The sequence below is a fragment of the Atractosteus spatula genome, chromosome 3 (assembly GCF_055471065.1).
Source record: "Atractosteus spatula isolate fAtrSpa1 chromosome 3, fAtrSpa1.hap1, whole genome shotgun sequence".
Taxonomy (NCBI): domain Eukaryota; kingdom Metazoa; phylum Chordata; class Actinopteri; order Semionotiformes; family Lepisosteidae; genus Atractosteus; species Atractosteus spatula.
Genome location: NC_142708.1, coordinates 33,273,927 through 33,418,105, shown reverse-complemented (window position 1 = coordinate 33,418,105; position 144,179 = coordinate 33,273,927). Strand labels below are relative to the sequence as shown.

General features: G+C 36.5%; 5 protein-coding genes and 1 long non-coding RNA gene across 6 annotated transcripts; 4 read left to right on the top strand and 2 right to left on the bottom strand.

The window, feature by feature from the left end:
• The first annotated feature begins 20,153 nt into the window (after positions 1–20,153).
• Positions 20,154–46,057, top strand: rgmb (repulsive guidance molecule BMP co-receptor b). Its single transcript, XM_088911276.1, has 3 exons — positions 20,154–20,704; positions 29,003–29,520; positions 41,326–46,057. The coding sequence occupies exons 1-3, from the start codon at positions 20,593–20,595 to the stop codon at positions 42,028–42,030; spliced, it is 1,335 nt and encodes a 444-aa protein (XP_088767402.1). The 5' UTR covers positions 20,154–20,592; the 3' UTR covers positions 42,031–46,057.
• A 10,296-nt stretch (positions 46,058–56,353) lies between these two features.
• LOC148837731 (immunoglobulin lambda constant 1) lies at positions 56,354–61,367 on the bottom strand. The gene is made up of 6 exons (XM_088911304.1): positions 61,286–61,367; positions 60,301–60,448; positions 58,938–59,246; positions 58,389–58,439; positions 57,758–57,863; positions 56,354–57,551 (listed from the first exon to the last, which is right to left on the bottom strand). Coding segments are annotated over exons 2-6 (504 nt in total). The 5' UTR covers positions 60,338–60,448; positions 61,286–61,367; the 3' UTR covers positions 56,354–57,550.
• Positions 61,368–62,898: 1,531 nt separating this feature from the next.
• On the bottom strand, positions 62,899–64,389 carry LOC148837730 (uncharacterized). The gene is made up of 2 exons (XR_016090851.1): positions 64,299–64,389; positions 62,899–63,190 (listed from the first exon to the last, which is right to left on the bottom strand). It is a non-coding gene; the product is annotated as an uncharacterized LOC148837730 (long non-coding RNA).
• A 2,119-nt stretch (positions 64,390–66,508) lies between these two features.
• LOC148837729 (endoplasmic reticulum aminopeptidase 2-like) lies at positions 66,509–84,083 on the top strand. Its single transcript, XM_088912091.1, has 19 exons — positions 66,509–66,606; positions 67,388–68,027; positions 68,298–68,436; positions 68,829–68,963; positions 70,596–70,716; positions 71,108–71,262; positions 72,623–72,736; positions 73,361–73,492; positions 74,762–74,893; positions 75,299–75,367; positions 75,518–75,693; positions 76,032–76,111; positions 76,608–76,791; positions 77,605–77,761; positions 78,624–78,808; positions 79,573–79,734; positions 80,318–80,458; positions 82,427–82,508; positions 82,761–84,083. Exons 2-19 carry the CDS (start codon positions 67,525–67,527, stop codon positions 82,932–82,934), a joined length of 2,841 nt encoding a protein of 946 aa, XP_088768217.1. The 5' UTR covers positions 66,509–66,606; positions 67,388–67,524; the 3' UTR covers positions 82,935–84,083.
• A 798-nt stretch (positions 84,084–84,881) lies between these two features.
• Positions 84,882–99,298, top strand: LOC148837728 (endoplasmic reticulum aminopeptidase 2-like). Its single transcript, XM_088912090.1, has 19 exons — positions 84,882–85,095; positions 85,995–86,599; positions 87,594–87,732; positions 88,872–89,006; positions 89,237–89,357; positions 90,190–90,344; positions 91,191–91,304; positions 91,620–91,751; positions 92,023–92,154; positions 92,537–92,605; positions 93,227–93,402; positions 93,790–93,869; positions 94,376–94,559; positions 94,992–95,148; positions 95,392–95,576; positions 95,986–96,147; positions 97,115–97,255; positions 98,511–98,592; positions 98,958–99,298. Exons 2-19 carry the CDS (start codon positions 86,112–86,114, stop codon positions 99,102–99,104), a joined length of 2,799 nt encoding a protein of 932 aa, XP_088768216.1. The 5' UTR covers positions 84,882–85,095; positions 85,995–86,111; the 3' UTR covers positions 99,105–99,298.
• Positions 99,299–101,864: 2,566 nt separating this feature from the next.
• Positions 101,865–141,781, top strand: lnpep (leucyl/cystinyl aminopeptidase). Its single transcript, XM_088912089.1, has 18 exons — positions 101,865–102,270; positions 120,336–121,179; positions 121,732–121,870; positions 123,106–123,237; positions 124,837–124,957; positions 125,345–125,496; positions 125,828–125,941; positions 126,451–126,582; positions 126,780–126,911; positions 129,338–129,498; positions 132,058–132,149; positions 132,518–132,701; positions 134,860–135,016; positions 137,113–137,297; positions 137,541–137,702; positions 138,817–138,957; positions 139,886–139,967; positions 140,049–141,781. Exons 1-18 carry the CDS (start codon positions 102,246–102,248, stop codon positions 140,178–140,180), a joined length of 3,087 nt encoding a protein of 1,028 aa, XP_088768215.1. The 5' UTR covers positions 101,865–102,245; the 3' UTR covers positions 140,181–141,781.
• Positions 141,782–144,179: the final 2,398 nt, after the last annotated feature.

Here is a 144,179-nt window from a genome sequence, read left to right as displayed (position 1 = left end):
ACAATTGTCTGCTTTTGATTTTTTTTAATTAAAAAAATATTTTATTGATTATTTGTCATATAGGCCTACATCATTAATGTGAGATCTCAGATAAACTCAAATGGTGTAGCAGCTACTCCACATAGCAAAAGCAGGAGTAGAACCATATTTAAGTGACATCAAAGGTTTGTGACAGCTTCTCAAGTACAAAATGGCTAGTTCACTGTTGACAGCTCAGGCCGATAATGTGGCGCCTCTGTGCATCCATTGTTAAACATCCACCACAATCTATCAAAGCAGTCCACTTCACGCAAGGCAGGTTGCCCTTGCTGCTGAATGCCTGCACTTAGCACTATTTGCTCATTTTACAGGGGACTGACATTCAGAAAAAGCATTACTGAAACTGTCATTAACATGTTCTTTTCACCTAATGTTGCACTTAGTTAAGGACATCCTTATGATTCAGGCTTTGTGGAAAAAAGCTTTTTGCAGAAGTTTTAAATCCACTTAAAACTATGTGAAAAGAATACATAAGCATTTATATCTTCACGTAATTTCAACTTATAAGTCACTTTATCTATCCAGAATAACCTCCAAGCTTGAGAACTGAAATCAGTGAATACAGGCACTTTGGATTCTATGTGTCTAAAACTGGAAAATAAAAAATCTTAGAGCTTAGCAGTAGGTCACCTAATGTAAACATGGGAAATAGTACCTTATTTTAATATAAGGAAATGCAGAATGTATGTGGCAAAGGTGAAATTATATATCAATTTTAACCACATAATCAGGATATTATGATGTGGTATACAGAAGCTGAAATTGATATACAGTAATTGAAGCGGTGAATGTTTTTCTTCTTGACCCAGTTTGAAAAGCCAACAGCCAATTTTTATTGACGTAGTCTTTTCCAACACCTATATTATGATTAAAAGAATATAAGTGATGAAATTAGTATGAAAGTGTGGCCACAATATGACAACTTTAATGCATACAGTATGTTACATTTCTAAAGAACATGGAGTTTTAATGGAGTTGTAATATATATATACACACACACACGAGTTCTAAATTTCACACATTGCACAAGCCAATCAGAACAGAACCTATTAAACAACACAACAACACTTTTTGTGAACTGAAAGGAACTGTCTAGTGTTACACATGATGATTAAAAATTAAAGGCTGTTTTATTACTGTACATCAAACAGCCTTTAAACAATCTCAAGATACTGGAGTTCTGACCAGAAGCACTTTGGAGAGCATATCACTCTTGATGTCTCCTCGCTGCATGTAAAATGGTGCTGTGACTGACCATTTTGAGTTAATCACACTGTCTTCACACTAGATATTCACAACAAGGTCCTCCTTAAAGTGACACACTGTTATGTCAGGCGCTTTACAGCATGATGCGTTATTGAGGAAATTATGTGTAACAGGCTAAGATAAATGGATATTCTGCTATTGTATATGGTTAGAAATTTTAGATTCTCAGGTATGACCGTACCACAGAATGCACTTGGGCTGTCTCATATTTAAAGTATGATGCTGCATGAGTATTAATTAGGGCTTTCAAAAATGCACAACAAAAAATGTTCTTATCTCTCATTAGCTGGTTTCTTGTTAGTACAGGCCATGTCATGTAAAGGAAGCAGTAATGGATAGTGATGATAATAATACGTAATTTTCTGGCTGCTGCCTCCCAGTTTTTGCTGGACTTCTGGATTAAGTCCTGCCTTCTGTGTAGAGTTTTCCCGTTCTTTTTCCCGAGGGAATGTGAAGGATTACCTGGGGTTCTCCAGTGTCCGCCAGTCTAGGTTAATTGGTGTCTCTAAATCTCTGCCCCCCTTATGCCTGGCGAGTATTATGTGTATTCCGTGGCATCCTCTTTCAGGGTGTATCCTTCCTTGCAATTACTGTCTGCTATGTTAGGCTCCAGCTCACAGTGACCCAGTATTGGGCTGTTGGACAGTTATTCAAAATGGGTGAATTGATTGCGAACTAAAAAGTCATTTTAATCCAAAAGGATCTCACAACAGTTTACATATAGGAAGGAATCCACATCATCTATCACTGAGATTCCTGCACATCTCCCAGACAGAGCACCCATTTGAGAGATATGCAACAATGATTATGAGAAGTGAGAAAATGATTCACCAGTGGAATTAAGAGGGATCTTTAAGCCATCTTTATGGCACTATTCTCGGGAATAGGAGTTTTAATGACTACACAGTCAGAACCTTTGTTTAATTACTATATCTGTTTATACCCAAGTTTTTCAGTAAAGAAAAACTTGATCAAAGTAGACTATATTCTCTCACATCTTCAGTGAATGAAAGACAATTCTTTTTTTTTATTTTGACCAAATGCTTTCTTTTAAGCAGTGCCGGATTTAAATTATAAATCAAAGTAGTTTCTTTGATACCAACCTATAGTTCTTCACTTGCATCTACACTATGTCAAATTTATTTTATAATTTGTCTAGATTTTGCCACACACAAAAATGTCATGTAACTTTATGATAGCACAATAAAATTTGGAGAAGACCATTTTTGCAGTACTGTGGGGCAGTGGTTAGTATTACTGCCCTGCAGTACTGGGGCCCTGGTAAACAATATCTACATATTTCGAATTATGTACTGTCAAGCACATTACATTTTCAAACCAGAATTCAGAGATAAAAAAATAGCTTACAGTATAAGTTTGGGAGGGAATAATGTGTGAAACACTCCATAAACATTTTCTAGTCACTTAATTATCGGGTGGTGTTATTCCTAGTTAGCTAGTGGTTATGAATTAAAAAGAGTGATAGTGAATAACTGTACATACCATTGTAATGATTATTGAAAGTGGCTATTGAGGTGTCTTGAGAATCTAGATACAATGGGTAACACTGGCTCAGTGTCAACATTTGAAGTTCTCAGAGCTTCAGCGCAAGAAAGGAACTGGGAACTGAAGTGTTTACTTAGTTGTTATAGTTGTGTTGGGTGTGAGACACACCAATGAATGGAATCTGTGGTTTACCTTGGTTAATTCAGTTTTGCGTAACTGATTAAGTGCCAATTAAAAGTCCAGGAACACAGCATAAAACAGGCTGGTACAGAAAAAGAAAGGGAGGACACAGAAAGAGAGAAAAAGACAGAGAGGAGAGAGAAGACAGGAGGACAAGAAGAGACAAAACAGAGCAGAAAGAGAAACGGAGGACACAGAGAAATAAGAAAGTGCCAGACAAGAGCACTTTGTCCAGATCATTCGTAAAAAACAGATTCAAGTTAAGTATTTAAATCTTGTTAAGACAGTTTGCCATTCTGTTGTTTTTAGGAAACTCTGATTTCCTGTATAAGGAATACCTTGGTTAAAAACAGTCTCTCCTGGTCAGTGGATGGATTTCTAGAATAGGAAAATAGGCCTCTTCAGATTGTGGCATCCAGATTTATAGAGAAAGAAATTTAACTGTACGGAGGTTGTATTCTGTTGATTTAGAAGGCAGATTTATCTCTCTTGTTGGCCTGCGTAGGAGTTAAAAACCTGGTAGCAGTCTGGGATTTTTCTGGTTAGTCAGGATATGGGCCTCTAGGATGCTTTGTAAGTTTGTAAATAACATAACCTGTACCTTCTATGTTCATGTACAGTACATGTTGTTCAGTGGGTCATTGTTACTTTTAATAAACGTTTGTTTAACCCAATGTGCCTGATTAATTATTCTTTTCACTAAAGCTGTGCCAGAGAACAAAGAACTCTGATTATACCAACCGCCTGGGTATATTCTTGGCAAAACCTTTATAATTTGGGGGTTGTGATGATTTGATTTAATTATTGATTAATCTGCTAGGTCTTTTTCTGATATTCTATATTTTTGTATTGTCTATATTTGTAACAACAAAAATAATATATTTAAAAGTTCAGGTATCTTCCCCTAGTGATTGAAGATTTTGGAGGCATGAACAATTTGAGGCCAAAAGGGTTTTACAGATTCCATCTTTGTTTAGTTTTTGTTGTTTTTGCTTTAATTGCTTTAATTACCTGCATATTTGTTAAATTATTTAAATATGCTTTTAATTAACAATAATGTGTTCAATAGCTATGATTACTTGCAAAAAGGAAGAGAAGTTTCTCTATTTTCTTCTGTTAATTGCCGCTCTTGGCAGCTGTTTAGTTTACAGGCTGCTCTATTCCAGAGACAGGAATTCCCACAAGAAATGCAAATTGTTTTTTGAAGTAGAAAACATGCGGGTAAGAGAGTGAAGTCATTCTTAATTTATCCAAGCATTACAATTCATGTTTTCATAATCCAACTTAATTTGCATGAGGCCTCTGCTACAAGATTAGAAAAAAACAGGTGACACTCAATAAACTCACATTGTGTGTGAGTGTATTTCTCTTAAATTGCTGACTCATAAAAATTGAAAATTTGTCTCAAAAGTATTAAAATAACGCTTTCACAGTTTTAGTGACACATTTTCACAGACACTCGTCTGGCTTTAAAAATGCAAAAGGAGTGGTCCTGTGACTAATACAGTTTTTTGGGATGATATCCGGGAGTTGGCTCATCAGTCACCTGTCACCCTGTTTAATGCCCCCCTGTCTTTATTATTTTTACTGTTTTCGTTTCAGTCTAATGTCTCAGACATTGGACGTTCAGTTAAATATTTGAATCTTCTGCAGTATGTTCACCAAGCCAATTAGGCAGTAGGGTGCTGCTTGATAAAGCTTATAAGACAGGTCATTTTATAATTAATTTTTGAATTGTTGTGATAGGAATGAACATAAATTCTCAGATTTCAACTACTAAGAAGCTGAACTGGATCTCAAAATTGGACTTGGTTTTAGGTTAACAAAGGTAAGAGGAAGAAGTGTCTAATACTCATGCAAAAAAATGGAGATCTTTGAATGCAAGACTGTCAAGCCAAATGACCACTCTTATCATACTAACATTTGCATAACAGATCTTCCAGAGGAATCTGAGCAGGAAGATGCCATCACATTCTTAAGAAAAACAATGTCTGCATGTTGACCTTACTTCTGGAAGTTGTAACAGGTCCTCAGTGTTTATTTTCAAACTTCTCAGGAACACTAACAGACAACTGCTTCTGAAAGAAAATAGAAAATTTGTACCAATTTGCTCTGCTGTGCTCCTGTGTTTTGACTATGTTCTATGACTACCAGGATTAGAGATTCCATAGACCAATATAGACCACTGTCAAATTTTATTTATTTGCAACCACTGTCTATATAACTTCAATCTGACCCATGTATAGTCCACTTAAAGATAGTCTTATCTCTCTAGACGTCAGGATTTAATTTATTCTGTTCCTTCCCTTGGATACTATACATTGTGGTTTGGATTTTGTGCTTAATTATAATTTGATGTTTAATGGGACAATTCACAAAATCTCAGATGACAAAGCATCTCCACATTCCTATTTTACATAATCGTAAATTCCCTACAGTAAGTTGGCTTTCTGTTCTTAATATTGGCAAAACAAATAGATTCACATTTTATCAGATAATTTTTATGTTGTTCCAGGACTCAACATCATTCTCAATCTGTACCCCTGGCTGTTGGCTCTTTATTTTTTGACTCTGTTCTGCAAAGGGCACCTTTGCCACCCCCTAGAGGGCGGGGTCATGTACACCCCCATTGCATAATGTACTGGATTTCAGGGCAAAGCAAAGCAATAAATGGACTGGTTACCTCTACATTGATTTATTTAGAGACTACATTTTTTTAGCAACTGTCATTGTTCAGAATTTTGATTTTAATATTAGATGTGAAGAAATGTCCTGAGACAATACATAGGTGAGAACATACATTAAACTTGCAAAAATAAAACTATTGACTAAGTTTGATTCCTTAAATTTTCTTCACAGTCTATGTAACCTCTTGCAGGAGCCCGGTGGGATTCCTGTTTAGAGTAATCCACTGCCCTGGCTTAGCTCCAGCACACTTACTAACATGAACATTCTTCCGTGGAACTTATTTCATGATGAGTGGTCCTGTCTCACTCCTATGCCAAATCCACCGTGTTATTCTTCCTTTTTCCATGATACTAACTAGGGTGGAAGGAAGAGGTACCCCGCTTTTTTGAGGTGTGGTGGAGCCCCTTTATCATAACTGTCCATAAGTGCAGAAGAACAGTTAGGAGCAGGAGCTACAGGTTCACATTAGTTTATTGCCCTTTAGATTACAGGTGGGAGTGCTAATCATGGACAGGGTGCTGAGAGTACCGTAGATGACAGAGAGACAGCAAGGCATCCACTAAACAAATTTGGAGCTCCATCTATGCACTGTCAGACAGATCATCTACAAATGTAGAGTATTCAAACCACAATAATCAAGATCTCTCCAAGAGCAAATCACACCTAAGTTTCTGCAGGCCTCTCTCACTGCGGTTAATGTCAGTGTTAATGCCTCAGCCATCAAGAAAAGACTGAACATGAATGTTTTTTTATGGAAGAATAGCCAAGAAAAAACATCAGTCTCTTAAAAGAACATTTCTGCCCATCTCAAGTTCACACCTGACAATCCACAAGACTACTAGAAGAACGTTCTCTGGACATGCATATTCAACAGGCAAATTGAACTTTTTTGGCCATGAGAAACACTGCCTTTCAACAGAAGAACTGAGACTCAGACGCCAAGCATGGTGGTGGGCGTATCATGGTTTGGGGCTGCACTGGTACCTCAGGACCCAAATGACTTGACATGAGTGAACTATTCATAAAAGGAAACCTTCAAATTTCACCAATGTGAAGCAGAAGAATGGGTCAGAACTCATAAAAGTGGATGAGAGAGATTTATTAATGTTGCCGCCCAAGAAGGTACCACAAGTTACTGAATCTAAGAGTTCACATATTAAATCACACATTACTGTTGGGTTATTTTGTTAATTAAATAATCCAAATATATCTTAAGTCTTCCTTATGTGTTTAATATGGTTACAGTATGTTCACCTTTTATTGAAGCTTTAATTACTTTTAAGTCTCATATACAGTATGCAAGAAAATTGACCAACTCAGGTGATTCACAAACCTTTTTCCTGGCACTAAATATATTTTTTCCTCATTGGCAAGCTATATCTTTTTTTTTATATATATTTTAGGCTATTTTTCTTGCAAAACAGTTTATGTGTGACCTTGTTCCCCCTTACATGTCAAAATCAGTTTACTTCTGCAGCACAAATTATTTCCCAAGGCCACATTTCAAATAAATCCCCATACTGTTTGAACTGGTGCGCAATGGCCTGCATCCAAAAATGTGTGTAAGTACTGCATTTTCTGTCTTTTAAAAATTCAACTGACAACTTCAGAAGCTAGGATTATCAGCCTGAATAATATTATATACATTAGTGATGATACTGACCTTCATTTTTAGTTTCAACGTATTATTTATTTTACCAAGTAAAATCAGTAATTGTTTCTTTGACTTTGTGATGAAAATGGACACATGGGACAGCAGCAGGTGAACAACTGTAATATCTTAGACCCTGAAAACATTCTACGTCTTCATGAAACAAGTTTTTAATCTGCAACCACATATTATCTTTTTTTACAAATGTACATTCTATCTTTGATTATACACTGGCAGAATGACTCCAACCCTTCATATCAGGCAAAGCATTGCGTTGTAATTGAAATTTCTTGTAATTACCACAATATTCCCTTGTCTTTCAGGCTAGCCATTGCCAACCAATTACTTGGCTAGTTTCAGATTTCTGTGTGGCTTTCTTGTCTCATTTAGTTCAGGTTCTGACATCTATCTACACTTACATAATTTCATCCATTTTTTAACACCTTCATCCAACCCCTTCATCCTTGGGGAGCCAGAGCCTATCCTACATCACAACGGGTCCAAGGCAGGGTACCCCCTGGACAGGACACCAGTCCATCACAGGGCACACACAGACAAACCAGGGCCAATTTTGCAAGAAGCCAATTAACCTGCTGTATCAGTAAGTCTTTGGACTGTGGGAGGAAACCCATGTGAACACAGGGATAACAAATGAACTCCACACAGATAGTGCCCCAGGTCTAGAATTGAACCCAGGGCCCCAGTGCTGTGAGGCAGTGATTGTAACCACCATACTGCCCACACATACACTCACAAGAGGAAAAAATAAGATTAAAAAAGCAACACAAGTAAAAAATGTCCATATATTTTTTAAAAATGTATTATACACTTCTGTATTAACCAATAGTTCATACTGTATATAGTTTTAATATATTGAACAATTACCTTACCTATACCTCTCCTCATGTGAGTATGTTTTCATCATTCTCGAGGTACAGTAATTTGTACCAAGGATGGATTCACGAATGTCTATTCATGTCAGAGAACCCATTAAAATTCCCAAAAGTGTTTTTCTGTTGTTAAAAAATTGCAGAAGCCCTTCCACAAGATTAGCAGTTTAAATATAAAATATGTCAAATAAAAACATAGAATAGCTGAATAGCAGTTTAAAATATTTGTTCAAATGCTACATCTTAGAGAACCATTTTTGTTTCAATGAATGACAAACATACTTAATTTCAGCGCTAAGCCTTTTAAATTTACATATTATAAGCTGAAACTTCATTCCATCTTGAATTAAAGTCTGCCTTTAGGTTTGCTTTTAATCAAAGGCAAACTGACCTATGCTGGATTTCAAAGTCTTGATGTATTTTAATGAAATTTCCATACCCTGTGGTACTTAACAGTAAAGGATGTTCATTATCATTAAAACTGCTTACAGTTTTTTTTATATTTTTACTTATATATCTACATGAAATAAGTGGAATTGCTCACATCTCAGCAGTGATATTCTGAAGCTATTCAAGCATCAGGTCTTTTCAGAGAACTGTTGTTCTAATTATTTTTGTACACTGATAAGCTTTTAATTCCACATTACTGACAATGAAATCAGTTCTTCCAGTAATGTGGCATTTATAATTTAAAAAGCAAATGCATTATATAAATTCAGAGCTGGAAAGAGTCACCTAAGAATCTCCAAAGAGTGCTATTCCAGTTCATGTTCTGGTTTATTCTCAATAGCTTTTGTATTAACAACACAGAAAATCTAAATATAAGACTGAAATATTAGGGGCTTTTCTTACTGCATACGTCATTGTGTTTCACACAAAGATTGAATGAAAAAGGAAAAACTTTTGCTCTGAAATTGAATATCCTAGCATTTTTCAGACTTTTACATAATACTTGATTACACAATCAATTTTCTTTGGGACTCAATTGCAGGACAATGTTTTAATTAAAGAAGTGCAAAACAGAAGCAAGATAGCAATTCAAAACCTAATTGGATGTACAAAGGGTTCAATTAAAAAAAGAGGACAAACTACTAAACTTCGCTTCAACTAGCATTAATTCTAGTGTTAATGAACTCCTTATTCCATGCAGTGTGGTGAGTTTGCGATAGTCTCATCTGCTCGACCTAATGTCAAATACTGTATGTATCTCAAATTTTCCACTAAACACTTTAACACTAGGGGGGTTATCCAAAGGTATTGAATTTTCATTAAGTTAAGTTACACTAAAGTATGTCAAGGGTTTAATGAAAACAGCAAAGAAAGGAGCCTAAAATAAAATATTAACTCTAACATGAAGATTTGGGTGCTTAAAACAGATAATGTAGTAAGACAATGTGCGTGTGGCTGGTTTGAAACATTATGTGTTTGAAAACTATACCTGATAAGTACAAATAAACCTCTACTTTATCTCAAGCATTTGTTTGTATATATCTTGCAGTTTCACAAATACTTTAGTATAGCACATCAACTGGCCTTATACAAATTGCAGCCTCTATTCAGAAAACAAAGGGAAAATTCATCCATCCATTTTTAACACCCACTTAATCAAATACAGGGTTGCAGTGAGCTGTAGTCTAACCTTGCAGACAATGAGCACAAGGCAAGATACAGTCTGGAAAAGAAACAGGTCCATTGCACACATGGGAAAATATTCATGCTAATATAATTTACTTAGCCCTGTACTGTATTGTTGTAATAACTTGGCAAGCAATGTGTTCTACTATGGCCTGATTCCTGTGTAATACTTTGAAGAAAAATTAGCTGAAGCTTATAATAAGCTAGCATACTTTCATTGGCACTCATGAGGAAATAAAATAGCATTGCTTCACACCTCATCTAAATGTGATCCTTGTTTAATCCTAATTAATTTTGGTTGTCACTTTGTCCCATAATTCAAGAACATTTTGAGACAGAACAAATTTTTATATTTTGCTCCTAAGGTGGAAGGAAAAGTTGCCTAAATAAACATTGCAGTTTCACTTCATTAATATCATTGATTACTTCACATGAGACTGTACACAAAATATACATACTGTAACAATACAACCATCTCCTAACTGCTTTAAATAGTTAAGGATCGTAGGGGAGCCAGAGCCTCTCTTGCCAATCAACAGGGGCAGGTAGGATACACCCTGGATGGGATGCCAGTGATCACAGGGTATTATAGATTTTATGAACAAAAAGTCTGAGATGCCATCAGTCATGTTAAGAGTTGTAATACAAGGGGTTAATGACGACTTTGAGGGGTGAAGTTCCTTTGTGATTCATTTTTTATATTTGGAATGACAGTAGAGAGAATCAGATTTTGTACATGAAATTAATTATACAATGTTAATAAACAATTGCCTTGTTTCACATATAGAAGGGAACTCATTTCATCTACCTTTGAAGTGCAACAGCACAGCACTCACCTGAGTGACACACAGCAGCCACTAAGCTGCAACAGATCCAATATAATTGAGAGAAATGTCTTCAATAATTGAATTTAGGTAACATACAGTAGATTGTGTAAGCCCACAGAGGAATTTAGCTTTTACACTTAGGAGATCATTAAAAATCTCAAGGCATTTTTAAAAATAATACGCCTGGTTAAATTCCACTTATACAATCCAGCCTCAGCAAGTATCTCCCTCAGTTCAACTGCTGAAACAATTTCTCTCTTCTCTACCCAATTGGTTACGCAGTGGGGCTGCTTGCATACAATGGTTTCCACATACCACTGAACTTCAGGGCTAGATAAAGTGGGTAACCTCCTATATACAGATTGCAGAAAGAGCTTTTGGGATGAGAGGCTCTATCAAAATCAAATGAGTTTGATATAAATTATATCTTAATTTTGGTCAAAAACAAAAACAAATATGTTCGTTTTTAAACGTCACATAGAGAATATAACAAACAGGGCTGTCATTGTACTACTAAGTATAGCACTTATTTCTTCCAAAATGCCCCGCTGTACAGATGTGTACAAATCTAATTTGCTTTGGTCAAAATCATTGACCAGATAGAGTCTTAATAATAATTAGTAATAGCAACAATTTGAGCAAGCATAGATTGACTAAACAACTTCTTTTCTGTATGTTTTTGTGTTCTTAAATTGACACATAAAACTTGAAAACGGAACTTGTGTTGGACCCAAGTTTCACGTCAATTAAGATATCATCTTGCAGGTCAACAGCACTTAATTGGAAGCAGAAAAAAATGAATAGGTAGATATACCCCCGCTAAAAACTAGATTTTAATCAAATTGAAAAATTAGTTTTCTAAGTAAATAGCAAGGACATGAGGTTACGCCCTTTAACTTTATGTTTCCTGAGACACTGCTGAGTAAAATACAAAGGATCATGCATTCTTATGTCATTTGCATATCCCAATACTCCTGAAAACATTGCATTAAGGTTTTAGTTTACACTTCAGAGTTTAGACAGAGGTTAATGCAATTTTTTTTAACACCAATTCCTATTTTGCGCCAGTACTTTTCTAACACCTTGCAAAGTTTGGACAGACTAGTTAAACTGTGGGACAGTTAGAGGATTAAACTAATAAATCCTAAACCTCCACACCTTTCCACAGCTGGTACGGCAGTGCAGAACAAGACAGCCGCCCACGGAAAGACTGCCTTTTCTCCCTCCGGTTTTTAGAATAACATCTGTTTCTTGAGAGTGCACAATATACATAGTGTTTTAAAGTGCTGGCAGTGTGGAAAGAGAGACGGAGTGGAGGAGACAACGTCATAAAACTGGCAGTGCCAACAGCTGTGGGGACAGAGAAAAGAAAAGGAAAAAAAATACAAAACTGGAGGCAAGCTTATTTCTCCTCTGTTGCATGGCGGAGTCAAGTTTATAGACTTGCTGCTGCTGCTGTTCAATGAAGAGGGGTTTTGTTACTGACACTGTGGCATTCATATGACAAGAATTAGCCCACACACTCACTGCTGTCAGAAAGGTCCGAGGAAGTCAGTTATTATTAAAGTGAATGAGCCTGCAAGGAAATGAGTGCAGGAGGACAGCAAACTATCCTTCACATGATACTCAAAGGCAGCTTTGTGGATACTGAGCTGGAAAAAGAATAAAGGAAACTAGCAGAGGACTTTCAGCAGGCGTCTTCACAGGCAACAGAGCTGATACGTCTGATGTCAGGTTTTCATAGAATAACATAGTAAATAGTTAAAGAAATCACTGGAATGGCATACGGTTGTTAGATTTTAACATTTGCTGTGCAGAACTATAAACAGGTTTCTGCAAAATTCACATATGACACAACTCAAACACAAAGTAACAGTGCTTTGCAATTACAGTTAAAGCAAATAACACGCCTGGAGCAGATCTTCTTCATTCTGGGTGCATTAAGAACATTTAGCTTCCATCTTTGAACTGCTATTAGTTCAGTAATCCAAGGATCTCATTCAGCCATTTCTTGAAAGCAGTCAGGATATCAGCTGTAACAACATGTTCCAGATCCCTATAACCCTTTGTGTAACCCTAGCTTCCTGTTCTCAGTTTAAATGCACTCTCTGTGGTTTCTACTTATGTCCTCTTGTTTGTGTCTCACTGAGGATTCTGGTGAAATTAATTCGGTTGATTTGGTTAATACCTGTAAGGATTTCAATTACTTCAGTCAGGTCTCTTCATTGTCTTCCCCAATCGAAATTAAAAAGTTTTGGTTTGTTTTTAGCTTCTCAGTGTAATACACTACTTTAAGCCCCAAAATGAACTTATTCCAGAGCAGTAATAACTTTATTGTAACATGCTGACCACAACTATACACAATGTTCTAAACAAGGATTTATGAGTGAATTGTATGGTTTCAGCACAGCTTGCAGGTTATTTTTCAGTGTTGTTACTATTACGCTGTGCTTTCCTTATCATACCAGAAATGGTGTTGAGATCTCCCTGCCCCTGCGTTTTCTAGCTTAAATAGATCTCAGTAACTCTACACTTCACCAATCCATCAGTGCCTCTCAGAATCAAGTGCAACCTGTCCAGTTTGTACAAGTCATGTATGTTCCAGAAGGATCCTTAGTGCTGTGTAAAACCAAACTGGTCTTCTCTGCACCAAGGCTTCTGTTATGTTAAAAATCCTTAATTGGTATTTCTTTCCTGGATTTTCACTGTTAGAATTGCTGAAAAGACCAATGTAAATGTTCTATGTTTGCTCTAAGTGTTCGAGATCACTCCTTAAATTAGTTTTGCAGAATTACCTGTCAGCCTTTTTCTATATCATTTGTTCCAACATCGACCGTGACAATTAGTTCCAACACAGTCCTGACCAGGAGCCTGTGCACCAGGCAGCAACATACTGTACAAAGAGTCCCTATCATTCATTTCCACTATACCATCTTTACTGTACCTTAATAATTTAATCTCACTTTCAACTGGGGGTGTGGGCTCCTTTAATTGGGGGTATGCACAGGAATCCTAATTTTTGTAAGTGGTACCCTATGGTCTATCAATCCTCCAGACCAGGGATTCCCAGTCGTGGTCCTGGAGGACTACATACCTGCAAGTTTCTTCCGGCCAAGCTCTCAGGTACACAGTTGAACCTTAACCTAATTTATTAGTCAGATTTCAGCTCTTTAACATGTTAGAGATTGCCTTCTGAAACTTTCCCCCAGGACCAGTAAGGAGAACGCCTTCTCCAGACACCTGCTCCAGCAGTCTCTGAACATGCAGCTCCTGGCTGCCATTTTATCTGCATCCCTTGGTTCCCCAACCATCTCTCCCATAGTGAGACAATCTCTTTAAAAGACTTCTTAAGTTCCTCCAGTTCTGTTTAATTTTTATTGCAATGGAGATCTGTAATCTGTATTGAGTCTCCAACTGCCACTTTGTTTAATTTCTACCTCCTTAAGTGCCAATGTTTCCAAATGAGTTTAAAGTTTATATTTTGTTGACTTATTATCCAAATTATCTTAGGTGACTTAAGTCATGGAAATATACCTATCAAGGAAGCCACAAGAGAGAGTTCTCACCTGAGTAAGGTCTTTATTTCAATATTGCAATATTGGGAGCCCTGCTGTCACTCTGCAGAGTGCATCAGAGACTCAACTTGCTAAAGGCAGCACAGGCTTTTTATAAAGATGTTGTATGCAGTAGAAAAATACAGCACTTAGTCCCTTTCTAATACTTCCCCTTTCCTTAGGACAAGAAAGATTACAACATAGAAACAAAAGAAGAAGCGCCAATACATATTGTGCAAAGTTTAGCAATTTCACTCGGCTAAAATGGTAATCTAGACAGTATGTCCTGTCTTGACAAACTGTCTTCTGACATCCTGCACTCAGCACAGCAGTTACATCATTGTCATTTACCATTTTAAGAATCAATTTACCAATTAGATTTCCATTTCATTTACCAGTTATATACATTATGCTAATTATGCAGTAATGACAGAAAATACTTTAAAACCAATATAAAGTACAAAAAGAACTGATGCTATTTGGATAACTTAAACTATGTGAATTTACTTATGTAAACAAAAATGAAAAGCTTTTTTCTGACTATTCAGGCTACCTAATAGTCAGAAAAATGTACATGCTTAAGGCGAAATTTTTTTTGGTTTTGTATGGGTTACTCCTGAGGAGGTGAAAAAGCAGGCAAAAGGAAACCTTGAGAAAAGTCTTGCTTGCTCCTATATGTGACAAGAAACAAGTTCTTGTATCAAGCTGGATTATTTCAAACTGAAATTAAGGAAACAAAAAAAAACCCAAACAACTAAAAAGCGTACCTCATTCTCTTACACTGCTTTAGATTCTAGAAAGTCTCCTTTCCATTACTTTACCTATGAGGATGAGGACTGCAATCTGTCTATAATTGGAACACATCCTGTGGTCCTCTTTCATAAAGATAGAAACCACCACTTCAAAAGTTTAGAATTGCTGTACCTACTTAGTCTCCTGAATGTAGGTACAGTAGGATTACTGTCTGGATCTGTGTACTTCATGATAATTAATTATGCTTAACTTAAGGGAATGATACATAACTCTTCCATTTTTCTGTAGCCGTCCTCAGGTGTGTGATAGACCTTTATTTTTTAATTTCACTCTTTAGTTGTACCCATTTAGGAAATGTGAGTGTTATTCAAAGAATCAATTTAAACCTGTCCAAGGGATAACGAGTTCAAAGTAGCTGATTAACAGCCTATTGCTGTACGCCTCAATCCGCTACAAACAGCCAAGAAAAAAAAAAAATTAAAACACATTGCACATTAAAAGCAAAAATCAAGTTCAGTCATTAAAATTTGTGCTCCTTGATTAGGAAACCCGAAGAAATCTTGTCACCTGAAGAAGGCTCCACAGCCGAAATGTTGTGTTTTCTTTCTTCTTTTTTTCAGCATGACAAGGCCTAACTGGAGCCTTTGCAAGATTATTTTCTATTCGAAAGTTTTGATTATTCACTTTTTAATTACTCCCTATCTTTATATTTAACTTAAGCATGAGTTTTTTGGGGGGAATTTGCAGCACTGCCTTTGTCATATCTTGTAGTTTATGCAAGAGACAAGGCACTTTCGGACCAAAAACTGATGTGTAAACTCACAGAAGATTTTGAGAGTCCTATTACACAAAGAAAATGAAAAAAATCTTTGAGTGGTATGAAACCATAATGTCATATTGGCCTCATGCTCATGAGGTCTGGAGAATCTAACACCAGCCCCACTTGACACGAAAGAGACCCATTGAAGGCCAGTCTCACCTATAAGGTTGCTGGTTTTGAATACCAATGATGAAGAGATTGTATAACTCTCCTTATTAATTGCATCTGACATTTAGAATATGTTTTTCTTTGTCTTGTTTAATTAAAAAATATGGCAATGCTGTTTTCCTTTGCTTCCTATTTTACCGTGCTTATTGTCTTATCTACAGTACTTTATTTGTATATTTCTAGCCATAGTGGTATGAACTCTTACAAACTGCATTTGAGCTGACGTTTTGTAGCATGTGTACAGTTCCCTATATGACTGGAAAATAATTGTGTTTTTCATTATGATCCTTAAAACAGAGAAAAGATTTGAATTTGTTGTTATACAAAAATGACACATCATTACCCAAATGACCTTGGTTTTTAGTAAAAATATGTTTTTGAGACACAAATCAGACCACCATTGACCTATAATGAGCCCAAGAAAATGATAACGTCTATAGGAATAGAGTCAATTTACATAATGAGCATCTGCGGTAGACAAAATATTTGAAAGCCAGCGCACAGTGATATTAAAAATAAGTAGGACTAGAGAGTCTTGTAAATGAAAGTATTATTTGCTTGGAGCAGGATCATGAAATCAAGTAAGTAAAATGAAAGTAGATTTAGATGGAAACATGTATCCTGTCATGAATAATAATGTAGAATAATTTGGAATGGAATGTATCGCTAGGTGATTGTACTGAAATATACCGGCCCAATGTTAGCACTTTAATAAATGAATACGTAAGTAATCAAATAAAAAAATAATAAATGCTTGCTTGTCCTCTTTATTGAAATAGGAACAAAATGGAATATTGTTAACTTGAACTCCTTTCAAAATGCACTTTAGGAGAATCATACTGTAGTTGAAGGTGTCATTCTGCATCATTCTGTGAAGAACAGAAAACACACAATGAACATTCATTACTATTTCATATTCTTTCAATCTGGGAGGTCTCCGTTATACTGCATTTAACACAGGGCTTTCCAAACCCAAGCCCAGATACAACCCAAATTTAACCGAACTGCCAATCACAAATTCCTAGCATGTCTGCTGATGCCAGTTTTTAGTTTACCAGCAGCTCCTTCCACCTACCTAATGGAAAGTTGCCACCATGTATTGGTTTTGGAAAGTGTATTTGATGGGTCGGCTGAGTTTTTACATTTATTTTGGGCCCTGACTCTCAGAGCCTCTGTGCCTTCTGGTTTTCATTTATATTGAACTATCAGTAACTTAATCAAACTCTGAATAACTACTAATTTTCAAACAAACTTTTTTTTCATATTCAAACATTTGTATATCTGCTACACACTGTTGTGGATATAGTAGCTTAATGTCACCAGCTCTTTAAGAGTAGAAAGCAATTATAACCAGTCTGCTTAAAAAGGGATTTGCTAAATTAAGCGTTTGATTAAGCAATTGAGAGTGCAGTTGGTATGAAAACACACACACTCCAAATACAATTTCTCTTCTAGCTAGGTCAGCCCAGTTTGTGTTTGTTTTGTATTCAAACAATAATATTTTCTTTTTCTTAAATTACTTATCCTGATAAGGATTTTGTGAATTAACAGAATGTAAACATACATTACAGTATGTATGCGTTTGTCTCCAATATCAGCTTTGGATAGCCAGCCCAGGGTACACTTGGAAAAAAACAAGTGTACCCTGAACAAATAACCTTGATTTTTTGAATATCTGAATATGTTCTAGACTGCCAAGATGTTACTAAAGTTCTTTCATGGTCATGTTTGATTTGGGTGTCTATAAAATTGTCTAGGTTTATTTAAACCTGCAAAAAGCTAGAATTTGCAAAACTAGTTAACTAAAAAATCTAGTTAATTTAGGTCATTTAGAGCTGAGTTATATACAGACACACCAACCCTTCAAGACCACGACTGGATTGGGCCAGACCTACACTAGAACCTTAGAAGTGCAATTGAGTTTAAGAGTTGGCAGTTAAGCATCCGAACGCAAAACAGGGCGATGAAGAGTTTTCTGTTTTTCACTTGTGACTCTTCTGCTCCTCCTGTGGACTACCAGCGCATTTACACTCCAGCATAATCGGACTGACCTTGTTTTCAAAAGGAAAGGTGCTCTGCAACACTGACCATGCATGTGTCGTCTATGCTTTTACGATTACTTTAATTTTTCTAAGAACATAAATCTTAACCGAACTAACATAGATCGTTTTCAACTAACACGAATTTAAGAGGCATTTTACAGTTACGACTGGTTATTCTGTATTTAAAATTGTAATAAAACGTGTTAATAATTCATATTTAATCATTGTACGTTCTACATTGTTTCATGTTGTTTAATTACTGTTGTGTTTGTATCTTAAAATACAAACTATAGTTTACCGTCTTATTAAAATGTTTTAGTTATAATCAAAATGTGGATAGTGTGCATTCAATCTGAAACATAACAATTAGTAATACAATATATAATGCATAACAATTCTTAACGATGTATAACTATCCACTATACAACATTTTAAATGTCAATAAAAGCCTGTTTCTTACAGTTTTTCTCGAACTTTTTGTTAAAAATTATAAACTAAAACATTATGACACTGAAGAGTACTGAACAGTACTACGTTTTACGGTAACACGTTACTTTCAACAAATTATAAGCGTGCGATTAGCGTTTAAAATGTATATTCTATAATGTTGTCCCGTTAATCCGACAATACACCAGATACTTCTGTCTATCGGGTAGATCTCAACCGATCTTGAAATGGGAAACCTAATCTCTCGAGTTTACAACTGTGGGGAGTGGCGATTGACATTTACTGTAACCAATGAAAAGTAGCTGTCTTGATTCTACCCATAGATTCTACAAAGAAAAACATTGACTCAGAATTTCATAAGCATCCTTGTGCGGTCGGTTGCGACAGGTGGTCTGTTTTAGGTAGCTGATATCACCCCTTTTACAAAAAAAAATTAAAAGCATACTCTTGTAAATACTTCACTAGTTAGTTGAGGCTTTCTCTGCTTTGATCATGGTGAAAAATAAACTGTGACCTTCTTTTCGTAGGTATTAAAACAGTTCTGGTCATGTTTATATACTTAAGTTATGAAGTAAGGACTTTGCTTGACTCTGAGTACATTTGTCTCATTTACAGGGCAGCAGAAAGACATCACGAAAGATCTTGTGTGGGTATAATTAATGCGACACACTGTGTACTATCTGATTTTGTGAGACAAAAAAAAAAACCCTCTCGAGTCTTTGCACATGTGAATACCAAGATCACTGAATTAGCCTGACAGACTAGTTACATCATAGACATACCAAACACATGAATACATGTTTACATGTATGCAGATCTTCCTATGCTAACAGCAGTTCGCATAAATTCTCAATTCGCCTTTGGAGTTGCTCGTCACTCCAGCTTTAGAATGCAGGATAAATAGAAATCCACTCCTCTGCGCATAGTTATTAATCATCCTCATAAAAAAGAGTCGTTGGAATAGATTGTATACTTTTAAGACTGAATGGATATTTATTTTCTGTAAGATTTGTTTTAAACCAACAATAAAAAACTTACATTGTATGTAGAGAACTGAACACTGCCATAGGGTATACTGTTTACCCCAACCTGACATTAATGTATTCATTCTGCAAAGTTTTGAACAGGACAAGTTCCATATACAGTAGATGTTCAGAGGGGGCCTCAAACCCCTGATCTTGTACTGCTGATAAACAAGCGGTATGAACGTCGATTTACAGCAATTCCTGTTCCTTGCTCAAGCTTTTTGTTGTCTTAAGAAACACCTAACTTGGCTGACAACTAAGATAATATTCTATATTATTGTAACGCTTCGGGGTTCGGCCGTATGCGTTACATTATCTTCTCCGGACCATATTCGAGATTGGCTTCACCAGGAGTTCCTTAAAAACACCACAAAAATACCCCAGGAATTTCCGTAAGACTGTGATACCAGTAAATAAAGTTCTCATTGTTCCAATGTTGTAAAACACACTACAATTCAGAATTCGTATAAAAATGCACATGTAACCATCTTGGGGGGGGGGTCATAGTTAAATCGAGCCTCGAGGGTTAAAAGGGGTCTTTTTCCCCCCGATGGTTGAACAAGTCTACCCCGCAGGCGAGCGGGCTCCCTCGGGATCCCTTCCAGCCGCTGTTGGGGCGGTGCCTGTGTGCTTGTGCGGGGCGGGTGTTCCGTTCAAGTGCCGGCCAGGGTTTGGTTGATTTGCGATTGATCACTCGGAAAAGGGGGGTGGATTTTCCGAGCGTGTGTGTGTGAGAGAGAGATGTGCTGTGTGCGTGTCTGGGGTTAGTGTAGAGCTGAGATTGATCGCAGCCGTGACGAGTGGCACAGTCAGTCAGATAGCAGCCAAAAAAGCTAGCGAACTGGTGTCCTGCAGGTGTTCGGACGAGAAGTGTGACCGATTGGAATTTTCTCTCCACTTTTTTTTTTAGTGCTGCTCTGCATATGCTGTACTTTCACACATTTTCTTTTCCCATCCGTTTTTAATGCAGTTGCGCGATCGAGGCGTCTGGAGCGCAGTGGGAAAGGGGAGAGCAGAGGCCCGATTTCCCGGCATTGCCGCAAGTCCACCTCTGTTCCTCCCGTGGAGTATTTGAGTCCCTCACTACCGCGACCTGGATGGATGGGTATGGGGAAAGCCAGATTTTACTACCCCGGGGCTGATCGCCTCCTCCTACCATCTCCTCTTCTCTCTCTGCTGGTCCTGATCGCTCTCGCTTCCAGGGTCTACATAGGTAACTTGTTTTATTATTCTTTTAAAGTGTTTCTGATGGGAATTATTCCCCTTATATGTTTATCTTCATCGCTTTAGCTAGTTTGTTCTTTAACTTTTGGTATTAGTACAGCGCGTACGATTACGTGGGATGGACTTGCAGTTTAATGTAAAGCGTTTCTTTGGCATGATTTTGCAATTTACAAGGTGAATGATTGACAACTACTATAGCCATTAATAATAAAAATGTAATATACAAATATAGAAACGTATGCATGTTTCATTTGGTATATTATCTTAGTTTAATTGGGCTTCCTTGCAGTTAACCTGTTTACAGAGATAAATTGGATTGTTTTCCATATGTATTTTGAAGCGTTAGTATACGTTATATAATATAAACTTATATAAAATAAACTTAGTATTGTACTGTAAAAACTGGATTTTTTAACAAAATATATCATGGTAATTTGCATTTATGTCACTTTTTATAGTCGCATTTTTCTACGCAGTGTACTTAAAATTAAAGGATTTATCTCGGATTTCTAAGGTTAAAAAATCAAGAGTGCTTGTTTCCGTTTCTCGTGTAAACGTCCTTTAAACAGATTCTTAAATGCAAACGGTACCAGCTAATTTCTCTAATACTTTTTAAAATGTATTTTAAACTTTACTTACTGTATTTTACATGTGTATGATTATTCTGCCTTTTAAGTGGTTTCCCCACTAGTTGTGAATCCGGACACTGAATGCATATAAGTAATGAATTCAGTGATATGTAGTTACCTTTATTTTAATTTGGATTGATTTAAGGATAATGTGCAGCTTGCCATACGCTGTTGCAGTCTGCAGCCTTTAAAATATTAGAATCGTTTTGTCAAAATGAGAAATATCAAATTCAACTTTTAATTTTCGTTCTTCTTGCGCATGAAACACCCTTTTTAAATATATATATAGATAGATGAGCTTGTGTATTCTTTCCAAGTGAATTCCAAATGGTAGTAAAGACCATTGTAAGTGTAGTGCTCTATTAAACTGTTTGAAACGACCCTTCTGAGGTCGCGTTGGCTTGTGAATAGGAGCCTGTTATTTCTACACATTTGGTGCCCTGTTTTTACTTGGCTCTGTGACAACTGCTACACTTTGGGTGTCCTGACCATACCGAGTGTGCGTTGCCATTATAAATTAATGGAGATGGAATGCTGCTGGGTGTCCATAGAACGGTCACACCTTCATAATTAATTTAACATGGTCTCCGGCGGCTGGACGTAATCTCTATTGATAGTTTCTACACAAAAAGCAGGTTAACCTATTCTAGAAAGTTAGAGGGATACTTAATATGAAACGCAGTGCAACTGACATACACTAACAATAACATTTTAAAATGTACATAAGTGGCAGAGGGTTATATCTGTTTCCAAATTTAGCATTCAGTACCCGATTAAATAAAATTTTTATTAAATATATTTTTCGATATATTTAATTGTCATATGGTATATTTATTAGTGCCCTGAGTTGTTTTTTTGTTCCAAAAACCTACCCTTATATATACAGGGTTTTGTGAGCTCTTCATTTCAGTATAGACTTTTTTCGAGTAACTCTTTTGGATGTTAGCATTTAAGTTAAGCATTAAATTCTCATTCCCAGTGGGGTGTGCATAGACCATTACCAAGAAAGTAATTGAAAGTGATTGATGTGTTGTATGATTGTCTTTTGTCTTAATCTTTTGTTGTATTGTTCTAAGTTTTTGAAATGATTCTCATCATTGTGCTTTGCGTTTTGTGCCGATTCAAAAACGATTTGTCTTGCATATTTAAATGCTTAGGTGTATGTTTTTCATTCGTGATAGCGTGATAAGTTAATTAAAGGCTGTTGTAATTTGTGTTTTTTTTTTACAATACCTGAGATTTTCTTTTAGAATTCAGTGAATGTACGTGCGTCACTGGTATTCTTAATTTAATAAACCCACGATTAAACCGGTTAATGTAGATGGAAATAGAAATGTGAATTGCAGTACCATATCACTTGATCTCTCCGTTTGGACAGCTAGGCTATTACTGTAGTCCATTAAACGTAATGTATTTTTTGTTTTTAAAATCATGTATTGCTTTAGCAGAGATAGAACTGGAGGGATATTGGTTACATAAGGAAGTACAGAAATGTAGCATATTCCCAGACGCAGCTGACATGAAGAGCTGTTAATCATGGGTCGCGTACATTAAGGGTAGTTTGGATTAGTTTCCATCAGTGTATCTTCTTGTTTTTAAACACCAGTTTGGTTGTTGATTATTCAGCTGCTGTCACGAACGTTTCAGAAGACCACTCAATGAAATCAAAATTACAAGAGGATATTTCTGAGCTTTTCATCTGTAGGGGCTCAGTGACAAGTCAGTCTCAAATGTCCTATGTAAATATTCTAGCAGAAAGCAGTAACAACGTAACAAGAAAGGTGTTCACAGGGAGAAATAAATATTTCCATGTCCTTATCACACTACAAGCTGTTTGCTTTTACAAAACATGCTGTGTTAAAATCTTTTGTTTATTAAGTAGTTTATTTCTGTCGTGATCTAACTCCTAACTGGTTTTATTTTCTGAAAATGAAAAAAAAAACATTGAATGAAACTCATGTTTCTAATAGAAATGTTGTTTTTACACCCTGCATTTGAAAACCTGATTATGTATTTATTTAAGATTTATTGAAAAACACTCCCCTAAAGCATAAAAACATCCTAGAAAAGGCTTTGAGTGTTTTGTTTTATTGATTGAATCTTGAAATATTCTCCAAGACAAAATGCCATGGTTTGCCAATGGACTATGTAAACAAACAAAACATATAAACAAACACTTCTGGAGTAGTTCTGGAGAACAAGATTCACTGTGATTGTCTCGGTCTTTATACTGGGGGAAAAAAAGTTCTTTTTGTGAAATCCCAGAAACTGGAAAAAAAAAGCTTAAATACTAACTTGAGCCTTCTTCAATTAGAAGAGGGTAGACAAATATGTTTTTGTATATAAGTAAAGTTCTTGGTGGCTAATAAAATTGAGCTAACTAACTCTGAGACAAAATGCAAACAAGCAACACTTCTTTCTTTTTCTGCTCAGCTAACATGTGGTTCCTACTTTGGAGAAAAAAGAGGTCTGGTCTGTGCATAGAGCACACCCTTAATGCAATTAGGTTGCTGAAGGTATTTACACAGGGTAGCCCTTTGAGCTTTTTCAAAGGGGCCCAGTCACTGTTGCAGAAGTGAAATTTCAAGATGTGGAATTTGGCCAGGGCACAGGGGGTCAACAATCCCTGTGCCTTTTCAAGGAGTGAATTTTAACAACCACGAAACTGGGGGGCTGGATTTTACAAGGTTTCTCATCTGAATGACATCTCCAGTAGGTCAGTAGCCCAAGACATGTTTTTGGTGGTAAATTTAAATAGTTTCTTTTCCTGTGTTCTGTTCAATACAGCCCTTTTCTCTGTTTTATTGCAAAAATATATTAACATAAAAGAATGAATATTTATAGTATATTAGGAAATACAAATCTTTTCTATTTTTTTTCTTCATTTTGTACTGGATAATTCCTGTTATATACATTAACTTTGGAACACAATTGATTTCTTAAGTCTTATTCCATTACATTTTTTTAGTAGATACAGCAGTGTGTATATACATATTGGAGCCGTGTGTTTCTAGATTCAGGTGATAAATTCATATCCGTTTCCTGTTTGTTCTGCTTTTTGAGACCTCACTAAAGGGGCAGTGAGGTCTGAGTGTTTCATAGAACTTGCAAAACATGATATAAAAATGCTTATTGGCTCTTAAAGTGTTTGCTTGTTGAATCATGACAGTCATGATTTATTTCAGGCTGTAAATTAATGTATTTTTTTATCAATATACTAAAAACCTTTCAACATGTCAATCAGAAGTTCCTGTTCTCCGAAATCAGGGTTGTAACATTGGCAAGCAATGTTTCTCACAATCACAGATTATTTTGCTCTTCTTTCCACTATCATCACTACATTTCTAGCTTGGCTCCTCATTTTAATTCTGGTTGCCACTTGTCAGAGGCATATTTTAGCTGGGCTACATATCCATTTGTTTGGAGTAGCAGGAGACTGGCCGCTCATCATTTCTCAGTAGTGTTGGAGTCTCACAGTGGATTGCAGAATGTTAAACAGTTTGCTTAAAATGTGCAATATTTAATAATAATTTACAGAAAACATACAATAGTTAGTGATATGGAGATCTTTATCATCATATACACGGAAACAGGATAAATCTGCACTGTTCAAACATAGTTTTTGACTTAATTTTTATTACTCACAGTGTTCTTCTCATGTTATGGTACCCAGTCTAATTGAAAAGAATAAAATAATTTTCTGCGGCTTAACATTTCTACTTTGACATGTGGTTTAGTAGAAATTTAAATGTAAAATTAGGTTTTGACACAAATTATGAAGTTCTACTGCCACCATCTGGCAAGACAATACCTTTGATTTTTTTTGTTGGGGAAAAAAAGTGAATTTCCCTTTGAAAGTTAGTGTTAATTTGATAATTTAAACTGATATGTAATAGTGCGATACAGTCAGGGTTATATAAAACAAATCGTAGATTGTAGCCAGAAAGGGGGCGTGCCACAGTAAACAGTTCAAATAATGATAGAAATGCTATTGATTGCAAAACATATTTAATTTGAAACTTGGCTCTGGTATTGGTGTAACTGCATTAGAAGTCCATAAGCGAATGAGTATGCTACAGATATTGGGGCGGATGGAATGGAAGAGCACTTTACCTTCATTAAAAGCTTCTCTGTTCTGCTGCAGTCTCTGATAAGGCTACGAGCATGGTTTCCAAACTTGGCTTTGGTTACAAATACATTAAATCCTACTGAGATTCTTTTATCGGTAACAATCCCTGCTCATGTAAAATACATCATCGTTGCAGTACATCTCACACATTTATGGGAAGAGTTAGACTGTATAATTTTGCATATTAATTTTACTGAGTGGGTCTGTCAGCAGCAAAATGCAGTAAGTGGTCTTAGTTGTCATGTTTGAATTTTAATGTTCCAGCTTTACAGTTTAATGATGAAACTGCAAATTCTTCAGAGTGTAGTCACTGTATTTTGATTAAGAAAAGACAGAAAAAGGCCTATAGAAATACACAATATAAACACTTTGGTTAAGCCTCCTTTCAAGTTGTAGTAGATAATTTGAACCTTTCGCATGGTTTTCAGCAAAATTATTAGGAATTACAGTAATGTCACAGTGGTGTTAAAGTATAAAATTGCATTTGTGAGCCAGGGAGCATGAGCATTATATTTTAAGGTCTGGTTATTTATGTCATGCTACCAGTGTCAAGGCAACTATAGAATAAAAAAAGGAGTAAAAGACATTAAGTACAGGGCTTCATTGCAGTAAACCTCAGCCTTTCCTTCAGCTGTATAAAGGATCAGTTGAAAATCCAGTGACAAGCGCTCGATGAAGTGCACACAGAATGTAGGATATGCTTAGCAAATGAACTAATAATCAAATATGCTCTTTCTGACTCATTTCTTGTACGGTATGATTTATTGGCAGCTAACTGTCTTACACTAGTTCAACTGTCTATGTATTTTTAGTACACAACAAATAGAAATATGTAATTGGTGTAGCCTCAGTCAAGTGTTTGACATCTTTTGATTTGTAGCTGTAGAGTTGTAATGTAGTTTGACTACAGTGCAGATGTCCTTTTTATTGATTAGCAATAAGTAAGCAAAAAAATACTTTTTTATATGAAGAACTATTGTTTACAATTATTACATTATTTGTAACTAAACATCATCCTTTGTGTGGGTTATCTTAATCGTCAACCTTTCTAATGTAATTTATGCCAATGTTATTATTTTATACTGTTATTGTATCACCAGTAACCTGTTGTGAGTTCTTAGTTTAGCAGAGTTTGGGCCTGTGAGTATATCTGTGCTTTCTGTATCTTCAATTTCTCTTTTAAGCTCATTTAATTGAAAATTTAATTAGAGAAGTATGCACCAAAGTATTTAAAGTAAAGGAAGAAAGATGGGATGAGTGAATACTTTCATCGCTTGGAAAAGGCCCAGACCTTTTAAAAAAATAACCTATTTGACATGAATGGGATGCAACAGTCGATGCATCATTTATCCTTGTTAGACATACTGCAGACGCATGCAAAAACAGAGGAGGAACATGTTTTTTGTTTAATGGTCTCATTTCAGCATTTGGATAAGTGCATTAATTGTAGAACTTGCAAAATATATATTGTGCATAAATGTGTTCTTATTTTCAATGTACATAGATGGTTCCTGTAAAATAATGTTTAGTGATTTTGTATATTGATTAAATGTTTTGGATGTCATACACTCAAGTGACTTTGACTGTTACATTGACTGTTAATTAGCACCTAATTAGTCTCAAAGAGGATTCTATGTGCACAGATTATGAATGGTGACAATAAAGACAGAAAAATATAGAAAACCAAAATTTCATGCTAATGAAGAGAACAATGTAGGCAACTAGTATGTTGGAGGGTGGAGTAAGTCTAAAAAATGCACAGCAATTTACAACATGGCAAGACATTAAAGCCAACACATTCTATCATACATGGGCCACAAGTTGCAGCACTTTGCCAATATCAGTTGGGGGGCCAGGTGTGGTAGTATGTTCAAGAGCATCTACTCGTTACAGAGCTCCACTTCTAATAATTAATGCAACCTGGCTGCACTATGCTGTAAGTAATCATCTCCCTGGATCTCACTTGCTACCCCTCTTGTGGGATCATCCTGCATGACAACATTCCAACAGGACAACACTTATCCTGATGCTACTCATCACTTGTACCTTTTTTACAAGATAGTCAGACATGTTCTTTACGAGATTCTATGAGAGTAATGGAACACAATCCATTAAGACCGCGACCTAGTGGAAGTTTGCATCACTGATGTACAGCTTATTTCCTTCTACATGGTGCTAGCCTGTGACTTTTATACTTTTATAATAGGCCTATCATGGTAGACTATAACTTAAGTTATAAAGGTTATTAACTTTTGATGCGCAGAACCTATTATACCTTATAATGTATAACTTGGCATCTTTCAGAAATTGTTTGGGTAAGACCCTTCGATCAATCAGCTACCAAACAAACTAAATGTCTTCTCTTATTTGTAAACTTATGTTCTAAAATGTTTATACAAATAGCTTTTTAGTTGTGAAAATTGGGTGCCTGCTTCTAGTGCCTCAAAATGATCATTTAGGAGTTGTTGACCAGAGCCAACCAGATAATTTAATGCATCTAATCGGTGTTGTTTAATACGTCTACCACACACGCTACATTAAAACTCAATTTTTCCCTAAATTGATTGCTGACCCCAAAGAATTTGAGTTTAATGGAGCTGCAATATGCTATGAAAGTAAAATGCAAAATAAAAAAATAGGCTGTTGACATTGAACAAGCTGTAGATTTACATTGAACAAGGCAAGTATACTCATTTAAGTAAGGAGATGTTACACATTTATGACTTTGATTTGGACATTGTTATAAGTGTAAGGAAATAAACCCAACTTAAATAGCATTGATATAGTGCAGTATTTTTACATAGACAGTTGTCATTCCCCTTTTAACTGTTCAAATATAACTCAAGCTTTTTGAAACTCATGCTACTGTTTGCTTTATTTACATTTAGATTTTATTGGGCTTTATCAGCGGCTTATGCTTATTCATTCCTTCTTTTTCCAATGACTGCAACTTAATTTAGGTTTTATAGCTTGTTACCAAGATTAAAGGGAACTTCACACACTGGCTGACATGACCTGGTAAACATGATGGGCTGTAACAGTTCTCCTTGTCAAAATGATGTTTGTCTAAATAATAAAAAACTGCCAGCAAAAATAGATTCAGCTTTCTAAAGAGTAGTTTTTTTTTCTGGAAAGGTGTGTTTTGATTGTGGTGAAGATTTTCTTATCTGTAGAGTGCTGTAATAAAGCTTTCAAAGCTACCATATCATTACTTATGTGTTCATGTTATTTGCACTATTTCACAATCTTGAGGTGAAATATGAATGATTAAAATGCCGGTGTCTTAAAGTAATGAAAAACTGATTGAAAGGTAGACATTTAATTACTTTTTGAAACTGTACACAAATGCAGCATGCTAAAATACAAATACTGCTCTGCTCTACTGAAAAATAGCAAAAGTGGCCTGACCGTTAAGTTTTAGATTTCATTGTAGTTTATCTCATTCTATTCTCTGGCATACTGTGGCAATGTACTGTACAGTATTGTTGACGTAGGTTATATTTTTATTATTGTTGGGTTTTTTTTCCAGGAGACTGCCAAGTGCAAACCCCTCAATGTCGAATCCAGAAGTGTACAACAGACTTTGTGTCCCTCACGTCCCATCTTAGCCCCTCCCTGGATGGCTTCGACACCGAGTTCTGCAAGGCGCTGCGGGCCTACTCCGCTTGCACCCACCGCACCTCCAAGAGCTGCCGTGGCAACCTTGTCTTTCACTCCGCTATGCTGGGCATCAGCGATCTCATGAGCCAGCGCAACTGCTCCAAGGACGGGCCTACCTCCTCCACCCACCCGGAAACCGCTGCCGAGCCCTGCAACTATCACAGCCGCCACCATGGCAACAGCAGGGACCTCCAGGCTAGGGAGCACGCTCAGCCCACCTACCTCTTCTGTGGCTTATTTGGAGATCCCCACCTCAGGACTTTCAAGGACCACTTCCAGACCTGCAAGGTAGAGGGTGCCTGGCCCCTGATCGACAACAACTACTTGTCAGTGCAAGTAACCAATGTTCCAGTAGTGCCCGGTTCCAGCGCTACAGCAACTAATAAGGTAGGCAGGTTTGTTGTGCAGACTTGTATGCATTCAGTGCCTTTCTGTAATAAATTAATGCAAAACCCAAGATATAATGTGACACCTCTTTGACTTTCTGTTGAACACATCTGTAGGCTTCTGTATGAGTTTAATGCTTGCCTGTCATTATTAATGCTTTACAGTATGTTGGTTTTGGTCCAGCTTGATCTTCATATTCATGTTGACTTTGAAGCACCTTCTTCACATAAGACTTGGATATGGATGCACTTCTTGGTCTTTTTGGATCCTGCCTTCAAGCCTCATACCTGACACATCTTTAAAAACATTTCAGAGTTTGACCCATGTGGACATGTTCCACATTGGTCTTTAGCAGTGCAAGGTGAAACCGACGACCGTATCCCGGCAGCTTTGGAGTAAAAGGTTGGGGGCTTTCATACAGTATGTAGGAAATAGTTTGGGTTGGTTTCAAGGTAGAGGAAGTATAGTAGTATGTTCTGGTCTGGGAGCTCAACCATCTGTATTAAATCAGATGTCCTAATATGTTTTTAACACTCAATCTTCAGAACTGGAAAGACTTAACAGGAATAGCTGCTGGGTAGTAGGTTCTCCTTGCCCACTTATCCTGTTGGAATCTATCCAGGTCATGAGTGAGAATAGGTAAGCAGATTTCATGATTGTACTAGAGCACCTGTTCAATATCCTTACAGTAACTGTTTGGTTTCAGGGGTAACGGAGCATTGAAAAACCTCCAGATTGCCATCGGTGGATAATGCTTTTCTTGAAACTCATGCCTGGTTAACTATCGCTTTTCTGTGGTTAAATCTCCAAGAGTCCATTCCCTGTGTGTATATTCTAAGCGCTCAGGGAGTGCTGGCAGAGAGGCTCTTTTTTTTAATCAGTGTTAAATTCTCTGGAATAAGTCCTGCAGCCTGCATATAACTCAACAATGCTGTTTCTGATGTGTTATGTTGTAACTTCATGTTTTAATTGCATCATTGAAGTAACTTTTTGTTCTGTAGAATTTCCTTCTATAAGAGTGAAGGAACTGTTGACACTTTGCCATAAGGTTCTGAAAAAAAGGCCTATGTTGAGTGGAGACTAATAACGTGCCTAATTTGTATATTTAGCAAGAATGGCAAATCTTAACTATTAATCATGCAGCATTCCTAACCAAGAAATATATTTAGATTACTTTTCTTTTTTAGGGGGATTTGTATATATAATCCTGTCATGTGGTTCATTTTGTGGCAGACATGCTAAAAAATGTTTAGAATTATTTTATGGAATGTCTTTAAGCTTTTCTGTATACATTAAGTTGCATACATACTATATACTCTGGAATTGAAAAGAAATACCTGGTGTTTCTTGGCAGTTTCCTTAACGGAGTGCAGCTCAAAAACACATCAGGGTCTCCAGGCTTAGATCTAATAGACTTTCTAAGTGGTCCAGACACTAATGTCTGTCACATTTCTATTCAGACTGCACTCATTCATTACTTAGTGTGCTAACTTTTAAGGAACCCCCTCATTATGCCAAGTGCAACAGTACTGTGTATAACCTACTTCCTACTACTCGTGTATGGAAAGATTATTATGCACACAGGATATGTAGTTTCAAAATAAGGATCATTAAGAAATCATATATTAACCTTTGAAAAGCACTTTAAGGACTGACTGAATACCGTCCTTAGAATGCTGTATTATAAATCCAATCCAAACATTTCACACAGCCAGACTAAAGACCAAGCACTCAAGACTGTCTCTCGGCAATCTGCAGTGAGAGAACTGTAACTTGGCTTTTGGAGAGCGCTCTGAAAGTTTGGAGAGAGAGTCATTTCCATTTAGAGTGCTTTGATAAACAGAGTCTGAATTGATATATGGACAGGAAATGTATGAATTTTTTAACTTTGTAGTAGAATATACACAGAGCTTTTTCACCCCTGGTGTGGAATTGCATTAATCCAATTAACATGTCTTATTTGTTTAGTCTTTTAAAAAGACAAGGGAAGATAATACAGTATTTAATGTAACACAGCTCGTTGGGAATTTACCTCTTTTTGCTGATCCACTTATCTGGTTAAAATCCACTTTAAAGATATTCTGTAAATTTAAGGATATGCTTTTGTTCTCCAACTGGTTACAAATTGATTGAAAATTAATAACTTCTGGAAAATACTGCTGTAAATTGTAAATACCAAGAAGACATTATTTTTTCCATTAACCATCTATGGAAACAATTATACAATTATTATCAGATAACAAGAGAAGGTCTATTAAAGTATTTTTTTCCAGTGTCTGCAATATGAACTGATCTTCCTTAACAAGTGCTCAGTTTCTTTGGAATTCTTTGTTTCACTTTTACTAGGGTATGGTCATGTTTGAAGTATTATTCATTTTTTAAAAATTGAAGCGGGTTGGAATTGGTATATTAGACAACTTGAATCAAAAATACAAAATTACTGACTCCTCTTAGGCTTCAAGATGGAGGACAACAAAACCATCTGAATTTTCTGAGTGATGAAATTTGTGCAGAAAGAGAAGCCTTGCCTAATCCATCATTAAAGCTGTATTTCTTTTTCTGATTTTTCATTTTCTTATTTATTTGCTGTTAGAGGCAGTCAGTGGCACAGTGGTTAGCATTGCTGCTTCACAACACTGGGGCCCTTTGTTTAATTCCTGGGGTGCTATTTGTGTGGAGTTTGTATATTCTCCCCATGTTCACATAGGTTTCCTGTGGGTCCTCTGGTTTCCCACCATTGTCCAAAGACATACTGGTAGGGTATGCGACCTCTGGGAAAACTAATCCTGGTATGTATGTGCACGTGTCTGTGTCTGCCCAGCGATGGACTGGCGTCCAGTCCAGGATGTATCCTGCCTTCAGCCTGTTACTTGCAGGGATAGGCTCCAGCTCCCAGTGACCCTGTATTGGATAAAAGTGATTAGAAAATGGATGGATGTATTTGCAGTTCTTTTAAACATTGAATAGTCACATTTTTAGTCATTGCATTTTTAAACAATCATCAATGTCAGCTTCTGTGTTTTCGTTTCTGTTCTAATCATGTCATGCACATCGTATCTTTAAATAAACATGAATGCGTCTTTGAATTTGTAGGACATGGACATGCTGCTGATATGCTAGAATATATGCTATTGAAGGACTTTGTACTGTAACATGAAAAATGGTTAATAATAACAATGATTTAAAGCATACATAACATTATATATATATATCCTTAGAAGTAAGCCATTTTCTTCTTACACTACATATATTGATGTAACAAACCCCTTTGCTTAGCAGAGTTTGCTTATGGAAAATTAAAATAGAAGTGCTTGATTTTTTTGCTGATGTTTAATTGCTGCATTGCTCCTCAATCAGCTTATACACTGCCACAGGATGCCAGATTTAGGCAGGCAAATTGCCAGTGTGCTGCAAAGCAGCCATTACAGCATTTTTTAAATTTTATTTTCCAATAATGTTCTACAGTCAAGCTCAGATTTTGTTTCAAGTTAAAGCTACAGTTTCCTCAGCAATGTTCACTTTTGCTGGAATAATTGCTTGGTTTCACTTTACTCTGTTGTGCAGTTCTTTAACCTTCGCTGCAGTCAGAGTGGGCAGGCTTTTATCATTGCAGGTGATGAGGTGGATTAATTTCCTAACTTGTTTCTCGCTCGCCTTTCACTGTTCTCAGGATCGAAGTGTTGTGTAACGTCCTGGCTCACAGAGTAAATGCCACAGTAACTGAGAGGATTGACCATGAATTCTTGCCAGTTCAGATAACAAAAGAAATAAAAAATCCTATTACTGTTTTTAACAGCTTGGCACCCCCCTCCCCAGGACTGAGGCTCTGCTATTGTGTCAACCACATTTTAAAAATTGACTTTGTCAGTCTGCCTATTGCATATCACCAAGAGCAACATTTTAGTGGTCCCATCTGTTTCCAGTCACATACAGTGCCATCAGCCACAGTTGGAAATCTCTCCCACGGCAGGCTGAGGATGTAAGACTGCTACTATGTCAGTACAGTAAATTTGGCCTTATATGTAGAACTAATGAAACATTGAGAATTCTTTATTATTCTCATTCTTCTATTTTTTTTTGTTTGTTTTGTTTTGTTTTAAACTGACCTGATAATACTTTTAAAAGAAAGTTACCAACTACGTTTGTGTTTAAGTTGCCTTCCCCACTGTACTCCCAGTGCTTTTACAATTGTGCAGCACATTCTCGGCCTTGACTCTTTTTTGTTTTCGGCTGGGACGTTTTAGGAAAGCTTTACAGCAAAGCTTCTTTTAGTTAACTATAAAAACAATTCCCAGTAATAAAAGTAACCCTGAGATATTTGCATGCAGTAAGCTAATCTACAGTATATCTTTCAACCTGTTTGAGTAGGTATTGTGTTGTAAGGGTTAAAGATAAAACAGAAAACAATTAATGTTTTGTTCCCAAGATGAAAGGTTTTAACACTTAGGCTTAGATCAGATAAACTCATTTTGACTTTGACCAGGTGCATATAGGTACAAGCGGAAGAAGGCAGAAGTAAAAGGCTGTAGATTCTGCTCCTAAAGGCAGTGTGGAGGTTTAAGTTTACCATAAATGTGCAGATAACAATTGTACTAGGGCTTCTGTAAAAGTAAACTTTCATTCCTGAACTTTTTCCCCTAATGATTAACATTTATATAATGTATCCTGTAGAGTGTGTAGTGTTAGGCACAGTATGCAAAACACTTTTTAAAAATGTTTGTATTTTTTACAGTTGGTTTTAGAAAAAAAAACTGTTTTCATATTCTCATAAAAATATATAAAAAATAACTGAATGTTTCACTGACTATTACCGATTTGTCACATATTCAATAATATTTAGGGTAGTATTTACAGGCTAGAAAATTGTTAACAAGAAGGGTAATAAAACTGACAAAGTAATTATATACCAATATATATTATATTTTGTCTGACTTCTATTGCATCTAAAGTTATGGAAGCAATTATCGGAACTAAATACTAGGAAATGGTCAACACTGATCCGGAAAGGGTAGGTTTTGACTGACACACTTGTTAGGAGGTCTTTGAACAAGTAACTATGTAGTATCAGGTATTTTAGATATGATATGGTACATTTAGATTTTCAGAAGGTTTTCAATCACATTCTTCATAAAAGATTAATTACCAAAATACAGGTAGTGGGCCTTAAGGAAAATACAAGCATTTAGATTAAGAATTGGTTAATACATAGACAATGGAGAATACACAGAGATAAGGAGTGAATGGTCACATTGGGGTGATGTAATTAGCGGAGTAGCACAGGGATCTGTAATAGGACCACTGATCTTCCTAGTTTGTATTTTGATCTACATTCTGCTATAGTTAGTAAACTAGTCAAATTTGCAGATGATATCAAAATAGGAGAATTATAAACATGGTAGAAGTAGCAAATGAAATTAAATAAGATGTTGATAGAATTCAAGACTCGAAAACACCTGGCAGATGGCACATGATGTAGAGAAGTGCAGGGTTTTGCATGCATCTAATAAAAATAAAAACTAAAGAATACTGAGTTAGAAGAGGCTACTTATGATAAAGGCTGGTATTTACTGTATGTTGACATCATTGATATCTTCAATCTGAGTAAGCAATACACATGGCAAACAAAATGTTAGGATGTATAGTTAGCAGTTTAAATTCAAATCAAGGGATGTTAAAATTGTACTATGGACTAGTAAAGCCTCACTCAGAATATTGTGTACAGTTTTGGAAAGAAAATATATTGCTCTTCTGGAATCAGTTCTGGTAAGAGCATCCAGATACTGTTAAAGAATATCCTGCACTGACAGGCTGAAAAAACTGGGCTAAATGGTCTCCTCCCAATTGTAAATCTTCTCGTATAAGATAGATAGATAATACTTTATTAATCCCGTAGGGAAATTGATGTATAACATAAATTTGGAATAATCCAGAGTTTGGAATATGGAAAAAAAAACTCTGAACCAGGATATTTCATATTTCATTAAAAATAGAAAATGATCAATTTCAGTGTATTTTTAATATACAGAAACTTGCAATGAGATCCTATGTGCAAGAATTACTAATAGGCTTACTTGTGCCACATTATCTTCATGAATGGTAGTCATGAAAGGTTAAAGGTACTGGTAGGTTTTGATTGGGATAGAAGGTATAAAAATAATTTCTAATAAACTAAACTAAATAAACTCTTCTAAAGTTCCTGTAGTTCAGGAGTTGTAACTGAGTTAATTTTAGGGATGTTTCGTAATTGTTGTAATCTCAGTGTTTTGTTTTGTAGAGAGGACATACATTAATTTACAAAAAAAAGCTTTGTGTGATCTTGTAAATGCAGGATACTATTACCATTAAAAATGCAAATGTTGACTCTGTATTAAGAATTTCTTGTAGGGTACCAAACTGACATTACATATGCTGATTAGGTTACTGGTTATAATGATGTTTTAAGAAGATTGTGCTAACTTGAAAGTGGACAATTCTGACCGTAATGTGGCATTGATAAATCCTAAAACATAGTGGCAAATGTGAACAGCATAAGCAAAACAGAAATTTACTGAACCTGACCATTTTAAACCACAAATTCTATCAAAATGAGCAATGTTAAAGAACACTATTACCTCTAAAATTTATATAAAGGTAGCTCTGATGATCACATGGTTTGGTACAATCTAACAAAGGCAACAGCTGGTGAAATTCTTCGAGAAGTAAGAGAGGTTTGAGTCTAAGGATATTCCATACAGAATCGGAAAGAGTCCTGTCATTGATAAGAGTCGGCTGAACATGCTAACAATGCAATGCAGTTCAGTTACATAAAAACTTTTATTATGGTCCCTAAGGGAAAGTTTGTTTTATGGAAGAGTCCAGCACAACAATACAACATAACAACCATCACTAACGAGGAGGTCAGGTCAAACACTCCTATAAAAAACTGTAATAAAATAAGACATAATTATTTTACATTATTCAAAAATGACATTGCAGAGGGAATAAAAGTTTCCTGTATCTATTATCCTTGCACCTTGGAGCACAGAGGCATCTTCCCAAATAGGAGTAATGCAGGTTCACACAGGAACGGTGCTGGTAGTGCTGTTGGCCTGCTTTATAACTCTTTGCTAATATTCTGATTGTCTACTGGGCGGCAGAGACCCTGAATTAGAAGAAACAGTGAGAAAACGTATGGATGATTATCTGCTTCTATTCACTAATTAACAACCTATTAACAGTTTCTAGTGCTGATGCTGCTAAACCAACAGATAAAACAATATGTGACAACTCTGAGAGATTTACAAAAAAGTGTTAAAACAATTCTATCCACCTTAAAGAAGCTTTGCGTCCTTAGAAAAAAGTTTCTGTTGGCCACTTGTATAAATGGTCATGCAAAATATGTCACTACAGGCATTGGGCTTTGCTTCACCATTATAAACGCAGTTTGTGACTGTTGCGAGCGAGTTATTATGAACCCCATGCAGGTCTCTAAGAGAGTCCAATGGCTTTCGAGTCCGTGAAGGCCGCGGCAGCGGAGTTATCAGTAGTTCCAAGCGAGGTCGTGGCCGGGTTGAGAGATCAGCGAGGCAAACGAGTCCGAAAAGGGGCGGGACAAAAGGATTGTCGAGAAGTCCAAGGCTAGATGGGTCTTCATATCAGTGGTCAGAGGTAGAGGACGATGCAAGCTCAGGAGGCGGATAGATTGCTAATACCGAGTGAGGACTACGAGTGAATGGAGGGTTTAAATAGTGAAGGAAGAGGAGATTGAATAATGAGGATTAATTGATGCCGGCTGTGCTCTTAACAGTGACATGTATCCTTTGGGACAGTTTCTGAGCAGTGTACCTCATTTTTAACAAAACAGCTACTTTTCGATTTTTAGATGTTCCTGTGTCAGCTGCTGCAGCATGTAAATCTGGTGATTAAAATTTGTCATAGTGTTAGTCAAAGCAGTTTCAAATTCTGAAATTTGAGCAGTCGACCTCCAGTACTTCCTGCAATGACTGGTTATACTGTGGAGTACACTATTGTGCAGCACTTGACAATACACGTGGTGCTTCTCAAAGCCCACGGTGTTTGAGGCAAGTATAATACAGCTACCAACTTTACAGACAGACAGAATGTTACTCATAGCACGTAAAAATCACATCAACACAAGCATAGTTTAATTTCCATCATCAGAGACTCCGTGCATCAATAAAAGAATTTATTTAGCTGTACAATTTTAATGAGATGTGGCACCGAGAGTATCAAGCTGTTTTACACAAAAAGGAATCATGAAATTAATCTCACACTAGATAAAACTTCATTTTGAGATTTCAATCTATTCCTGAAAAACAGTTACATGGGGGTGGGAGGTTTCATGGCAGGCAGCAGTACAGCCTTAAGACACATTTTATATAAATTAGAGTACAGAACGCAAATTCTGGATATATATTTCTGGAATATATAGAAATTAGAATACATATTTTGATGGCTAAACTGTTAGGCATTGAGTGCTACTTTAGGTACCACTCCTATTTCTGCATTATTTTTTGTTGTGATTTTTTTAGTTGTGTCATTTGATTGTGTTCCTAAACAGGAGAAAATTACATTTCACATGTCCCATCCAAACCCTGTATTTCATCAACTCCTGTGCTGCACCATATACCATTTTCTCTCTCCAGATATTTCCTGTGAAAAGAGATAAACTGAAGTCCCAGGTGGTGATAATGACTCCTCAATGTTCTATCTATAGCTGACTGTAGAAGGAATGCAACATATATTAGTGGTGGCCTTTTATCGTGGAATCCCCCAGTCCAGTGGCTTTTAAAAACACCAATTAAATCATCAATTTACAAACACGTGAAACACCTGAAGCAATCACACATGTGGAAGTAATCACTGTATGGCCTCGTGCTCACAGTAATGTATGGGTGAAGTTCATGAACAGTGCAAACCTGAAAAAGAAAGAAAAAAACTTGGCTTATTTAATCATGATTATTATGAGCATACAGTATATGATCATTATGTTCACATACAGTATATGTGCTTTGTGTGTTTGTCTTGAGGTAAATGGAAATGTCTGTTTTCGCATATCCTGTACATGTCAGGACAAACACAGGACAAACCTTTATTTTTACTTAGGTTATACAATAATTGGTGTGAAGTAAATATGTTGGTGTAGGTAAAGAGGTAAATACATTTGAAAATGTCTGGGACGTCTAGGATGGGAGTTGTTGCCGAATGTTTTTGGAGGGCGAGGAGTCTAATGAGCTTGCCTGAGATCAAGATTTGTGAGCCATACGACTATCTGACTCAAATCACAGGGAATATTTGAAACCATCACCAGTTGAACCACATGACAAAATCTGTCATAACACTTGTTCACAGTTCCAAACATTATTAAAAAATTACTTTCCTTGCCCTAACTGGAACGTGATGTATCATGCAAGTGCGATTATGCCCATCAAAATGATTTTTTTCCCTGTATAATTGTTTATATCTCAGGAAGATTGAGATGAGAGATCAGATGATCAGGTGATCAATATTATGATTTCCTTGTGAGCAAATCTTTTCAATACTACCTGTGCACACATCTTTTTAATACCAATTGGCACTGCAAAAAAATAACTTTGATATGTTGAACCTCTATTTAACCTCATAACCTATACTTTGTGATTGTATTAAAGTGATTTTTAGTTTCTATAACCAAAGTAGATTTTTTTAAATTTTCTGACTGTAAATGTTGATGGTTGTATTCTAAGCTGTTTGTTTATTCAAAACTGAAAAGGGGGTGTTACCCTCAGTTTGATATAAAGACTCATCTGAATTGACTACTCAGGTGTTTCCATGAAATCACTTTATCATTAACATTTTCATTCAAGTCTGGAACGTGTGGTGACATTGGCTTGTTGAACTGCCACTGATTGACCCTGCTTTAATGAAGGGGGTGAACTGGTGAGAACACTTTCAGCTTTGACCTACTGACTTGTGAGGGCTTGCTGTTAGTCATTACTGTGCATAATTATTAGCATATCCTGTTTAGCCAAGTGCTGCTGATTTCTGGGTTCTAATAGGTTGTTACATGCAATTTTTCATTTAGTGTCATTGAGACAAAGACTGCTATTCAGACATTGCCACTATTTAGAGAATACCACTCTTCTCAGCCGCCTACTGGCATTAAGTCCCATGAGGATAGGTCATAGTTTTAGACTCTTGAGGATGAATAGCTGGTTTGACCATGTTATCTAAGCATAACTGGCAGCATGGTGGTACAAAGGTTAACATTGCTGCCTTGCAGCACTGAGGGGCTGGGTTCAGTTCTGGACCTGGGGTGTTGCCTGTGTGCTGTTTGTGTGTTGTCCCATGGTTGTGTAGGTTTCCTCCATGTGCTCCAGTTTCCTCCTACAGTCCAAAGACATATTAGTAAGTTAACTTGCTTCTGGGAAACTTGGTTTTGGTGTGTGTGTGCACGCGCGCGTCTGGTTGTGTCTGTTTTTCATGTGATGAACTGGCATCTTGTCCAGGGTGTAGCCTGTCTTGTGCCTGTTGCTTGCTAGGATAGGCCCTGGCTCCCCCGAGACCCTGAATTGGATAAGGGATTCGAAAATGGATGTATGCATGGATCTAAGCATAACATATTTTGCTTTAACTGTGTTATGTCCTGAGTACCACTGCTTACCTTAATTTACATGTTGTGTAGCATCGGAATGTGAAAATCTATAGTTTGTTTTTGCTCTTATTAAGGAACTCAGAGCTGTGGCTTGAGGAGTGGTTGCCTACATGCAAGCAAATGAATGTTTGTTTTTTTAAACATGCAATAACTCATGACATTTGTGAAAAGAAATGGAATTCCATTGTGATTCTATAGAAAAAAAAAAGGATTAATTCATGTTGGTCCTCCTGCAGGATTTGGTTAATTCAATGGATTAAATCATGAAAATCTCTTTATTTAGATAGAGTTGGGGCATCCTTCTTGGGTGAAATATAGAGCTATTTTGACTTTATCCTGCTTTTAACTTGTTGTCTTACTAGTTAAGAAAAGGATTAGTAATATTAAAAAAGAAACCACAGCAGCTTTTTAAACCTTTTTGTATATCAAACTCTTCAACATTATTTGTGAAATTCTTCAACAGAAGGTTGGCAAACATTTGAGCTTTTGTCCCTTTTTATTTTGGATTCAGGACTTGCAGGATGCTTTAACGCCAATCTCCAATTTAGTTTTTTCACTACAGGGACACTTTCCTTAAGAATAATTTAGCCCAAAATAGTAGCATAGTAATTTCTCATTTGAATGTCATGCTTTACAAAAATGTCACCCCAAATGGATGGTTTAACCCGCAGGACAATTGACTGTTTTCATTAATTGGTAATAAAAAAATATAGTCTGAAAACAATTGGAATAGTCTGAACAAATACTAGGTCAGAGCGTTCCATATGATAATAATTCAGGGTCACTGGGGAGCCAGAGCCCATCCCAGCAAGTAATGGGCTCAGTGTGGGGTACACATGAACAAGACATCAGTCCATCGCAGGGCACACACAGACTCGCACATACTCACACCAAGGGCCAAATTTCCTAGAAGCCATTTAACATACCAGTATTACTTTGGACTGTGAGAAGAAACCAGGACACTTGGAGAAAAATCACACAAACATGGGAAGAACATACAAACTCCACACAGATAGCTCTCTGGGTCTGGAATTGAGCCAGGGCCCTGTTAGTACTTCCCCTGTTGCAATACCATCTCATAGCCTAACTGTTTTTTAAAAAACAACACCCTAGTCAAATTAACTTAAGAGGGCCGTAAAAAAAAAAGCGTGATCTTCTCTTTGTGTTTTCAGATAACCATCATCTTCAAACCTTACCAAGACTGCACTGATCAGAAAGTGTACCAGGCCGTGACAGATGACCTTCCCTCTGCCTTTGTGGACGGCACGATGAGTGGGGGTGACAGTGACACCAGGAGTCTGTGGATTGTGGAGAAGGCCGCCGGGCGGCACGTGGAGATCGAGGCGAACTACATCGGGGCCTCTGTCATTGTTCGGCAAGTGGGCCGATACCTGACCCTGGCTGTGCGCATGCCCGAGGAGCTGGCTTTGGCCTACGACGAGACCCAGGACCTGCAGCTGTGCATGAACGGCTGCCCCACGGCAGAGCGCATCGACGAGGGTGGGTACCTCCCTCTGCCTGTCCTGGGCCTGCACCAGCCCAGCCACCAACAGCAGCAGCAGCTGCAGCAGCACAGCCTCCCCCTACAGCCACGCGGAGGCTTCTCTCTGGAGAGCGCCACAGCCAAGTGTCAGGAGCAACTTGAGGTGAAGGACATCTACTTCCACTCCTGCGTCTTTGACCTCCTCACCACGGGAGACGCCAATTTCACCTCGGCCGCCTACAGCGCCCTCCGGGATCTCGAGGCGCTTCACCCTCAGAAGGAGCGCTGGCACATTTTCCCCAGGGAAGGCAACGCCGGCCCCTCTTTGACTCCTCAAGCTCCTCTCCTCCGCCTGACACTCCTCATCTGCTTTCTCCTTGCTGTGTTTTTGTAGGATCACGTTTTTGGTCATGAACTAAAAAAAAAAATTAAATATATATTGTCATAATATATTGATGAAACATAAAAAAATAAAAAAAACAAAAAAGGTATATATGTATATACTGTGTATATGAAGGGATATTGAACCCTAAAAGAAAAAAAAGAACACTCCTGATTGTACATATTGTGTAAATTTTTATTTTCAGGAACGCTGGATGTAGTTGTTTTTCTTTTTTTTTATTTTGGTACCTCGAAAATGAGGCTTTTTTAACCGAAGCACTTTATTTTATATTTTGCTGACATACAACAGTGTTCCCTATAGTTAGAGATGAGTCTCATTATGATTGTCAACTTTTTGACTTACAGTACTTGGGGTCCGAAGTTTTTTTTGTTTTGTTTTAATTCAGCGCCTTTGTGAGTTTGTAATGCTTTTAGTAGGGCTGTCTGTAACTACTACCATCCTTCAGCCTGATAGCTCATAATTACGTAATATTTAGGAGCGCTTACAAAAATTGCATAATATTTTGGGGAACAGCGGAGGAGCTGGATAAGCATCATAATTCGGGCTTGAAGCTTTGGTTTTAATCCGATGTTCATTTTGCTTAACGTTCAGTATGATAATTGAATGTTCATGGTAATTAGCCTCTGTGTATTAGAATAATGGAATCAAACGTATAAATCGGTTGGAGTTATTTTGTAAATGTACAAAACAGATTAAAAATTAATGTTTAGGAAATAATCTACAGGCAAATACCATCATATTACCTCCCCACAGCTGGTAAATAAAAAAACATAATTATGATGCTTCTATTGGTAGTTCCACCCATTTCATTTTGTGCAGCATCCTGTCTTGATTGCTAAGCAAAGGTCTGCAGAATCAAGTATTATGTTAGATGTCTGCGGCTCCCAAGTGGCTCAGCCAGTAAAGGAGCTCATTCAGAACTCGTAGTTGAGTTCTATGATCCAGACATTGAGAGTTTGTCCTTGTTTCACTAACTAGTTAACTGTGACAGGGACACTCTATAAGCAATGGTGCAAATTTGTCAGTGCACCACCAGGGCTAGAGTTCAGATTACAGAGTTAGGGTTATCGGCTTTTTAGAAGACAGCAATTTCTCCAACTTCCAACTTCCAGTAATGTCAGTAAGAGATGTGCTGCTGCTCCATTCGTTGCCAGATCCTCAGGTAGTGTGGAGTGATGAACAGCTCTGATAAGTGGGTGGGTCAGAGACCTGAGCCTGCCCTTCTTAAGTCTCTCTGACCAGTACAGGAGCCATTGCTGTGAACCAAGACCTTACAAAATCAGTTGAGTTTTCCAGATTGAGTGGTTATAAAATGACAAATACAGGACAATTGTGAAACATGTTTGTGGCAACCTAGAAGACACCCAGCATTGAACCTGTTTTGTTCAGTCCTTGTTTGGTGCACAAAGTGTTACATATGTTCTTTGGGAGAAGCCTTCTTAGCTGGAGCTGTGGCACCCTGCTCTTGAGGATGTGAACACCCCCCACATACACAACCAGCCCAGGGACAGCTGCAAGGCAGGCAGTGGGGCGGGAAAGCTGTGTAACACAGTGGGAAACATTGGGAAAGAAAGGTCCTGAGGGTGGCTAACCACCCACACTTACAGTGCTGGACAGTACGTTACATTACTGGCTTGAGCATATGATTGCCTTCTCTACCAAGCCCTGGTTTATATGATCCTTTTATTTGTAGGGGATGTACAAAGTAATTCAAAGATTATTTGTCTTTGTGCTCAGATCCCTAGTATGAGTTGGAATGAAACAGCTACACTTTGCAGTTTAGGTATTAGTAGCAATTGGTGTTTGAAGGACAGAGGTACATATTATCTTATGTATTATGTCCAGACGTTCTACATAGATATCAAATCACTGCTGAGGAATACAAATCTTGAATCATGTTCAATACTAGCTTTAATTTATTTCATGCCTCTGATGCTTATTTTGGAAAACAAGCCCAAGTAATGTCCTACAAATACTTGCCTGCCTGTTTGATTTCATGGCAGGTATTGTAAGGAAAAACAGAAAATGTATAGTCAAGGTCACTAATTGATATTCATTCATTCTTTAAATACAGATATATTTGAACTCTTATGTCTGTGTTGCCAGAGAAGTCATTCTCTTGCCAGAAAATTGTTTTTACACTTTTTATCTTAAAGATTCAGCATTAATTTAGACAATAAGCATACTGGCAAAACTGCATTCTGATCATAACAAATTAAGAAGGAAAGGAGCCATTCATCAATAAAATGTTAATTGCTTAGTTGATTTCATGCTTGAGGGAAAAGGTCTTCTTTTACATGGATCCTTCTAAGTTGCACATTCCTTGCATTAACATTTGTGTAATGGAGGATTTGTACAATGGAGAGTAGTAGGAGAGAATGTGTTGATAGTTAATATGAACTGCTCCTGTGTATTTGTTAAAACAAGTACACTGTATAGATTTTGTGCTTTCACAATGTGTCCTCCACTTCTCATTGTCAGAAATGATCTTAAAAAAAGACAACACACTGCACTCCAGAGCACTCAATCTACGCCAGCAGACTCAGTTGAGATATTAATGAGTTTGAAGTGTACAGGTAATTTGGCAGTAGAATAATGTGAAAATGTATCTTTTGATTCAAGAGAAGCCTTGTGACTCTCTTTTATTGTTTGGACTGGTAGCTGAAGTGCTTTTAAACCTCATTTCTCTGCTTTCTTTTTTCTTTTCATTTATAACCAAAGCACTTTTTAAAAGAAATAATCTTTGTCTATGACCAAGCAGGTATTTGTACTGTGTAGTTTTTATGGTGAGTTTTTTAAACAAATATTTATTAAGTGTATTCCAAAAAACACAAAATTATGCTCTGCTTTTCTGCTCCATCTGTTTTATATCCAGTCATGCCATATGTTTCAACCTACTTTTTTCTCCATGTATTTGTGTTTCAGTAATCTATGACAGTCGTACTTTGATTTTTGAAAAGGTATCTTCACTTAATTCTGTAAAAATATCATCCTTCTTTTGAAAAGACCACACAGTAAGACGTGTATTTTATCGCAAAGCCTTTGCTGTTTAACCTTTTAGAAGTTTTAAATTATAAAGCAACTGTCTGGTGAAATGTGCTCTTTGAATTAGTTAACGGCAGCCTTTTTTAAAACCTTTGACTGAATTCTGCATATATTTTTGCAATTTCTTCTTGATATTTGTGGTAGAGTGATTGAAATGTTGAAAAAAAGAACACTTCCCTCTTGCAAACAAAATATGCTTCACTAGAATGCGCCATGTGTTTTAGACCCATGAAAATCTAATTTTATTTAAACCTTTGCTGACACTGAAATCCATTTGCCTTGGGCAGGGAGAAGGTAGAATTCTGTGAAATTGCATTATGTTAGATTTATCTATCAATTAATGTCCGGCTTTCAGCTTCTTGGCCTGCTGCTTCAGGTAATGGAGCATTTAAATTTAAAATATACATCAAATGCCACAAGGCAGAACCAGAAATGCGCTATGTAACACAATCCCCCCTCAATTATCCCTTGACACTTGCTACTGTACATTGGTTATTTGCAAATACTTGGTACTACTGCCACAGCCAAAGCGCTGCTACCATACTGTGACAAGCATAGTAATCTGTGCAACTTTTTTTACTTAAATGGAACACTGGGAGCTGAACAGAAAATGGCTGGCAGTAGAGGTCCTCTGATTTCAGTGCAATTTACTGCGAAAGTAAACCTTCGTCTTGTGTTTCACTTTGTCAGCATTTTTATTTCTATTTTTTTAATGTGGCGTATAGATATCCGTTATCTGTTTTGTGAAAAGCGTGACTGCTCAATGTGTAAATACTTAAATTATTTATAAACATGGTGTCCTGTTAGAGGAAGAAGTTAAAGCTCCTTATTCTTGCTGTTGGAACCTATTTCAGATGTGATTGTACTCCCACCTAGTGGACCACAGTTGTTACTTCAGTGTTTTACTATTTTACTGGTTGCAGTAAAAAGTGTTCGAGTGTTTTATTTAAAACAATAAATAACAAACAAGCAATGTTGTAATTTCCATTTTTTTATAAAGTCTTTGTTAATTTCTATTACATACTAAGATACATGTAAATAATTTTGCCACGTTTTCCAAGTACACACTATCAGTCCATTTTCTAATTGCATCCGACACCCTGGACTGAACGTCATTCCACAGCGGAGCAGACACATAGACACACTCACACCAGGGACAATTTTCCTAGAAGCCAGTTAAGCTGCAAATATGTCTTTGGACTGTGGGAAGAAACAAGAGCACTTGGAGGCCAAGGAGAACATACAAATGCCATGCAGATAGCACCCCAGGCCCAGAATTGTACCCAGAGCCTCAGCACTGCAGGTGCCGCCCCCAAATACACAGTTAATCCTAATTCTAATACTTAAATTTTATATATACATATGTCCCTTTGGAACTGGTCTTGGTCAGTACCAGTTCTGTTTCTGTCTGAGGCCTGTTCTTAATTTGTCCTTTAATTGGATGTGTGTTAAGGGTAAATGGCTTTATTTGTATTGAAGCCTGTTACTTCTTCATGTTTCCACTGCAACTGGGGAAGCTCAAGTGTCCTTGCTCCTGGTACGTAGCCAGCAAGTCTTGTCAGAGCACTATGTGAATCATGTTCTAAAGATCTGTTCCAGTGCAGCACCGCATCCCTACCATGAGGGGGGTTCTTCCTCGCCTCTACTACAGTACGTGCCTTAGAAATATAGTCTCTTGCTGAAGAAGGTGACTCTTCTTGAGGTACAATTTGAGGCCCACCACTTTATTGTATAAGACTTCCAGGCATGGGCTGACATGGCCAAATTAATTCCAGCAGCCATATCACCCTGCAACTCACAACTGGCAACCCACTGAAGCTAAGCAGGTGTGAGCCTGGTCAGTACCTGGATGGGAGACCTGGGAGAAACTAAGGTTGCTGCTGGAAGAGGTGTTAGTGGGGCCAGCATGGGGCGCTCACACTGTGGCTCATGAGGGTCCTAATGCCCCAGTGTAGTGACGGGGACACTATACTGTAAACAGGTGCTGTCCTTCGGATGAGACGTAAAACCGAGGTCCTGACTCTCTGTGGTCATTAAAAATCCCAGGGTGCTTCTCGAAAAGAGTAGGGGTGTAACCCCGGCGTCCTGGCCAAATCTCCCATCGGCCTTTATCAATCATGGCCTCCTAACAATCCCCCACTATAAATTGGCTTCATTACTCTGCTCTCCTCCCCACTGATCGCTGGTGAGCGTTCTGGTGCACTATGGCTGCTGTTGCATCATCCAGGTGGATGCTGCACATTGGTGATGGTGGAGGGGAGTCCCCATTACCTGTAAAGTGCTTTGAGTGGAGTGTCCAGAAAAGCGCTATATAAGTATAAGCAATTATTATTATTAATTATAACTGCACCTTAAGGTTGTCCAGGAACAGCTGCCTACGGACAATGATACTGAACTAAAAACATTTCCGTTTCTTGAAAATTGCTGCTACGTCACAAAATCTGTAAGGAATTATTTGGAGCAGCCACAATGCTGATCCTATGGAGAAGGACGTTTTTGAGTAGGCCTCCAATGCAAGACTCACTTGCCAGTATAAACTCTTTAAAGTTGAAAAAGATGAAGATGAAATTAAGCCAAAAAGTGCCTTGGCAGCAGGTATGAGTGACCCAATCAGATCACTGTAATTCATACAAAACCAAAAAGTACCATCTTTCTGTTTAGTAAGCATAACACTAAAGCATAAAAGCTGCAGGTTAGCAAGCTTGGATCTTGTGCTTGAGCTTTGCTTCAGTAAACAGCAGTGTGGAGACGTGGTTCTGGACTTGTAACTGAAAAGTTGTGAGTTCATATCCCAGGTGAGATACTACTGTTGTATCCTTCTTCACCCACATTACTAAATTACCCAGCAGTCTAAACACATGCAAATGTTAATTTCTTTGGATGAACGTATGATTCAGTAGCCTGTTATTTACCGAAAGGGAGGCACCTTCACAGAGCTGACTGTGACAAAAGACTGGTCTTGTGCTAAGTTTGTATTTGTACAGTATTCATTGTGGAAAACATGTTCAGAAAGTCTACAACAAGAGCAATCACAATCAAATTTTATTTATGAGTACTTTTCAGGAAGCTTACAGAGCTAGATGATAGCACACACAACAGTACATCAAAGGCACTTTGTAAAAGCAATAATTTAGAATAAATTGCGCATTGAAAGTTACATATTTAAAAATACTCTTTAATTTAAAAAATAGTGTCAAATATCAATAAGACTTTGGGACAATCCGGAGCTAGACTAGGCAATTATTCAATGAGTGCCTTAAATGAAGGGCAGAGAATTTTGAGTCCACTTTAAATTTCACAGGGAACCAAGGTAATTTACAGAAGACAAATTTGCTGAATACCTTTCATTAGTGCATGAACCATGAAGTTTAATAAAGGCATTACAGTAGCCTGTGATTATATAAACTCATATATAAATATTTTAGCAACCAACATTTAGAGCGATTTTATGCATGTGTACTTGTGACATTCCTAAGAAATGCTTCAAATGACAACACAAAGTCAAAAGTAACACCACATCTTCTAAACTCCATCAAGTGTTTTTTCCAGCATCTAAAAATACAAAAATCACCATGCTTGCAAAACTGATGTTGGGAGACTGTGACCATAACCCCAGTCTTGGCAAAATGTAACCAGAAACCTCTGCTGTATCCGCATAATATCAGACAGAAACCTTTAAAATGCAGAAATCAGAGTAGTAGTATCAGATTTGATCCTGCACATAAAACTGTCACCAGCTTTGCAGTAAAACCCAAAATAAAAGATGGCAACATGTGTTACGTGTTGGGAAATTGACATGTTGCATAATGCTGAAACAATCCAAAGTACCTAAGAAATTGGCAGTAGCCAAATGGGTAAGGCAATCCATATGTACTGTATACAGAAATCTTCAAGAAGTAAAATACTTGCATAGGTTAGTCATAGCCACATTTGTAGCTATGAAACCTAGTTTAATGTTTAGGTGAATGGTAAATCAGAACTTTCAGCAGAAACAGAGATCCTTTTGTGTCATTTGGTAGGTAGCATGTTTTAGACAAATGTAATCCACTTTCTGGTCATAAATAAACTGAGAATCAAAGTCATGTTATTTAACGATTAGGTAGTAAAGAGAGCTTATCTAGCAGAGATCCTAACCAAAGAGAGCTTATGTTTAGAGAGCACATGGTGCAGTGTTGATGAGATAGCTGACACAGCCTTGATTAATAATGGTGATAAAACTAGTGAATTTTGATTGGACAAGACACCACTAATGTTACAGTTAGAAGTATTGTAGCATATGTGATTGAGGTCAATATCGTGGTTTACGAGGAAGGAAATTTTAATGCCTCTTTAAATGTACAGGAAGGGCTATTCCCAAACCAAACTGCTAAATTAAAATAGAGTAAAAAGGAGCACATGACAATTTTTTTGGGCTGTAAGTCAGTTTTGGTGCAAACACACAAAGTTTAGAGTGTCCCTTCATCACCTTGGAAACCTCACGGTTCCTGCCATCACTCCTAAAGATATAATTACCTGACCCCCAGCGTGTCTCTGTGCCAAACGTCAGGTGAAGAAACTGCAACCAGAGACCCTGTGCTAACATGGCTGTCTTTGCCAAATTCCAAAAATACAACATTATTTTAGTACAGTATGTGGCACAAAAGCAGGGAAACAAACAGTGAACTAAGCCAGCAAACTATAGTACCAGAAAAAAAATCTCCTACCATGACTGTTCCATTTAACCACGATTCAGGTGCTGGATAGGCCACTTCACAGCATGCAGGCAGACAATGAACTCCAAGACGCACCACAAAAATGAGATATGAGAGAGATGAAATATTTACAAAATGTATTGATGCAACCAATGCTAAAAGCAAACCCACTATAAAGTAATTTTGAAAGTTCTTGAACATGGTGCATGCCATAGCAAAACTCTGGGTTGAAGTACTTGACTATGTGTAGTCTAATAGAAAAATGCTTCCAAATTTCTTATTTTAAAGACTTTCTAGTGGTCCAAACAACAAAGAAGCTGCAACTACTGCAATGTGTTTCCATGGAATTTCGTTCATTTTTATAGAAAGAGGAATTAGAATAAATTGCCTGGCAAAGACTCCCCAGACCGACACAGTTTCTTGTATTTATTTTTATGAAATTATTTAGAGGTTGAATTTGCTAGGATATTAAACTTCCTGTCTGAGATCATGGCAGAGTTAGGATATTAATAATTCACTTGCTTTAGATTAAACAGGACAGGCTTGATAACTCTAAAGTCATGAATGCATTACTGGAATGAATGGATTTATTAAAGTAAGCCACCTCTCCTTCACACTTTTCTGGCTAATACAAATTCTAACAAGGAAAACACACTATATGATTGTTGAATTATGTGTAAATTAGGAAGCAGATAGCTTTTGGTATCTGTAATACAAATTACAGTGCGATTTAGATGGGACTTCTACTGTGGAACTGTTCCTCATCTTTAGAAACTGGTGATTCAGGAGTGATCTGCAAAACTACAAAACTTTTCAGTAACAGGGTTGCAGATCCCTGAATTAAATACATAGATCATGCAATTGTAATATATGCAATTTGGACAATTTGGAGCAGATCATTGTTTAAAACAAAGCAAACATATTGATATTATTTAGGAATTAGTGAGGTATTGCTAACCATGCCTGCTTGAATGGATATTAATGGGTTTAAAAAGTGATAGTCCCCTGAATACATACTGTACCATTGTAATAAATAAGGCTTTATCCAACATTGTTCATAAGAATAGCACTAAAACTCAGGAAATAAAATAAATACAAAACAAAGCTTACGATAACATAAAATATGTCAGCATAACAGGTGCACAGAATGTTTCTGGTTTTCTTTTCACCTGAGCCCTTAATGACCTAAGTGAACTTATTATTTTCTTGCTGTGTAGAAGCTGAAGCTTTTCCTTGTTCTTAAGAAGAAGGAGATTTTATTGAAGAGAGCTATACAATCTGCTGGACAGGAGCCTTTGAGGACTGGAGTTCGGCACCTCTACAATAGCCAGCAGCCATCTGGAAAATCACTGAAGCTAGGCAGGTGTGAGCCTGGTCTGTACCTGGATGGGAGACCTCCTGGGAAAAACTAAGGTTGCTGCTGGAAGAGGTGTTAGTGGGGCCAGCAGGGGGTGCTCACCATGTGGACTATGTGGGTCCTAATGTCCCAGTATAGTGACGGGGACACTATACTGTAAAAAGGCATCATCCTTCGGATGAGATGTAAAACTGAGGTCCTGACTCTCTGTGTCATTAAAAATCCCAGGACATTTCTCGAAAAGCATTGGGGTGTAACCCCGCCATCCTGGCCAAATTTCCCATTGGCCCTTACCAATCATGGCCTCCTAATAATCCCCATCTATGAACTGGGTTCATTACTCTGCTCTCCTCCCCACTGATAACTGATGAGTGGTAAGTGTAGTGGTGCACTATGGCTGCCGTTGCATCATCCAGGTGGATGCTGCACATTGGTGGTGGTGGAAGGGAGTCCCCACTACCTGTAAAGCGCTTTGAGTGGAGTGTCCAGAAAAGTGCTCTATACAGTAAGTGAAAGGAATTATTATTTTTTTAACTTTAAAGAAGCACTTAAAAATGTTTCTCAACATTATGTATTCTAGATATCTGATGTCAGACTGGCAGACAAATTGTATTTCTGGAGTACTAAATTAAAATGTAACATTAAATTAAATTTATAAACATTTTAATAAAAATCCCTAAATCTATTCATATTTTTACATTTAAAACAATATTGTAACCACTGTATACAAGTGCAGTAATATGGTTTGCTTTATTGCTTGTAGCACAGTCATACCACATGCACATCCTTAATTATTACCTTAATTAATTATTAACTACTCCTTAATTAATATGTATATATTACAGTTATATATACAGAATACATTTAAAATGACAAAATAATAATTTAATATCTGTTGTTTATGTACACATTATTTGTAGTTTCCAGTTCTGCTCTTTTGCTTAATTCCCCAGAAAACAAGGCCTTATCTAACCTGATAAGATATTGGAGCTAGAATGCAAAATACTTCATTTATATATATATCATAACCTGCAATCTGTCTTCTGTTACAGTCTTTATTGTATTCATTGCTGAGTTTGTTATTTTCATATTTTGTCTCTGCTTGTGATTCAATTTTTGGCTCGTCGGGAAGGACTACTGGTACATTAGAAGAACAAACCCAGCAGCAAATGCAATAAAGTCTATGTAGTGAGATATTATGCAGCTGAGATTAAACTTTTGCTAATGTAAATCACATTACCTTTAAGGTAGGAAGGGGAAGGTTAATTCCATGCAGAAAAATAAGAAGTATAAAGTAGGAAATGAAAGGACAATGTTTTGGCTGTGTAGCTTTCACACCCGAAGAAGTCTCCAAAACTAAATTTATGTATTTATTTCTTCTTTCGATTGATAGATTTACTAGATTATTTTGACGTTTTTTCCTTTTTTATATTAGATAGATTGATGTTCAGAAACATAATTTTTTTCGTTAATATGGGTCTCAGATGGCAGGTGTTATGAGGCCACAAGCCGTCACATTTTGATCTTTTTTAGGTCATTTCATTTGCTGACATCGTTTCTAGTGTTACAAGGGTCAGAGAAGAAATCGAATGAAGAGCATTTTAGCCAATAATCTACTCAGGCTCATTTTTTACATCTTGACATGTCTCTTGACATGTCTCTCCATCTGCCCTGCTTGTGTGTTTTGACAAGCTAAGGTATTATCTGACAGCAGTCTGATCAGGTTTTTTTTCATGTAGCATAATAACTTAAAATTTGTCAATATTTTTATACCTTTAATGGACATATGACCTTGCTGTGATATACCAATGACTAACTATTGACTGGTTAAGGGAAGGGGGAATCATTCTCATCTTTTAAAAAGCTCGTAGTTTTGGAAGTTCGTACAAATATTCCACAGCATATTTACATAAAAAAGGCTTGAGATTATTGTATTGTAATTCTGAGGCTTGGAACTGAATGTGAGCAGCAATTTAGGGTTGTGAGGAGAACTCAAGAGCAGGACAAGGGAAATAGGCTGGAGGGGTGATAAAAAGCAGGCAAACAAAGTCCAAAACGTAGTTGAGAGAGAAGCAAAATCTGTAGCCGAGTGGACACTGAAGTGAAGTTCCAGGGAAATCCCAAAGGCAAGTTTGGACTGGTTGAGAATCTAGTACACAAAACACTGAACGCAAGGCTGGAGACTGAGACTCTGAAGCTCGAGCAAAGCTCTAAAACACAGCCCAAATCTACTGCCAATGTAGGTCTTAAACAGTCTGTTCCTAGAGAGACAGGCATGATAATATATTAAACACAGGTGGAACAGACTTCCTGTGCTCAGTTTTTGTAGGTTGCTATAGTAATGTTAGAACATTCGACAGCGTATCTGCAGGAGAAAGCATGACATATAGCCCAGAGCTGGATATTGGCAGTCTTTGATAACTGCAAAGTTTAGCTAAGCTTTTATTACATGCTTAATTTAATGAATTTTAAAAACTAATTTTTTTGTGTGTTTTGAGTAACAGAATTACATCAGACATAGGGCTCTTTTCCATTGTTTTTTTGGAACATGGGTGCTGAAATTTTGCACTATACATTAGTTGAAAAGTTAAGAAAATGTTACACATCATATTTTATGCAGGACATATTGATTGGTAGTGTTTCAATCTAAAGGGTTCTAATTTACAAAAAGTGATGTACACAGGAGTGCACACAGAGTTCAGAATAAATTAACAATGTCAATAGAGCATTCTTACTTTCTGCATTCATTTGGGGAATCTATATAATATTACCTAAGCTTGAACACACGTGTTGCTTTAAGATGTTGTAAAATGTCTATACTTTATATTTATATATCTTCCACAGAAAGTGTTTCTTGCCACTGTTTTTGCAGTTTCCTTGCAAAACAGCAAACAGCTGATGTGGTTGTGGGCTCTTTTTAATGGTCTCACATGTGCTAGTCTTGACTGTAACGGAACAGGTGTATGAAGTTAGCCTGAAAACCACTGAAGAACTGTTTGACTTCTACAAAGACGTCTACTGTATTTAATGAAGCAGAATGGAATAATATTAAATGTCTTAAAAACATACTGTAGTGCTCTCGGGTTCATGTGGGTATGCGCCCTCGCTGCTGCCTCCTCAGGTTGGCCCCCCACCACTTGGGACTCTAACTCAGGCCTCCAGCATCACTCAACAGGGACCCAGCCAGCTGAGCTAAAGGGAGATCTCCCCTCAGGCCGGAAGGGTGGTGACATCACTACGCTGGTAAGCCAACTCGCACAACCTGTAATGTCGGCCATATGCATTACATCTCCCCCACTTAATTCGCTGTCCTCAGCAAAGGGCTCATCCCGCTCTGACACCAATGTAGTGCTTTCAGGTTCACGTGGGTATGTGCCCTCGCCGCTGCCGCCTCAGGTCGGCCCCCCAACGCTGGGGACTTGAACGCGGGCCTCCGGCATCACTCAACAGGGAAATCTCCTGTCAGCCCGGCGGCTGAGGTTCCTGCTATTCACAGGGAAGGGTGTTGACGTCACCACGCTGGTAAACCGACTCGCACAACCTGTAATGTCCTCCGTATGCATTACAGTACTTTACTTTAATTTTCCATTCATAATTGAAGTCAGATGTAACTTCAACTTCATATGGATAGTTAAAAGTAAATAGATATCATAATTATGATGGTAATCATGTTCTATGGTAATTGATGCAGAAATATAGATTTTGTTTATTTTTCATATCTACTGACTTTTACTCACCGAGTTTTAAAGATAATTAGGTTACCATCATGGTTGACTACTCTATGTTAACCTGACATGCATGGCGTAAATGACGATCCTACCAATGAATATATTACATTAATGATACTGTATATAACCTGCATATCACTTGATTTTGTGCCCCTTAGTCTGATCATGCATTTTGTTAGGTTAGCATTTCAAAATGTTAATGTAACTACTGTAACTGCCGAATCACCAAGTGAGTCATTATTTTGGCGAGTGAAATTGTGAACATTTATAACAGAAAAAATAGCCCTGAGACTTAATTAAACCCTATTATTAATTTATGCGTAGCTTTAACCCCAATCTTAACTCCACTACCAGGCTGATGTCTGAATTGTGTAATGGATAAACCCTCTGTAACCTTATTTGCAAACCTAAACAAAAAATTAATCTGATAATTAAGCCCTAGCCCTTATATTCTTCTAACTATGATGTATAGTAACTAGAAATCTTGGTATTGTCAGAGTGAGTATCAGACAGTTCAGACCTCTTCAGCACTCACTGAAACTGTGTGAACCAATGCAGAAAACCTTTGTAAAGAAATACAGAAAAGTAACCAAGTTGCTTTTTCCACAGAAAACGTTATCTGTGCCATATTTCATTAATGATTATAGTTAGAAATACAGTAGCTTATTACAGTAGATAGTCCATCTGGGTAGCATGGTGGCCCACTGGTTAGCATTGCTGTCTCACAGTACTGGGGCCCAGGGTACAATTCTAGTCCTGGGGTCCTACCTACCTGTTTTTTGTACAGTATGTTCTCCCAGAGTTCGTGTGGGTTTCCGTCTTGTGCTCCGGTTTCCTCCCAATGTCCAAAAACATAGTGGAAGGATAACTGGCTTCTGGTAACATTGGCCCAGTTGTGAATGTGTGCATGTCTATGCCTGTGTTTGTGTCTGTCTACTCTGAGACAGATTGGCGTCCTGTCCAGGGTGTACCCTGCCTTGCAGCTGTTGCCTGCCAGGATAGGCTCCAGCTACCCCACAGTCCTGAATTGCAAGAAGCAGTTAGAAAACAGATGACTGGAGTAACCAGTCCACAGTGCACATACATCCACAGTATATTTATTATCATGTGGCTTAAAAATACTTGTATAGATCAGCCTCTTTCAAGCTGTTGCCTATTTAGTTATCCACCACCAAATTGTCTGCAGAAACTTAAAAAGCTAATCACTTACCAAACCTATTTTCTGAAACAATCAGTATTGCTACATTTAGTGAAAATCAAAATGTCATGTTTTTTTTTAATGATAAAGTACCAAAAAATGTTTTAAAAAATGGGAAAATTACCGTTTTCAGGAAGTTACAGTGAAAACAATTCAGTTATTTTTAGTAAGGAGGTATTGTGGAATATATGTCCTCTAGAATACCCCACAACCAAATTGCCAATTACAATTACAAGGGATAAACAAATAACATAGGCATATAAAGAAAAAAAGAGACAAAGATTTAAATTTTCCCTTTGTCTTAATTTATTGCCAAAAGTGGTTTAATGTGATTGAAAAACATTCTATGTAGCCATCAGGTATAAAGTAAAAAAAACAGCATTGATCTTAAATACAAAGAACCCTTCCTTTCCTTTAAATCTTTAATAAATATCGACCATTTATAGGATAATGAAAAGCTATTTTAAGAAGATGGTTTCATGCACAACAAGTTGCAGAAAGGCTGAATCAAGGATGTCCACACACATTGAATTGCATGAGGATCTAGGTTGGTGGGGAAATCATCCATACAGGTAGTGAGTTTGTAAGTTTTGCAGTGGTAGAGTTATTTCCCTTATGCCTTTCATTGTGAAACAGGACAAAACCTGATATTACACATTTGAAGGACCCAAAGTTGCTGAAGGATACATATTCTAAACCAGAACGTAACTGGGGAACATTACATTATTGTGACAGCTACTGTTTAATGTGGCTGTAATAAGTCAAGTAGTGTTCTCTCTATGGGTGTGTTTTCTCGGGGTGTTCCAGTTTCCTCCCACTTTCCACTCCCACAGCATCTCTAAATTGTCCCCTGTACACGTGTGTGAGTACATGTTTACACTCTGTAAACATGTTTACACTCTTGTACTGGCCAGGCCGTTTTCCTGCCCTGTGCCCTTTGTCTACCTGTTGAATTCTGCCATGAATCACGAGGTTCTACTGGATGAAGTGATTTACTTATTCGTTTGGATATCTAAAATGTCAAAGTCATAAGAACACACTGCTTTCATGTTGGTCTGTTACACAGCTTACATAAACTCTTATGGAAAGACACGCCCTCTCCTCAGAATCCAAAATCAGAATCTCCTATACTGTACGTCTGGTGCACACTAGTAGGTACAGTATAACAGACGTTTCATTATACTCTTGTAACAACTTGGTGAATATAAATGTGCACACTGATATCGTGACTACAGTGTGTTCCTTTTACATCTACAGTACATACTTCTTCAATTGTCCCAATAAAAGACCTATTTATATGAAATTGAAAAGAAGTTCTCTTGCTTAGCGTCATTTCATCAATACTGATGCAGTCTGGTAAACCACAGAACTCCTCACTGTCAGATACTTCATGTCTTCACTGGGAACTGTAGCATCTCAAGAAGTGGAGAACTTCAGCGTAGATTGTGTAGACATTTTCAGGTCCCTTGTTTATATTAAACCAGTTAAGCCATCTAGAAAAAACAAGCAATTTTATCATAATTTACCATTTCAATATTTATTTGGTACCATTTGGTGCCACAGAAGGTGTTTATGATTTAAATGTTTTTCATATTAAATAATTTGTTAAAATAAGATTTTTGATTAATACATAACTTACTTATTGAGTTTATCCTGCACTAGTATAGAATCTTAGTAAAATTCTCTGTGAACATCTTACCATTCCATAATCAGTATCACAGTCATCATAAAGTTGAAGATAATGCTCTTCCAAAGTAGAATTCTCAGAGCCAAGATAAATACAGATTCCGAATGATTCTGAATTCCTGCAAAGATTGTTTTTATCACGTTACAAACTTTTGTCTATTTATTATAAAATAAAGATACTGTATATGCTATTCTGTCATTCACCTTTGTTGTTTCACATTTGCTAATTTAATCATGAAGTACTGTTTAAGATTAAAATACATTGACTATAATGTTAATAATACATCCATTTAAAATGAATATTAACTATTTAATTTAATCAAGATTTACTATAAGGACATCATTACAAAATTTCTCAGTCCCACGTGACATGTGTGGTAGAGCATACCTTAAAGTACTGTTTTATAAAACAAAATACCACCTCAACAAAACAAACAACTTAAATTCCACAAAATATAGATACTCTGTTTTCATTTTATGATATATGTCCATATAAGCACGTCTACTCAAATATTACTGTCACCTAACCAAATTGACATGAAAGAAGCTTCACTAAAATGCTTCCACCTTTTTATTCAATAGTGCTTGTTTATTATACTTTTTACATACAGATAGAAGAAAATGTTAGAATACTGCAAGATTACCTTGAGTGACATTCCAAAGATCTGCATAACATGTGTTGTCCAAGTCATTTTCTGAATTGAAAAGGTAGAAATACTGTAATTTTGCAAATCGTTCCATAATATATTCTACTGCACAGTCCCAAAGCAATTATTTTGATTTTCAAGCAGTGCTGACCATGCAATTCAGTATTCACACATTCTACAATGTTTCACTGTTCTCCTTAACAGTGCTGAGCCACAGTCAGCTAAAGTTACATATTTTATCTTATATAATGTTGCCTAAGAATGAGCATTTTGATTATACTTGAAATTTGAAGGAAGTCTCTTATTTGTATCAGTGCTTCGGTCACATACAGATTGTATTGCAATTTTAATTTTACTAGAAATTCATATATATGGTTTAAACAGTGTTCAGATACTATTTTTTTCTATTCATGAGTTTAATTCTAGCCAAAGTTTTGTAACACATTTCCTCTGAATGCATTTCTTTCAATGCAAAAGGCAGGAACATTAAAAAGCAGTCAGTTTCTGGTCTTTAGGTAGACAGTAAACAATGATTTAAAATCTTACCAGTCAAGTCAGCATAGTGTTTTCTGATAAGCATTGCTGTGCTCTTGTAATTCACAAAGCAGGTGTAAGAATCCCATTCATGTGAGGCAACTTCAATGAGTGAAATAGCACTGTGCGTCCCATCTTCTTCCTTTGCGACATTATAGGTTATGTAGTCTGAAGATCCTTTGGATCCGCTGGAGAGCCAAGTCACCTCCACATCATTATGAAGGAAGTCACTAACCAGACACACCAGAATAGTTCTGCTTCTGCCATCTGGATTATGAAATGGTGGGGCTAGTGTAGCAAAGATGTTGGCATCCACTCCCACTAGTGCAACAGATTGGCAAAAAAAAAGATTTTAGGGATGTGTTAATTTGACTCTTGGATGGCTGTATTCAGAGACCTATGACAGAGGTTCCCTATCAAATCTCTCATTTCACTGAGATGGCACAGGGGATATGTGATTCTTCAACATTTCATGAAGCATCGAACCACAATCACTGGCTTTTTGAGGAAAATGGCAAGGGAGAGTCAGGCAGGGTGTTGTATTGCAGCATTAAAATGCGAGACCACTCTTTGTCCTGCTGCCCTTCCACTACCGGAACAGACTGTACTTTCAACCTCTACTAGATCTTCCTCTGTCTGATTTTCTCATCCATGGAACCCTGAAAGACAGTCTATAAAGTCAGTGATCACAAGGTCCAAAACACAGTGCAGTTATGGCTTGAACAACAAATTAAGGAAAGAATCTACAACAGTATCAAGAATCTTCTGAGTATCTGGTTCCTGTAGATGGATTTTTATTTTCAGTCCTTTCAATGAATCAATGACCCAGAGAGCTTTTAGGTCTCTAGTACTCAACACTATGATGCTGTAATGAAATGCACATCATTTTTACTGTTTTTTGAAATAGTTGTCTCATGTGTTGACAGAACTACTATGTGAAAAAAACTTTCCAATAAATTAAAGTATGTGATTGCTTGTTTAATTTGTGAATTACTTTAGTTTTTGAAATACTCCGTGAGAAGATGAAACATTGCGAGCTTACCACAGTTACTTCTACAGCATAATATATCAAGAGCGAACTACTACTAATGAAGCATTCTCATTCACAATTCCTCTTATATTTCACTTCAGACTGACTCTTTGTAAATGCTGTGCTTCACAGCTCTAAATTCCATATAAAACCAATACATGAAACATGCATAATCCATATTAAAGCATCAAACTTTCTCCATTTGCATATAATACATGACTCAAACATGGTGAATGTGAAATGAGATTTAAGTTCCCATGGTTTTTAATTAATTAATATAAAACGCATCATGATTTTGCTTAAAAAGCTATAAAAGATGTCAATACAAATAATATTGCTACTTACTTGCCATGAGCTCTATGATAAGGATGTTAAGCAGCATCCTGCTGTACTGTGCAGTTTTAATGAGGTCACTGCATTATGAGTGCTTATGAAGTCAGGGCCAGGTGACATTATACTCACTTGCTGGAAAGCAACTTAATCTGATGGCAATCTGCCAAGAAAAAATGGCAACACAAAAGGAGGTTTTTATAGTGGCAGAAAGAAAAACTTAAAAAGACACTTTTAACAGTTTCATTAACTAAACATCTGAAGAAAAGAAGCACAATTTGTTAAAATATGTGTTAACTAGTCTACAAAATGCTTTCTCCCTGGATGGAAACAAAACCTCTTAGGTAAATAGTAACAAGAATTTGCAGTGCTGATGTGGCATCTTTATTACAACTAAGGATCATGAATGATCTGAACTAACCACTATGTGTTCAAATGGAGCACATCCTGCACTGAAAAAGGATAATTCTCAAGCGAAAATTAACTAAGTTAGGAAGGTTATCCACTCACAATTGTATTAACTGTATTAAGTTTGAGAACACTCTGCTAATATAAACCCCTATAGTTACACTATAAACATTATAGACACTCACAGGTCTGTGAGTTCTAGAACCCTACTTTCTACAGATTCTAATATATACAAAATATACATAATATACAAAACACTTTAATAGGCGAAAGAGCAAAAACCTGCATCTTAATAAATCAAATACTGTAGATCCTAATCAGGACTAAACCTTCCCATCTATACAGTTGTTCACAATTGAATGAGACAATTCAATGACAATTGAATAAGAACCAATTTCCCTATTCACACAATGCATCACTTAAGATTTATTTTTAGACTGTGAATTCCACAATAAAGCAAATTAGAATTTCCAATATATAAGACAGCAAGATTTCTTATACAATAAAGCTCACACTCTGGTACTCTTTCAGCATTTGGATTTCCTGGACAGAATCTGATTTCATGCATGATTGGAAAGAGGTACACGCTCACAGCATTTGATGAAGTTGAGGATGATGATTAATGATGATGAATGATACTGATGTCCTTGCTTCCTCTTCTATTTCTTCCTTTTTTGTCTATATGTCTGTTTCTGAATTTATGCCATGGTCCATCTCAAGGCTGGCATAAGTCAGTATATTCTGGTTACTCTATTTATATTTGATAAGGCACATCTAACAGTGATTTCATTTAACTTGAGTTAATTATTAGCAAAGCCCTTTGTTCAGATGTGTTTTTTTCCTCAATGTTTACTTTCCTCATTGTCCAGGGAGAGCTATGTAAATACACAAAAACATCACACATTGTCCCAAACTTTCAGAATAGTGCTATCTTTGCTGGGAACTACAAACAAGTTGATTCTAGTTGAGAAACAACAGCCATTTACCCATTTACTGCAACAATATAGTGTTAAATATGAAGTAATCAAGACAAGGAAAATGCAAGCCTCTGTGGCCATATTTGAGAACTGACCCTTACTGTTTTTGTTTTATAACTATTCTGATGTCTGTTTTGCTTGTCTTGGGCTGGACTGCTGTAACACATCAATTTCCCTACGGGATTAATAAAGTATTATCTATCTATCTACTGAAATCCCATAGATATTGCCTGGAGCATGCTCAAGTGCAGCTCACTGTCTAAATTGCTTTATTAGACTTCAGTAGTTCAGTGGTGGCAGAACTACTTGCCAACTAGCTTTAGAGATAATACTGACAGAGGGTTGTTCAATTTTCGAGTAGGCAGAAAATTCAAATTTTAAAAGAGTAGATGTTGGAACAACATGGCTGTTAAAGTCAGCACAACTCTTTGAACATCAACATAATGATACCTTTTTGAAGTAGATAAGAAAGTATGCTTCTGTTTAAATCCCCAATGATTTCTGTTTTTGGAACAGACATTTAATGTATTTAACACATGTATATATTGCAAAACTAGTTTTTTCTTGTCAACATAATTTAAAGATATTATGTGGTATTTGTCTTTTCAAGCAAGTGTCATGCTAACTAAGAGATACATCTGTTTAGCTTTGACAAGCACAATTCTTCTTTGAGGTTAGAGACTTGGTATCACCCATTTGATCAAAGGTAAACACTGTTTTGTACTTTTTCATTTCCCACAAGTGTCACAACAACATACAGCCCGTCACACCTGCTCTTTACAACTGAACATCTTCAAAAGAACCCAATAATTTACAGTATGTGAAATTGAATAATTTATGTGAAAATGAGTGTAAAGGATTTAAAACATGTCATTTTCATTTCAAAGTCTTCTTTTTACTCAAATGTAAAGTCTGTGTAAGTGTGGGTATTTGAAAAGAAAGTCATTCCACTTGTAACCTGGTACTCATGAACCTTGTTTTCTCAAAACTGCAATGAAAAAAACAGCTGCCATTTTAGCTTATTTGTCTATGGCACCCTCTCACTGTAAACAAGGAACTTGGGAGGAAAGAGACAGAGAATCACACCGTTTTGGGATTCTGTCTGCAAAAAGTATTCCCAGTAACTGAGGCCACACCTACATTTCCTGGCAAATTCCCTACAGTATAAAGAACTCTGGTTTGAATACTAAATATTTTCTAGAAGACAAAGAAACAAGACAACAAAAAAGGCATTTCAATGAAAGTATTTATTAATACAGAATACAATAGGCATGTCTTGTTAAATACAGGTCATGTCAATTCTCCAAACAAGAAAACCAACAGGTTGAACTTGTGTTTGGTTCTGTATTAATGAAGGCACATGAGAATCTGGTTGTTCTATGACGTTTTTCATTTATGTTTACAGCAGGCCCAGAGTCCATTGTTGCAGGTTCCTATCCAATTTTCATATGTAAAGCAGGATCCTGAACGCCGGCAGTCTCCCCGGTTTGCCTTGCATTGGAAGGTGTCACGTATTATGCCTAAAACCAGAGAAGGTCACAATAGTAAAATGCCACCACACTTTGTGCGCACTGAGGTGCAGCCTTCAGTGTGTCTTCAGCCACCCAGGAAATGGAGATATTCTCTGATAGCATTCTGGAGTGTATTCTACTTACACAACAATTTTTATACAACAAACATGAAGAAACTCTAAATCTAAAAAGGCAAAGTATGCATTTGAAAATATACTTTGATATAAAAAAAAGAATGGGATATTTTTCAGCCCATCAAAATAATTTTCTGATGCAGCTTTGGTTTTACAAATTAAATATGTTGTTAATGGATGCGCAGAATTTGTACAAGACTTTTAAAACTGTAACAGTTCCTTTTTTAAAATGATCATGATGGAAAAGTGCTTCAGAAAGTAGATTATTTGGCCATAGCTTAGTTTTAGCACGACATGGTTTAGTTTGCATCGATTTTAAAATTGAGTGAAAGAGTGAATATTTTCATATAACAAGATATGGAATTCTGCATTTTGAAAATGCCAAGAAATGACACATAGCACATTGAAAGTAAGGGTGATTCTTGTAAATTGTATGATAATATTAGTATTACAAGCATTATGACATATCTCATCCTTTGCTTTTTGAACTCTTTAATTTGGGTATGTGACACTATTTCACTGCACTCTCAAGAAATGTTTTATTTCACAATGTCAAGTATATTTATATGTTGAATATTTTAAACAAAATAAATGCAATAATTGTATTTAAAAGAGAATATAATATTAACAATTCTCCATGATAAATAGCAAAGTCTTCATGCTTGCCTGAAATGCGGTTACTTTTGTTGTTTTTTGTTAATAATTGTTTTAGATTTCCCACAGTATTTCAAGCAAGGAGAATAAATTATTCCAACTTATTACACCTTCTCTATAACAAAAAGAAATACCTGTCATTTCACCAGCATGTATTACTATCAAAAATAAAAGTGAAAAAAAAAATCAGTATTTCAACAAATGAACGCAAAGAAATATAATGTCTTGGTACCAGTCTCTAACAATCAAATATCTGATGTGTAGAACCACCTTAATACTTCTTGTATAATAAGGAAATAGGATTGAGCTCTAGGTTCCCTGTTGCTTACCTGTAACAGGCTCCATGATGAGACAACAGAGAGTCAGGAAAAGCAGTACCTTCAGCATTTTCAGCAATTCAGCACAGATGTGATGATTCTAGTACAGAAGTGGTAACACACCAATATATACAAAATCAAAGCCTAGGATTGCAAATATTGGAAAGCACAGTATCAATATTTACAAAACTCCTTACACATTAGTGTGGACTTTTCCTGTGAGTTACTGATTACCACTTGTTCCAGCTGTGATGCCACGTTTGCAAAGGGAAACACTACAGATTCCAGTAAAATAACATTAGTAACCCGGATTTAATGATTACTACAAAATCATTCCACATTGTCACTGACGGGAAAGGTATTATTTGTTAAAAAGATAATAAATTAAGTCTACTAGGTAGGATCTGAATTAGTTTTGTTGTGCACTTTTGACCATTGTAGACAACTGTGCCACATTTGTGGTGTTGAAATATTTGCAACACGGGCTCAATTTGTCAGTTAGAAGCCATGAATATTTCAGGATCTTTACAGTTTGACGTATGCTTAATTTTTGTGCGATGTTTGTAAGTGCTTAACAATACCGTTTGTCCTTCACCCCCATGGTCACCCCATGTCCATCGCTAAATTACTCAAAAATGGAAAATAGAGAAAACCATGCCAAGGACAACTTGGTCTGGGAACAAAGGTTGTTTTTGAAGTGTGTTAAGACATTACTCATTGTAAAAATGTCCTTTATATCACCGGCATGTCTCTGTATGTTCATTTCTGATCGGCTGCATACTCTGCATTTCTGTGTGATATTCAATCAATCAATCAATTTTATTCTTACATACCGCCTTTCAATCAGAGTATTCTCTAGGCTCTATAAATTATCGCATGAAGACTTGTATCAGTGTGTTTTTTGAGCAGAAACCACTAGAAACAATTGATTGCCATTCCGCACTCCCCGGACCTTTCAAGATGACATTTTATTTTTCAGGGAATACTTTGTGAGTAAAGTTAATTAAATTCTAAATTGCAAGAAACTGAGACTCATATATTATAGATCAGCTACAATACTTTGTGCATTAAGCAAAAAAATACTTATATAAAATTTCATGTTACATATAACTCATTTAAGATCATGTTGGTACTTACTCTAATTTAATAATGAATGTACCAATAATTAAGTTAATAATTATTGTTTACTTATATTTGTTAATGGAACTTTCATTCATCATTTATTCAGAACACTGGATACGATTGCACATGTATTATAGATCTATCCATTTTCTAACTGCTTTATCCAATGCAGGGTCATGGGGAGCCAGAGACATATATATTATAAATAAGTTAAAAAAATCGTTCTTATGACAATATTATATATATAAGTACTGTATTATCACTTGACTATACATAAGAATTTCTTTCTGCATTAAAATTTTCTTGTAACAAATTGTAAGCATATAATATAAATATAATATGATAAAAAATGTGGGATGGCACAATATAAACAATATTGCTTTACTGCCTTAAGGATTTTTTTAAAGTCATTTCAAGCATGAAAACCTTTCTGCAGCACATTTTACTAAATGCACGCTTTAATCTGATTTTATGGTGCAGTGGTCACCAGCCCTTTTCCCATAGAGCCTTAATCCAGTTATTCTTATAGGTAACCCTAAACCACCTGTTGTTTAAAGATCAGAAACACTTGTTAATGTAATTGTTCACTTAAGCAAGTCATTTTTCAATGAAGGGGCACACTGGTCCTTGAAGAATGATTTCTGTTCCAAATTATCTTTAAATTGTTTGGCACTACCTAATGCTAGCGCTGCCATAGGTCCAATTCCTGGCGTATGGAGTTTGTGTGTTCTCCCCACGTTTGCGTGGGTTTTCTCCCACAGTCCAAAGACGTGCTGGCAGGTTAATCGTCTGTCAAATTGTCCTTTATGAGTATGTCTGTGTGTGCCCTGCGTTAGAAATTAATGATTTGAAGGCTACCTTTAAACCCTGCTGTTTAAGGGGCTCTTCAGAACCAGAGTTGTTGAACGATTTCTGACGAAAATCTTCAAGTTTCATTTCTTATTTATTTGTGGTACAGGTTTAATATATGGCTAGAAATGTCATAAAGATACAGAATTGTTTTTAAGTAGCAAGGAAATAACGTAGTGTGGAGCACTGCGCATTTAAATGACTGATTACGGTTCTTTTGTGATATGTCACGTGCGTCTGAAATCCTCTAGCAGCAGGAAGGGGATTGTGGGTCCAACAAGGGAAAGTGAAAATGAAAGCTCAGTGCTTCAGGAGATGTCTGGGCCTGAGTGATGTAGCTGAAATGCAGGTAAATTTGCTAACACTATCGTTACGAATTGAAAGCACTGTTTTGCATTATGTTACTAACACAGTGTGGGTGTTTAATGCACAGTGTTAGTACTATGCATCTTATAAATCTAAAGCAAAGCACAAATGCTTGCTGGACCAACATAGAAAAAGTTCATAACCCATACAACTTAAACTGTAGAAATGAATGGAACTTAGATGCACATTGCTTACATTAGGAATATATACTATTTTATGAGTCCAGTAAAGCTTACAATTATGCGCGCCTTGTGCGTTAAAAAGAAATCCATTGAAGTAAGGGACACATTAATAAGAATAAGATAATAAGGTAATATGTTACTTTGCATATGGTGTGTCCGAAATTCTTTTTTAAAATACAATTAACAGTAATCGTGTATTCACTTGATCCAGATTTTTCAATTTATTCATTGGCGTGTATCTATAGGAAGGTATGGTGCACCTGTTACGTATTTTGATCATAATCCGCCTGTATACGCGTTAACGCCATTTCCATATACTGTATGGCACAGATGCTGAACTTTTTTAAATCCCCCTACTTCTTAATTTTAAAAAGTGACCCTTTAATGAAGGACCTTGTAACTGTAATAGTTTTTTTTAATTTCCTCAACATTCTATAAGTCTTTTTCTCCCTAAAAATGCCCACCTACAGAAGAAATTCGTCATCCAGTTGTGGAACTTGTATTACATATCTAATGTATAATTTCATTTGCTGGCCAAGTATTTCTGCATGCATATTTAAAAAATAATTTCTTTTCTTACAGGTTTAACTTCTACACGTTAAAGTATGTTGCTGCTCATTATACATTAACATTAACCCTCACATGCCGATAGTCTCTAACTTTTACATCAACACCAATACTTCTGTTCATTGACAGTTGTTTTATAGCACATCACCACAATGATAGTTTTATTCATTTTGGCATTTTTATCATATTCTTCTACTGCCACAAGTAAGACGCACGAGGGTAATGGCTCTGTCAGTGAGCAGCCTCGTGTAGATATAAACGGTCTTCAGTTTCCATGGAACAGAATCCGGCTTCCAGACCACGTCATACCTGTCCACTACCACCTGCTCATCCATCCCAACCTGACATCCCTGACTTTCACTGGATCGGTAAAGATCGAGATTGATGTCAAACATAATATCACCTCGGTTGTCCTGCACAGCAAGAATCTCCAGATTACCGTGGCTACCATTCAGGATGAGTTTGGTCACTTCGTGTCACACAGGCCACTGCAGGTGCTAGAGAACCTGCCCCATGAACAGATTGCTGTCCTCTCGCCTAAACCTCTGCTCGCTGGGGAAAAGTACTTTGTTCACATTGAATACAAAGCCAATTTGTCGGATGGTTTTTATGGCTTCTACAGGAGTACTTACCAAACAAAAAATGGTGAAACAAGGTAATTATACTTCTGATATTACTGTAAATGTAAAACGTAACCAGATGCCTAAATTGCTTTTCGTACTAAATGTAAAATAGTGTTACTTTTTTAAAACCTGGTACAGATGTATTTCATTTCCTATTTAATACCTTTGAAGAAGAATACTATATTATTGATTATTTGTGTCTTTTTGGAGTTGATGTTTGTAGGATCGGGTCGTTGTCATTTTGTCAATCAAAATTTTGTCATGTGCTAACATGAGTACTTTTTTCTGTCTCCATTGTCTAGAACACTGGCATCAACTCATTTCGAACCTACATCTGCAAGAATGGCTTTCCCCTGCTTTGATGAGCCGCATTTTAAGGCCAACTACTCCATTAAAATAAGAAGGGATGATTTACACATCGCGCTGTCTAATATGCCTATTGTATGTACAGCCAAAGAATAATGAATATACTAGATAATAAAAATGATTGCATCAAGCATACAATATCTCTACATGATTGTTATAATCATAATTATACCACAGTCATATAATCAAAATTAAATAGGCTCTTTAAGAAGCAGAGAACTCGGAATATTTTACATTTTTGCCATTAGACCCACTTGTTTCTTCTGAGATTTCTTTAGACTCTGTTGAAATATTTTACCATACTGAAAGCAGCATGTCTTTCAGTAGAACATTTGACATGCTGTGGTTTTAGAAGCACTATCAAATCAAAATATGAATAAGACTTATCTGTGTTCGAATGAAATCTTATTTAGTGCCCCGTACAGTACAGTGAGCCTGAGAATGAATTTATGTTTATGTTTTGCTAGGAACGGACAGTTGTTTTGGAAGGTGGACTCTTTGAGGACCACTTTGAAGTGAGTGTCAGGATGAGCACTTACCTGGTGGCCTTTGTTGTGTGTGACTTCAAGTCTGTGAGTGGAAGAACCTCCTCTGGAATTGAGGTAAACTTCTCCTGCTTCTCCCTGTATTTAGGCTCTAAACTTTCAGTAACAGTTCCACACAATTGTAACTTCCTTGTACAGATATTTGGACCTTTGTGAAAGGTCATTCCCTGGCTTGTGACTTCAGTTTTGTACGGTGTACTTGGAAGATGGTTATAGGATGCACAGACTCAGAGAGGTCTGTAGCAATGAAGTATTTTGGAGTAATACCATATGACTGTTATTCTACCAACAGATAAGCTGTATATTCCTTAATTTGATCATTAAAGAAATACCCTCTTCAAATAGGATTTGTGATGCTTTAGAACATCTCAGAATCTATAATGCATTTCTAAAGCGGGTCAATATTTTCTTTTCAGAATAACAGTATACTAATGTAATACAAATACAGTATTGTTGAGTGGGCTTTCCAGCTGTGTTGCTTGATGCCATGTTGGTCAGACCTTTAAAATGTTGATTTCCGAGATTGTGGCATTTGGGCAGAGCTAAAGCTCCTTCTTCCAAATAGTTCTTATTTTCATTTGTTGTTAGAACATATGGTCCATGCCAAGGGTACCTATATTTCTGTTATCTCAGCACTTATTTTACTAATATGCCACTGAAGTAATACATACTAATAAATACTTGCAATTTTATAATTCTATAGCCAGCAGCTATATCACCCTGCAACTCACAACTGGCAAACCCACTAAAACTACGCAGGTGTGAGCCTGGTCAGTACCTGGATGGGTGACCTCCTGGAAAGCTAAGGTTGTTGCTGGAGGCAGCAGAGGTGTTAGTGGGGCCAGTAGATGGCAGTCACCATGTGGTCTGTGTGGGTCCTAATGCCCCAGTATGACAGGGACGCTATACTGTAAAAAGGCGCCGTCCTTCGAATGAGACATAAAACACAGGTCCTGACTTTCTGTTCATTAAAAATTCCAGGGAGTTTCTCAAAAAGAGTAGGTGTGTAACTCTAGTGTCCCAGCCAAATTTCCCTTTGGCCTTTATCAGTGTATCGCGGTGGTCTGCGGGCGGTGAGAGTCCGGGTTCAAATCCCCAGACTAATGTGTGGTCAGTGCAGACCTGGGTTCAAGCCCACAAAGAAAAGCTTGGGTGGAGCGGTGGCTCTGTGGCTAAGGATCTGCGCCTGTGACTGGAAGGTTGCCGGTTCAAGTCCCGCAGCCGGCAGAGGAATCCTGCTCCATTGGGTCCCTGAGCAAGGCCCTTAACCCCAGCTGCTCCAGGGGCACCGTACAATGGCTGACCCTGCGCTCTGACCCCAAGCTTCTCTCCCTGTCTGTGTGTCTCATGGAGAGCAAGTTGGGGTATGCGAAAAGACGAATTCCTAATGCAAGAAATTGTATAGGGCTAATAAAGAAACATTATTATTATTATTATTATTATTATTATCAGTCATGGCCTCCTAGTAATTCCCTCTATGAATTGGCTTCATCACTCTCTTCTCCTCCACACTGATAGCTGGTGTGTGGTGAGCGTACTGGTGCACTATGGCTGCTGTTGCATTATCCAGGAGCTGCACGTTGGTGGTGGTGGAGGGGAGTCCCCATTATCGATAAAGAGTTTTGAGTGGAGTGTCCAGAAATGAGCTACAGTATATAAGTGTAAGGATTTTTTTTCTTGTTCCTTCAGGTTTCCATTTTTGCTGTCCCAGACAAATGGGCCCAAACCCATTATGCCCTTGAAGCTGCGGTGAAACTCCTGGAGTTCTATGAACAATATTTTAACATCTACTATCCACTGCCAAAGCAGGGTAAAGATAACTGTGCGGGTTGAGGAAGGCTTTGATTTAATTCAACATCTGTATGCTGCTGTGTTTTCAAGCTGTTAATCATAAATCATTATTAGCTTTTCAAAACACTGTGAAATTGTGAAAATCATCAGTAATAACAAAAACAGTTCAAAGTCATGTGGACAGTTTCTGCCCATGTTGAATAAGATTTTCTTTACACGGTTAGTACAATTGTTTCTTCTAGAGCATAGGGTGTTTTAAACACCAGTGGTCTTTGTGTTATCATTCCAGCTGAACTCTAATTTGCATATTGGAGTCGGCAGTGAGATAAATCAAGATTAATGTGGCCTTTGATTAAAGATCAGATTATTTTTGTAAACTGCACTTGCTTCTCTGTCCTCTCCTGTTGTAGATTTGATTGCTATCCCTGACTTCCAGTCAGGAGCCATGGAGAACTGGGGTCTGACCACATACAGGGAAACTGCCTTGCTGTTTGATCCCGAGACCTCATCTGCCTCAGATAAGCTTTGGGTCACCATGGTGATAGGACATGAACTGGCTCATCAGGTAGGTGTTGCGTTTGTTCTTATTTTTATTGATGTAGACCTGCAGATAGAGGTGAGACTAAGAAAACCTTTTATCTCTAATTTGACATCAGATTTGTTTATTGCAGTCATTTCAGTGCTTTTAAACCAGAGCCAGAGATTTATTTTTAATTCAAACGATGACATTTAACATATGTTTGGCTTTAGGACCTTCTGTCTAAAGAGTGAAGATTTGTTTTTGTACTTGTTCTAATAGCAAAGTTAAAAACCTGCTCTAAGTTCTTCAGTTAGTACAGATATTTGGATACAAAAGTATTAAAAGGGGAACTGCAACGCTATTTTTATATTTTGGGGTTAGAAAGGATCTGCATTTTGTTAAGTGCATTTCAACCCACAATGAAAGAAAAGTTTACACGGTAACTTGTAAAACCTCCAATTTACATCACATAATAGATCAAATTTCCCGGTATGTCCAGCACTATATTCTGCGATGATGGATGAGGCAACCAAACTTCCAATGAGTTGAAATGACCCTATTACATTGTAAACAAGCAGTGTTGTGAATACATCGCTTTTAATCCAATAGAAATATTACTCTCGGGTTTGAGACGGTTTTGCCAATAAATACAGTACCTGCCAACTCTGCATGCTGTTCACATTGGTGCATTTCTGCAGTGAAACGTCTGCTGCACAACCTTACTTCTTTGCACTTATATTCACAACATCAGTTATTACAGTGAATAGTGAGCAGGAAGGGCCTCTTCACATTGCAATTCAAGCATACTCTGGCTTTTGTCCATGGCAAAACCAGTGGTTTGTGTCAACATGGCGACCACAGGGTACGTTCACAAAGTTCACTACTTTGTGCTTACTTGGGAAATTGTTTTTGCTACTGAGACAGGTCTGAAAAATTGAGATTGTAGTTCCCTTTTAAATCCCTTGTAGAGAACTCAGAAAGACCACTAGAGGGAGCTAAAGGTCAAAAGAAAAAAAAAGGAAGGCGTTAGGTTAATCTAAACTACTGTGCTACCATCCCAGAAAGCTTCGGATTAAGTTTAATCAGAGTGGTCATATGCATGTTTTTGAATGCTGGTTTGTCCTTTTGTTACCAAAAAGTACAAAATTGAAATGGTGTTCTTCTGTTACATTTGCAAACAAAGCACCAAGCCATTTAGTTTTTTGGAAAAGATTACATTGGGAAGATGGATAATTTAATTCCAATAAAGTCACCTCTAACATGGGGAGGGCTGTTAAGAAAATCACAGCTCTTAGCTAAGTGAAAGTAAATGTTGTCAACAAATATAGTGTTTATAGCTGTATATGATTTTACTCCTCAGCTTTAGAGAGAACTGCTTGTGATTTCACTATTTTTTCTCTTCCAGTGGTTTGGCAACCTTGTAACAATGGAGTGGTGGAATGATATCTGGCTGAATGAGGGATTTGCCAGATACATGGAATTTGTTTCAGTAGATGCCACGTACCCTGAGCTGAAAGTGGTGCGTTGCATTTATAGTAACCTGTAGATTTTGTTTAGGATAATGATGAAACAGAATGCATCATTATTCCATATTTCAAACATCACATCTATCCATTTTCTAAGCACTACTTCCCATTCGGGGTTGCTGAGGAGCCAGAGCCAATCCCAGCAAGCTGTGGGCACAAGGCAGAGTACACAATGGATGTGGGCACACACCCAGACATGCACACACTCAGACATGCACACACTCACACAGGGCCAGCTCTCCCAGAAGTCAATTAGCATACCAGTATGTCTTTGAACTATGGGAGGTAACCCACATGAAAACAGGGAGAACATGCAAATTCCATGCAGATATCATCCCAGGGCCCCAGCACTGCAAGGTACTAATGCTAATCACTGGGCCACTGTGCTGTTTCAAATATCAAATACAAGTTATAATTAATTACAATAAATAACTTTGTTGCAATTCAGTGAGTGTGAAGTGAATTGTTTATATTGTGTTTCTAAAATTATGTGAAATATTGAAATATTTTAATTCTCATTGGTAGTAGTTAAAATTGTTTTAGAAGACCTTTTGAAAATGGATTTTTAGAACTCCAGGATCCTCACTGAATGTATTATTATATCTATTTCTCTGCAGGAGGATTACTTGTTGGACACTTGCTTTGCAGCAATTGGCAGGGATTCCCTGAACTCCTCACGGCCCATATCCAGTGCTGCTGAGAACCCTACTCAGATAAAAGAGATGTTTGACACTGTCTCCTATGACAAGGTGACATTTGTTTTATAATAATAATAATAATAATAATAATTGCTTACACTTATATAGCGCTTTTATGGACTCAAAGTGCTTTACAACCAATGTGCAGCATCCACCTGAGCCATAGTGTGCCAGAACACTCACCACACATCAGCTCTCAACTCTCTTGATTTTCTTTATTGAGGAAAAAAAAAACCTTTATTCAGGTTTTGCTTTATTCAGGAAAGGAATGAAGTGTTAACTTTCTGAAAGCTTCCATCAGATATTTCTTCATTGAATTTTTAAACATTATACTAATGTATGTATTTACCAGTTCTCCAGACTTAAGATCATTAGAAGGCTAGGATTGAATGGAGTCCATTCAGCCTGTCTTCTTTGTCTGTTTAGCTTGCAAATAGTCTAGTGATCTCAGAATCCATCTATTCTTTTTAAAGGGGTTGTCTTCTATCGTTGTAGAAATGACAGTTTCCTTTTTGTTGTAACATGTAGGCAAGAGAATGTGTTGTATTTTGAGATGTTATTTGTTATAGGTTTGTTGGTGGTGGGTAAGAAGGGCTTTTTTAACTCTGTCTCTTCTGGATACAGTTGTTCAGGCTTGTTGTAAATAAGTCTATTCTCTATTTAGATAGACGCAAACATCTATTTGCAAATTTACTGTTATACTCTGAATCAATGTTTGCCTACGACAGCTTCACATCATATCATGGTTAGCATGGTATTTTACGTTTTCTTTTATAAATGTTATAACACTGATCCTGTGGTATTCCAAAAGTATGTTCTCTCCAGTCTACAGCAACAGCTTTTGTTCGTACTGTTTTCTGATCTTTAACCAATTGTTTACCCATGTAAGCAAAGAAACTTGAATTCCTTAGCTATCCTTAGTTAAGGATTAGTCTTTCAGAAAGGTTTTGATAAATTACTGTTTCAAGTCAAAATACATTGTCTTGTGCCTTATCTTTTGCATGTGGTGCTTGTTTAAAGAAATCTAGTAAGTAGTTTAGGAACAGTCTGCATCTTCTAAATCTGTGCTGACTATCTCCTTTTTAACGGTTTTCATTTAAATGCTCTGCTAATTTGGTTAAATTTAATTAAAAGATATAATTGAGGTAAGGCTGATCTGGAAATCACTGTCTCTGTTTTATTCCCTTTGAGAAACGAGCATTGCATTTGTAATTTTCCAAACATTAGGTACACCCCTCCTTTAAGAGCCAATTCAAACTTAATAGTTTAAAAGTATACAATAACTGCTTTTAATACATTTTTTTGTGTTTGAAACTTCAGGGAGCTTGTATCCTTCACATGTTGAGGAACTTCCTGACAGATGACGTTTTCCAGAGTGGAATTGTCCGTTATCTCAGGAAATTCAGCTACAAAAATGCCAAGAATGAAGATCTATGGAACAGTATTGCAAATGTATCATTTCCTCTTTTGAGTGTTTGTACTAGAAAAACAATAGATAATCAATAACAAGGCATTCACATGACTACAGCAGATTTTAAAAAAAAATATTTACACATAACATCAGACAGCAAATAGCAGGGCAATATCAACAATATCAACAAAATCAATATAAAAAAATATAAAGTGGGTGTTATTCCTTATATACTGTATAATACATAAAGTAAACAAACTGTGATAGTGAAACAAAGTAGTTTGTATAAGGTATCTAAAAAGAGACCGTAAACTATAAATTTTAGTCAGTATTTTATTTGAGATATTTTGGTTTGATTAAATTTACTACATCAATAAAAATAAATATAGAAAACGAATGTCATTTTCAGTCTCATAGAGGACATTAAATCTTGCTTGTCATTTCAGACTTGCAGTGAGGAAGACTTTACTTCAGGAGAGTTCTGCTACAGCAGCAGTCAAGCTACAAAGAATGCAGTAAGTAAAATCTTAAATGGAAGGCATTTGCTTTGTGAAGTATTAAAAAAAATTGGGATTGAAAGAACTGGAATATTGTATGATGTTGATTGCTGCATGGTATTATTGGTCTGGAAATGCATGCAATTGGTTTCTGTTTGTTTTCCAAAGTACCGATATGCTGGAGAGCACCTTGACTTGAAGGAAATGATGAACACATGGACTTTGCAGAAGGGAATTCCCCTGATTATTGTGGATCGCATAGGAAATGTGGTCACACTCAGACAGGAGAGGTTCTTAAAGACTGTTCTGCCCTCTGATCCCTCATGGAATTCTGAGCAGCAGGGGTGAGAACAAACCTTAATCTTACAAGACAAGGTCGTCTGTTCAGAATGTAGCGTTATTGCTGTGTTGAATTTCCCCTGTGCAGAGCAGCTAAAAACCGGTCAGTGTCTTTTGAATGCATTTATCACATTTTAACTTCTGAATACAGTTCAACATTGTGGGACATTATCTGAATGAGGTTAATACTTTTGCAAGGCTCTGTATATTTATAAGAGTTAGAGGAGTGGTGATGGAATACAAACAGGGTGGAAAAGGGGGCTTCAGAATACACTGAATATTAAATTCTAATTTCTAAAAGCAATTTAGCAAACTTGTTTTTGTGTTTTAAAAACCATTCCAGTTACTTGTGGCATGTTCCACTGACATACATGACAAGCAACTCCAGAAAAATTGGAAGATATTTGCTGGAAACAAAATCAGGTAATAGCATATTTTATATATACAGTAAAACATTAGACCATTTTAAAGGCTTACTTTTACAATACTCTAGTTGTCACATACTTTTAGTTGTTTGCAGTGAAAGTTGTAAAATTGACAAAATTGCAATAGAAGTACCAATTTTGCTGAAAAATGTATAACGGTTACCATCAGCAATACTTTCCTTGTACCAATTTTATGTTATAGACCTATCCAATTTGTAATGGCCAAATTGGTTTAAGCTTTGACATTATAGCAAGAGTTGCATACCGCAATGGGAAAATGAGGACTTGCAAACAAGCTCCATTGACTTGCCCATCTGAAATAGCTTTTCCTCCTGTCATAGGCAATAAGCCCTGCAGTGCCCAACAGGAGAGTTAGTATTCGCTGGAGGAGCGGCACATCTCTGTCTGTAGCGTCACTGCAGCCCTGCAGGTTGCAGAACGAACCCCAAACATTTATAGTTTGCAACTACATATCACTTACTTTGTTTCTGTAGACACGATTGAAATGGAGGAAGAGGTGAGCTGGGTGAAGTTTAACACAGATATGAATGGATATTACATTGTACACTATGAAGGGGATGGATGGAACTCCCTGATAAACCTGCTTAGTAAGAACCACACTGCTGTGAGCTATAAGGACAGAGCTAACCTTATCCACAATGCATTTCAGCTTGTCAGGTAAGATACTATATATACAGTGTACTGTACACTCACTGGTCCAAATCTGCCATAGAAAACCTCATCAGCTACAGTATAACAATTGTGAGCAGGAGGAACAGCTTGAATGAGACCTGAGCACAGTTGGTGTTCCAACATGATTTTCCATTTTGAATCCCAATTTGAATCTTGCAGAATAACCTGCAAGCGTAATAGTAATAGGTGGCACTGAACAGTTTTTTTTCCAAAAGCTATAGATTGAAGGTGATTTCTGGAGGTGTGGCTCCTACTTCACAAGTTAGCTGTGCATTAATTGCCACTGAGTCTATTCATTTGATGGAAGTTCCCTTCTGGCATTGATTTACTTATAGGTTTGATGAGACTGTTCTAATTTTTACAGGGTTTTCTCCTCTTTTTATTAATTATCCCTGTGTCTTAATTGATCAAGAGACATCCTGAAAAACATTTTTTAAGCCTAAAAAGGCAGTGCCCACCAATGACAAGAAAATGAACACCTGTATGATGTAGAAAAAAAATCTGAAAGTACTTTAAAAAATGTAAATCAGGCATTAGTGGTTTAATAACTACATATGTGCAGTTTAAAAGTTTAAAAGTCATTTCATCTTTGGGAAATGAAAAGCAAAAAGTGAGTCTTGTTTAAATATTTCCCCACAGACTTTAGGCTTACAGTTTTTTAGACATCATGTAAACGTTTGCAGTTTTATCTCAAGATGTAGAATTTTAACACGATGATGAATGAGAACATGCTTAAAACAATTCTATACTGAAAGTATATGCTTTAGTATATTTTGTGTTTAACAAATTATTATCCAGTGCAGGGAAGCTGTCACTGAATCAAGCCCTTGATCTTACTCGCTATCTGAGCCACGAAACTCACAATGTCCCGCTGCTGCAAGGTCTTGGTTACTTAGAGGTCTTCTTCAGAATGATTGAAAGGAGGAACATTCCTGATGTCACTCAAAACCTTAAGGTATGCTTTAACATAATGTGCTAGTGTCACTGTTTTATTTCTTTATTTGACTTTGAATTCAATCTGGCAATTTTGCCCCCTTGCAGTTTTTATTGCAACATCTGTGGATCTGTGAATGTTATAGCTAAGGTTCAGTTTCCTTGTACAACACAAAATGCAGAAGGATTTTGTTCTTCTCTACTTTTATAGTAAAAAGTATACCATCTATACTACATTTTTTCAATAATGTATTTAAGCTTTACAGCACTTTACTGTATAAACAAGTAATTCAAGTTAAAATGCACTGCATCTAAAATAACTTAAATGTTCCTTAAAAGGTTTCCTAATCTACTAATCAAAGATATTTAGATGCTTATATGAACAGTTCTTCTCTTGGTTTACACAAAGTTTTTGCTGGTATTTATAATCACATCTGAAAAAAACTGAAGAAATTAAATGGTGAAAGTCAAACAATTAGATATATCTAGATAGAAGTATCAGCCACAAAGATACTCAAATCAGTTTAATATTTTTGTATTTGCCGGATCTTTTAGACCTTGTTCTGTTTTCAGTAGCTTATCAGAGAACATATTGGGAACATTTCAATCAATGAAACAAACAGCAGTGTGGACCAATGTTTACTTGATAAATAGATCGAAGTTCACTTTCTTGCTCAAACAGCACATTACTACTTTAATACATGATTTGAAAAAGAAACAATAACAGAAATTAGGCAACTTTCATTCACCTGCGTGATTTGTGGCTTTGGGTTGTGTAACAAAGAAGCTAGATGTAAACTGAAGGCCTGAACATTTTGTTTGGGTAGTGTTGAAATGAATACTGTTCCTGCATTTCAATTAAAGTGACTGTCACTCTTGTACAGAATTATATCTTGCAGTATTTTAACCATGTGATCGACAAGCAAACATGGAGCGATGAAGGATCGGTGTCAGACAGGAGGCTTCGTTCAGCCGTCCTCGAACTGGCATGTGACCTTGGATATCCTCCGTGTGTAAAAAAGGCAAATCACCTCTTCAGTGAATGGGTTCAATCTAACAGCACAATCAGGTTCTTGAACATCAACCCTCTTTTTAACTATGAAAGTTATTTTTTATAGGTACTTTGTATACCATTTCTTTCTGAAAAGTCTAATACCATGTGCACTGTAAGTTATAGAACGAATGAGATGTATTGTAGTCCTCTTAGTATCAGAAGTCTTCCTGGTGTTGTTGCACAAAATAGTAAATGCACATTGGCCACTTATGAGAGTCTGGTCTGTTTTGAAATAAAACAGTTTTCTTATTGGTTTTTATTGCTAAAGCTTTACAGTTTCTGCACCCTCTTTAGTTCCAATGGTTTGCGTTGAGTTTAGTGTACTTTGAAGTTCAAGTAGGTAGCTGTGTCAGCATGCGTAGGCTACAAAAGAACAAGTAAAGGTTTATTCCATGCTGAAAGGAAAAGAAAAGAGAAACAATGTTTCAGCTGTGGAGCCTTCTTCAGGTGTCTCACCTGTGTCACACCTGAAGAAGGCTCCAAAGCCGAAATGTTGTCTGTTTTCTTTTCAGCATAGAATAAACCTTTACTTGTTCCTTTAGTGTATTTTTGTCTTGACTGTTCTAAAATAGCACACCATGCTACTACTAAAAACTAAAATTTCATCAAAATCTTAGACATAAAATAGACTGAGCTTCACTACTTCCTTTTATGCTAGCTTTTTAATGTTTTTAATGGTGCTCAATAGCCATTTACTATCCCATATCTATTTATACTGGTAATTTAAAGAGGTTGTATAAGATGATTAGTTACAGGATGTGTTTTTTTTGTTTTTACAGTTTACCCACTGATGTGACTGAAACGGTTTATTCTGTTGGAGCTCAGAGACCAGAAGGATGGACCTACCTCCTGGACAAGTATCAAGTATCCTTATCAGGGACTGAGAAAGACAAAATTTTGGGTGCATTAGCAAGCAGTAGAGATTCTGAGAAGCTATCAAGGTATATAAGAATTTCGCAATATCGTGTTAAATATTCTTTAGTTTTATTCTTTGTTTAGTTTAAACAATTCAAAACTCATGTCAAACATTTTTTTAAAAAACACTATATTTTACCATTCATGCTATATTTATGATCACATATCCATGTAACTCGTCTGTATGCGAGTTTGATGTTCCTTATAAAGTAAGGATAAATCAAGCAAAATGTATCTGCCTACCAACTAAAGTGAAACATGTGGTACAAGATTAATGAGAAGGAAAAAAAAATAACCTCCCCATATATCCAAAGAAAGAGGCAAAATAAAGCCCTGCAACCTTTGAAATACTGAACAAAAAGTGATGGATGCTTTAAAGTAATGCTTCCAAATTGAGCTGCTCAGTTCCTAAATTGACCTACTCATGTCACAGTTCCTTAATGCTGTTATTTTGGACTTTCCCAAATGTCAGTTCAGGAGGCATAGTTTCATAACCATATTAACTATAAGAGATGTTATTTTGACTCAATTAACCTTTGCTTTGGAAAAATATACATGATTACAGTATAGATTGCTTACACATTAACAGTGAATCTGATTCCTTTGTAGATTGCTTGATCTCGGATTGGAAGGTGTTGTGATAAAGTCACAAGACCTCTCCTCACTTATCTACAGAGTGAGTAGAAATCCTACCGGACACTTCATAGCTTGGAATTTCGTTAAGAAACACTGGAATCAGTTGGTGGAAAAGTATGTATGATTATTTATTTTTTTATCATTCTTCATGAATCTTACTGTGTCCAAGCCTAAATAAAGCTTATAAACATCTTTCAGTTAAGCTCTTGGGGTGAGTTTCAAATCATGGAACATCCAAATTGTTTTAGATGTCTGTTTTACACCTTTTCCCCTGATACCATAACCACGGTACTTTCAGTTTTGAGGCAGTAACATAACTGAGCAGGGCAGTGAGAGTTTGTGGGAATAGTGAATACTGTAAATGGACCCCAGTCTTCCAACAATGTTCAGAACAAAACTGATGTCATTTTCCTGTAAGACTTCTTCCTTATTACACCAATGCCAGAAAGGAGGAACATTTCATGATAAAGACCAATAGGACACTGGAAATGATATGCTCGGTGTACCTGCCTCGTTTCCTGATTATAGGGACTGAGATGGGCAAGTCGTTAAGATTCAAAACTGCACCCTTTCTGCTTTTTTAGCATGCTGTTTTTTTAAACTTAATTTTAAAGTGTTTTGCAAAAGATATGTTGACTATCCTGCAGTTCCCAAAGGTCACATTTGACCCCCGGAAATATAATCACTTCCTGCTTGGTCAACATGGACAGTGCTAGAAAATAGTCAACAAGAGATGACTTGATGCCATAGTGTATTCATAAAAACTGGGAATGTAATGCTTCAGTGATTGACCACTAACAGTATGCTTGTATTGCATAAATAGTACAACTATTTAATAAATAATCAAATATTTTCAGTGATAGTGTAAAAAAACAGTGCCTGTGAAATAGGTTCAAAGTCCTCAACAGGGTCCTGCAATATCATGCAATTTTTTTCAGCTAAAGCAGTGCTTCCCTAATGTCCCATCAAAATAGACTGTTAGAATTACACAATAGAGATTTCCACTACAAATTTCAGCACAAATAAGACATGAACTTGAAATATTCCTTTATATGCCAGATGAGCATATAGCCTTTGCCTAGGGGTGTCGAACCCAAGTGTGAAAATTGCCCTTCAATAACTGGTTTAATTTCTTTCCCTCCATATATTATTCTCTGTTTATTATAAACCTCTGTTTATTCAGAGGTACAGTATCATACCAAATGCAGTCCTACATAGAGGATCTAGGAATTAGTATTAAAAAATGTGATCCTAATGATCTTAGGATCTGATCTGTTTTTAATGTATCTGTTCTGTATCTGGTGATTATGATCTTAATTCATTTGCAAAGCACTAATACCTACAGTACAGTAATACAGATGTGGTAAAGACTATCTAATCTAAGGATCTGAGTTCCTACAGTAGGTTCCTTTTGGGTCTTATTCACATTGTCAACCACATGCAATTTGAAGGTCCATGAAATCAGTACCATATATTGTCAGATGTTATTAAGGAAAGGAAATATTATGTTTGTAGTATCTGTGTAACAGCAATAAAGGTGTCTAACAGCAATAAAGGTAGTACAGTAGGATCTCTTGGAGATTACATGAGGGTAGCTGTATTCTGTAGATGTAAGAAAAGTAAATTGATGAATTTTATCTATTGTTATATAAAGCATATACTTAATTCAAAACAAACTATATCAACCAAATATTTAAAATAAATGATTAATATTTGATTTACTATACTGACGCAGCTGCTTCATACGCAAACTTTAGAAAAATCTGTGTTATTTTAAAAAGTTATTACATCACTGGTACATTTCTGAAATGTTTTTACAGATACTTTTATTGTTTGCATTCTTTCTAATGGAATTATATAATAACTTGAAATCCTCAAGTATTTACATATATACATAAACTCTCTGGTTAAATAGATATCACTGAATTGTTTTATACAAAAGTTTTATGCACATAATTTTTGCATTGGCAGTATACCTCTTAGGACATTGGCTGTATACCTTTATGGAGGCGTTTTGTAACACAATATCATATAGCATTGTCTCTGACTGGTCTTTAAATTTGTCTTAATCTGTCCCCACAGATTTCAGCTGGGATCTTTCTGTATACGGAATATCATTATTGGCACAACAGCTCAGTTTTCCTCTAAAGAAGAGCTTGAGGAGGTAAAAATATCAAATTGGTTTGGTTGTATCCTGGCTCCAGTGAGAATGTGTGTCAGTTAAACACGCAGCGTACTTAACTGGAGTCATTGTAAAAAGAACCTAAACAGTGAGAGGAAAGAAGTGAAAGACACAGTGCTAATCAAAATATATTTTTTGTCTTCTACGTTAACTGAATACCAAATACGTTGTCTAAAAAGTTTTCTGTTTTGCAAGTGCATATCGCAGCATAAAATGAAATCTTTTTTTTTCCAGGTGAAGTTGTTCTTTGAATCCATACAGGAGCACTCTTCTCAGCTTCGGGCTACACAAGTTGCTCTGGAGAATCTTGAAAAGAACATCAGGTGGCTGGAGAGGAATCTGGAGCCTATGAGGAGCTGGTTACTGAAGAACTTGCAGGAAGCACAAGTTCTTTTGGAAGATGTGTAGTGGATTGTTATTTGCCGAATTTGTACTTCATTTGAATGCTACCGTGAGACATTTCTGGGCTTAAAAGTAGGACATTAGGTTTTTTTGGCAGACAATACATGATAGGTTTCTTATTTAAAATCTTTAGCTTATGAGATACAGAATAGATCTACAGCCATTAATTGGATTTTTCTGAACACACAACCCCAATTTCGGCATTACTTCTGGCTTAGAAGTTTGTCATTTATAAATCCACTATTTATACAGAACATACTTTTTTTTACCTAACGGTTTAGCATTTTAGTATTAAAATTGGCACTAACTAAACATTAGCAGTCTTAAAATAGGTTGGTTTCAGTTAATTGGTAACCCAGGACTACATTGGTTTTCAGTTTTGTATATTTTGGAGATTTGCTTTACTTTTTAATAAAACATGATGTGATAATGGTAATCAAGGTCATTTTATATGCCTTAGAAACTGATGTCTTTGTATTAGAAACAAAAGCAATAAATGACAAATGTTTGATATGGGGATAAAATATGGCAGGTTGCAAAATGCGCTGTTTTTTTTTTCTTGGATCTTAATCTTTACTTTCTTCTCTTTATGCTTTTGATATCAAAAGTCTTTACAGTAATGTCATTTATTTTTGATTTACAGAAAGTCATTCCTCACTATTAATGAATCACACACCAAACCTGTCATATGACAGTATTCTACCCATTTACAGATGTTCTGCTTTTGTATGGAAGTGTTTAAGTTTCATAATGTTTTATACAATAGGGAAATTTCTGTAAAAATATACAGTAGCTGTCTCCCATCTTTTTATATACTTTAGAACGTTACCTTTTTGTGCCTTACATTTTTACCATCTTGTTTCTTAACTTTGTAATAGGTTCCAACACTTAGGCACAACTCTCAATGCAAGTATGAAATTTACGGGTTTTGGAGGTGTGCATGTTTTGTAGTTGGTGGAAAGATTGTATGCTGTGCCGAGAAAATGGTAATCTTTAACTTTGGTTTGATTCCCTTTCTGCTGTTTTTTTATACAATTGTGTCATACAATTGATAAAGAAATATGTGGTGTGCATCGGCACAAGCCCTTATGGTATTTTTGTAAATATTGCTCTGAAAATGGATGCAACAAACCTGATTAAAATTCTATTTGTTTATATGCTTCCCTAAAGACTGTTTTTCTACATTTTCACAAATACAGAGGATAGATTTGTGTGTATTATATAATTTTGTACTTGGCATAAATTACCTGACAATGTCTACGAACTATAGAATACAGTCATAATGTAGTGCCTTTTTACATTGAACATTAAGAGATCAATCTGTTACCTTACTCCTAATTTAAAAAATGTGACCAGTTTAAACTGTCAGTGAATCAATAATTCTTCAACGCTGCAGGGTTATTTGTAGTTTGAGATGCCAGCGGTATTAAAATTGGCATTACCCCCTATCTGTAATATTTGATTCTCTTCTTCCTCGCTAATATTCTTTACCTGTTATTTTAGAGGTATGAAGCCTCATTTTAAAATGGCATGTATCAGGAGAAGTTATCTCCACAAACCGGTTCCCCTTCCGTCGTCTGCTGTTCACTGACTGCATGGTTTAGAACATTCAGTATCCTACTACGGCGCTTTATTAATACCACAAAACTCAATGGAGCCTTAAGCTTTTATTACCGTAAATAACAGAAGCGACACACTTGTTCTCTGATGTTACAGTATGTATACTGATACACTATTTTCTTTATGAAGTGCATACCCTACCGAGAGGAAAACTTAACCAAAGCTATCACAACAATTAATTCCTACAAAATTATTTTTAAAATATTTGCATCGGTAAAAGGAATCCAAAATGGAAAGAGTCTTCAGACGAATTCGATTTTGTTAAGTTTTAGTTTAAAATGTAGGAGACTACTATGCCTTTAAAGTCTTTTTGACGGCTTCCGTATACTGTAAAGGGTAAAGGTCGTGGTACACAAATTATATAAAATGTTTTCTTGTTGAATCGCGAAAGATACATTTTTGTGGTCTCAGTTGGAATGAATCGCTTGCACCTCTCACACTAGAAATGCACTGCGAGCGTTGCAGTGAACAAGGCTGAAAGAAGTGAAAGTGAGATTACTGTAGAGCTTAGAGTCATCGTCGAACGAGGAAATCAAGGCATGAAAAGGTAATTACTGCACAGGAGAATAGTTCCTTTACATTTTGATTGTTACCCCGTATTATATTTTTTTAAAGTCAAAGAAAACACTTAAAATCATTACAGGATATACCGACGATACAAGTTTTGCAGGTGCTATTTTAGTAAATTCAAACTCGCACCGTACAGTTAAAAGACTTCCGGATTGTCTGTTGAAATACTGACGTTCCAGCATGAAGTACTTGTCATGTTTTATATGATATATTTATTATATTAGATATAGAATTACATTTTTGTTAGATCACCTGTCATGTAATAAAGCACATTTGTATATGAAACGTTTACTTCTATATACAGCATGTGTACCAACACGATGGTGTTCGGTAGTTTCGTTCTGTGATAGTATTGTAAAAATGCTTGTAGGTTTATTGACTATTATATACGCAAAATAGTATTTAGGACTTAGCAACATCTTTTTTTCTGCACAGTTGCCTTTAACAGCCCGAGCACTTGTGTGTGGGGTTAAGAATTGTCTATAATATTCCAGCTGAACCCTTAGTTTCTAAGTAACTCACTTTTTTAAGTAAGTTTAAATAGGTGAGCAACTGTAAGTAGGGGAACTCATTTAGTACCTTCCAAGAGTAGGTTTAGGGACCTGGTAATTCAAAAGTCCACATGTCCTTATTCAGACCTACAGTATTTACAAGTCAAGTTCATAGTCAAAGCTCAAAGTGCTTTGGCCTCTATTCCAGGCTGTTGTAGTATAATCAGAAGGAAAGAATGTTACATATGATTTATAATGCATCTAGCCTGGGAAATTCAAAATGATGTGAATTTCCTAGGTACTATAAATTAAACACAGTTGCTAAATGTAAATTATTTATTTCACATACTGTATTGATAGATACTTCTTTGTATTTTTTTTTCAGAAACAACATTGGATATGTACATACTTTTAAATTAAAGTTTCCATTTTATGTACCATAGAATTTTCTAAAAAAAATGACATTTTAATTTTGGAGGAAAGTTTTTGAACACTAACAGCAATGGAAATGATGATATTGAAACTAGCAGTGTGGTTTCAGCTGATGTTGGTTTGTAAAGGTAGTTCGAATGAAACTATGGCTACCAATGGTCAGCTGTTTCCCTGGAACAAAATGAGACTCCCTAGGAGCATAGTGCCAAACCACTATGACCTTCTGATTCATCCCAATCTGACCACTTTGAACTTTACTGGATCTGCGACAATTGAAGTTGATGTCAAACATAGCACCAGTTTTGTCATTCTGCACAGTAAAGATCTTGGAATAACAAAAACAACCATCATACCTGAGGAGGACTGGGGGTCTGGTGGTCTGGGCCAGACTGTGAGAATACTGGAATATCCACCACATGAGCAGATTGCTTTGCTGGTCCCCGAGCCTCTGAATGAGCAAAGGAAATATCGACTGTACATTGAATTCCAAGCCAATCTTGCAGACGGATATGATGGCCTCTATAAAAGTACCTACCAGACCAAAGATGGTGAAAAAAGGTAATTTGTTTGTCTACTGTATCAGGGCTGGCCTACCCTGGTCCAGAGGAGCCACAGTCCAGCAGATTTAACAGACTACCCTTAAAATAGTCAAATTTCACAATTGAAATTGCTTGTTATATTTGATATGCTAACTTTAAGGTAGGGTTGAGGTTTAAATAAATGAAGAACTGTAAAGCTTGAGAGCTACTTACATCTGCTTAAGTGTTCAAAACAAAAATGTTTCAAGCCCTTAGATGATCGTAAGTGACCCATAAAAAAACTGCAGGAGTGGGGATCTCTAGGACCAAGGCTGGTCTTCCCTGCTCTATACACATTTAATGAGAAAACATCTAAAAAAATATATATATAAAGTAAGCATCATTATATATATATATTGACTGCATTTTGGATAAAGAGTAGCATAAATTCTTGAGGAGAAGGTCTTCAGAACAGTTATGGGTTACTATTTTATCTTGGATTTGAAGATATTTACTTTGCTTTCCTTTTAAAGAATAATGTTATTGTTTAAATGTGATTAAATTGCTAAAAAGAGTGTAGTAAAAGTGCAGAAAAAGAGCAACTCTAAAAATAAAATCAAGCATATTTAAATCCAAAATGCTAAACATGTTTTAGCTAAGACAAGACAAGAAATTCGGATCGACATACCCGCCATTTCAAAATTGATAGGAAACATTATGTTTGATATGCAAAAATTACATTTAATACAGGAGTTTTCAGGTTATGAATACCACTCCTTGATAAGAAATAAGTGTTAAGTAATGAATTCGAAGATTCATAATCAGCATTAAAAAGCTCATAAAAATAATAAAATGAATGCTGTGCTTGATTCGTGATAAATATTCTAGAGGATTCTAATATTTTTTTCAGTCACACTAAACAAATTTACATTGGTGCTTGAAATGGTAGCCTGAATAATACAGTATAGGCTGGATTGCTTGGCAAGCCTCTTATTAACATGCTGTGATAATTTCCTTGTTTTGTTCATTCCCAGGATACTGGCGGCCACAGATTTCGAGCCTACTGCAGCACGAATGGCTTTTCCCTGCTTTGATGAACCCTTTTTCAAAGCCACATTCTCCATCAAAATAAGAAGAGAAAAGCAACACATCACCCTGTCTAACATGCCCAAGGTAAGAGCTGTTGGCTTGAAGGAGTAGTTTTCATAACTTGAAATCTCCTGGCTTTACCTTTTATTTGCTGTTTTCTATGTGTTTCATTGGATTTACATTTCAAGCAAAAAAGTAAGTTTTTGAAGAATTTGAGGAGAAGGCAATAAGATGAACACAATATTTTATTTCTAATGCAGTGAGTTACACTACTGCCACACTATACCACATCCTCACTTCTAAGCAGCCATGAATTTCAACATAAGAAGATGGGCCTCAAATAGAATAAATGTAGTCCAGCAGCAGTACTATTAATGCCTTTTAGAACCTGCGTGAAGTTGGGCCTGGTCATCTTTGGACTGGAAGGCTTCTAATGAACCCAAGGCTGCTGTAATAAGAGGTGTAGGTTACCCAGTTAGTGTGGTCCCTCTGGTCCACAATTTCTAAACTAGTACCACTGGCAACTAAAGACATTGCAACTATAGGAAGTGTCAGCTTTTGGATGAGACTTTAAAACCCCTTTACTGACCGCTTTCTCCCTCTTTGTGAAAGAAGGATGTTAAGTAATTTCTCACTTATCCACCTGATCTGTGTAGTGAGGATACTGGTGCATAGTGACTGAAACATTGACAGAGAATGGGATTAGCTAAAAAGTGTCAGCTATTCAGCATTCTTCAGGCCTGAGGATGAAAGAGGAAAGTAGCAGGGATATATCCATCCATCCATTTTCTAACCACTTCATCCATTTCAGTGTTGCGAGGGAGCCAGGACCTAGCCTGGCAAGTAACGGGTGCAAGGCAGCATACACCCCGGAGGGGACACCAGTCTATTGAAGGGATCACACACACAGACACGTACAGTACACACACACACAACAGGGCTAATTTTCCCAGAAGCCAATTAACCTAGTAGTATGCCTTAGGCTGTGGGGAGAAAACACCCAGAAAAAACCCATGCAAACACAGGGAGAACTTACAAACTCCATGCAAAGTGTAACCCAGAGCCCTTTGAGACAGCAATACTAACCACTGTGCCACTGTGCTGCCCCCATAAATTAAACTATTTTTAAAAATTAAATAGAAAAATTAAATGAATTGACTGTTTTTTTCAGCACTCACTATTGTTGTTGTTGTTGTTGTTGGTGGTGGTGGTGGTGTCCTCAGGTGCGGACTGTGGAGCTTGCAGGTGGTTTGCTCGAAGACCACTTTGACAAGAGTGTCAGAATGAGCACTTATCTGGTAGCCTATGTAGTTTGTGACTTCATGTCAGTCAGTGCCACCACATCATCAGGGATAAAGGTATGTACAGTATATCCATATTATTGAAAGCAATACAATTATTGTAGCTTGTAGTTACAGCAATAATAATATTCCTCTCTGCTCTCTTCTGTTTTACAATTTTTATTGCATTTAGTACAGTTTGTCCTTTCCATGGTTTCCCAGAGTCCTGCCTAAATATTTGTCCTTTCTTCTGTTTAAATGGACAGTAAAGTGGAAAGCATTCTGATTTTAGTTTTGAATATTAACAGGTTTCAGTATATGCTGTTCCTGAGAAGTGGAATCAAACCCACTATGCCCTTGAAGCAGCAGTAAAATTGCTGGAGTTCTATGAACATTATTTTAACATCAGTTATCCTTTGCCTAAGCAAGGTAAGGACATAAAATGAAAATGAAAGAGACGCTATGAATGATCTCAATTAAATACTGTACATAGGAGATTGGAGCAAGTAAAGGTTTATTCCATGCTGAAAACAGAAGAAATGAAACACAGTTTCTTCCCACTTGAAGAAGGCTCCACAGCCAAAACGTTGTGTTTCTTTTCTTCTTTTTTCAGCGTGGAATAAACCTTTACTTTTGAACTTTTGAACTACAGTATACATAGGAGAGTTTTGAATTACTTATATTCCATGGCTTGAAGAAGAGGTGATATTTGGTAACAACATGCTTCTTGGACTGTTGTTATGAAATAACATGTTTCAGTTAAAAAGTGTTTTATATTTAGAAAATCATGAATAAAGTAAGAAAATAGCTTTTCATTGCATAAAACATCCTGCCATATTTCAGGATTGGCGGTGTAATGTATGAATGTAGAGGTTCTTTAGACTTGGTGATACTTAATTTATTATATTTTTACTATTTTAATAAGTCTGGGTCTTCTACCAGATTGACCAATCAGAAAACAGCATTCTCTCCTGCTGTTGTCTAACAAGACCATGATATTAACTTTCGGTATTTTGAAAACATCATGGAAGTGTTACTAAAATTTGTTTCAAGTTAAAGAAAACTCTATTAACTTGTGTCAGGGCACTCTTTACATTACACCTCTAGCTGCAGAAATTGATTTTCTTGTATAAAACTAATACAGTATTGAGAATACCTTTCTGTAATAGCCAACACAAAATGAACAGTATTTTTTGGTATGAGAAGTTTATTTTTTGTTTTTAAACTTGATGATATATGAGTGTGTTTTTGTCTTTCCCAGACCTTATTGCTATACCAGATTTCCAGTCAGGGGCTATGGAAAACTGGGGCCTAATAACGTACAGAGAGACTGCGCTCCTCTATGATCCACAGACATCATCTGCTTTAGATAAATTGTGGATAACGAAAGTCATAGGTCATGAATTGGCACATCAGGTACTGTACGAAATCATTACTTAATGACTTTAATGCGGTTTAGTACCTTAACTGCAGGTTCTTCATAAGCAATCACTTTATTACCGAGTTAGAACAGAGCTCCTCCTGGCTTTACCAGAAAAGACGCTTTTCCCTTCTAAGTAGAGGTCATACTGTAAGTAATGGGATTTGTAGTTAGTATCAGATCTTTCTCCTACTACATTCTATTCCATTCTTATTTTCTGGTATAAAAAGGTGTTTTTTTTTTATAAATCAAGCCAACAAACCTGTAGAGTTACAGTAGTACTATACCTGGTATTCAGACCCGGGGCCATATTCACAAAGCTGACCTAAGGGTAAGATTAGTCATAAACTCTAAATGTGCACTTAATTCACTTATTGAACAAACTCTAATGGGAGTTACATAATAAACTAGGGTTGAACTTTAAGACAGCCCTAGAGGAGTATGAACATGGATTTTCTACAGTTGAGGTATAAATGTTAGTTTATACTGTATATTTTAAATATGTCAATGATAATTGGTAAGAGTTTTTTTTAGTAAAAGCAAAATTAGAGTAGGAATATTTTATAATAAATCCCATGGCAATTTGTAAATAAATAGTGCTAAATAGTGATCAAGTGTTGGTTACAATTGATGAATCATTTTTGTTCTCACAGATGACTTTATGAAGGTAAAGGCCCAAAATATATGATTAACATTAAAGTACCCTTATGTTGTTTTTATATATTAAAAGCAATAGTTTACACAGAAAGCACATGGATGTCACCCACCCAAAAGCACTTGGGTGTTACAGTTATTCTGATTCTGAAATAATTTGCTATTATCTCCTGGTGTTTATTGTTCAGTGGTTTGGTAATCTGGTGACAATGGAATGGTGGAATGACATCTGGCTGAATGAAGGATTTGCCAGATACATGGAGAGAGTTTCTGTGAACAACACCTACCCAGAAATTCAGATTGTAAGTACCTGCATAGGTTGTTCCCCTGAATACTTACAGTAACTATTCCTGTTCAGCTGGAGTGTGCACCATAGACACCACAATCTAACAGGTCTGCAGTATCGAGAAAACAGTTCCTTCACAAATGTGTCAATCATTTTAAATTAGTTTGGATTTTATTCTAGTATTATAATTTGTGTATTTTTACGTATATTTTTGCATATCATTAAACTAGTAGTGCATCACTGTTTTTTTTTGTTCATGGCAGGTGCCTTTTAAAACCTTTTAGCAACTTTTAGAAATTAAAAAATAATGAAATTCTAACCTGTTTTCCAGGAGGACTACTTTCTGAATGTGTGTTTTGGAGCCATGTCAAGAGATTCTCTAAATTCTTCTCATCCAATCTCCAACCCAGCAGAAACGCCTGTGCAGATTATGGAAATGTTCGACACCGTCTCCTACGATAAGGTCGGCTTTCTTACACATCCGTATCCAATCTGCTTTTCATGACAGTTGGTCTGGTACTTTGGACGCACTGTTCCAAAGACCTTCTTGTCTGTTTGTACATACTGTAATAAGCAAGTAACCAATTGACTGCAGGAGGTTTCATGCACATCATGGGAATACCATCTTGGTTGTCAAGATGAGTCAAACTGTTGGGACATTTTCAACTTTAAGAAAAAAGTAATACATTTAAGCAGCAGATGAAAAACCCATAAATGTTTTTTTTTTTCCTTAGGGTGCATGTATTCTGAATATGTTGAAAGATTTCCTAACGGAAGAAGTCTTCCATAGTGGGATTATCCGCTACTTACACAGGTATAGCTACAGGAATGCAAAGAGTGATGACTTTTGGAACACCATGGCGAATGTAAGACCCCATGAATCATATGTTGTGTGCTTCCTTCATGCTAATATTCGTTTTTTTTTCAGCATTTTAACATCAGGTATCCCACATTTCAAGACTAACAAAGAGGATGTAAATATAGTTAAAATAGTTAACTTTTTAAAGAGTCAGTTAGTTAACATTTTTAACCGCTTTATCCAATACAGTATCACAGGGGAGCCAGAGCCTATCCTGGTGAGCAATGGCCACACGGCAGGATACATCCTGTTTGGGACAGCAGTCCATCATCAGTCCAGTTAGAAAGATTGTTTATCTTTGGAGTTCTGTATTTGATGGTTTCTGTCTTTTGGGGATTAAGAGATAATTTACTTATTGTGTATATTTCCTGGTTGTTTGCTCTCCACAGACGTGCGCTGAAAGGGATTTTTCTTCAGGGGGATTCTGTTACACCTCCTCAGAAGCAGAAAGGAAGGCTGTAAGTAACTTGAAGGCACTGTGAGTCAGTTTGGACTCTTTAGACAGTGAGATAGAGAAAACAACTCTACAAATAGAGAATTGGGTTTTTTAACATCAGGTAAAAGATAACTACTGGAGACAATATAGTTACTAATTTAATACTTTTTATGCCAAAAGGCATATATAGTCTACAAATATCACAGTCTGGAGCTAATATAAAGAAGACCTGAATGATTTTGGAAAATTGAGAATCTCCAAGTAATGTACTTTAAAATAAATGTACTGTGTTATAATTTTCTGAAAGACATGTCCAGTAGATACAGGACATATACAAATGCCGATTGGTGTGATTGAAGTTTTGAGTTTATTAGCAAGAGCTTTGTGTTGTGCGCCTTGAATTTACTAAATAAAAAATAATTAATTTTTTGGATTTGCACAACAATTAATTTGGAAGTTTGGAACATCACTGTGGCACATCTTCATTTTAAATGACAGTAAAAATATCAATAACACATTGACAGTTGTGCTCAAAGAAGTTAAATTACAAATACTTGTTGCCTTTAAAATATATTTTAAAGTCTCTTGACTTTGTTGTTACAGGTACATGCTGTATGTTTAACCCTGTTTCCTGAAATTTCAGCACCGGTATGCATGCCAGCACCTGGATCTGAAAGAAATGATGAACACTTGGACCTTGCAAATGGGAATCCCATTGATTACTGTAGAAAAAAGGGGACGGCAAGTCAGAGTTCATCAGGAGCGATTCCTCAAAGGAGTGCTGCAGGAAGACCCTGAATATGTGGCACTACAGTCAGGGTATACTTTGTTTAAATGGGACCAATGTGTTGTCTATTTTTATAGTCTTACATGTAATTTTATTTTTTTAACCAACTTACCTCTTACATTTGCTCACAAAAAGCCTTCCTCAGGAGCAAAGGTCTGCAAATGTACTTCACCGTATGTTAAAAAATTAAACTTAGGAGGAATGCATTCTCAACCCTGAAACACTTAATAGTTAATAAACACTTAACAATTTTCAAATAAGTAATGCAATTTCAACTTCATCTTATGGGGAAACATAAGTTCTTGCCCCTTCTGTGTCTTAATAAATGTTGCTAAATAGAATAGTTCATTGTACTGTACCTTTTCATTGCCATGACTCTGCTTTAAAGGAAAAAACATCATGATCTCTATTTCCCACAGATACTTGTGGCATGTTCCTCTAACCTACTCTACAAATAGCTCCAGCAGTGTTCGGCGGCATTTGTTGAAAACAAAATCAGGTACCGTACTGTAGTCTTAATCTAGAAATGTATGTTTTTAGGAGAAGAGAGGGAAATTTTGCTATGATACTGCATCATTAAAATAAGGGCACAAAAGGCACTGGCAGACATGTAATTTTAATGCAGGTCCTGGAGAACCTTGGTTTGGTTAGTCTAATAGACTTCAAATCAACTGTTTTTTAAGGATTAAGAACAATTGTAAGTTAATGATCAGATAAGCAAGCATTTCTATCCCTCCCATTTCTATCTAAACTATAGACATACTGTACTTCAATATACTGTACTGTATCTGTACTATCCCATAGGATAGTTGATCCTCTAGTTTAGTTCTAATAATTGTTTCCATGTCCCCGCTAGCCCTGATTAGCCCTGATATCCCAGCCAGTACTTTTTGATACAATCCTAACCGATACTGCTTTATCAAGTTTTGTGAAGTTGACGGCAGCATTGCATATTAAGCAGATGTTTCTTAAAGCATTGCCTTTTTTAACTCTTTTGTAACATAGACACTATTCAGCTAGAAGGAGAGGTGAACTGGATAAAGTTCAATGTGGACATGAATGGATATTATATTGTGCATTATGGAGAAGAGGGATGGGACTCGCTGATTGAATTACTAAATCAGAACCACACAGCAATAAGCAATAAGGACAGAACAAACCTTATCCATAATGCAATTCAGCTCGTCAGGTAAATATGTTCATGGAGAAAGCTACAGCCCTGTACATTTGTTAAATATATTTGCTACAGTGTACTTTATAATGATAGTTATAATAATCACTGCAGTGCAGGTATGCAATTATAAAACTTGGAGCTCAGTGGGGAAAAAGAGTGTTATACCAAGGTTCTGGTATGGATCCAGGTTTGGGCATCTGTATAGAATAAGTATATTCCCTCATTTAGCATGTGATTCATTAATTAAGAGGTTATGATTATGTGTCTTTGTGTCTTTCCCTACCCATTGTTAAATGTAGGAATACAGTATGTAAAAAGTGCACCACTTACGATAATTATTTTTGTACCAAGCTTGTGATATGTGTAAAGAGAGATTTTATCATGTTCCTGTTACCAAGTTCATTGTAATTTGAGCTTTTTTTTGTAAGAATGTCATTCTGCTTTCAGCACAGGGAGACTTTCACTGGACAGAGCCCTTAACTTGACACGTTACCTGAAGAAGGAGGTTGACAGTATCCCATTAATTCAGGGTGTACTGTACCTGAATGTCTTGCACTACATGATGGAAAGGAGAAACATTTCAGATACTGCGAAAAGTTTGAAGGTTGTCTTTATGTGTTGTTTAGCACTGTTTTTTTCTTTGTTACCTTTTATTAGAAACTATTGTCATAAAGTCCTCTATAAACTTTCATAGAGTTTGTCATACAACAGCAATTATAAGAAAAACTGTATTTATATTTTTATAAGAACAATTCATATGGACAGTGGGAAGACCAGTTTAAAAACTCTCTTGGTCCTTAAGATCAACTTTTATCCTGAATTCATTTCCAGTTCATTTCTTTTGCAGCATTATATCTTAGAATACTTCAAAGAAGTGATTGACAAGCAGATGTGGAATGACGAAGGCTCAGTGTCAGAGAAGAGGCTTCGCACTGAACTCTTAGAACTTGCCTGTGAACTTGGTTATCCTCCCTGTGTCCAAAAGGCAACCCAGCTATTCAAAGAGTGGGCAAAATCTAATGGCACCAAGAGGTCAGTAACTATCTCCTTCATGTACTTGTTAATCACAAAAAAAATCCTAAATTATGTTATCTGTGCTGATAGATTCTGACTATGAAAAGTTTAATTTAAAGCACTGTGCACATGTATTACATCTCTCTTGCTTTTATAGTTTTAGTTGTTGTGCACAATTACTTACGGTAGTAAATCTTTTGTTTTCAAAACGTTTGTTTTCAGTTTGTCAAAGCTGAATACTGTAATGGCCTGTCTGAACATGACTAAAATTGATAAAGACAGCTGTGTGAAATATGCCCATAGTAGCTGGACCCTTTCTTTTTCAAATAAAAAATATCAGTAGTATGAATTGTTGTTTGCCATTTTGTTTAAATGCTGTTTTAATTGTGCTAAAATTTTGACTAATACTCTTCCAATATTCTCACAGCTTGCCAACGGATGTGCTGAGGCCAGTGTATGCTGTTGGATCCCAAAATACAGAAGACTGGAACTTTCTTCTGGAAACATACAAGCATTCTCTGTCCTCTACTGACAAAAATAAGATTTTATATGCACTGACACGTAGCAAAGATACTGAAAAACTGAACAAGTAAGTGACATAGGCTCAATATTTTTTTAATTAACATTTTTTTAAAATTCTGTTAACAAAGTTGTGTTTAGTTTTACATACTGTACATGCATCTTTAAACCAAAAATCACTCTTTTGTAATCAAACCATTACTTTCCTTCATGTAGAATAGGTTTTCAGGAATACAATTAATGAAAAGCTGTAAAGAAAAACTTTGATCATTTTGGGAGTAACCCCAATGAACCCAATAACGAACAACAGTACACCCACTTTTATGTTGGGTTTTCAGGACAAACGTTTGCACTCTCAAAAATTAATTGGAGACAATTTGAAAACTCTAGTCCTGGAGAGCCACATGGCTTTCTGTTGTATGTCTTAACTAGGTGATCAATAGCTAATTAAAACAGCTATTGCTTTAATGGGGACTTTTCAGGATTAGGGTTTTGAATTGCTGCTCCTGGTGTTTGTCTGCCCTCTAGTGGGTTACTGAGTGAGTTTTTCATCTGCTTGATTTTTTTACCTTACATAAAAGCAAATCAATGTTTTGTTTAAAGAACTGGAGCTGCAGTTGATTTACATTAGTGCTAAAGGTCTGCAAAGGCTGAAGTACACTGAAGTCCTTAATACAAGGAAATGCAGAGTGCAAGATGTTGTTATCTTCATGTATATACAGTACTATAGACAAAATAGTCATGCTTTATATGACCAGCCCAGTCCTCTTCCACAATTACACCAGGCAGGGAGAAAGCCCTTGTCATTGGCAGTCTCAGTGCCTGCTCCCTAGTCCCTGAGTATTATGGACGACAACAGAAAAAGACGAGTAAATGTATGGAAAACTATTAAGAACTTCTCCAATTCCATGTAAAAGAAACGTGGAAATGTTATTCTAATAAGTATCCACCGATAGTTTATATGCTTTTGCTAAATATTTTCTAAGACTTATAACTCAGTGCAGTTAACTGTGTGTATGTTTTCTGTTCTGCTGTAGACTAATTCAGCTCAGCATTGAAGGAGAGGTGATAAAAACACAGAATCTTCCTGCTGTCATTTCCACCATTAGCAGGAATCCAGCTGGTCAGGCTCTGACCTGGGCTTTTGTCAGACAAAACTGGGGAAAACTGCTTGAAAAGTAGGTGATTCAGTGCTGCATAAAGTAGACTTTGACTAGGAATATGTACTTGCATGTGTGAATGAGATATACAGTCTTTCACAAAACAAGAAACGCTATAAATAAACATCTTCCCAGAGCACAAGACTTGCATTTTCCTGTAAGATGATCTCTGAATATCTGTCACAACAGAGCAGCATTTACTTACAGGGCTTATTTGTGACAAATTATCTGCATGTGATGCCTGAAAGTTTAACAGCAAAACCTTTCATGCTGGTTTTAAACTCCACATCGTGTTGAAATGTTTCTCAAATTACTGGGTGTGACTGCTTTTACACTGTGGGTTTTACTTTCAAATAGTATTTTAAGGATAGAAGTAAATATTCAATCTATAGCATCATTTTACATACAGCTGCCATTAGTATATATCAGATATTTTGGTGTTTAATAGGAAATATAATTGTTTTTTTCAAAAGGAATTCTACAGGCTCATACTGTATGTGCACTATCCTTGACTTCATAGCAGTAATTATACACAGCCATAGATTTCAATTGGTGATATCCTAGGTACTATTTCTGTCCCCTTTGCCCTTTTGAATAAAGGTTTCAACATTATTCAGAAAAAAAATGTTTTCTTACGGCACCAAAAACTTCAAGTAAACTTGTGAAAATGAACTGAGAAACCACATTTCAAGATATGCTAAATGTCTTTGACATTTGTTTCATCTTCTAAAATTAGGAATAGCCTTTGATTCCTGTACTAACCAAAATTTAAAAAAAAGTTTTTTCTGATTTTTATCATCACGGTAAGTTCACAGTTTGTTTCACTTCAGTTCATTTTTTGTTTGATATAACACTTTTTCAAATTGGTAATAGATATGGCCATATCATCCATCCATGTTCTTTCCTGGCAAACCACAGGCAAAAGGCAGGATACACCCTGTGTGAAACGCCAGTCCATCACAGGGTACACAGACAGAAACAGACATGGATGTACTCACACCAGGGCCACTGCACCAGCTTGCCACCCATGACCATATCAGTGCAGTTCAGGTACCCATTAGGCACAGAGGAAAGATTAAAAAATCCCAAAGGAGGAAACTAAATGTCTGAAGAACCAAGGCCTGTTGGGCCAGTCTGATGGGCCAGTGTACAGTCTGGGTCCTCTAGTGGAGCAGATAATTTTCCTGTTTATGTTTAAGGGTTATGAAGACTCTGTAGTGAACTGCAGCACCAGTCCAAATTTAATTTGTGTGTGTTGTATTTTTTCCCCCAGGTTTCATTTGGGATCATCAGCTATTAGAGGCATCCTAGTTGGAACCACCTCTCATTTTTCTTCCAATCAAGAGCTGGAAGAGGTTAGCATTTGCTTATTTTTTTGTTTCACATTTTACTTGGATATGTGTTTTACACAGGTGTCACTTCATTTTAGGACTAATGTAGCGGAACCTAATTATGCTTTTTCCTTAGTCTGGATTCGGGATGCTCTCATGTGACAGCCCTTTACAGAGCTTTTGTGTTTTGCAACCCAGAGAGTAAACAATTATGGTCATCATTTAGTCTGGAAAATAAGGTTTTACACTGTTTGGATGAGATGTACAGTATATGTGGAATGAAAACCAGAAGGCTATCATTAGGATGAGCAATATCAGTTAGACAGAATACTAGAATGAATAAGTTAAGATTTCCAGATTCTAATGTATGTTTTTGTTTTTGTTTTCAGGTCAAAACTTTCTTTGCTTCATTAAAAGAACAAGGGTATGAATTAAAGGTTACTGAAGTTATTTTAGAATTGATACAAAAGAACATTAGGTGGCTAGAGAGGAATCTACATGTACTAAACAAGTGGCTAAAGGACAATATTCCTTGAGAGAAGCTCCACAGTATCCAATTACAATTTAAATATTGCTGATATTTGAAAATGCAAATCCTTTTTATTTTTTGTATGAAAACATGTACAGTCACAGACAATTGTACTTTTACACCCTTAATTTGAAACAGTGTTATTCAGTCATTTGTTTAGTTTAATATTTTAATAAAAAATACAAATGAATTAACAAACAATATCTTTTGTTTTGATCTCTAATTTATCCTAGAGAGTGATATTAAAATTCCAGATGAATTAGCTGTGGTTGTTAATACTTGAGATTATATATCTTGACAGGTAGTACATAGAATAATTACCTCTATGTCTACATCAACATTGTTACTCATGCCTTTCTGAAAGTATGTCTTTCTGAAACTTTCTGAAGGTGTATAAATAGGTGTGAATGGTTTTGCCTTTTCATACTACAAAATACCTTCATAAACAAAGACCTAAAATGTCAAAGATCATAGAATCATAATTGCGAAGTCATTATTAATATGCCTTCTGCTAGAATAGATTCAATGTTCTAAGACAGTTATGCTTTTTATCATTCTTTAATTCTAATTTTGATGCTTTCTATAAAAGAAATACTCATGTGTCCTGGGAACATTTCAAAATGGCTGGCAGCATTAGGTAAATTATTTTATGGACTCCAGTTTTTAATAAGAGAATATACTCATGTGTACTAATACGGTATCTTATACTTTAGTATTTAGATATAGCTTACATTTCTATAGTCATTTTATTTTCAATGTTGACAAAATATTTTCATATGGGAGGAACCCATTTCATTCAACACAGAAGTGGAACACCCACTTAAGTGATACTCTGCAACTATTATGTGCCAGCAGTCCCACTGTACTGCAGGTCAGGTGGAAAAATGAAAAAAATGAATTAAGGGGCATATTCATATTGTACAATCCAAAGTGACATTTACCCAAAACAACAGGATTAACACTCATAACCTTAGAAACAGTGTCATGGGATCTGACCAAGGACATCAGTTTAACATATCATTTGAAGGACAACACCTCCAACAGTACAGTCTCCCTGGTCAGTTTACTGTAGCATGGGTTTGGGAATTATGGTCTGAGGGAAGAGTATCATCTACTAGTCCACCAATACTATTCTACTATTCACAGCAGTGGCCTGATTTTCCTAGGTTACTCTGTGAATGATTTTGAAAACTTTAAAATATTAACTGTTATTGTGATGGTGCAAGCTTAGGCCTGTTTGAAGCTTCCCCTCCTACTTTAAAGTGGACACACCTGAATGACATTCCACAGGCAAAAAGGGGATCGTTTGATTGGCTCTGTAGGAATATTCCTCAGGATTAGCAATCAGGGTATATCAGCAGTCAGGTATCTAGGGCAGGATAGCATGGACTGTAGAGAGTTTAATAGCACGGGAGTACCTTTTATTCCTGTGCTCTGAGTTCAGCAGATAAGCCTGCAGACTTGCTATCAGTCAAAACGTGTGAAGGGCTGAGATGGTTTAAGAAGAACTTGCAAGCATTTCTTTAAGTGGTTATTAATGAAAGAGAGATCGAATGGTAGCAAATTCACTTGAGAATGTTAGTTCTGGAATTAGTTCTTAAACTCCAGAGTCTTAATGAGGAAGTTGATTAATATTGATTAAAGTAGAGATGGAAAACTGGTTCTGAAATGCTAAGCAAGGTAAATGCAAGGTAAAGGATGTCACTGAGGATACTGGGACAAATTTCATCCAGTTGAAGCAAGGACTGGATGTAAAATGGGTGAACCCAGTTAAGTGTGCTGGGTGTTCCAGAATAAGAAAAAGACAAGCTTGTTTTAGTTAATAGGGGGAGGGATTTTAAGAAGAATTCACCAGTTCTTGCCCTTCTGAATTTACTGAAGATTAAAGAGGAGTTCTGCAGGAGATGAGCACCTTCAATGGTGCTCCTTTCCTGCTAATGAGTGTGTGCAAGTTTGTGTCTGTCTGCCCTGCAATGGACTGGCGTCTTGTCCAGGGTGTTGTGTTGCACCCAATGATGACCAACTCCCTGGCAATCCTGTATTGTACAAAGCAGAAGACGGATGGATGAATTGTAAGAGCTTTGGCCCTCTGAAGTCTGATGTTCTCTACTCTCATCATATTTTGTCTCAAGTTTCACCAGCTCTTTGTTGATCTACCTCAGCTTCATTTGAAGCCTTTTTTTTCTTTTTCCCAGAAGTACTGTTAGCATTTCCTGCTCTTTCTGGGTTATATCCAATAATGGTTAATTAAGTTCAAGTAGGTAGCTGCGTCAGCATACATAGGTTGCAAAGGAACATGTAAAGGTTTATTCCATGTTGAACGGAAAAGAAGAGTCACGTTTCGGCTGTGGAGCCTTTTCCAGGTGTGTGGGAGAGAGGGTTAAATGGTTAAATACAAAAGTTACAAAGCTTTAAATAAAATGTGGTTTAGTACTAAATAAAGCACTTGCACTCTGCTTTTTGCAGGCGTTGGTACTAATGCTCATTCACTAAAAGCAGTAACAACAATGTCAAAATGATCACATTCTTTGATGTTTCCATGACCACGTGCATTTTACACATATAGGTTTAGCACTGTATTTTAAATTGTCGGCTATTCTTTAAAATCGTAAGGCTGAATGGATTATTCTTATTAAATGAGTAGAAAAATATGCTGTAACTGTAGAACACGTCACTTTGGTAGTGCTACTGTAAAAGCGACGCTTTGTATGACTGAGCTAAACGACACTCTGCAGAGATTTAAATGCATAGATAGGCGATCGTTAGCTACTGTCTTAACAAAATCACATGGTAATGTAGCTTTCGGAAAGAGGAAGGAAATGTAGCTGAGCTTAAAATGGTCGGCTAAAACCAAGTACGTGAGAAACAGCTAAGGAAATTATTTTCTGGGATTTGTACGAAATTCAAAAAACAAAAATCGCATTAGCCTTTATCGTACAGTATCTCTGCATTCTTTGATCAAACAATGGACATAGGAGCTGCCAATAGAACGTGGACAGGGATACAGTTGTTCAATTAGATATGTTTTGGCTTTTTAAATAGCCTGAGGATCTTTGTATTTTGTTTTTTAATTATTGTGATAGGTGAATTTATTGCAAAAAAAGTGGATATCTGCCTCAGTTGGGAAGTCCCGGACAACTAGAGCGGAATGGAATCGTTTCAAACTCAGACGGGTGAGTGTTACAATCAGATACCGTTTTTTGTCTTAAGCGAAGGGAACGAGGATTGTGCACTTTTTACAGCAAGTGGTATTTTGGTGCTGACATCAAGGAGTACACAAAGTTGCAACCACAGGGGCCTAACTGCGCGACATACAGCTAGATCATTGCAAGACAAGGTCATCGATTATTTTTCTAGTGTGCTAAATGTGAAGGAACTTTTTTTGCGTTTAGTTACTTTGACTGCGCTGGAGCACTTGTGGGACTCTTGCAATTTTATTAATACCTAATTTATAGACGTCACTGGCGCACTAGAAGAACTTATTTGGTCAACAAAGCTGCTCGAAGTTATTTGATTTTTTATTAAACTATTCAAAATTCTCAAAGGATTTAAAGGTGTTATGGAAAACATTTTAAAAACTTACCTATAGGACAAAAATATATTCACGACTCACAATTAAAGTCCGATTTGTTTAGCAGATCGCCTGAGGTCAAAACCGCAGGTGGTAGCATTGGGTACAGTAGTTGGCAATACCAGCCTTCGTTCGGGTTTTTCAACAGAAGGAAATTTGCTTAAAATAGCTAATTATTTTAGGATTGTAATTTTACAGGCAATGAAAAATAATTCATCAATGAAAAGTTGGGCTTTGCAAAATGTAGCTTTATTTATGGAGGTCCTCACAAGATTTATTAAATTTCTTAAATTAAATTTGTTCTTTGTAATTGTACGTCCTGCATTAAGTAATACATTGATATATCATAGTATGTGCCTAGAGTCCTTAGATTGTCAGGGCTAAAAATGAAAAATATACAGTAACTCTTAGACCTGCTTAATTAAAATTATGAACCTTAAATGTGCTGTGTGTTGTTGGCCGTCTTTTTTTATTACCCAGTCGTTTTTGAATAAAGCCAGTATTTTATATATGTAGCTCACACATTTATCCGAAGCTGCTCATATTAAATACGATTAAGGAACTTTAGAAGCAAGGTTTGGGATTTATACACGTATTATTAAATCCCTTACAGCTCAGGGTCAGGTGTTTTGTACTGTTACAGCAAAGTTCAGTAAATACACTTTTAATAATTGTTTCAGAACAGTGGCCTCTTTTCTGATCTCCCTTATCGTTTTTACTTCACTGCTTTTTAATACCTTTTTACAGATTTAATAAACCCAAGTTGTGTGTCAAGCACATGGTCTTTGGTTCTGTTTAAATCACATAGTGATGTCAAATCCTATGGAAAAAGTACTGTTTCTAAATTATAGGTAGTTCCTTAATCTTCTGTACGCTTCTGATACAGAAAGCACCAAAATATTCACAGTCAACTTGAAACCATGACTAATTTACTGCCTTCTAAACGCTAGATTTGTTTTTCTGATGTAGTATATGAATTCATAACAGAGGCAGTGAAAAATAACTGGTGTTTATTGCACTAGAGTACCTTCACATCATTCCAAGAAAAAAAAACAGCTTAGTTGTATACACAAATGTGAATCCTTTGTTTAGTGAAAAAGTCCATCCTTGAGTCTAACTGCACACTTACATCAAGTATGCACATTCCATTTAAAAGGTGCATTACAAATATCAATTTTAATGAACAACAGAAAATGTTCTGCAGGTTTCAGATGTATAATATAGTGAGCATCATAAAAACATTTGACTCTTTATGTGTATGTTTTTGATGTAGTTGATAATCTTGAGAAGTTAATCATTCTCCATATTTATGGTGATTGTATGGTGACAGGTCCACATCATCAGAAATGCCAGGTTTGATTGTAAGAAGTGATTGGCAACTGTATGAGGCTGCATTGCTGAATACTGGAACCCCACTTCTTTAAGACTCATCCTGACATGAAAACAACCTTGTGTGTAACATTGTGGTATAGTGTAATAGTGTAACATTGATGATCATTGGAGATGAGACGGTTATCATGTGAATGCCCTTATCTCCACACTTGAACTCCATTGATCATTTGTGGGATGAGCTGTGGCAACATGTTATCTAGGGTTTGTGAACTGACACATGCTCATAAGCTCTGCAAGAAGCACAATCTCACAAGATGGCACCTGCATGTGTCACAGATAAGCAGGTTGTATTGCTTGTAGGAATGGCCACACACTACTGGCCAATGACTTTCCTTGTTAAAGAGCAATTGTAATGCTGTTTTTATATTTCAGAGTTAGAAAGAATTGGTGAGTGCATTTCAAACCACAATGAAAGAAAATGTACACGCTCACGTGTAAAAACCTGCAGTTTACATCATAAATAACATGTTCCATTTTGCTTGTTCATAGCATTACATTAGTCATTACGGTGACTAGCTACTGTGCAAAGCGGTGGCACTGTGGCTAAGGATCTGCGCTTGTGGCTGGAAGGTTGCCAGTTCAAATCCCACGGCCGGCAGAGGAATCCTACTCCGATGGGCCCCTGAGCAAGGCCCTTAACCAGGGCGCTGTACAATGGCTGACCCTGCGCTCTAACCCCAAGCTTCTCTCCCTGTCTGTGTGTCTCATGGAAAGCAAGCTGGGGTATGCGAAAAGATGAATTCCTAATGCAAGAAATTGTATATGGCTAATAAAGTGATCTTATCTCTTCTCTCAGCGAACAGGAAGAGCTGCTTCACGTCACAATTCTCACAACTCTCTGCGATAGGGTGACTATTCGGTACTTTCACAAAGTTCAGTATTTTGTGTTTTGATCGGAATTTGTAAAATTTCGTGATACCGTCAATTAATTTGTTGTTACTGAGATTTAATAACAGCATTTTTATTCAAATCAAAGTTTATTTATCAAATACCCACCCTGTTGATGAGCACTACGCAGTTTACCTGCAACACGAAGTCGATTTTCACTTTTTTTCTGTTGTGAGAAGTATTTGTGAAAGTATTATTAGCAAATCTGTGCAAATATAAAAATCACTGGCAGTTAAGTATAATGCAATGAATTAACTTTTAAAGTATAGAAACTGCCAACAAAAGCCAAAGAACTGCTTTGTAACAGGTGCATAGGTGCAAACTGGCTTTTCCTGTATATAGTACAGAAAACTGCATTCTGTTACTTAAGTAGGTCTTAAAAGGTTCAACTCAAGATTCTTATTTATTCCTTACAAGAGATTGCTTGGTTTCTTCTAGATATATTTTTCCCCAAAGGAAATGCTTTTTCTTTGAAAATACAGTTTTGAGTAGGGAATAGACATATAAAATATTGTAATAGAGAGTATTTTTTGTTCAGTGTTGGTCCTAGTTCAGAGGTGGGCAAATGTTTTTGGCCCAAGGGCCACATAAAATTTCGAAACTTTATAGTGGGCCACTTCAGGCTGCTGCTACAGATAGCCTGTCGGTTTATTTGAGCTTAACAGTTTTAAAGTGCAAAACAGTTTTAAAGACAATAAATGTTTATTTGGAATTTGATTGAAGATCTAGTCTTATTTAAACAAACCCCAGGTTGTGTGCTATGCTGTTTGCACACCTTAGGTCTATAATGAAGCAAACGTTTCTTACTGTGTATGTCTGTGAAAGTAGATCAAGTATTGAGCAAAGTCTGTTCTCCAACAATAAGATAAAGCTCATGTAACACTGAGAGGTTTTTTTATTTCTTTTTGTGAACAATAAGCATTCAAAAAACTATAATAGAAAACCAGAATAAAACCGCACCCCATTGTTTTTGTTAAATCACTGTTTTATTCATGGTTATATTCATCTCTGTCATTGCAGTCATAGAAAACATTTCTGAATCAAAAAGCCTATGATTGTATTGTAATAAGAGTCCATACAAACCATATAATCTTGTATTTTTCTTAACTTTTGTTTCCGAAGGTGTTGACATATGCTTTTACAATGTCCCAGCATTTCTTTTGTTTTTCTAGAAAAGGGATTGTGTTGGGGTTAGAGGGTAGGCTTTAGGTCAGATAAGAGCTTTGTGTTTTATGCAGTACTGACATGAAGTAGGTGCCACATAAACATATTCCTTTTCAATTTAGTAGCACAGCTTAAGGCGGTATTATAGACCTGAGGCAATCAAATGGGTATTCTGTTTCCCTGTGCTGTGTTATTCACTATTCAAAAAAACAATGTGAATTATAAATGTGCTTCTTTTTAAAAAGCCAGAAAGAGCGTAATGCTTTGTTTTTAACTATATACGGTTAATACATACAGTATGGGGTTTTTGTGCAAAATGAAGTAATTTACTAAACTATTTGCTCCAAATTGCTTAAATTTTACTTATTGGAGAATGCAGTTTAAGTTACTATAGGTACGATTGTTCAAACTGATTAAAGATAAGCTGTGAAAAACATTTAAAGTTAGCTAGGCACAGTGTAGACATAAGAGCTGTACAGAGTTGATGATATCAGTTAACGATAAATGCTGAGCAAATGAGATGTGGGTTATGTTTCTTACCGGAACACCTTGAAACTCTTAGGCAGGTGTTAACATCCGGCAGTTTGCCAAGGTCTGTAGTTACTATACTGCAGAGTGAAAGGTTGTCTTTAATTTAACTGTAGCTTTTAAGCTTGCACGAAAGAATGTTCTAAGTTAACATTAGTTGAAAATGTATGTGCTTAGAGAACCATAGTTTAATTTTCCAGAAAAATGACATAAGCAGCAATTGGCAACAACAACAAAATCAGCCAATGTGAACCCATAGTTCTGTTTGTTGTTGCCGGAGTGTTGCCTTTAAAGGTCATACAATATAGATGATGTGCAATTTTCATCAATTTCCTGAAACATTAAAATGAGACTATGTTTGAGTTTTCCATTTCCCCACAGTAATTTAAAAAAATATTCTGTTGGTGCCTGATGTGCTTCTTGCTCAAAAAGCATTAAGGACCTGGTGTGATTAATCCTTTGCAAATGCCTGATAAATATCTGGTAAAAACAGTATGATTAAAAAAAAAAAGCATTGTATTTGAAGCATGTGTTCTGTTTATGTATTGACGTATCCTTCACTGCAGAAAAATATCGTAATGCAATTCACAATACATTGTTCTCTATAGTATAGCATACAATTACATTAAATACTTAGAATATAGATATTTATATTCACAAACTCAGAAAAAAACACTAGAAATTTGAACTTCCCTTTTGGAAACAAATGAAGTCATTACTAATGGAGTCCTAAAAGGAAATTAAAGAAATCAATCTTAGTATTGTACCACGTGTACTGATACATTTATTATATGCAATGCACAACAAGGCAGTTTCTTTCAGTAAAAAGGCAAGGGGCCAAATTTACAACATTTATTGCAGCTCTTGTATGTTTCGATCTTAGATGAGCACTCGTTCAACTGCTTCAGAGGTTTTCTACTTCTCCAAGAAACCCACTCTTCTCTCTCGAGAATCAAGAGCAAGACTGACAGCTTTGCAGCTCTGCTAAGGAAGAGGATAGACTCATGTCATTGACTGCAGTAATGCTGCTGCATCACCACAGTGTATTTTAGCCATTCTGTTTATAGCAGGTGTGAATCACCCATTTTGTTTTGTGCTGATCAACTTATATCTTGACATAATCTGTAGTGTTGCCAGGTAGCGGAAGAGCTTGCAGTAGGTGGTGAGACAATGTGAAGTATTTTTTGGATCATTGTCATTTGTGTTAAGAGGCCAGTCGTCAAAATGGATAACACATCTTAAACAAAATCACCACTTTAATTTTTTTTAGTTTATAAGTAGGATTCCTACTTATATACTAAAAGGTTCCCAATCCTTGTCCTGGAGGCCCACCCACCCGCTGGTTTTCATCCCATCCCCCCTTAATTAGATAATTGCAGCCTTAATTGAACTCATCTGTGGCTTCATTGCAATATTTGCATTTTGTTTCTAGTCACAGGTTTGGGTTTTATTTCATTTACAAAATACAATGGTTAAAGAGCTGGGACAACAGTTAAGGGCTGCGAACAAACAGCTCAAATTAATCTCATTATTAAGTCAATGAAGGGTTTGTTGTGTAACTGAGGGCTCGGCTGGAACAAAATCCAACAGGTGTGGGTCATCAGGACCCACTGTACGTACTGCCAACTTTTGTAAGTGGCTGCAACTGCTCTATCTCATTTTTAACCTCTCTGTAATCTGCCTGAGTTGGGCACTTGGGCAGGCAGGGTCTGGAAAATGCTCATCTTCATCTCTCCCTTTTTTTCCTCAAACTCATGGTCATCATTTGGTGAAATTGCAGTTTTTGCAATACATCTTCTGTTATCAAATGTATCAAATATCAAACTATGTATATAGAGTACAGTTAACACTTATGAATGTTTGTAACAATTCCACTATGGCATTGCATGAATTTGAATGTACAGTGTCTTTATTCATAAAATTGCAAAGATCAACCCGTGAGAGCCAAATTGTCTGCATACTACTTAGTAGTTGAAATGTATGGATTAATCACATTTAAGTGTTGTCCGCTTAATTCTATGCTTCTAGCTTGAGGAAACTGATTTTCGTGTTGGTTACCTTGTGGACAATGCCTGTGAAGATGGTGTAAACATGCACTTCACTTCAAAGATTTCCAAAATGCTTTGGAAATGGAGGTGGAAATGTAAGAGTCTTTATACAGTATCACCGTCTGCAACTGACTTGTAGTAGCGAACTTTTGGATATGGCACTAAAATTCTGAATGCTTTTTGTTTCATTGTGCATGCTGAACATTTGCGTTTTATGCCTTTTAAAACAAGGCTTCGTAAGTGTCCCTTAAACTAAGAATTTGGTATTTGCTGCATTTTGATTGCCATCTGCTATAAATTGTATTATATTACTTTGTCCATTAAAAGTGTGGAAATTTGTTTTTGGCATCAGCATAGAAAGCTACAAAAACAACACTCAACATAAAATACGTGTTGAAAAAACGTATAGTCCTAGCCACGCAACAATACACATATAGAAATACACATCTGACTCTGCCCATTTTACACTATCTGATAGCATTCATATACTAATTGCACAGGGAGCAAGAGATTTCTTGTATACATTTTTCTTTGACATAGGCATAGTTATAAAACCCTTGGCGAAAGGTAGCAGTTGAAAAGGGGAATGGAGAGGGTAGGAGGGGTAATGAACGTTAGGGTTAGCTTTCCTTTGATCTTTGTTTTTTATACAGCTGTTTAAGCAGTTTCTGTGGTTGATCAATTATTTTGCTAGCAATATTCACAATTGAGTATGGTCCCCCGGTGACTAACAGGACTTTTATTATACAGTGTTGAAGTTGATGACCTTTGGGAAGGCGTCTTTCTCCCTGTCTAAAAATAATTGAATGAAGCTGAAAAGAAACATGACAGCTGATTTCAAACTACTGTGTGTGCTGTAATGGAGGCAACAGTAGTAAAAAAGGTCATTGTGTGTGTAATCAACCTGCTTTTGTTATGACAATCTCAAACTTAATATTATACATAGATTTTGTTTTGGTCATTTATAATAGTTATTTTGACCATTTTCACATTTACTCAGGCTTCCTTGAAGACTGTTTTATTACTACTATTATTAATCTGATCTACACAGACTATGGGCACAAGTATCTTATCTGTCTGTGACATTTTGTGACAATGAATAATCTTTACCCTTGTAACTGATCTGCTTGCTTGCTTTTTTCTGGCTTTGGTTTAAGAAATACCCCCAGCATACAGGAATTTATGTACAGTAATCTCTCCTCATGTTTTTCCAAAAAGTCACTTACTGTATGTCTTATTGAAAAGCTCACACATGAATGTGGGCAGTTCTGTGGATTGAGCAAAAAATTATCGGCGATTGTTCTCTCGGGATCAGGATAGAGAGCCACTCTTCTGCTGTGACAAAACTCTTGATGTCTTCCAAAGTTGGACTTTTTGAGCCACCTAGGCAAAGTTAGATTCCAAGCTCTTTGAATATACAGTAGCTTCAGTTACAGCTTGGTGTTTGATACTGGGAAATCTGCATGTGAGTTTTGAGTGCTTGGACTTTTTCTCACTCGGTCTTCTGTTTCTCAGTCTGTCCGTTAGCTTGTCACATTCACTTTCACACACTGGAATACACGAATGTTCAGTCTGGTAAACTGTCTTTTCCTTGGGCTCATTTGGCTACTGATCTGACTCTTCTGTGTTGAAGATTCCCCAAAGAGAGAAAACCATCTGGTCATTTTTTAAGCTGTTGGATTGCCAAATTGACATCTTTATCTTGGTGACCATGGCTCATGGAAGGTCCAGCTACAAACTTGATATCACACACATTAGCCGTAAGAATGTTTGCACTGTTTGCAAAAGGCTTTTTATGACAGGATATACAAATACTGTACCTGGGAACTGGAAGAACTGATAGGGAAATGTATAACCAAAGTTGCTTAGCTAGCTGGAGAGAGAGAGAGAGACTTATTCTTCACCTCCGCCTGTACCCTGGAAACACTGAGCTGGAGATCAGTAAGGAAAGTCATCTTTTGCTTAGCCAATTCTTGCTGCTGCTCTGGACTTTCTCAACTTTGTTTCTTACTTCATTGAGATGCTTCTGCAGTGTGTGTTTGCTCAACCTGCCTGGACTGCAGCTGCTGATCTGTCTCTCAAAGGCAGCCGCTTTGATCTCCAGGGTCTTCCTCTGTTGTTCATTGGACTGCAGGGTCTTACACTTCTTACTCAGCTCCCTGGCCACTTTGGTGAACTCAGGATGCAGTTTGTCCAGCTCAGCGTTTTGCTTGCTCCTGTTCTGGCTGGTGGCCTGGCATGGGTTATACTGCATTAGGGACAATCTTTAGCTACTCCTGCATACTGGGGTCTTTTCATAGATAGGTCTCAGACCACAGTTATTGTAACATTAAAAAAACAGTACTCTTAAGTAGAATACACTGAGAGAAATTCAAGCACAGCAAATCCCAAATGCCCTCTGTAGATGTATAACCAGTCCCATGCAGAAAGAGATTTCTCTTTATGCTCTTAACTCAATTTGTTGCTCCCATGAATTTTTATGTGCAGTGCTTATGCTTATGTTGAAAGAAAAAGGTCTTTCTCTACTTGCCTTACAACCAAAATAAGTAATGTGCAGTCTAATAAAGATAAACACATTCTTTGGTTGAAATGTTACAGAGACTGGCATAAACAGATTCCCAAATTTGGGAGGAAAAAGGGCAGCGACTTCTTACACGGTTGTGTAGACAAGTACCGCAATTCCGGTCTGTGAGATATCAGCTCTTCACTGGTACATTTTGTGTTAGCCCTCAATTGGGGAACGGGAAGCTTTAATGGTGTAGAACTGAGGTTAGTTCATTTAGTTAGTCTAGTTGTGGGCCTGGCCTTGACAAAGCTATTGTGCCTTTATACAGGCAAGCAGTCTATAAGAATAACCTATCAGAATGTATAGTTCATTCGTGCAATAGAACAAACCACCATCTATGTTTGTGCAGTAATGACAATTGACCATTTTACCACTGAGACATAGAGCAGGGGTCCCCAAAAAGCTGTTCAACTGGTTCACTTAAGCTAAAACTGATCTAAGTCGCTAAGAGCACAGCTGGACTGAAAGTATGTAGACACACTGGCCTTCCATAACTAGAACTTGGGACCCCTAATGTAATGGATTAACATAGCTGAAACAGTCAAGAAACGCAACCTTAAGTTTAAGACAAGTATTAGATTAGGTAAAAATGTAGTAAGAGCTGTGTATGCATGAAAATCATCCACAACACATTTGATTTCTGCAGTTTGCATTAATGTACACCTCTTTGATAAGGTCATCATTGCAAATAATATTTTTTTCTCAAACCTGATTAAATAAGGCATTGCTACAGACCCCTCCCCACTGCAGACCCTTCCCAAAATGATGATGTCACCTTGAACAGAAGTCAGCAAGTCTTTCATTGTCTTTCCTGTAGTGTATAATACGCTATAATATTAAATTAGACACAAAACTGTGATTTATCTCAACATACAACACTTCATTTAGCATTGAAACGGATTAGGAATGTTTCTTATGTGTAGTAGTGAGGTTTTCTGTTTTAGGCTTGCCAGACAACTGTAATGAGGTTAATATCTTCCATGAAGTCTGTATTAGCACTCATAATTGTTGTGCTGAAGCTATCCTTCAGGGAGTCTCTTCAGATATGACTATCCTGCCTTAAGTTATGGACTTATTATCATAAGTGTTTTCTGTGAGTTGGCAGTGATGTTGAAATTTGGCAGTGAAATCTAATGATGCTGGATGGCCTCTGACTGCCCAAGAGACTTGCCTAGTGTTGCCAGAAGCAGTTTTTAAGTAGGTAGCTGCGTCGGCATGCGTAGGCTGCAAGGGAACAGGTAACGGGTTTATTCCATGCTGAAAAGAGAAAGGAAACACGACGTTTCAGGTGTGGAGCCTTCAGGTGTGAGGCAGTATTTTGTCAACTATCATAAAAGCTGGTGAATTTGTGTGCCTTACAAAAAACATCACCTTTGATGAGCAAACACACAAGCACACGCGTGCTGTCACATTTATTGTAAATTCATATCGCGATCTGTATAAAGTGCTTCTCAGACCAGTTAATTGGTTAACACTGTATAATTAACAATAAAAAATGGAAAAAATGTTTTTTTGTTTTATTTTTCTGAAGTAGTTCGATGTATATCTTCAAATCAACTGAGCTTTTCTTGAACTGCACTGTTGCACTTACTTTATCCTAAACTGAAGTGTTTTCAGATGTTAGTGTAACAAATCATTATTGACATCTAGATTACTTTCCTCTGATTTATAATTGGATTGAGACAGTTTGAAATAGAAAAAAAATCAATTCCTTGGTTTCTTTTTAACATTGTACTTTGCTCCAAATAATGTCACATGGACCACATTAAACATTGCATAACTTTTATTTCATTTTTGTGTTCTTTTAGTAAAAGATTTTTTTTTGCAAAGACATAAGTCAAGGTTTTGGAAAATGTAATTAGACAAAATAAGAAATCCTGAACTTATGGGATCACATACTTTTAATTTGTTACATTTTGGGTAAGAAACAAATATAAATTAACCTTTTCCCTTGACGAATTGTTCAAACACCAGACTTTTTCAGATTTACATTCTTTAGATAACTGAAAAGCTGAAAGATGTTTGTATTTTCTCTGATGTAAGAATTCAATTCAGAATGTCTTCTCGGCAGAAAACGGAAGGCAGTTCCTGCGTTTCCATCCATCCATTTTCTAATCCGCTTATCCAGTAGTGGGTTTCGGAGGGAGCTGGAGCCTATCCTGGCAACCAAAGGACACAAGACGGGATACACCCTGGACAGGACAGAAGTCCATCTCACAGACACAAACACACGCTGACACTAGGGTTATTTTTTTACAGAATCCAATTAACCTACGAGTCTGTGGACTGTGGGAGGAAACCAGAGCACCTGGAATAAACCCGTGCAGACAAGGAGAGAACATACGAACCCCACACAGAGAGTACCACAGTTATGGAAAGTAACCCTACTGTACACCATCACTATTTTTACATGTCATTTTCGAAAAATATATTTTATTACTATTGATTAATTGATGATTCATGACTGACCGTGTTATACTTGAGTGACTGTGCCTGTTGAATAAGCACTAAATCACCTCACTAGTGAAAGAGTTTGTTTGGCACCGACGAGGAGGTAAAAAAAAGGACCTGTACAACCTTATTTATGGTGAAGACACTAGTGTGTTATAGCCATACTTCAGGTGGATTTACCAGTAGTAGAGCTGAGTCCTCTTCAGCAATGATTCCAGGTATTGTACAGTCCCCGATAGATGTCCATGTGGCACAGATGTGCAGAATGATACAACTGTGGTGCACAGTGAACAAATCAAAGGGGAGCTGCCAATCTGATGGGCACGAGTGTCTAGTTACTACAGAGCTCCCCAGTAATTGCTGGCAGCTGAATGTGTGGCGTGACGGCCTCACTAGCTGCCCTTCTTGCGGGCTCATCCTGATGGGACACCATGCTGGCGGGAAATCAGACCTCTTTTTGCTTCTTGTAACAGTGGCTTTTTTGCAAGCTGAAAATGTGGGGAGCTTATGGTACCTGTACTGTATTTGTTTGAACTGTGGGAAGAAACTGAAGCATCCAGAGGAAACCCACACACAAGGAGAACACACACACTCCATGAAGATAGCACCCCAGGAATTGGGGTGCTAACCACTATGCCGCCCAAATTTAACCTAAGTTGATCCTAATTATAGCTTTGGTAATTTGTTACAGCTATAGTTTATTTCTCAGTACTGTATAAAGTTGGATTCAAATGATGGAATTATATCACTTAACTGTTTACAAATACAAATATAATGGTATACAGTAGGTTTCATCTCTCTTTTTCTTTTGCTTCAGAGTTCTTAATTTCCAGAAAGTAGTTAAATATGAAGATGCCAATCAAGCTGTTGTCAAGAGGCAAGATAAGTCTTAGAAAAACAAAATGATACAAATGGACTGTTTGGAGAGCGAGAAAGTGGGATATATTTTGCGGTGTACATTTTATTCTTCCAAATATTAGAATATCAAATATATATATAATATCATATATATATATACGTGTGAAGGTAGTTTATAACGATTTTTTACAGTGCAGTACAATTCTTCCAGAAAGCTTCTGTTTTTCTTACTTCTCACAATGTAAGTTGACAGCAGAGCACAGTGTCAGTATGAGCTGTTGCATGAAGTTAACAGATTTTGTGAGATAGAGAGAACCACAATATAAGAATTATTGCTTATTTGTGCAATAAATCATATCAGCGATCACTGTTGTGAAATACTCCGTAGTATGATGACAATTTGATAGCAGCAGTTTTAAACAGTTGAATTCTCCAATTTTTTTTACCTTAACAATGCCTTCAGTATCATTTCTAGTTTTGGATTTGTCATTTCGACTTATGCTTTGATTTTGTCTTACCCTCTAAAGAAATTTTAGGAAGCAGCTTTTGTGCAGTTTTAAATTTAAAGGTTTCAAAACTTTTCTGCTCCAAAGACCACTTGTGCACATTGCATTTTCTTAATAGAGAATATTTAGGACTTCAGTTCAGTGTATACATTTTTAAAAATGTATTTATTAAAGACTTTTCCCATATAGCACCAAGTATCTGAGGTACTATTTAATTAAAACTTGCAAACAGAAAAGAGTCAGAATCGTACTTTGCCTACAGGAGCAACTTGCTGGCTGAATAAAAATAGAGATAATGATATGACATTTCAGAGTTCTGGATGGGTGTGTCTGTTCAGGACAACGTCTTTATCTTCATAAGTTTCGTACTAAATGGCCTTGGGTTATCTCTGATAAGATGTATAATATCTACTACTTGCATATTATATAAGCTGGGTATTGACAGCATGATAATGAATAAAGCAGTGCCCACGTAAAATGATTAAGATAATAAAGATATCCTTCTAATAAGTAAACCTCAACTTTCGTTTAGCCAGAAACGATAGTGCAGTTACTCTGTGTTTTGAGGAGTGGGTTGTGCTTTGTTTAGCTCCTCAAAAGAAAACACAGTTTCAGGTTAGTTTTAATTTGGCAAAAAGGTTGCTTTTAGACTCCCTAACGTTAGGATGGTGAAAGTCTTATTATTTTCATTCACCGGATGTTTTTCAAGTCTCCCTCTTTCCTAGCATTAATTCCACATCAGCAGGGTCAGCTTGTCGGCACACCAGTCTCCATTTGGTGGTTTGAACCAAATCTTTGAGCTGACGCTGACCAAGAAATACTGCATCTGGCACGTCACTCCGTCAGAATGGGGGGGGGAGGAGAACAAAGTAATGTAGCCAATTCATAGAGGGGGATTATTAGGAGGCATGGGAAATTTGGCCAGGACACCGGGGTTACACCCCTACTCTTTTCAAGAAACACCCTGGGATTTTTAATGACCACAGAGAGTCAGGACCTCGGTTTTACATCTCATCCGAAGGGCATTAGGGGCATTAGGACCCACTTGGACCGCAGGGTGAGTGCCCCCTGCTGGCCCCACTAACACCTCTTCCAGCAGCAACCTTAGTGTTTCCCAGGAGGTCTCCCATCCAGGTACTGACCAGGCTCACACCTGCTTAGCTTTAGTGGGTTGCCAGTTGTGAGTTGCAGGGTGATATGGCTTCTGACTCCTGGATGTTTTTCAACTAATGTACTTGATATGTAGACCTATTCACTCCAGATGATTTCAAGAAGAAATGTCAAAATTATGTCAGAAAATCAGAAAGGAATAAATTTCGGTCAGTGTATTTATTCCCCTGTGTGTTCCCTCCTCAAAGCCAGGTGGTTCATAATTTCATGTCCACCATAACAATAACTAACAATGTATGAATGCAAAAAGCTTATTATCGAACTGTTCATGAAATGTGAAGTGTTGCAACTCAGATGGACATAATTTTAATGAAAAAGGTATGCAGCTTCTTAAGTGTAGATCCACTAAAAGTGTTACAGTTAAAAAGTAATAACAGTCAGTCTGGGCTACAGGACATAAAGGGAGATTACTTCAAATCATCCTAAAGCCTAAGGCAACAAACAGGATGTCTGTGGTGAGGTGATTCACATTTTCTGTTTTCATTATTATTTCATTGATCCTCGTATCCCCTGAATAGCTGAAAAATAAGTAAAGCAGAACTGTGTGACTTTCATTAAATAATTGAAAATGTATGGTAGTTTACACCAGAGAAGAAAGTGCATTAAGAATTGAAAGATCACAGAAATATGTGGAGTTGGCTGTTGGTTAATTTCTATCCCCGCTCCACAAATTTCAGGCCTAAAAATGCTGGGCTTCTTAAGGCGTGAGATGCACAGTACACTATCTTCCGAAAGTATAGATACACTATTTAAAAAAGAGAGATTAAGTTAATCCTTCCTGCCATTTATCCTTTTTCTAAACATTACATCCAATTTAGGTTCAAAGGAACCCAGAGCCTGTCCTGGCAAGTAACAGGCACAAGGCAAGATACAACCTGGATGGGGCACCAGTCCATTGCAGGGCACAGTCACTGGCACGCACACACTCACACCATTGCCACTTTTCCCACAAGTCAGTTAACCTACTAGTATGTCTTTTAGGAACTAGAGCAGTCATAGGAAACCCAAGTGAACATGGGGACAACATACAGACTCCATGCAGATAGCACCCCAGGTTTGGTAATGAACCTAGGGCCCCAGTGTGGTGCCATTGACCTGCCTGCAGTTTATTAAGAGTTGCATATTGCTTTTGTTGTCCTAAATTATGTCAGTTTTTTAGAATCTTGAATAGAGAATGGTCACCTGTTTTCTCATATAATATGGTTTCTATGTGCCAGTCAGAAAATCCTGTTTAACCTACCATTGTGGTTTAAATGTGATGCAATATGTGTATTGGTCACATTAAGTAAGCCTTTTGTGTTCTGTACTTTGGTTTCATTTTTGTCTAATTGGAACATAGGAGTAAATTTGATAGAGAACAAGAGAGTAATTTCTTATTGTGCAGATGGCCCAATGTTATTCAGTAGGCTTATGAACTACAGTATGTTAACACTTTCCCAAAAGCTCTTTCCTCTGCTACATAAAGGAGTATACTATGAAAAGCTCAAAATTCTGTTCTGTGGTGTTGTCGGTGTATGTTATTATTGTTGATAGTGACAGTGCTACTAATAATTTAGACTACACTCTATATTTACTTTGACAGATCATATATCAACTGGAACATAGCTTTGATGATAAAAGTGAGAAATACTGTCAGCTTGCAGCCAGTTGTTAAACAAAATTACAGGAAACTGAATATATCAGAAACCAAAACTAGATACTATATCATACAGAAAACTTTAACAAATATCCAGATAAAAGTCACTTGGTAAAAACTTCTTGTATCTGCACAAATGTGCAGCCAGTGTCTGAACCGTTCTGCTAATGTGCAAAATGCTGTTTTCTGTGAACACAATTGCTTCATTATTGTAATAATCTTAAAAGTTTAGAAAGAACTTGTCAATAGAGATTGGAATCACCAATAGATCATCAATTGTGATTAGTAATGTTTTTTCATTCCTCTGTATTAGTAATGCTTTGCAGACATTGATAACAAAGTGTTTACCAATGTCATGGAAGTCAGATTTATCCTCCTTGCTAGTGCTGTAACAAAAGGTTTTTTTTCCCTGCGGTTTAGATGTTCATTCCAAAATTTTCCATTAATTTTTGAATACTGGATAGTTTTCAGAAGTTATCAAAGCATGTTACTCCCTTGAATCATTAAGGTTTTTTTAAGGCTGGGCACTCTATCTGCTTGGTTTGCATACTACAAACCAGGGAAGGAGATGGGGGTTGTATTGTTAAACGCCCCATTTATTGTTCAGCATGAACTCGTACAAAGACATTATGGTGAGGTTCTTAAAGGTGTCAGTGCAACCTCACACTTTTCTTCCTTCAGACAGTTCTGATTTCTAGTGAGCATTTTGCAGCCTTACTTTATACCTGGATACTGTAGTTAAGCAAATGGAGAGGCTGTATGTATACCTTGATAACGTGTGTTGGGGTGCAAATTTAGACTGCTGTGTAAATTTAATATAAAATAATTAGAATAAAAAATAACCAAATTATTTGATAGTAAAAGAAGGACATGTTGGGCTGCCATTACACTTAGACTTCAGTGCCCATTAAAAAGGAGGCTATCTGTATAGAGCTGTGACAATATTATTGACACTGACTGGTGACTATGATGTACAAGAATACATTTTCCTCTATTACTCTGTATATGGACTTTCCAACCTTCTGAACGGTACAGAAAGTGGATAGGTGCTTTCAGGTTTCTTTCTGTTACGCATGGCAGCATGCATAGAGTATCATAATAATAGCTCCATAAAGTGCTGCCTTGGGGAACTGTCACTGATGTAGTTTGAAAGACTGCTTATAGGATTTCTGAATGTGTTTTTTTGGAAAGAACATTTTACTTGTAGATTGATATTGATAATAAACTTTTCTTTGTGAAGTGGCTTTAAAATTGAATGTATCATTTACATTTTTTTATAATCAGTGTATCACAAATGCCATGTGTGGCAATGTCTTGAGTGGTCAAAGTATGTTCTGCCACTAAATTTTCTGGGCCAAAACCTCAATGTAATTAGGGCACTACAGTACATGTTTCGCTAGGATTTACTTAATCACAAAAAAAAAACAATTCATGTCGAGTTGTATAAAGTGGTACATTACCTACAGGGATTACACACAAAAAAAATATGTCCGTTTAGCATAGATACCCCCCCTTACTTTATTTGGTTCATCAGTTTTCATCTAGTCACACAAACTGTAAATAGGGCCTGTTCCCTTCTGACATGAAAGAAGCAGCAACCAAATTTATTTATTTTTGCACATTGGTACTTAGAGTCTTGCACAGGCTTATTTTTATCATGGCCTTATCTGGGAGCTAATAGTCTTTGCTCCCATGCTATTTATAGGATGCTCTTCTACTCCAGTAAGATAGTCCTGAATTGGGCTTGGTGGCATTTTGCATGCTGAGGTTCAAAGGGATTTATGCTCCATTTTTCATTGGTGTGTTCTCGGAGACAGACACAGCCAGTTTTGTTCCAGACGTAGTGGATTATACTGTGTGTAAATGGCAAATTTGTGTTTCATACAGAAAATACCACGGTTAAAGCACTGATTACACGCTTTCAGAATGGTGCTATGTTACACATGACCAAATGCAACAAGCACAATTCAGCTGAAATAAGCACAATTAGAGATTAATTTGTGTTAATTCGTATAGAAGAATTTTGTAAAAGGGAATATCTGGAGTTATTAAGTTATATAGAATGAGTTCACCTGACTTGTCTGTGGAATCTTTTTTAGTATCCTGGGCAAAGAAATTGATTTTATGTTTAAGATGTTTTCATATTTCATAACTGGAAAATATGATATGTGCAAATTTTAAAATAGTATTTTTACAAATCCAGGTTTTCCCAGCGTAAGGAATGTTCTTGCCTTCTATATAATATCTGTAACATGAAACGTGATGTAAAATCACTACTGTAGATCTAAGATAATCTAGTGCAGAGTGACCGTTTTAGGCATTGTTTTTCTGTAGAACTATAGAACACAGAAGGAGAAGAAAGAAACGTGTTTTAAAAGGTCTTTATAATCCAAATACAACTGGTTAATGGTGTACTGCAGTTTGTACTTTTGTTATTTGTGATTTTCCTTTTGTCTTCAGACCGGGCCTTGTTGCCGAGGAACATGATTGAAAACAGCATGTTTGAGGAAGAGCCAGATGTGGTGGACCTGGCCAAAGAGTCTCCTCTTTACCCCCTGGACCCTGACGATGCTGTCTATGAGCCTCGGAGCTCCAGGCTGCTGGTACGAGGACTGGGGGAGAATGAGCTGGAGGAAGAGGAAGAAGATTGTGAATCTTCAGCACGCCTGCTGGGGATGTCATTCATGAACAGGAGCTCCAGCCTGCGCACCAATGCGTCTGTATACAACCGGGAGGACCCCAGTGGAACGTGCACCATGCCCTCCCTTAGGGCTGTGGTCCTTGGAGCATTTGTAGTTGTGGTAGTTGCTTCTGTTGCCATGGTCATTTATTTTCTGCCAAAGTGCACCTTTACCAAGGAAGGCTGCCACAAAGCTAATCACTCCATGGAACTTATCTACCCTATTGCTTCTGATGGGCAGCTTTTCCCATGGACGGAAATCAAACTGCCTAAAAATGTGAAACCTATCCACTATAATCTCTCACTCCACCCTAATTTAACCACAAATCAGTTTGAAGGAAATGTTTCCATACTGGTCAAAGTCCTGGAAGACACAAAGAATATTGTGATTCACAGCTTGGAACTAAACATCAGCAAGGTTACCTTTGCGCGTTTAGGAGAAAATCAGTCCAATGCCACAAAACACCTGGAGTACCGTCCCTGGCAACAGATTGCTATTCAGGCCCCTGAACATTTTCAGAAAGGGCAAAGTTACATCTTAACGTTGGAGTATACTGCATTTCTCTCAGGCAACTACTATGGCTTTTACAACAGCTCCTATGAAAATACGAAAGGCGAGAAATGGTAAATATTGAAGGCTTTTGTTTGTTTTTAATAAATACAGCGTTTGCTTCTGTAGAATCACGTTTTTGCTCCAGTTGTTCCATACCTATTATAAGCAGTGATGCATGTTAAACATCTGGAGCTCTGCATCGTGTTTTGACTGTTTTTAAAACAACAAAGATGTGCCCGTAAATTCTTGATCAGCGAGGGCCTTCTTTTATCACCAGTGGTCCATAAGTAGTTTTTTTCTGTTATAAATCATTGTTGTAGATATCCCCTATCTTTTGAGCTAGGGGCAACCATTGTCATCCAGTGGATTTTCTGTCTGCTGCTGTTCAAGGAAGCTCTTTAGGGATCACTCTGACCTGCCGAGGTGCATTGATTACCTTTCACTAACCCCTTGTGAAGACAGTTTTTCTTAGTATTGGCATATCATTGATCTTGCAGTTGACTTTCCTCTGGAGAATTGAACCTCCTATGTACCTGTACATTTGACCATTTTCTGCTTGTTTTTTTAAATGCTTTACTAGATTTTCTTCTTTATTTGACATGTTGTCTTTTTGTTCTACACAGGTTTCTGGCTGCGACTCAGTTTGAACCTTTAGCTGCTCGAAAGGCTTTCCCATGCTTTGATGAACCTGCATTTAAGGCTTCTTTCTTAATTAAGATAAGGAGGGAGGCTGAATACATCTGTCTTTCCAATATGCCAAAGGTACTAATGTGTTTTCCTCTTAATGAAATCAGATTGCTGACTTCAGACTATCTATGTCAGTGGAATTTATATTGGTAACACTGAAAAACAAATAAAAAATAAATTGTCCAAGTCAGCAACATACAGCAGTGGAGCTCATTTCTCTAATAATGTTTTAATCCTACACATGACTACCAAGTTTTATGAGAAACATGGAGGAAAACAGTCCCTCTTATTGTATGAGGTAATATATCATAATGTCTGATGTCTTATCTGAAGGAAAAGTGCGGTGCCAGGGAAATTTCTGTTCTTTGATCTTTAAACTATATTTAAATCCTTGCCCTATCCCATTAAATTAACTTTAAAATCCAAAACAATCTTCATTTCCCTTAAAAGCCACTATTCATCTGAGATTCACAGTTTAATATCATTATTGCTTCTACCCTCTTCTTTTTTAATGCTTTTGCACTGCTGACTGTAAAAGTTTTGGATTTTAAACAATGGACCTAATTTTGGTTATACACATCAGACACCTTTTCAGATTTTGTCTTTGAATTACTGAATTTGCTGTATGTCTTTTAATAGTGATTTTAGATTCATTAGATTTGTGGTAAGGAGGAGGTTTGGTGATATTTTTTGTTTGTAAATCTCTGCTGTAATAGTATGTTTTTTTCAAATCAGAAATTTCCAAAGTGCTAACATATAACCATGTTTACATGAAGCTTGTCCTAAATGAAAATGGAAAAATAAGTATATATTGAAACATGACCATTTCTGCATAGACATCAACCACGTGTATTTGTACATTGTAGAGAAAAACCTGAAATAAAACTTATATTTACATGACAATATTTGGGGATTAAATTTAGATTCAAAAGAGCTTTTTGTCATAAAATTTATATTTTGTTTTTTCCTTAGAAAATCAAATATGTGTTTATTTGTGTCTTCTTGTTGGCTATTTTTAATTGAAAATGTGGTATTTCATTTGGTGAAAGATTTATCCATACAGTACATTTTCATAGTGTGTGTCTGGTCTTATAGTAGAATTTTGTTTTTACGTAACCTGAGGGACTTAGTAGAAGAATATTATAGGAATTAAATAATAATTCCTGATGTTAGAGTCTATTGTTCATATAATTTAAATAACTGTAAAGAATTTTCTATTAAACCTTTTGGCAGAAATGGGTTTTACAGTATTGATAGATTTGGGCTCGATAAAACTAAATTTGTTGAAATATAATATGTTTGTATTGCAGAGAAGCACTGCTGTCTTGCCTAACGGAATTCACGAAGATGTTTTTGAAAATAGTGTGAATATGAGCACATACCTGGTAGCTTTTATTGTATCCAACTTCCAGAACATTAGCATGAATGCAAATGGTACCTTGGTAAGTATTTGTTTTGTGGACTGACTTGTAAGGGTAGCTGCTGAATTGAATCTCAACAGAAAAAAAAAAAGTGTTTATAGTAATACAATTTATTATGGACTTGTATTGTTTGCAATACAAGTATATACCTTCTTGCAATACAAGAAGGTATTTCTTCTTCACCTTAAAATATTAATTTCAAATTAATTTTGCTCTTTACCACATAAGGAGAAAATGAAGATGTATTCTAAAGTAAATATATTTTTTATATAATGGTGAGATTAATTTATTAATATCAAACATAGAAATATTCTTTACTCTATACGATCTCACATGAACCTCTATTATTGCACACAGAAAGAAGTCATTCAACTAACTGAAAATTGTCAAGTAATGGTGTGCACATGAACTTATTTAGGTTTGCTGTAGCAAAAGATGTGAATGCTTATGCAACATTTTAGCCTTTTCTTTGTTGTTTTTTTTTCTGAATTTTACAGTAACTCGAGCATTCACAGTTTTGATTAAAACTGATTAAAAGATTTATGTACTGTACATCATTTGTAATTCAACAAAATGTCAAGGGGGTGAATACATCTGTAAGGAACTGTGGATTCCCTTTTTTACATTTACTTTTCATTGTTGTGAATAATGAAGAAATCTGCTTCTTAGAAGTTTAATTTAATTGGGTCTGATTTGGCAGTGACGTTTCACTAGTTTTAATATGTTTAAACAAAATGATTAAGATATGCTGTGATTGGGTTGGGGTTATGCTCATTATCTAGTTGTCATGATTGGAGTACTGTAACACCTTACTGGGACAAATTGTAAGGATCTAAATATGATTTCTGTATGCTACAGTATCTGTCCAGTGGCCCCATGTACTATCTAAAAATTCTCTGCATCAGCACATAGCTCCCATTCTCTGTAAATTACCCAGGCTCCCTGTACTTTAACATTCTTGCTCAATGGCACTGAACAGTCTTTCTTCTAGGTATCCTAAGAAATTTATGAGTGTAGTCCAACTTACTATATACCTTTTGATTCTGGTGTTCTTACTCATGAATAGACCAGGTTCCAGGTGACATAGTTTTCTCATGTGCAGCACCCTGTCAGTGGAATCATTGCCTAGATCTATCAGACTCTGAAACTATCAACATTTTCACTTACTTAAAGACAAATCTTTTTACTGTGTAATTTAGTCTTATTTTTGGTTATACTAGTTTAGTTTGCTGTTCTTTTCCATAAACTTTCTTTTTGCCTGTTGAGAATTGTGTGTACTGTTGTACAATGTTTTTTTCTATAAAAACACAATTATTATTGTTGTTTCAGAGGAAAATGTGCCATCTTCTCATTACTGACCAGTTTTTAAGATCTGAAAAGATCAGCCTAGTATGTGATATCAGGCTGCTACTTTAAGACCATTGTCACATGCTTTGCAAGTTATATTTAATTTCTTTTATTAGAATTATTCTTTTATATTGCAGAACAACATAAATGTAACAATATGTTTCTCCTAGAAATGTCTCACACAAAATATACAGCTTTCAAGTTTGGATCAGTTAGAGTTCCGTGGTGCTTATGTCTGTATCTGTTTTAATATTTCTGTCTGTTTTTTCATAGGTTTCTGTGTACACTGTTCCAGAAAAGCTGGACCAAGCCAGCTATGCACTGGAAACTGCAGTTAAGCTGCTGAGGTTTTATAACAAGTTTTTCCAAAAAGAATATCCATTGAAAAAATTAGGTAATTTGAGTTTGTGTTTGCTACTATTTTGTTGACCAAATTTGTGTGCACGTACATATTTTGTCTTCTGTGACAAGGGGCAGATTTCTGTACATCTGTTTTATGTGAGGTGTAGATGATAATTCTAATAATTCAGTCTTTTGATGAGATTTTAAAGGATGGGTACAATTTTGATTGTAAAAGCTCTATGCAATTTGATTTCCCAGTTCAGCAATGGGCCTCATCCACTGCCAGCTGTTTGCTTTACTTTATTGGTGTTTAATGTGGCAGGACTCCGTGGTTACAGTAACCTATACATTTATTATGACTTTATCTTTATTTTACTGTATGGTGGTTTTTGCTTTGAATGCTACATATGTCTTATTCCTATATTCCTTTTCCTTGTAGATCTGGTTGCCATTCCTGACTTCCTGGCAGGAGCCATGGAGAACTGGGGATTGATCACATTCAGAGAGAAGACCCTATTGCTTGACAATAATTCTTCTATTTTAGACAAACAGTTGGTCACGACAGTTATAGCACATGAGCTTGCACACCAGGTACTGTGATATAGCCCTCATCTGGACCCATAATTCTTTATGCAGTGTTTTAGGTGGCTTAGAAAGGTCTGAGAACTAAAAATATAAAATGTCATTATGTCATGGTGTCACGTAACCACAAATTGGTATGACTGCAAATAGGTAGTAGTATAACAGTTTGCGTTTTTGCAGGGAATAAACATAAATGCACATCCAAAATAAACTTTAATTACTTTAGTGATTTGCTTGAATTACTTTAAGTGATTTGCTTTTTTTAAAAAAAAGTATAGTATTAAAGTGTTAGTTCACCTGTATAAAAGGGTTTTGGTAATTTAATTTTTTTTCTTTCCAGTGGTTTGGTAACCTAGTTACCATGTATTGGTGGAATGACCTTTGGCTAAATGAAGGCTTTGCAACGTACATGGAGTACACATCAATAGCAAAAACCTTTCCAGAACTTGAAATTGTAAGTTGTTTTAAACATTTATGAAACTTATTGATCATTTGCATTGCTATAAATTTTAAAATGTATTTTGCAATACAATAGAGAAGAGTAGAGCAGTTAGCATACTGAGATAGGGTTATAACAACAACAAAAAACGTAAAAACAATCTTATCTCATATTCACAGCACAGTGGTAGCTTATAAAGAAGCAGATGGACAACTTGTATCCTAAAATAGCAAATAGCACTATACATTGTTTTGGTGACTCTCGACCAGAAGCTTTTGCTAAACATGAATAACAGCAGTTATTATTTAGGCTGCCGCCAGTAGGATTCTCAGAACTGTGGTTGACAGCTCTCCGCTGTCCTGCTGATACAGGATGCATGTTTACAGCTCTTGCAAAGCAAAAAAAAAGTTTTGTTTTCCTCGTGTGAAACAATACATGAGCAGATAATCAATTGATTTTGCTATCTTTTGTGTCTGTGTGAAATTAAACTGTGCAAATTCCACAAACTTTTCTTTTGCTTCAAGGAGGATGAATTCTTAATCACACGCTTTAAAGCCATGGCCCAAGACTCATTAAATTCTTCTCACGCCATTTCTACCAATGTGACGGCTCCAGAGCAGATTGAAGAAATGTTTGATTCAGTGTCGTACGAAAAGGTGATGTTCAAATAACTTTCTAAAATATTTCTGAAATATTCCTTGTGGCTTTAATGAATAACATGTAGCATAAGATTATTACCTATGTAATGTTTCTAGCAAGGTAAATTGTGAGGTTTTAAGCTTTGTTCTGTTTAGATTAGTTATCTAACATTTCTTTCTTTTACAATAGAAATGTAATTTATTTTTATGAATAGGGGGCTTCCATATTGCTGATGCTGAATTCCATCTTGACTGAAGAGAAGTTCCAGGATGGAGTTGTTGATTATCTGAAACAGTACAGTTATGGGAACACAAAAAACCAGGACTTGTGGAACAGCATTAGCAAGGTAGGTCCTATCAGCAGAAAAGTGAAAGAATGTTGAAGCACAGCTCCTTTTAAATATTTTTGTTTTGTTTTTTGTATCCAAGATTTGTGGCATCCCATTACATTTCATATAGTAGAGCTTTATTAAAGCTCATAATCCTATATTAAATAATCAGATTTCTTTTCTGCAGGCATAAAAATTAAAATGTGTAAAAGATATATTTCCTAATCACTTTGTGTTAGGACTGCTTTTTGGTTTATTCCAAAAAATTCTATAGATGTCGCACTCTGGCTGTAGTATGTATTCACATACTTGTTAGTACCACTACTTGTCCATTACCTTCTAATTATGTAACTTGTAATTAATGTTATATTCATGTAGTTTATTAATTACAATTCAACATTTTAGAATTCAATAAATTACGATCTTCTGAATATCAAGGTGCTGAAAGATGAACTCTTGCCTGCCTGATACAATAATTGAAAACTTTCAGGAAACTATGAAGGTCCTTGTTGTCTCAGTATACCTACCTGGAAGCAGTAAAGAGCGACAGTGGTTAAACAGTATACTATTTATGAACCTCCTTACCAATGATTCTTGCTTGTCCAGAGTAAACAAGTACGAGCATTTTAAGATTTTTTTCAACAATTTTTAATTTCTGCGTTACCAATATATTTTTAACTGTCAAACTTAGTAGGCAAAATTATACTAATTATAATTTTACTTTTATCTAGTTGATAAAAGTATTGATGAATTAATATAGGAATTAAAATTAATCCCAGCTTTACCATTTATTATAATTTGCTAGTTTTACGATTGAATACTGTATGTTATGTTATTTGAAAAGCCAAGAAGGTCTTTGCACCCTTAAAGCCTTTATTGAACTTCCTGAGCTCACTTTTGTGTAGGTGGGTACATGGTTTTGTGTTTCCTGTAATTGGAGGATCTTGAAAAAAAATATTTGGCAATGCTTTACTGGCCTGGGTTTGTTAGAGACATTCTGCAACACCATGTGAATGTACTTTGTGTAAATTAGAAACTATTGTGTTTGAAGAATATTGGGTCAATTTAGCTCTGCAACCTTCTCAGTTTGCTCAGTCACATACACTGTAAAAATTACTAAAAGGGATATTTAAATAGGCAATTCTCAAAGTTTCCTTTTTACAAACTTTTAACATGACTGTGTGGGTAATAAGTGTTACAAATGAAATGGTTGGCTGGTTAGGAAAATGGAGAAAATTAGGAACTTGATCGAGTGCAAAAATCAGTAAGTAAAATAAATAATAATTTATTTTACAATAACCAACTTGTAATGATTTTGTCAAGAATATACCCAAGTGGTTAGTATAGTTAGAGGCACATAGATTCTTTTGTTCTCTGGCACAGCTTTGGTGGAAAGAGTAATAATTTATGCACACTTTGTTCAATAGATATTTATTGACAAGGACAGTGACACAGACTAAACTACACAGAGCACAAACATACAAACTACCCCATGCATAAATTTACAAATGAGGTGTCCCAGAGATCTAACTGGAAATATTTATACTGCCAGGTGTATTTTATCTAGATTCTTAGAGACACTTCTGTAGTAACCTACTATAGCCTATAACATACTGTAAGTAATACAATAATTTAATACAGAGGCTTACCTGCATACACCAATGACTTCTACACAACATTACCCTAGTGAACAAAATTACCTCACAGGCAGGATTCATTAAAAACATAACAGACAGTTGTGAATAAAACAGGAATAAACTTTCTTTTGGTTGGGAAAGAATGGTATCTTATTTTAAGGGTAGTAACTATTGACTGGAGCTATCTTGCTCTCAGTTTTGGAGAGGTAGATATGTTTTTAATTCAGTCTAGCTCCGCAAAACTAATCAATGCATGTTTTTTTTTCCAAAACTTACATTGAGATTGGATCCTTGCTTTCCCTGATGAATTTATACAAACAAGTTCTGTAATACCTGAATTAATCTACCCTCGACTGTAAATTTGCAGAGTACCTTCTGTACATTGTACATGTTTCAATTTTTTGTGATTTTAACTATGAGAATAAGTGTTTCCATCCGGTTATCTTATACTAACTGCATCTGTGACATTGTTATAAGTACTATACTGATATTACAAATAAGCTTTAATTATATGCTTCATCAGTTCATCAGTGACAATTGAACTGGTCTCAAAGTCATCAATGAGCTGTAATTGACCTGAAGCTAAGCATCATTAAATTTGCAATACTTAAATTTACATAATAATTAAAATTAGATTTTGATAGACCAGTTTCTCGCTGTTATACAGTAAGTGATTGTTGTAACAGTATGAGCTCTCGCTTTACTTCCTCATAGTTTCCACTTGTATCCTCTGGCTCATGTTCCACTGTTCATTTAAAACTTCATTATAGATCTTCTTCTTCATGTTTTTTTTCTCCTTTTTCTCAGTCTGCAAAGGCAAATTTCAGTGTTACTGACATGATGAACACGTGGACACTCCAGAAAGGGTTTCCTTTGGTGAATGTGACGAGGAATGGCAAAGATGTGAAACTTACTCAAGAACACTTTCTCCTCACAGTGGATTCTGAGAACTCAACATGGCAGTCCAGGTAACCCAAGCTTATTGGTTATTTGATTTAACACAATAGCAAAGGAATATATGTTGAAATAAGTAGGTTAGACTATATTTGGAAAATGTGCGAATGATATTCTCCATCCAGTTCCTAACCACTGTATCCACTTCAGGCTTGTGGGGGCGCTGGAGCCTATCCATGCATGCAACAGGTAGAAGGCAGGATACACCCTGGATGGAACGTCAGTCCATCACAGGGCACACACGGCCACAGTAACAAATACAGACACGGACACTCTCACACCGGGGCCTAAATTTCCCTCAGCCTAGCAGTATGTATTTTGGACTGTAGGAGGAACCCACACAAACACGGAAAGAATATACAAACTCCTTGCAGATAGCACCCAAGGTTCAAAATTAAAACCATGGCCCCAGTGCTGTGAGGCAAGAATGCTGTAATTGATATTATTTAAAATACAAATGTACTTAAACTATAAACTGAGGCCAGCTCTCTCATTCTTCCAGGTGTGCAGTCACAGGGTGCATAGCTACGTGAAAATCATGACCATATGGGATCACTCTCATTTCTTCTCATTTTTTATGGGGAGGCTGTTAATTGGTGTTTCTAAATCGTGTGCATGTTTGCTTACTTTTTTCTCATCCTTAGTATAATCCTGCCTTGCACTTTATATTTGCAGGAATAGGCTGCGGTTACCACAATTTATTTTTTGTTAGTTCTTTTCACGTATTCCAGACATTCAGGTAAATTCATAGTTTCCAGAAATCAAGGTGATTAGTGTTATCAAAAATCTAGGCCTTCTGTACAATGCTGTACATTTTTCATTTTTAATTTAGTTTTGAAGAGTTTAAATTTAAGCTGAAAGAGCTTTGTAAATATTCTTTATTTTGAACAAAGCACAATACAGAAGCAGTTTTACTGTTCTCACAGTGCCTCACAGTGGCTGTACACATGAATAATGTGCTATGCATTCATTTAAGAAGGCCTGTCTCATAATCTTCTCTTGCACAGTTTACATTAAACTATGCCAAATCCTTCAAGGGAAGTGTGCTGGGTCTAAACTGTTCTACTTGGGCAGCTTAAAGGACATGTCTCTTGAACTTTAGTTGATTGTTATAAGATAGATAGACTTTATTGATCCCAAAGGGAAATTGATGTGTTACAGCAGTCCAGCCCAAGACAAGCAAAAACAGACATCAGAATATCCGAAAAATTATACAAAATAAATATAAAATAAATAAAAATAAATACATAGGTGTGTGCAAAATATGATGATCATAGTCACTGTAAAAACAATAGAATATGTGCAAAATGTGTGTAGGTTTATACAGATTGATTGTCCAAAAAGTACAATGGAGCAACATGCTGTCCAAAGATGAGCAAATGAAGGGCTAACAGTCCTAGCCTAGGGCAGCGTTATACACCCTGACAGCTGCCGGGAGGAAAGACCTGCGGAAACATTCCCTTGAACACCGTAGCTGGAGCTGTGTGTTGCTAAAAGTGCTCCGCTGCCCAGTAACAATCCCATGAAGCGGATGAGAGGTGGTGTCCATGATGGCTGTGAGCTTGGTCAGCATTCTCCTCTCAGCCACCACCTCCAGGGAGTCAAGGCTCAACCCCAACACAGAGCCAGCCTTCTTGATGAGTTTATTGAGCCTATTTGCATCTCTTATCATGATGCTGCTGCCCCAGCACGTAGAAGATGGCCGCTGCCACCACTGATTCATAAAAAATGTGTAGCAGTGTTCCACACACACCAAAGGACCTGAGCCTCCTAAGAAAATAGAGTCAGCTCTGACCTTTCTTGTACAGGCGTCAGTGTTACCAGACCACTCCAGCTTATCATTCAGGTGTACCCCTAAGTACTCACCCTGGATGGAAACAGGGTTCAGCGGAGACTTATTCCTTTGAAAGTCCACGACCATTTCTTTGGTCTTGCTGGTGTTTAGCTGGAGATGGTTATGATGACACCACTCCACAATGTTGGTAATCAAGATAACTGCTAGCTAGCCTGTTTTCCTTTTCAGGAAAATGCTCTTTTTTAGCTATGACATAACAAAATCCATTAGCCAATGGGAATAAATAAAACGCAGATGTTTTCTGATTGAAAACTAGTTGCTTTTGAAAAGTTCTGTGTAACATATAATTCACTGGGCCAGTCAGTTGAGGCCAGATCAGGTGTAGCAGCAACATTAGAACTGTTACAAGTGAGACAAGGCTGTATAAGTCATATTGTAGTTACAGTAATGGCTAAATGATCCAAAGATCTCATCCAGGCTTTTCTGGAAGGAACCCACAGTGTCAGCTTCAGAATCATAGCTGGGAAGCTTATTTCATGCTCCCACAAGCCTTTGGGTAAAGAGGTATATCCTGTTCTCAGTTTTAAATGAAAGGCCACATAGTTTGCTCTTGTGTTATCTGCTTTGTGTTTTAGATCTTATTACAGGCCTGGACTTCTTATGTTGCCAGTTCACTCTTACACTTACACTCGTACACTTGCCACAATAGTGCAGCTTGTCTTTCATGCTCAGTTTGGAACCTTGTACGACAAAAATATCTCTTTTGTTTTTCTTGCAGCTACAAGTGGCATATTCCACTGACATATGTCAATGACAGTTGTAGTAATTCTTCATCCTGCAAACAAGTTTTTGTGATGAAGAATAAATCCGGTAAGCTCATTAATTATTTTGTAAATTACATTTTGGGTTCTTATAAAATACCATTCAAAGCATTTAATTCATTTTTACAATATCAACACATTTACTGTTGAACTTTTTTTTTGTTGGTCTTTGGATGAGGTTTAACATCTGAATTTTCTAACTTGTAAATACGTTTCCTGTAGTATATTTTTCCTGGTAAAAAAGAACAGTATAAGATTGTCATTTCCTAGTGCTCTTGTAGATTGTGTGCTATAATGCTGTCAGAGACAAAGCAAGAGGTTTTAATCTACTTGTTATTACAATGTACAGGTGAATGTCATGAATTTGTTATGAAGTTAACATAAAGGTGTCATAAAGGGGTTTCTCCTCTTTCTTAGCAACACTTACACTCCCTGCAAATGTTGCATGGTTAAAGTTTAACTTTAAGAATGAAGGATTCTACATTGTGGATTATGGGGTAGAAGGTTGGGATGCCTTAATCAAGATGCTGAAAGAAACTCATGAAGCTCTGACCTACCAGGACCGAGCCTGCCTGATCAACAACATCTTTGCACTTTCAAGGTACATTTAGAATATTTTTTATACGGACATATATTTACTGAGCATGAAAACTTATCATTTTATTTGTGCATACAGATGCAGCCACTCAGACCATGTGCTATTTCTTCCAAAGGTGTTACCTGTAACCTGGCGTGTTGCGTTATGTAATTCACTGGCCAAAGACAATTAATAGGTGGCACTTGTGGTGCATTAGATGTTAGTGAAATGATTGCTTCATTTAATCTGTTTCTCTACCGTGCATGTTTAAATCCACTTAATATGCAATATGAATGTAGAATTTAATATAGAACTAAGGGGAAATTTTGGTAGCTGAAAATAAAAAACAGAAGTATAACATTATATAATCCTAATGTAATGCAAATTTCAGCAAAAAGTAATCAGGAAACAATTTGAATTTTAAATTTTGATTATGAAAAAATATATTTCACACATACTGCACTGAAGTGGCTTTAAAGCCATACAGTCTCGTACGTGATATATACTGTACCTAATGTACATACAGTAGATGGTAGTGGTTGCTAAATATAAAAAACTAAGTACACAACAGTATCCCACCTTCTTCATAAACATTTTATGCATCAAAGTCTTTAATTATGTAACTTACGATGTTTATTTTGGAAACATTTTTCTTGTTCTAACTATATAAAGTTTATATACTTCATAAAAAGCTATTGTTATAGCTATAGGTGACTAGGAAGTGTCTATTAGAGTTTAGATAAAGTGTGTAACACTTGGCAGTGTAAACATTTCTAGCTTCAAAGCATAGGGGGTGTTTGCTGAGATGTGGGTGTCTGTTGCACTGCTAATTTGAAAGCTGCAGTAAACAGCCTTCAGCTCAGTTTCATTCCGCTCTGCTTTTCTTCCATACAAGACCCCATCGGCCAGACCAAATCACAAATACAGTGTTATAATTGCAGATTTTGAGACTGTACTGTAGATTATGTATATGCACTGCAATATACCTGAATGTGTATTGGCATTTTCCCTAATTAAATTAATTAATTTTGTTGCACTATGTGGAAGTCCAATAAGTTAATAAGCTAATGCATACTGATTCCTTGATGCCAAATAACAATAATCAAAATTAAAATGTCAAATGACAATAATCTTCATGTATCATGATGTTTATAAACTTTGTGATAACCATGTTAGGAACAGATTTGAAAACTACAATAAATGCCTATAATATAATTCATCTTTTAAAAGTACATTCATAATAATGCTTTTCACTCAGTTGAAAATAATGTATTAGCAGCATATAGGACATGCATACATGCATTCAGTCCTGTGTAAGACCTGCACTTAAAATTGAATTATAATAATAATAATAATAATAATAATAATAATAAACTTTATTTTATATAGCGCCTTTAAAGGTGGCTTCTCAAAGCGCTTTACAGGATGACAATAACAATAAATAAGAAGATTACAACAATAAATAAGAAGATTTCACAAGATAGGACACAATTATAATTACAACAATACAACAATAACAATAGAGGAGACCGTGGAAGGTGGTATTAAGAAGAGCAGAGGGGTGAAGAATGGAACCAGTTAAGTAAAGGTTTTTCTGAAGAAGAAGGTTTTGAGTCTGGATTTGAAGGAGTTTAGAGAAGGTGACTCTCTAATATCCTTGGGCAAAGAGTTCCAGAGCTTGGGGGCATAGCAGGAGAAGGCCCTGTCGCCCATACAATGTAGACGGGCTTGGGGGACAGTAAGGAGGGCAGAATTTGAAGAGCGGAGGTTGCGAGGTGGGGAGTAGGGCGATAAAAGATCAGACAGGTATTGAGGTGCCAAGCCATGTAAAGCCTTATAGGTGAATTATTATCATTATTAAAATTCTGATTAGTTTAAATCATATAAAATCCCACTTACACACACAGAACTATAGCTTGTATTTGGTCTAACTTGTTAAACGCTGTGGTCCCAGGCAGTATGACCAATGCTTCCTTGCCTGTATGTTTTTCTGAACATATTAACACAGGGCTAAACTTTATTTTGATGGCAAAGCTGTCCTTTTCACGGCTCATGTCTGGGAAGATCAAATTTGAGGTGCTCAGAAAATCTCTGATAATACGGAATTGTATAATTCAGCATGTAGAGGAAAAATCCCCAAAGGCAGATTTGTGAACACTCTTCTTATTTTCTGTTTCTGAAGGCTAGGGCGGGTATCCTTCAGGCAGGTTCTGAATCTTATTGCCTATCTTGGAAAGGAGAAGGAAACGGCTCCTGTGACAGAAGCCTTGTCACAGCTCAATCGCATCTATAGGTTGTTGGATAAAAGAGGTTTGTGGGCGTTAGCTGGAAGGATGAAGGTAAGAAAGCAGGTTACACTTAAACATGTACTCTAAATATGTAAAAGATGCATGATTTGGACTTCTGGTACCTTATTAAAGCTTTGTTATATAAAACCCAGAATGTGAATTAACTCCATGGAATTATTTTTTAAATGATTTTGAGCAGCTGTGACACCTTTTCAGGTTATGTTTATGTATTATATTTGAGGTCACAGTGCGATATTGCTTTGCAAAAGAACATCAGGGTCAGGGATTCTGTAGTTTTGTTGAGGCTCGATGTGCATGGATAAAAATCGGCGTTCTTCATATAACACATTCAAAACACATCTACAGCTTTACTTCCTAGTTCTCATTATATAAGTTTGTTCTCTTTGTGTGTTTTTAACCCTGTAAGCCTTGATTGCTTAAATATCGTGTCCAACAAAAATGTGTTTCTGTTGAGCTGATGTCACAGTACAGTATTCCTAATTACTGATTTATTCAATAGTTCCCAATTAATTAGAATTCCCAGTTACTGTTACTGAATTATCTAGAGCTGAAGGCCCTTGCAGAAACATCAATATGCAATTAAAGCCTGCTTGCTTGGCTGCACGTGCTATTAAACAACATTCACTCCCGATTTTTCGGCCCAGTGTACAGGGAAGGCCTTGTGACCCTGTGTACTCACATTAAGGTCGCACACTTATTTCCTTTTCACTGCACCGCAGTTTCCTAAATTAATCCCTTTAGCTGAAAAAATTTAGCTGAGGTTAATCACATCATGTAGTTCGGAAAGAAACAGAACTGTACTCTAGAAGTTATGTTTTACTGACTTCCAGCTTCCTGGTTTTGGATACCTGAGGGTTGTGGGTGAAGGATAAGTCCAAAAAATGTATTTTAAGTTTCTCTTCTGTACTCAATGTTTTAAAAAGTGCAGTGCTTTCATTGACGTGAAAATTGGATTATTATCTTGCTGAAGAACACATATTTTATCTGAAAAAGAAAGAGACTGTGACCAGGAGAACAACCTCACCGGGAGGGTGCTGAAAATAATGCATGTGGCAATGAAATTAAAGCTAGAATCACCTGTGGAAGGCAATTTCTTGAATTCTGGTGTCGTTAGGTCTTTAGGCATGTTTTTTAAACTGCCGTAGATTGTCAGGACTTTTGTTGCTAATGAAAGGCAAATATGTTAGCCTAGGGTACTGTCATTGATTCTGTAGTTATTATGCAAATTTATACATTGTACAACATGTTGCCACCTGTTGTAAGTCACAAGTATTTTGTTGTTTTACTGATGTCTAAAAGCAGTATTTGGAGAGAATAAGAGAATATAATACATATATGATTTAAAAAAACAAACAAACATGGATTTACAAGTAATAAGGTATCAAAGCAATGGTGGCAGACATCGGTTATTACAGCTAAATCTTCTGTATTTAGAAAATTCCCATAAATTTCCATGAACTTTCCAAATTTCCATGAACAGTGAGACAGTAATCAACAACCATGCCAACATATTGTTAAAAACGACAATAAAAGTTACACCATTGTATGTTTGTACATACTGTACATAATTAACCTACTAATTGAATGCACCAGTGCTGTGATTCAGCCACCAAACACTAAAAGAGTCAAGTCCAAATAATGAAGTAAATGTTATTTATTTCTGTAAATAAATGTTTTGTGCAACTCTAGGGCCTTGGACAAAAGCTCAGTAGCTATTCTGAAGAAGAAATTACGTCATTTTTCTGAACACAAGATTTATTACCAAAGGAGCTACACTGTAACAGCCATTGCTTGCTTCTGAATTGTAATTTACTGTTCTAGAAGCTGACTTCAGAAATTTTTTGTCATGTTTACTTTTACTGCACGTTTTAAATATCAGGAGTGCGGAATGAGACCCGATCTCTGAATTTTGTGATAGAATTAATATAAAAAATAATGTTTTTAGCTAAAAAATCTTAAATAACCTCTGTGAAGGTGACATTTGGTTTGTGGAACCTTAGAGTGAATTAATGTTCCACACTAAACATTTTAGGAAATTCTCTTTTCTGACAGGGTGCTTTAGTCTACAGTACATTGTTATGTTGTACTTCTTTCCTCACGATATCTGCTTCATAACTGTTCAATAGGGGCGGATTCTGCAGCTTTTTGGAAGTTTGATACGTAGCCAAACATGGGACGAAGAGGGATCTGTCTCTGAACGAATGCTGAGGTCTTCCTTGCTTGAAACTGCCTGCCATTATCAGGAGGCAAAATGCATTGAAAATGCACAAGCCCTGTTCAGGAACTGGACACAATCTAACGGAACTATGAGGTAAAAGGAATCAAGGATGAGATGCTTCCAGATATTGAAGTTCTCCAGTTTATATTGTGCTGAAGGAGTGTTTGATTCACAGAACTGAATTTTGCTCCTCAAATGAACGACAAACCAACCATTTGGAAGTGAAATAACTATTCATATTAGGAATGTGAAACAATATATTCTTTGTGTTCTTTATAACAAAATGTCATAATGATTGGACTGATTAAATGAGTGATTTCTGTTTCTCTTCTGCAGAATACCTGGGGATCTCATGAAAACGGTCTTTACAGTTGGTGCTCAGTCGGAGAAAGGCTGGGAATTCTTAAATTCAGCTTATCACCTTTCCATGTTTGAGGCAGAGAAGCACACAATTCTGGAATCACTGGCAAGCACACAAGACATCAGGAAGATAGTATGGTGGGTCAGACAAACAGGCTAACTCGATAACAGTAGGATAACTGAGAAACCTAGAATAAATTCACTATGTGCCTCCCATTTTACTGTGTTCACAACAGTCATTCAAGCGATATTATTTCAATTTTCTAACTACTTTATCCAGTACAGGGTTGCATGGAATGCCAGACCCTAACCTGGCAAACATTGGGCACAAGACAGGATACACACTAGACACTGGACTGGACGCCAGTCTATCGCAGGGCACACACAAACACAGACATATACACAGTCACACCAGGGCCGGTTTTCCCAGAAACCAATTAACCTACTAGTATGTTTTTAGACAGTGGGAGAAAACCTGAAGCTCCAGAGGAAACCCATGCACATTCAGGGAGAACATACAAACTCCACGCAGATAGCACCCTAGGTCCAGGATTGAAATCAGGGCTCCATCACTGCAAGACAGAAATACTAACCACTGTGTCACTGTGCCTCACTTTTCTACTCTTAGTCTAAGAAAAAGCTGATTGAATTATGTGTGCACAATCATCTAGGTAAAAAAGCTTTGTTCTCCTCATATAACTTAAGGTCAGGCAAGAAGCAAGGTGTTCTTAGGAGCTACATGGAAAACATAACTGTCTTCCATTAAAATCTGAACTGATGAATAAACTGCATATTTTTCTCCGGGTGATGTAAAATAAGGAACATGTAAATCAGATCATTACGATTTGTGAGTATGTGATATAGACACATATCATATTAATGTTGTTCAAAATCATTGATATTGTCTAAACGTCAGTAGTGTTGAAATGTTGAATGTGTTTAACTTCACTCGCCTCTCTGTTGAGTTACTACAATTCTTATTTATATGTGATAATTGTCTGGAGTGTTCCATGGGTATGTCAGGATATTAAGTACATGCATCTGTATCAAATATGTATTCCTAGGACAAGACAGTTTCTTATTTTGCAGGCTCAAATTGACCTGTCTGGTATTTATGGAAATTATGTACATCTAATACAAATTCATCATCATTTCTGAACATGGGAAGTCTATAGAATGACCATACTTGTAATTAGAGATTTTTGTATTTAAAGATAAATTACAGGAATAATGATAATATTCTGTTCCACAGGTTGCTACAGGCCAGCCTAAGGGGTAGTGATATTCAAACACAGGAGTTTCCTCTCATCCTCAATGAAGTCTGCAAGAGTTATGCAGGGCATCTGTATGCCTGGGACTTTGTCAAAGAAAACTGGGATAAAATCTTAGAAAAGTGAGTAGGAGTGATATGAAATATGTTGGGGTTCAACAAAATTCAGTTTTAAAATATTGTCTGTTTTCTTTTTGAAATCATAAGTGCTTTGTAAAAATAAAAGATCTTCATGCTGTAAGTGGTTTTAAGGGAAGCAGTGAAACAGCAGTTCCACCAGGGCCTTGAGTGACTCTGGAATACAAAGCCAGTGAAAGGCCTAAACTTTCTTAGGTTTCTTGTTCTATTTGCCCACAGCTCTTGGTGCAAGGAGCTAATCTTTTAGCCTGAGATTGTAAGACATTCCTGGATTCATCAGTGTTGTAATGTTTTATTCAATGACCAAATTCAAACGCAACATTCCAAGATTCTAAGAAATACATTGTGGAAAATGGAACGTTCCATCCCTTTGTTTAAATTCTGTACATCCATCCATTTTCCAACAGCTTTATCCAATACAGAGACACAGGGGAGACAGAGCCTGTCCCATCAAGCAACAGGTGCAAAGCAGGACACACCTTGGACAAGAGACCAGTCCATCACACTCTCACACCATACACACACTCTCACACCACAGCCAGTGTTCCCAGAAGCCAATTAAACAACCAGTATCATTGCACCATCGTGCTGCCCCAAATTCTGTATATTTAACAATATGTTCTAACATTTTCTTTGTGGTATTGCATCCCCACTGTGAGATCATGCTTGGTAATTTACTTTAATATTACTAGACAAATATGGACTCTTTTTTTCAGTGTAATATCAGCAAGAGCCTAAGGTTCATCTTTGTAATTTCTGATTAAATGGTTTCTTATTTAAAATCTTTCAGATGATAGAGCTGATAAATTGAATCCTCAAATATTGAGACTGAAAATTGAGAGAGCTCTACCTTTTGATAGAGGTATCTATTGCTGAGGAAACAATTGTGTAATTTTTTCTTGTGTGATTGTAGGTTTTCACTTGGATCCTTTGCTATCCAGAGCATCGTCCATACAGCAACATACCAGTTTTCAACAAAAACAAGGCTTTTTGAGGTTAGTGTTAACTCAGAACCTTCTGAAATGAGAAACGGTGCACACTTTAGCAACCATTTTGACATTTTATTCCTGTTTCAGGTGATGAATTTTCTCATATCACTGAAGGACAAGGGATCACAAATGAGAAGTGTCCAGGAAGCAATTGAAACAATCAAACTAAACATCCAGTGGATGGACAGGAACTTAAATATTCTTGATCAGGAGCTTTAAGCTGGTGGCAGGAACTCATGGTAGTTTCCCTCTCTGCTTTTTTCCCCCTCTGATCCCTTTGCTGGTGCTGTCTCCCTACCCTTGCAGAGCCTGTTATCTGCAACAACGTTGTTTGCACTATTAGGAGTTCTAGCTAGCTCAGGGCCACTCAGTTCACATTTTTATTGTAAATTAGGTTAGAACTTTCTTTTCAATGTTGGTGTTTTCAGCTACAGACCAAATGTTTAAATTGTGCTAGTTGTTACTTTGCCCTGTACAAAACCAACAGGTTATACCGAAACTGAATACTGTTCAAGTGCAGCAGTAACAGCTTACTGTACCTCTGATTACTGCAGTATTGATTACACTCCCATTATATTGCAGTTATAGTGCAACACTGTTTTCATCTACTTTTCAATACTTAGTACTATAAAAGATTAAGGGGCTTTATGTTTCAGGCAATTACAAGTTGATTCTGAAAAGTGGACACGACACTTTTCCACAGTCTTTGGCTGAATTGGTTTCTTAGACTGGTCAACGTACAGTTTGTGATTCAAGGTAGTGTAGACTTTTCAAGTTTGTAATTATACTGTACATACCTCTGCATTGCTTGTGTCTATTTTAACATTCTTCTTAAAAGAAGGTAGTATACAATAGGATTGGATTTTTCTGTTTCTTCAGTAGAGTGTGTATTTGGGCGCATGTTCTGAAGAAAAAGGTAAAGCTCTAGACAGGAATGTATTAAACTACTAGGCTTGATTTCAATGTGCTCAGCACTCCGTTTTTTATGACATTTTGCCTGTTCTTGCTACAGTGTATGCGTTTTTGTACATATGCTACATAATTTTATTTTTAAAACATACAGATATTCTATAAAGAAAAGAGCCATTACAAAATGAATGTATTTTTTTGTTCGCTAATTATGAGCGGCTAAGCATGGTGTAGTTATGTTTTGATTTTAAAAGTTTCAGTTACATTTTAAATTTAAACTTTTTCCCATCAAGCTGTTTTTCCTAAAAAATGTTTTTTGTCTAAAAGGCAGAATATTTGAAATGCTGGGTACGGCAGTGATTATACTGTATTTACTTTTTAACTATTCAGTTTTATTTTATTTTAGTTTAAAAAAGTCTTTGACTGCATAACATGAGATCCCTTTTGAACACAGATTTTATTGAAAAGATGTTGTGTTTGTGTACCAATGTTCTGTGTTCAGCAGTTGTAATGAAGCATAAGAACTGCATAGCTGACAAACCTAGCACCTAAAGGTGAATGTGTTTTTGAAATTGAATGCATCTATGCTGGCACGTTGATGTTTAATGTGATGTCACATGATCAGCCGACTAATTTTGAATGTTGTTTTTTTTTGTTACATGCATACAGTACCAAACTTTTTTTTTTCTCACGGATTATAAGTAGTATGATAAAAGTGTACATTGCAAATGTAGTGAAGGTGAACTGTATATTTTACAATCAATGTAAAAAAATGTCTTAGGGGGTGGTATTTTACTGAAATCTATCACACAAGGAAAGTTAAAAGGAAAAAAAATGTGAGCTATCAGATCTGAAAATTAATCATTTGAGCGTAATCTTCCCATTTACTTGTAATAAACATTTTTTATAAAGCACTTGTGAGCAAATTAAACTGTTAGATACACTTTCACATGCATGAACACAAGCACAAGCCTATTTTTGTTAAATTAAACTGACTTAAACTAAGACAAGTTCAGGTTATTTTCATCAACACCAGAAAGGTACAGTATAGTTTGATAATCAAATAAGTTTTATGTTTTAATTTGAGGCTTTTGTGTATCCACAAAAACACAATTTTTGTGCATAAAGTCACAACTTGGCAAGGTCAGGTCATGTAATTCAAAGATAGTTCTCCATTGGTCTGTCCAATTACTTTATAAAAAGGAAAACAATACAGACATTTTTTTAATACATTTAGACGTACAGTTCATTTTGTCAGTATTAAACTGAACTCTTTAGATTAGTTAGTGACACATTAACATGGATCTTTGGTACAGTAAATAAGATATAGTTATAGATATAGAATTTTTCTTTGGACATATTCTTATTCTGACAAGATTATCTGTGCGTATGTATAGACAGCATTCCTTTCTTCCGTTGGTAGATATTGATGGCTAGGTTTTGATTTAAAGGAAAAATAATACATTTGACCATTATCTTTATCTAGTTTTATAGACCATTGCAAAGGGCTCTAGCTTAGGAAGGATTGCTTTTTGTTGTGTAGAGTTATTAATACTAGAAGGGTAAGCTGAATTTTAGATTCTGGGACATGTACTGTATCTGGGACTTGTATAGACTGTTATTTAGTGGTTATGTTTAGATTATTTCATTTATTAGTGCTGGTGTTCCATGTACTACCTGTGCTATCTTAGCTTAGAATTTCATGCTTTGCTTTCTGCTAATAAGGTACAGTTAGTACCTTTTTAAAGCTGTAATGCTCAGGGGTCCAAATTAAAAAAAGGACATTTTGAATTTCCTTTCCTGCCATAGTGAACAGTCATTTGAGCAATGGAAAGGGGAATTACAGCACATTTCTGGAGACAATCTATTTTAGTTTTACAGATGTGAAAGTGTTCTGAAATGATCATTGTCTAATTATAATTTTAAATATTTATTTTGCATTGTAAAATGGCTTCAGAGACAATCGGCCATATAAAGGCACAGAGGCCCATTGGAAGTTGTGGATTGGGCTGTTCTAATGTGGTGTATTGTTTTGCATTTTGCAAGGTCTGTCTTATTCTTGTGCCTGGTCAAACAAGGTATAGAGTTACACATGTAGGCAGAATGGGGATAAAGTCAAACGAGCTTTACTCATTTATGTTACACTCAAGTGATTTTAGTGACTAGCATTGTGGTATTATTGCAAGCTGTGTAAATTCTGTAGATGTGTAGTCCTAGAAGAAGTATACAGTAGATGACCTATTGACATTCAAAAACTAATATAGAGATATTTTGCTGTTTAGAAATTGATGATATAGTTGGTTGAATGGGTGTAAATATGGTACTGTAACACAGACATTGGATCTCCATTGGCACTTTGGTAGCAGGCATTATTTAACAATTATAAAGAAAACCATGCCCACCAGGGATCACAGGTTAAACGTGCAAACCCTTTATATAAATCGATGATTGAATACAAAAAAATTAAACATTGTAATTTGTGATATAACTAAAAACATTTGTGACTTCACTTTTTCAGGTAATGATTCTGTGCAAAGTCTCACAAAAATGTCACCAAGCAATTGTATAGAAAATGTTGGATGTGTTTCATTGCTTATGTCTCTTATCTGCAAAGAAAACCACAAAGATTGATAAGGTTATATTAGGTGTGGTTGTGCGACAAATTAATTTGCAGTTGGAGGTTGCTATGAATGATAATTTTCTGTACAGGAGGCAAACATAGGGGTGATTCATTTAATTGTGCACAGGACTACCAGCTGTATACATTTTTCTCCCTGAAATACTTGCCTTTAATTTGCTTTAAGTAAATAAAAAATCATTTGAATAGCTAAGAGACTGATTTCAGTGAATGTATTCTCTAGCGCAGATAAAAACAAACATAGCTGTTGCTCAATTTCACAGGTGTACTGTATAACCTCTTAACCAGTGCAATTTAAATCACACTCTCTCAGGACACAAAAGACTAATTTATCCTCTTAAAGGGAAACTGCGCCTCTTTTTTGTACTTCATGGTTAGAAAGAATCAACAAAAAGTGCATTTCAAACCTCAATAAAAGTAAAATCTACACAGTAACTTGTAAGACCTCCAATTTACATTAAAAAATAGATTACATATCCAGGTATGTGCAGCATTATATTCTGTGATTCAGAATGAGGCAACAAAACTTCTGGTGACCTGAAGTGACCCTGTGGCATTGTAAACAAGCAGGCTGGTGAATACATCTCTTTTAATCCAATATAAATATTACTCTCGACTTCGAGATGGTTTTACTGATAAAGGGAGCTTTCTTGTTAACTCTACATGCAGAT

Coding starts and splice junctions, on each gene's coding strand:
- rgmb (XM_088911276.1), top strand. CDS start 20,593: ATGGGTATGGGGAAAGCCAGATTTTACTACCCCGGGGCTGATCGCCTC. Junction 20,705..29,002: donor CGCTTCCAGGGTCTACATAG/GTAACTTGTTTT, acceptor TTTTTTTTCCAG/GAGACTGCCAAGTGCAAACC. Junction 29,521..41,325: donor GCGCTACAGCAACTAATAAG/GTAGGCAGGTTT, acceptor TTGTGTTTTCAG/ATAACCATCATCTTCAAACC.
- LOC148837731 (XM_088911304.1), bottom strand. CDS start 60,337: ATGCTGCTTAACATCCTTATCATAGAGCTCATGGCAA. Junction 59,247..60,300: donor TATCATAGAGCTCATGGCAA/GTAAGTAGCAAT, acceptor CTGTTGCACTAG/TGGGAGTGGATGCCAACATC. Junction 57,864..58,388: donor TCTTTGGAATGTCACTCAAG/GTAATCTTGCAG, acceptor CAATCTTTGCAG/GAATTCAGAATCATTCGGAA.
- LOC148837729 (XM_088912091.1), top strand. CDS start 67,525: ATGATAGTTTTATTCATTTTGGCATTTTTATCATATTCTTCTACTGCC. Junction 68,028..68,297: donor ACAAAAAATGGTGAAACAAG/GTAATTATACTT, acceptor TCCATTGTCTAG/AACACTGGCATCAACTCATT. Junction 74,894..75,298: donor TATGGAACAGTATTGCAAAT/GTATCATTTCCT, acceptor TTGTCATTTCAG/ACTTGCAGTGAGGAAGACTT.
- LOC148837728 (XM_088912090.1), top strand. CDS start 86,112: ATGGAAATGATGATATTGAAACTAGCAGTGTGGTTTCAGCTGATGTTG. Junction 93,870..94,375: donor TTTGTTGAAAACAAAATCAG/GTACCGTACTGT, acceptor TTTGTAACATAG/ACACTATTCAGCTAGAAGGA. Junction 94,560..94,991: donor AATGCAATTCAGCTCGTCAG/GTAAATATGTTC, acceptor TTCTGCTTTCAG/CACAGGGAGACTTTCACTGG.
- lnpep (XM_088912089.1), top strand. CDS start 102,246: ATGGAATCGTTTCAAACTCAGACGG. Junction 124,958..125,344: donor ATATCCATTGAAAAAATTAG/GTAATTTGAGTT, acceptor TTTTCCTTGTAG/ATCTGGTTGCCATTCCTGAC. Junction 132,702..134,859: donor AACATCTTTGCACTTTCAAG/GTACATTTAGAA, acceptor CTGTTTCTGAAG/GCTAGGGCGGGTATCCTTCA.